This window comes from Ambystoma mexicanum, chromosome 1p (assembly GCF_040938575.1).
Source record: "Ambystoma mexicanum isolate Mex_15411 chromosome 1p, UKY_AmexF1_1, whole genome shotgun sequence".
Classification (NCBI taxonomy): domain Eukaryota; kingdom Metazoa; phylum Chordata; class Amphibia; order Caudata; family Ambystomatidae; genus Ambystoma; species Ambystoma mexicanum.
The window spans coordinates 1,411,246,081-1,411,390,259 of NC_090921.1; positions in this window are offsets into that span (position 1 = coordinate 1,411,246,081).

The following is a 144,179-nucleotide window of genomic DNA, read 5'->3' on the forward strand; positions in this document are numbered from 1 at the left end:
CCGCTCATGCCCTGTGTCTCTCTGATGTTGCCCCCCAGCCCCCGCTCATGCCCCGTGTCTCTCTCCTGTTACCCCCCACCCCCCTCTCATGTCCCGTGTCTCTCTCCTGTTGCCCCCCAACCCCCCGGTAATGCCCCGTGTCTCTCTACTGTTGCCCCCCACCCCCTGGTCATGCCCCGTGTCTCCCTGTTGCCCCCCACCCCCGGTCATGCCCGTGTCTCTCTGATGTTGCCCCTCACCCCCCGCTCATGCCCCGTGTCTCTCTTCTGTTACCCCCACCCCCCTCTCATGCCCTGTGTCTCCCTCATTTTCCCCCCTGCCCCTGTTCATGCCCCGTGTCTCCCTGCTGTTGCTGCCCACCCCCCGCTCATGCCCCGTGTCTCCTCTCATGTTGCCCTCCACCTCCCGCTCATGCCCCGTGTCTCTCTCCTGTTACCCCCCACCCCCTCTCATGCCCCGTGTCTCTCTCATGTTGCCACCCACCCCCGCTCATGCCCCGTGTCTCTCTCCTGTTGCCCCCCACCCCCCCGGTCATGCCCATGTCTCCCTGTTGCCCCCACCCCCCGGTCATGCCCCGTGTCTCCCTCCTCTTGCCCCCACCCCCCGCTCATGCCCCGTGTCTCTCTTCGACGACCCCCCAACCCCTCTCATTCCCCGTGTCTCCCTCCTTTTCCCCCGCCCCCCCCTCATGCCCATGTCTCCCTGCTGTTGCCCCCCACCCCGTGCTCATGCCCCATGTCTGTCTCCTGTTACCCCCCACCCCCCGCTCATGCACGGTGTCTCTCTCCTGTTACCCCCCAACCCCCTCTCATGCCCCGTGTCTCTCTCCTGTTGCCCCCCACCCCCGGTCACGCCCTGTGTCTCCCTGATGTTGCCCCCACCCCCTGCTCATGCCCTGTGTCTCTCTCCTGTTACCCCCCACCCCCTCTCATGCCCTGTGTCTCTCTCCTGTTACCCCCACCCCACTCTCATGCCCTGTGTCTCCCTCCTGTTGCCCCCCACCCCCAGTTCATGCCCTGTGTCTCCCTGCTGTTGCCCCCACACCCGCTCATGCCCGTGTCTCTCTCCTGTTACCCCCCTCTCATGCCCCGTTTCTCCTCGTATTCCCCCATCCCCCGCCTATGCCCCGTGCCTCCCTGCTGTTGGCCCCCACCCCCGGCTCATGCCCTGTGTCTCTCTCATTTTACCCCCCATCCCCCTCTCATGCCCGGTGTCTCTCTCCTGTTGCCCCCCACCACCGGTCATGCCCCATGTCTCTCCCTGTTGCCCCCCACCCCCTGGTCATGCCCCGTGTCTCCCTCCTGTTGCCCCCCATCCCCGCTCATGCCCCGTGTCTCTCTTCTGTTACCCCCCACACCCCTCTCATGCCCCTTGTCTCCCTCGTGTTCCCCCCCACCCCTCGCTCATGCCTCGTGTCTCCCCTGTTCCCCTCCACCACCCCGTCATGCCCCGTGTCTCCCTGCTGTTGCCCCCCACCCACCGCTCATGCCCCGTGTCTCTCTCCTGTTGCCCCCACCCCCCGCTCATGCCCCGTGTCTCTCTCCTGTTATCCCCCACACCCTGGTCATGCCCCGTGTCTCCCTGCTGTTGCCCCCCACCCACCGCTAAAGCCCCGTGTCTCCCTGCTGTTGCCCCCCGCTCATCCTCCGTGTCTCTCTCCTGTTGCCCCCACCCCCTGGTCATGCCCCGTGTCTCCCTGCTGTTGCCCCCCACCCGCTGCTCATGCCCCGTGTCCCTCTCCTGTTCCCCCCACTCCCCACTTATGCCTCGTGTCTCTCTTGTTACCCCCACCCCCCGCTCATGCGCCATGTCTTTTGCCTGTTGTCCCCCGCTCATGTCCCGTGTCTCCGTGCTGTTGCTCCTCACCCCCCACTCATGCCCCGTGTCTCTCTCCTGTTACCCCCCACCACCCTCTCATGCCCCGTGTCTCTCTCATGTTCCCCCAACACCCGCTCATGCCCCGTGTCTCCCTACTGTTGCCCCCCACCCCGCGTTCATGCCCCGTGTCTCCCTGCTGTTGCCCCCACCCCCTGCTCATGCCCCGTGTCTCTCTCCTGTTACCCCCCACCCCCCTCTCATGCCCCGTGTCTCTCTCCTGTTGCCCCCACCCCTGATCATGCCCCGTGTCTCCCTGCTGTTCCCCCCTCCCCCCGTTCATGCCCCTTGTCTCTCTCCTGTTACCCGCTGCTCATGCCCCGAGTCTCTCTCCTGTTACCCCCACCCCCCTCTCATGCCCCGTGTCTCTCTCCTGTTACCCCCCACCCCGCTCTCATGCCCCGTGTCTCTCTCCTGTTGGCCCCCACCCGCGGGCATGCCCTGTGTCTCCCTTCTGTTGTCCCCCACCCCCGGTCATGCCCCTTGTCTCTCTGCTGTTGCCCCCCACACCCCGCTCATGCCCCGTGTCTCTCTCATGTTACCCCCCACCCCCCTCTCATGCCCCGTGTCTCCCTCGTGTTCCCCCCACACCCCGCTCATGCCCCGTGTCTCTCTCATGTTGCCCCCCACCCCCGCTCATGCCCCGTGTCTCTCTCCTGTTACCCCCACCCCCTCTCATGCCCTGTGTCTCTCTCCTGTTACCCCCACACCCCTCTCATGCCCCATGTCTCCCTCCTGTTGCCCCCCACCCCCGACTCATGCCCCGGGTCTCTCTCCTGTTACCCCCCACCCCCCGGTCATGCCCTGTGTCTCCCTGCTGTTGCCCCCAACCCCCGGTCATGCCCTGTGTCTGCCTGCTGTAGCCCCCCACCCCCCGCTCATGCCCCGTGTCTCCCTGATGTTGCCCCCCACCCCCCGGTCATGCCCCGTGTCTCCCTGCTGTTGCCCCCGCTCATGCCCTGTGTCTCTCTCCTGTTCTCCCCACCCCCGCTTATGCCTCCTGTCTCTCCTGTTACCCCCCTCCCCACTCATGCCCCGTGTCTTTCTCCTGTTCTCCCCACCCCTCGCTTATGCCTCGTGTCTCCCTGCTGTTGCCCCCCACCCCTTGCTCATGCCCCGTGTCTCCCTGCTGTTACACCCCACCCCCCTCTCATGCCCCTTGTCTCTCTCCTGTTACCCCCACCCCCTCTCATGCCCCGTGTATCTCTCCTGTTGCCCCCCACCCCCTGATCATGTCCCGTGTCTCCCTGCTGTTTCCCCCCACCCCCCGCTCATGCCCTGTGTCTCTCTCCTGTTACCCCCACCCCCCGCTCATGACCCGTGTCTCTCTCCTGTTACCCCCACCCCCCTCTCATGGCCTGTGTCTCTCTCCTGTTACCCCCACCCCCTCTCATGCCCCGTGTCTCTCTCCTGTTGCCCCCCACCCCTGGTCATGCCCTGTGTCTCCCTGCTGTTGCCCCCCACCCCCCTCTCATGCCCCGTGTCTGTCTCCTGTTACCCCCCCACTCCCCGCTCATGCCCCTTGTCTCTCTCCTGTTACTCCCCAACCCCCTCTCATGATCCGTGTCTTTCTCCTGTTGCCCCCCACCACCCGGTCATGCCCCGTGTCTCCCTGCTGTTGCCCCCACCCCCTGCTCATGCCCCCTGTCTCTCTCCTGTTACCCCCCACCCCCTCTCATGCCCCGTGTCTCTCTCCTGTTGCCCCCCCACCCCCTTTCATGCCTGTGTCTCCCTGCTGTTGCTCCCCACCCCCGCTCATGCCCCGTGTCTCTCTCCTGTTACCCCCCACCCCCTTCTCATGCCCCGTGTCTCCATTGTATTCCCCCATCCCCCGCTCATTCCCCGTGTCTCCCTGCTGTTGCCCCCCACCCCAGCTCATGGCCCGTGTCTCTCTCATGTTTCCCCCCACCCCCCGCTCATGTCCCGTGTCTCTCTCCTGTTACCCCCCACACCCCCTCATGCCCCGTGTCTCTCTCCTGTTGCCCCCCACCCCCCGGTCATGCCCCTTGTCTCCCTGCTGTTGCAACCACCCCCCGCTCATGCCCCGTGTCTCTCTCCTGTTCCCCACACCCCCTGCTTATCCCTCATGTCTCTCCTGTTACCCCTCACCCCCCGCTCATGCCCCATGTCTTTCTCCTGTTGCCCCCACACTCATGTCCCGTGTCTCCCTGCTGTTGCCCCTCACCACCCGCTCATGCCCTGTGTCTCTCCCCTGTTACCCCCATCCCCCTAGCATACATGATGGAGGTGCAATATTCATAAACTTCCCATGTTGAATAGTGAAATGATAACTGTTTTCATATTAGAGTTTTGCGTACAGTGAAACTTGTGATAAGTAGGTAATAAAGCCCACTTACTACATAATTGCATTATTATAGACAAATCACAAAGAGACAACACCACATACAGATATGAATATATACAAGGGAATTGAAGTAAGAAAAAAAACAGCAATAGTAGCAGAAAGAGTTCATAACCCAACTGATTACCTTTATGCAGAGAAATGATTGCTCTGTTTCAAAGCTGTTACTTACCCTATCTATATATATCACATGATGTGTCTGGACCCTAAGGAAAATAGTGTGAGTACAACATATAAAAATATGAGCATATACAGGGAAAGTTCAGTAATAAAAAAACATCAAAACTATCAGAAAGTGTTGATAACTCTACTGATAATTTTAATGCACAAAAAGGATTGCTGTCTTTCAAGGTTGTGTCTTCCCCTATGTATATGTTTCATATGATATGACTGGACCATAAAGGAATTATTGTAAGAACATACTTGAAGGATAAGTCTACAAATATAGTACATTTACAATTTTTTTTAATTTTTTTATTTTTTATGTATTTGTGTTTGTTCCAAATGGAACATTACAAAGCTCTTGATCATATGATTATCAAATCTTAAGATTCCTCAGCCTAACATTTTCAATGTTTCTTGTATGATCTTTACTGGGGCAATTTGCCATGTTGTTCTGTCGCCACCGATTATTCTGTGCCACCATTGGTTGGTGTTGAGAGGTCCATTTGCCCAGAGTGGATCGAGGTAGGCTGATCTTATCTTTTGGTTTCTTGGGCAGGTCATTAGTAGATGACGTATCGTTTCCTTTTCTGCTCCACAAAAACGGCATTCACATGTGTCTGAGATACCTCTGATGTAACGGATCTCATTGGTTTCAATTAGGTTTAGTCTTATCCTGAGCAAGTAATTCCAGGATGGTCTATTAGGAAATGTTTTAATATACCTTTGCAGTTTGTTTACTTTGCACAGAGTCTGTGGAAGGTGAGCCAAGAGTTTGTTGTCTGTTGCTTCAGTTTGAGTATTTGCCCAGTCGAGGTTTTTGAGTTTTTCGCACACTCTGACTGGATTTGAGTGGAGGTCATCTTCAGAGCATGCGACTGAGTCCAGAAGGGCTACATTTTCCTCTCTCCATTTTGTCAGCATTTTCACCGAAAGGGATTTTGTTTCTTCACCTATCATTGTGTAGATGTTCTGGACGTCCTGGCAAATGCACTTTCGGTAGAGCAGTATTGGGTTGATGGTTACCGTGCCTTCTAAGGAAAGGAGGCTAAGTTCGCGGCGGATTGCCGGCATTGAAGTTGAGTTTGGCAGGCACAGGACCTTTTTCCAAAAGAGACCTTCTAGTTTTGGCCAGAAGTTTTTTGGTATCTCAGGCATGGCTTCTGCTCCATAAGTAATTGAAGGCACTACTTTTTTCTTGTAAAATTCAATTACCGGGATCATTGAGAATTTTCCATATTTTAGGTCGATGGCTTTTCCTTGTGCCGCCAACTTTTTGGTTTTGAGTTTCAGACTGTCTTGCATTGCACTTTCTGAGCGGGAGCTGTCTAAGGTCACACCCAAGTATTTGAAATCTTTTATTCTCTCGATTTCTGTGTTTTCAGGTACCACTTGTACTTATCTGATTTTTTTGGCGCTGATTCCAGAATTAATATTTTTGTTTTGCCTTTGTTGATTAGAAGGTTGTTTTCCTCTGTGTAGTGAAGAAGGTTTGTTAATTGTCTCTGCAGTCCAATTTGAGTCTGATCGAACAGAACAAGTTCGTCGGCATACATAAGCCTGCTGATGCGTACTTTGGGCAATTTCGGTGGAAAATGTTTGTGAAATCTTCTGTTTCACCAAAGTCACCCATATGTGCTAGGAATAACTCAGGGGCAAGAGGGCAACCCTGTTTAACCCCCCTGCTCGTCGGGATTTCTGCAGAGACTTGGCCTTGTGGAGTCAGTCACACTCGCAGAGAAGTGTTTGTGTGCAGTGCTTTTAGCGGCAGAAGAATTTCCTTTGGGCAGTTCCATCCTTCGAGTTTTGCCCAGACTTTTGCCCAGAGTCGAGACCTGTCTACCAGGTCAAACGCCTGGGAAAGGTCGACAAAGGCCATGAAGCATCTGGATTTTCCTTCAATGGCTTTGCTCTTCAAAGTGCTGATAGCGAAGATTTTCACCGATGTACCGAAGTTTTTCTTGAAACCTGTTTGGAATCTGTCGTAGCATGGTGCCAGTTTGGCCGAGGCTTGTAGTCTTTTCAGCAGCAATGCCCCAAAATCCTTTCCGGTGCAATCCAAAAGTGCGATTTACAATTTTTAGTTCCTGAATGTTACTGAAGAAAATCATGTGGCCTAGATATGTCAGGAAAGGAAAAAAGGGGGCGTCAGACATGTGAAGTCATCAGTGATGTTATCAATGACATTTGTGATGTCATCTTTGATGTCCTGGGTGTTAGGCTTAGCAGTGCACGGTGGTGGTGCGAGTTATGGTTGCTTAGCTTACCATATCTGGTGAATTTCAAGGGTTTTTCGGTTTTACTTGGAACCATAACGTCCCTTTAACAAAGTTTTTTCACTGAATATATATATATATATATATATATATATAGAGAGAGAGAATAGAGAGAGAGAGAGAGAGAGAGAGAGATAGCTATATATCTACATATATATATATATATATATATATATATATATATATATATATATATATATATATATATATATATATATATATATATATATATAAAAACCCGGTGCACATTCGAAAGTCTTTGATATTAATAGCATAAAGAAAGTTGATGACAAAGAAGATGAAGTTGGTCCGAGCTCGGCAGAGGGAGATCAGCTAAGAGCTTTGGTTAAAGCAAGTTTGTGTTAAAAGTTACATTGGAAACTGAAATTGGTCTGAGCCCGGCAGGGGAAGACTAATTGAATATTGTGTTGAAAAGGGATCTGAGCCCAGCTGAGTGCTATCCGGTGTGAACTGTGCATGTCCCATGAAATTGGATGCATAAATAATCTACAATTATCGTGTTAAAAGGATCTGAGCCCAGCTGAGGGGGATCCAAGGTGAATAGTAAAATTGCCTTGGAAACTTAGTACTTGTGAAAATCTGAAAAGAGCAAAATAATGTATTGTTTGTTTGTTGCATCAGGCCCCTGAAAGAAGAGACTTTGAAAGGCAAAGAGACTTGGGCACGGAACGCCATGATGCTAATGATTGAACTGAACCCTTGTGCTAGATAAGCAAGATACTGTGCTAATCTCAAGTGTAAGGCCTTGTCCCATGCTGAAAACATGGGAAAGAAAGGCCAATGGCCTGAACATCCTGACATATCATTTTGTGAACACTTCTTTCTTTTTTGTAACACTGTTTCCAACACTATTTGTATTTCAAAGTAAGCATTGGATATATGTTTATTAGTATAGGCCCTTTCATTTTGACAAGACACCACTAGGACTGCATTATTATTATTTGATGGTCGTAGCTTGCTCCTGTAGAGGAGGAGCCAAATACCCCTACCAGAAGCTCCACACCCATGTTGCCTGTATGTTGGGAGCTGAAAATTGTGACATGCGCAGTACCAGTGGGGATGCCTATACCGCAAGGAATTCTTGAGACAAGATATCCACTGAGATAACCCTATATGCATTCACGAAGAAGTAATGTTCTTTTGGAGAGAGTCCTGGAAGAAGTATGAAAATGAATGAGGAAAAGGACTGGTGATGTCACATGAAGCAGAACTGATACACCTAGAAAAAGACGCAAATGAAGAAGGAAAATAAACATTCTATAAGATCTGAAGAGAAGATGTCAAAGTTAAGCAAAATGTTGGGATCGAAATGAAGCTCATTGTGCGAAGAAACACTGAAGAAAATGCAAAGTTATTTTATACTCGTACAGATGCTGTAACGCAAGCAGACAAAATAATCCTGAGGCTGTCTATGTAGTGAATAGATTGTGGCAATGTGGGAATGTACATACATAGTAATATATAGAATAACATGAACCCCGTGAATAGAAATAGAGGGCCTTGAGTCTTGGGTGCGTGGCGAAGGCCGTAGGCCGTAGGCCATGCACCCAAGACTCTAGGCCCTGGCCACAACCACCGCAGCATAACACACCCATAGAATCAAACATTTTAACTGTGCTATATGGGCTACTTATACAGGACATTAATTACGATCAACGCTATACTAACAATCCAAAACCAATATGATACTAAACTAAAATAGCCAGAAGGGCATTTTCTATGTCCGCGGACAGCCCCGGTGACTTCCGGACATGACAAACACATCAGGGGCACCTGCCACCTAAACAAATACAGCATTTGACCCATCTCTTATTCCCCCACCTTCCCCCAAGCACTCTTACACACAACACACTCCCCAAAGTTGTATTTTTCCCCATTCGTCGCTGTGCTGTGCGCGGATGTCCGCGGATCCAAGATGGTGGACGCATCAAAAAAATACGATGCACCTCACGCTTTAACCCAGCCACTCAGTGAAAACGTTGTATGTCCGCGGACATGACACAAGCCGATTAGCCAATCGGTGTCCTGTCCACGGTGCGAACAGGGAAATGTGTCCGCGGAGTGGACATAGATATCACTCAATATTTTGGACCTACTTTTTGGTCATTTTAAAAAAATAACTATTGGACGCATTTCCACCAAATTTTCAAAAGCACCCTTTCGGGACTAAGCCACTTCTCCTTCCGCAAATTTGGTGCAAATTCGTCCAGCGGTTTGAGCTGTAGGCATAAGCAAAGTTTTTTCCCCATATACTCTATGGGAAAAAAATAAATTTTGGGAACCCCCTTATAACTTTGCCCCCCTGCACCAAACCTCACTAAACTTTGCAAATAAATATAAATTCAGAGTGGGCCATATACTTTTTTTTGGATTCGTCCAGGGAGAGCGAAGTTATAAACTGCCCAAAACTACCAAAAACCTGTGCAGTTCACTAAATCTTTGATGTCATGGGAGTTAGTCTTATCAATGCGCGTAGATGGTGCGAGTTATGGTTGCTTAGCTTACCATAATGGGGGAATGAGCAGTGTTTTTTGGTTTCGCTGTGAAGTATATCATTCCTTTAACAAAGTTTTTTTACTGAATGTACATATATATATATGGCAGGGAAAGAAAACAAAGGGACTAAACATGAGGCATCGTCAGTGATGTCATCAGTGACATTTGAGATGACATCTTTCATGGTCTGGGTGTTAGTGGTAGCAGTGTACAGGGGCGGTGGCAGGCTTGGGGGCTTAGGTTACCATAACTGTTGAATTTCAGGGGTTTTTCGGTTTTAATTTGAACCAGAAAGCGGGGGTCATAATTATTTTTTTAGTGAACTGCACAGGTTTTTGGTAGGGTAACTTAACCATAACGTCCCCGCAACAAAGTTTTTTTGTAGTGAATTTTACAGGTTTTTGGGAGGGCAACTTAACCATAATGTCCCCTCAACAAAGTTTTTTTTGTAGTGAATTGTACAGGATTTTGGAATGGGAACTTAGTCATGACAGTGTGTCAAAGGAGGTGTTGTGTGGAATGTACACTGTGATGATGTGATTTTGGGAGATATGTAGCATAATGTACGTACTTGATATACATTTAACATAGAACATACAGAACCCCCTCCCTATTGATAATAGAAAGGGACGGACTGAGCGCCTGTTTGCGGACAGGGGCGGACAGGATCAACATTACCCAAAGAGGCGGGGGGTATCTGAAAATGTAGTATTGTCTTACACAAAAAGTGTACAACATAGAAAAAGGACATAAAGATATTGTAAGTAGTAATAAGTAAATATGGAAACCTGAAGAAATGAAAAGAAAAGGACACATTTAATAAGCATGTAGAATGAAATGGATGGTACCATCGTAATCCCTTCACAGAAAGTCGGCAGCCTGGAACGACAGTGGAAGGACGCAGTAGGAAGAAGGGACATTACATCAAAAGAGTGAGTAGAGGCCATTTTTTTGTATGTGTGTGGGTTTTTTTTTGGTATGTGGTGCAGAAATAATAATTTCTTTCTGTTCTTTTAACTCAGAAATAGCTAGTACTTTGGAGTGGCTGAAGGAGTATTTTCCGCATGGCGAAATGTCTGAAGACAGCGACAATAATTTTACACATTGCTCTGCATATGCAAAATAATGACCAGTATTTTATAGGCATTTAACATATGTATATTTTTTTTGAACAGACCAAGAAAGAAAAGAAGAAAGGGCAACACACGAAATAGAAGAAGATAGGATAAAAAGGATTGAGCAGAAAATGGACATATTGAACGAGAATTTTAAAAGTTTACGGGAGTTTGTGGAGGACTGTGTGAGAGGAAAGGTTTGTTACCATTGCCCCACCTGTACCTGCCCCGCTTCTCCATTCCGTAGTGAACCTTCCCCAAACCTTCAAGAGGAAAAAAGACGTTTTGATGAAATATCCATCCCTTCTTCCCCTCACAAATCTTCTTCTCATAACCAGCCCGTGTTGAATCCCAATTCCCCCATATTTATGTCAATTTCTGCCGCTATTTCTTTGGAGTGAAGTGTGTGTGTGTGTGTGTGTGTGTTTGGAATGTTTTTGTACAGTAGTTGTAGTGAAAGAGAGTGAGGAATTATTTTTTTTTTTTAAAAGAGGTAAAATGTTCGCAAACAGCGCGCCTGTTCGACCTATCCGTAAGGAATGGAATGTGGGTGCTGTAAAGGCAGTGTACACCTACCCTTACTAAAGTCAAGTAAGATGGACTTGAAGTTTGACCGCGCCATCTGTTGAAGTTGTGCGTACATACACAGAAAGGGGTGTCCTAAGAACATTATACCTCGCTGTACCGCTTGTAAACGAGATGAAACATGTTCGTAGAACACACCAGAAGTCCGGGATGGCTGTAAATAAGCAAAATGGGAGTGTGTGAAGGACAGTATACCTGTACTTATCGGACGCAGCCAAAATGGTGCCGTCCGTAGAACAGGTGCGGTGCCCGGCAAGTTCGTAGGCAAACAAAATGGAGTTGTCCTAAGGACACTGGAACTATCCATACGGTGAACATATCATGTATGCACATGCGCAGTACACCGTAAGTATAGCAAACATCGCACATGTCCCTAACTGACCGTCTCACTTGTGTCGCACTTTGAAATTGTTTGAGAACCCGAACACTGTCTGTGGGACACTTGGGCACGTTTGGTACTCTGCATTTGCTATCCAGCGAACTATCATTTCTGGCGCGGATGTGTTCAGGACGTCATCATGTGACCGCACCCACGCTGAGTGTGTGGACTAATTTGCGCAGTTTGTGTGCTTCCGCAACAGTCCACAAGAAATTGTAGACACAAGGCAAAGTATTGTAGAGTGTAAAAATATATTTTCACATATCCCAGACAATAGTTGGCCTGAGGACTTGGTGTGTAAAATTTTTGTACTGCTTTGCAGTGATGAAGACGGTCACGAGGCACACCCCTCCACCCTTACAAATGGCCACACCCCCCAGCGCATCTTCATTCTCCTTCTAGCTATAGCAGATTGAGTTGTAGTGCCTTTACTGCTGTAGTGACCAAAAGGAAACTAATCGGTATGGCTTCCATGGCTGCTGTTGGTTCATTAGCCTCTGTACCTGTCAGGATTCCATGGTACATTTCTAGAGTTTCAAGGGTTCATAACCTTAAAAGACATACCATTACAATTCCAAGGTAAATTAAATAGACTTACACATTTACATTACTTAATTAAGAATTCATCATTAGCATCAGAAAACCTTTTGAATGTAGGTTACTTAGAAGTGTGATGTTTGGGTTATGTTTGGATTGACAATTGAACTAGTATAAATATTCCTTAATGTACATTCAGGAATCACTTGACTCCCCAAAGCAAGATGGAGAGTTTTTTCTGCAGCACTGATTGGTTTAAATAGTTATGAGGTCATTTGGAATGTTGCTCCGAGTTTTCAACGGCCTTTCATTTTAGTATCCTTTGAGACAGGTCGCAGTTTAGTTAGCTCTAGCAAAGAATATATTTAAGTATATTTAATTCTAGTATTTCAAGAAGATTTTAGAATATCCAATTACTACTAATTCTAAGCTGAAGTGAAGTTTATCCAAGAAGCTGAAGAAGTCGTACAGATGAAGCAAGCTAAGTTTTATTAATTCTACCAAGTCTAATGTCAAGGATTTTCAGTTCGAATTACTTTTGAAAAAGACTGTGTGGAAATCAAATGCTAATATTTATTCCTTTTGAGGAAAATAAGATTCAGTGTTACTATTTTGAACTTTTATTGTTACGCTTCCATTCTGCTTCTGAAAGTGTTTTTTCCTGAACAACTGCGCGTTTAATATTTACTAACAAGGCGCGCGTAACTCTTCGTGTATTACTCACATGTTTGTTTTTTCTCGCTCGCAGTTCTTTCGGGAGCGTTATTTTTCGGTTCGAGTATTACGCCACGCGCGGCTCTGAGGTTAGAAAAAGGAACCTTACGAACGTTCAAAGCGCATGTAAGCGTCGTGACGTCGTTTCAGGAAGTGCTCGTTTTGCAGGACTATTATATTGAGCACGATAAGCGTTGTGACATTGTTTTTTGTTCTGAAGGCATCGTTTCTAAGGACAATTGAGTAGAGAAGCGTTGTGTCGGCTGAAATAAGTTTTTCAGGAAGTAAACGGCTAGTGGAACTCTTTACAGCAATGCCGATCTTTTAAGGAGGTTACATTTTTTTTGACATCGTAATTTATTGCAAGTTTATAAAGACTCTAATTCAAGTAACAGACTTTCCATATGCAATAAATACGAGAATAAGTATTTTAAGAAGTTCATTTATGAAAAATATTATCACAGTAGAAGAAGAAGGAAACATTGAGTTCTGATTTCCAGACTTCAGCTCAGCTACTAACTGAATAAGCCTATCAGCAATAAAGCACAGGCTACAGGTACTACAAGGAGAGTGGTAACATTTTAGTAAAACTTAGCTAGAGTGGATTGATTATTAATATATACATATATATTTGTCTCCTAGATCTCACAGACACTGAGGTGTATTTCCAGCTCCAGAGAACTACAGTGCCAACCAGTGAAGATCTGTCTTTTGTTACTTTCTCCTCTATTCCCCTTTCCCCTTGGGTTTGCCAGCTTGGTAGTTTTATCAGTTGAAGGACTGTTGGGCAGGCAGACTTAGGGGGTCTGGTGGGCCCAGCATCAGTCCTGCAGGAAGATTCAAGTTTGGACCTGACAGCACCACCCCCAAACCCGCCACCAACACCACCTCCCCAAGAGCCTGCCAGAGAGATATATGGGTGAGGATGTAGAGAGCGAGGAAGAAGAGTAACAGAATGAAGTGGAGGAACTCAGCAGTAGGAGCACTCGCCGGGAGTCGTGGGTGTGGCAGTTGTTTTACGTTTATGGGAACGTACCAAAAGCATGTGCGAACCTGGTGAAGTGTAACCAGTGCCAGTTGGTGCTGAGTGGCGGGAGAGTTGGTTCGTACAGCTTTGGTACAACAACCATGAAGCGACACCTCACTTCGTTCCACACTGCGGACATTCGCAAAGTAGTGCCATGTGAAGAGCGTAGTTACTTGAGTTCCTCCACAGCATCCTCCGTGTCCGATCCTCCCACCACAAGAGACACTCCTGTGGGGGAGCGCCTCCCTCCAGCTGCCTCACAAGCCATTCACAATGCTGTTGACCCTTACCTTTCAAGGTGACAATTATTGTGACGCAGTAATCTGCAGGGGGGAGAGTTTACGAAGTGCTTTTGAGGCTACGGTCGCAGAGCACCAGAAGATCTGCTCCTTACCTAAATAAAGCTCACCCTATATCTTTCTCTGTTCATTTGCCCTTTCTTATCCCCATGGCTGGTGTCCCTTCCTAACCCTCCTTTGGCCTCTTCTCCTAGTGTGTCGTGTGCTGTGAAGCAATAAACGTGAAAACAACAAAAATTACAGCAAAGGCTCTTTTCAGAGCCGCCTTTCTCAGTTTAAAGATAGGACTATGAAGTGATGGTCGTAAAGCCCTGCAGAGTGGTGGAAAAGTTTGCGGACAGTCGTAGGGGAAAAAGGGAGGGTGCAAGTGGAGCAAACACAATGAAGTGGACGCTGGGAGTAAGTGGTGGCTCTGAAAAGAGCCTTTCGGTGGTGTGTTGTGTGGGTCAAAAACTGTGGATTGGAGAAAATGGATTGTCAGATAGGTTAGTGTGAATTCAGAAGAGGTCGCAATGCATTTTGTACATTGTGAAGAAAAATCTGATTGCCAGCATATGTGAGGTGGACTCCATCTCTGCGGAAAATGAAAGAGCTGTGAAACAAAATGTTTTCATTGTGGAAGGAGGACATGCCAACATCTCTTAAAAAGGCACAAACAGCCTTATTCACATTGCGTCTTGCTTTCTCCATTTGTGGACCAAAAGCAGAAGAATGCAGCCATATTTGTCTTTGTGCAATACAGGAAAAAAGTATGTGACAATTTGGAAACATGTCCATGAGCTTTGCAAGTCCTTCCTTCATTGCAAATTGCAAAGAAATTCCAGAGACATGGCCCAAACTGTTTCCTCCGCAGTGAATGATAAGTATATCTGGAGGACGCTCTGTCATTAAAGTAACACAGAGAGGTACCAAGTCCAGCCACCTCATGCCACGCACGCCATGCAGGTGCACCTCCACATGAGGAAATCCGAGATCTGCAGATAAACTGCAGCTTTCTGCATGCACCGTCAACCAATGTATCCATGAGTCTCCCAAAATCCAGATAATCTGTTTTCGAGCATGGAAAGCCATGGCTGTGTGGTGTCCTGTCAGGGAGAAGACGGTCTTACTAAAGTGCGCAGTTCAAAACACACCTACTGAACTTTATGGACCAATCCCTAGCTCCACTCATTCTCATTTTCATGCGTCTCCACCCCTGAATCCCCGTTGGTGATATGCGCTGGCAGCAAAGTACTGGCATGTTCGCGGACATGTATAGGATCAGAGCGTGACGACTGTACATTAAAGTGTCATTCCCCTTTTCCCCTTTAAGATGGGCTCTGAAAAGAGCTGATTTTTTCATTTTTGGCCAGATACTGTACAGACATCTGTTATTTTATTTATTTTTTGTATTTTTTGTCCTTGCTTTACTCCTACAACCATTACAGAACCTTCTCTAAAGCAAGCCTTACGTTCCAAAAGAACATTGCATTGCCCAAAGAAGATAGTGCAACACCATCTGCTTCGAAATAATCTGCATTGCTTGAAGCAATGTTATCGTGGCTGCAGAAACACATACCAGCCCGCATCATGAATGCACGCGTGCTGCGATTGATGATGCACCTCCCAATACTTTGGTCTGGACATAAAACAGAATTGTTGTCCCATTATATTCTAGGCAGCAAAGCAGAAAAAATGACTTTCGTTGTTGGGAAGATGGTCATGAGTGCTTCAACCAAATGTGCCAAATCGGCCAACAAAGTATGTGAACTCACGTTTCCCAAATGGGAAGCACCGTAGTGCAAAATTACCACATGAGCAGTGGTCATTATATGCATGTCTCTGCAAACTTGCAGAACTGCCGCAGCATTGCCATCAGTGTCAGCGCTCCACACCACCTCTACTCCTCTGACATCGAAATGGTGTGCCACATGCCTACTCTCGGCATAGTGTTGGAATCCATGCACAAAAATGTCTCCAATCACCAAAACCCTGACCCTCTGCACCTCTGCCATCTTCACTGTACGCACCGTCTTTCCACACAAAAGAGTAATATTAACATATGATTGGCTGATTCCTACTGTCCCCTTTCCATCCATGATTTGTGCGGCACGTAACTCTTACCCAGTCCTTCCACCCTTTCCACAGCGGTAGCAAGTCGAGTCCCTCACTGGACACAACTAAGCGGTCACACAACCATCCACCAATCACATTGAACATCGCTAATTCGTCATCAACATTGCGCACTGCAAAATTACTGTCGATGATTGTGAATTGAAGTTGCATATCATTGCAAAGCACCTACTTCATAAACTACTGTGCAAGTATTGCAAATTTCTACGTACAGCTCCATGCATGCGCACATGCATGAGTATAGAATACAGGCATGTATATTGTAATCAGAGAACAGGCGCAACCCTTATGATTTAATTTAGACAAATGAATGCTGCTAAATGTGCAGAGGCAATACATACCAACGTTCCCCCTTTTAAGTGCAAGATGTCCGATTTATGATTGACAAACCGCATAACTGCTTACTGTCTTCCACATAACCTTTACATACATTGCAAGCATGCGTATTTAGGGCGGAACTCAATTTTGTATGTGAAAATGTCAGAGCTGTGTACTTTGTACGGGCTACACTAATGCTACTTGCAATGTAATCGTATGAGAAAAGTAAGCGCTCCCGTTTGCTGTGGTGACATCTCCTTCTGAGGGTCTCCCGTTTTTTTGCCATCGTGCTTTTAATTTGCAAGTAGAAAATGTTTCCCCATCTACTACTGTGCCCTATCACTCACAAACCTCTCGCCTATACATAGTACACCGTGTAAAAAACAAGGCGTTCCCATAAACTTAAAAATGTTAGCAATTTTGAAGGGTTTTCAAGTACCATATTGCAGATGCAATGGAACAACTACACCAAGTGAAGTGAAATGCACACATGCACTGGGTTGAAATATGAAAGTAGAATGCTGTGACGAAAAAAGCACAATTAATGTGTGCAGTATCATCAGTGCTGTAAACACAGTAAGTCATTGGTTTTGTTTTTTTGCACCGCAGTGAAGACTACTCTCCTGAGAATCAACAGCATCTACACTGCAGACGACGTACCGGAAGAAACCTGGTTATTTTGAGAAAAAAGTAAGTACAGTACTACCTTTATATTGTAACTATTCCTCAAAGAGGCTGTGTGGGTTATTTGTTTATTTTGGGCGCCAAAGCAAACATTGATTTCTAAACCATTCTACCTACAAATATCCATTTAATGAACAAAGAAAGACAGGCAGAATGGCTCACAAATCCCTGTGTGTTTGGAACTCAAATATCATACGTAATCCTTAGAAGGTTAGATTTAGAAAAGAAGTTGCTGTTGCAAGTTTATGGCATTTCGTTCATTAATAATGGTTTTTGTCACAAGTAGTCCACTTTGTACTCTCATCTGAAGCACATTGTAGTAGTATAGAAACAATAAAGTAGCCTTACCAAATCATTGCACGAGTCCAATGCACATCGACACACCATGACAAGGACCTTCCCCATTAGACTCATGCACACATACACACAGCACACAGACATTGGACAACAGACCAAAGTATACCTTTTTTTTCAACAGATACCAAAGAATGCCTACGAAAAAGCAACTCTGTAGAAATGAATGCAAAAGTAGAGCAAATAAAAATTAAAGTGCCCACTGTAAGCATCCACCTTTTGTAGAGTTTGTAGAGAATATCAGAACAAACCAGCTAATTCAGTTGTTTAGCAAAACAAAGGAAGTCTCAACTACCAAAACTTTACCTCCTCCATCAAAATTGTCAGAAAACACAAAAATGTTGTCAAACAAACGACTACCAGTACAGCTAACAATGCTTCTAATAATCCTGATAGTGTAACAAGAACGCATAGTAAAAAAAGTATTTTATCAAAAATGTTTCATCACAGAGTCCTTCAGAATCTACTAAGAAGAGGACCAAAATCATCCTCACTCCTTAAAACCTACTGTAGAAAGTTAGTCCTACAAGGTCTCATGGACAGTGCAATCCTTCTCAAAAGGAAGTTGTTTCTATTAGTGTTAAATAGGATGAAAGCACTAACAAAACTAAGTACTAAACTACAAAAGAAACTGAGCAATAAACGGAATGTAAACAAGAATAATTTCTTACATGTTTGTGGTGGTGAATAGAGTCACACAACAACCACAGAACCATATTTTAATGAAGAAGCATATTAACAAAATAAAACAAACACAATTGCCATCCACAGCAGTGGACGAGGGTATGAGAAAATCAATACTACCATCATGGAACAAGAAACACTGCTTACAAATGTATTCCCTGAAAACTCAGAATTACCTCTCAATTCAGCAGAACCACACTGTGCAGTATACAAATGACTGTGCACATCAATGTGTACCATTCCAAACAAAGCGTTCAAATCTTTAAGTCAGTTCCTTAATCAATATGTAAAAGGTAAAGAGAGAAGTAAAACGAAAGTGCTGCAAAATATGGATATTTGTCCATTGAGGAAATACACAGGATTAAAAGGACATTCATTAGCCTGCATTTCTGGGCCTATTTGCAAAAGAACCTTCCATGATATCAAAGGATATCAATACATCATTCCAATGTAAGAAATCTAGTGTATAAAATATACTATGCAAAAAGTCCAGCTTCAGAAATAGGCAACTTAAATACCACTCTTCTGCATGGTACACCCAAATACTTACAAGAAGAAATTGACCGTATTCAGAGAAAGTATTTTGGAAGTGAGAGCCACTTACAAAATGCAACAGTTTTAGAACATAGTAGCAACAATTCTGCACATAGCAACCTTCTACTACACACATACAGAAAAGAAATAATAAAATGTAAAAGATGATCGGCTGAAGTACCAAACCATGTGTGTGTGTGTTGCTGCAGAATGTTTTACAAAAGGAACACAAAAAATGTGGACATAGCATACAAAATAGAAGACAATGAAGATTCTAAATGGTTTGAATTAGCTCTCTACCTTTTAGCAGAAAACAAATATGAACTGAATGCCTAATATGTTGCAGTTACTGTACTGCAAAATTAGACAACAACCACACTCCTTCACGTGCTATTACAAATAATTTTGAATTGTTTCCATTATCAAAAATCCTGCAGCATCTCAATTTGTATGAGAGCATAATAATTCAAACAGTTCACCCATTTCAAGCAATGATACGCCTTCATCCAAAAACAGCAAAATTACCTTTCTCCGAATTAGTGAAAGGCATTTGTGGCAAAGTAGTTTATTTGCCATTAGATCTAACGGAATTGTACACACTCTAGGAGTGGAACATTCAATAGAGCATTCTTTAATAGTCTTGGTAAATGGAGTACCAACAAAGGGCAAAAAAAATTGGCAACAATTAGTGGACTTACACAAAGTTAGACAAGCATTGTAATATCTAAAAGACAATAATGAGTACTACAAGGAAATACATATCGATGAAAGCTTAAGGGAAACAACTGAAATAATTCAAGAGCAATCAGAAACTGTACAATTCGTACTTCTGGATCCTGCTACAGTATCCACTCTTTTGGACCATTATACAATTCATCGATTGCATTCCAATGAAAGCATAGATGATGCACTAGAAACTTACGAAATGCGACAAACCAAAGGTTCATCAATGAGTATATGGGAAAAAAGTATAGAAGCCCGTGTTTTTCCACTGCTATTTCCTACTGGCAAAGGTGGAAGATACGATGATAGACCCACTCAGATAGTGGCATCATAATACCGTTCATTACGAATGTATTCGCAAGATCCCAGATTTAGACAAAATGTGGAATACATATTCTACCTACTCTATGAAAGTGAATTAGCAACACTATGTTACGGAGTTGCACACATTCTTAAATCTGGTACCCACTTTCAAAATATGTCAGCTACGCAGTTAATACAAAAAGTACAGGAAAAAGATGAGGTTTTACAATCAAGTATAACAAATTTGTTTGCAAACATGCGTGGTACAAAGGAATACTGATTCCGACGGCACAAGACGTGCGTTGTATGATCAGAAACCTAGGACTGCCCACTTGGTTTGTTACGCTAAGTTGTGCCGAATATGCATGGGAAGATTTACATGAGTTCCTACGCATAGCAAACAGCAACAAAAACAACATAGATGTATTAACACCTGGAGAACTTTGCACTCTAGATCCAGTTAATGTGTCAAGATATTTCCATCATCGTTTCATTTCCATGCTACACTTTATTTGCAAAAAAACTGTTCCTCCCGTTGGAGAAGTGCTGCACTTCTTTGGTAGAAAAGAATATCAAGCGAGAGGAGCACCACATATTCATATGCTATTATGGATCAAAGGTGCGCAGAAATTTGGTCACAACAGTGACAGCACTGTTTTGCAGTTTATCCAAAAATATGTCACTTGTGAAATCCCTTCTGAACAGACACATAGTGAGCTGCATGGGCAGATTTTACAATTTCAAAGACACAAATGTGGCAAATATTGTTGCCGCAAATACAAAAACAAAGGTAAATACTACACCAAATGCCGCTTTGGTTTCCCTAGACCAGTTACAGAATCAGGTGAAGTAAACAACTTCATGTCTTCACTTCGGCAAAGCGTTAAAGGTAAATCACCTAAGAATACGTATTACATAAAAAGAAGGGAAGAATCAAAATATATCAATGATTACAATGCAATCATTGCCCTCTTATGGAATGCAAACATTGATGTGCAGGACATTGCAGACAATTCCATTGCTGTTGCACGATATGTTACAGCCTACGTAACAAAAGCAGAAAAAACAGAGCTTCAAGACCTCTGGGATGACCTAGAATCAGACAAAACATTATCACAGACATTGTACAGCCTAGGCATAAAAATCCTCTCTCATAGAGAATGTGGCGCCTATGAAGCAGTTTAACCGGTACTGCTTTGTATGGAAAAATCAGACAACATAGTATGGCTCAGTCTTGGACTTGCAAAATCTAGAAAAAGAGTGCTAAAATCATATGAGGACATAGAAACAATTGCCAGAAATGATCCCCAACAGCCAAGACATACTGAAAAACAATTTACTAGACACATACTATCCAAACAGGAGTAGCACTCTGGAAAGCATGTGTCTATACCACATAGCTCAAAACTTTGCATACAAAAATAATGTAAAACCCGATGAAAGTAAACTTAGATATAGAGTGACCAATTTTGAAGGGAGCTTAGTGAAACTAATCAAACGAAGCTTATTTAATCATGTAAAATTGTCATTAAAAAGTACTCAACAGAAAGAACTATATTACATGTCTCTGTTACAACTTTTCAAACCATGGAGAAAAGAGGAAGACATACTAGATAACTATGACAGCTATGAAGATGCTTTCAAAGCAAATGAAAGCGCTATCACCGATGTGAACTTTACGCAGTACAAAACAATGTTACTCAATGAGCAGGAACAGGAAGAAGAACTTCAGGCCCAACTAGATAAGGACTCTTCCAACAGTAGTCAACCTTCTGGAACAGGAAGTCAAGAACCACGTAGACAACCACTAATAGCAAATGAGGCTGAAGTAGCTATGGCAGAAGTAGAAAACACCATTTATCAGTATCAAGAAGATACAGAAGACTTAACTGTACAACAAGCAAAACTTAACAACGATCAGCGCACCATTTTTGAAGACATAACAAAACAAATTGTACATGTGTACAACACGAAAATAAAGAATGTACCTGCCAAAATTACAAACCTATACTGCTGTACGTCAGTGGTGAAGATGGATCAGGGAAAACATTCATAATCAAAAACATCAGCAAGTTCCTTCAACAATTGACAAACAACAAACTGTCAGCTGTTGTTACGGCCCCCACAGGTCCAGCTTCCTACAACATAGGCGGTGTCACTTTACACCGATTACTACTGCTTCCAGTAGAGCATCAAAATAAATTAGACTACTACAAACTTTCTGCAGAAGCTACAATGGAATTACGCAGAGTATTGAAACAAATGAAAATGCTATTAATGGATGAAGTGAGCATGGTCTCCAACCTAATGTTGGCTTTGATTCATCACAGATTGCCAGAAGTACTTAAAAGTAACAATGAAGAACTCTTTGCAGGGAAACACATTATCGTTTTCGGAGATCTTCTACAATTGACACCAGTGAAAGGTGAACCGATTTTTAAAACCTTAGGCCACAAACTCTGCCGGAAAACTGTTGGTAGCATAGGTAATGTTACCTTTGGCAACATTTCCAATAGAGAGAATGTACTGAGAACATGCAGCAATCTGCAGATCTCACTTATGCCAAGATCTTAAAAAGTATTAGAGTTGGTGTACTATCGCAAGAAGCACAAGTTGTATTGAAAAACTGGCACAAACATGCACTTCATGGCAACAATGCATGTGCAACTGATGTTATGGAACAAAAAGCGCACAAAAATGTCAATTGTATGGCCTTAATGCCAACTCTTGCAAGCTGTTTCAAATTCAATGAAACAATGTTAAGTAAAGAAATGCAACCAATACTGGTAATTAGCGCCACAGACAAACTAGACGTACATGGTATGACAGTACCCATGTGTGAGCAAGCCACAACAAGACTAAATAGTTTAGAAAATTCAATCTCCATCACAGCTGGGTTGGAACAAATATTGAAATTATCCTTAAATTGTAGAGTAATGCTTAAACGTAACCTTGACATAGAGCAAAGGCTAGTTAATGGAGCACTGGGCACAGTTGTTGGCTTTCAATCATACCCACGTGATAGCAACATTCAGTTAGTCAATATTCACTTTGATAAACTTCCAGAAGTGAAAAGGATAGGGCGCTCAATAGCTTGATTCCTTCTCTTCAAACACATGTATGTACATAGAGAGCAATTTTCTCTAACTCTTGTATATGTAATAACCATTCATAAATCCCAAGGTCTTACCCTAGACAAAGCATTGATAGATATAGGAAACACAGTCTTTAAGGAAGGCATGAGCTATGTAGTATTATCACGCTTATGTACACTTGACGGTCTATTGCTAATGAACTTTGATGCAAGTAAAGTGAAAGCTGATATTCCTGGCATTCTAGAATACAATAGATTGCGTTCACTGTACACCCCTCATCTGAAACAATACCCTGTTCCAGATAAAGTAAATTGTGGTAAAAGAAAAATAAATAAAACAGAAATGCAACAGAATCCAACAGCAAATTGGCAAAGAAGCAACAGAAATTCCGAAAAATGCACTCAGATACAGAACTTGCTGGACATTCAAATTTGCAAATGAAAGTGGGGTAAGTTGCTATGCAAATGTAGCAATGAATATTCTATACGGATTGCCACCAATTGTTAACAATATTTACCTCCACAGTACAGACCAATTGTGTTTGCAAATGTTGGTGCTACATAGAAATGCAACACGCAATCCTGACAACACATACAGTGTTCATGGAGTAAGGCAACAATTGGATGACTGTGCTGGAATGGTGAGATTCACTATGAACTCATAAGAAGATCCACAAGAATTTCTAATGTACATACTATTAGTATTGGAAAACAAAAGCATACCTGTAAATTAAATCTTCCAAATTTCATACATGTGGAAACATACATGCACTCTCTATAGCAAAGTGATACAGGAAGAAATCGAGCAATTTGTGTATGGTTCCATACCAAATTGTGAGAGCGTTCCATTTCAGCAACTTGTACAAAAAGCAAACCATGGCAGATTATGTACTATTTGCAATTCGGACAATTCAGACAATCGGTTCACCTTACTGATACAATCACATAGTGCCTACATAATACTTATGCTTCTACGTTATAATGCAGATGGCACCAAAAACAACTGCAAACAGACTGGATTCACACACAGTCAAGTGTCACTTGGAAAGAAAACCTTTACAACAGTAGGTATAATCTACTATGCAGGAGCTACAACCAATGCAGGTCACTACACTGCATACATTAAAAAGAATTGTGGATGGTTCGAATGTAATTATAGCACCATTACTCTAAAGCAGGGATTGCCAGCTAATCTTACAAATGCTTATGTAATATTCTTAAAGCCAAAATGTACGAAATAACACAAAGAAATGAATATCACAGATCGTTGGGAACAAATGCGCAGTAGAATACACCTACAGGTATCTAACTGTTGGTTAAAGTCTTCAGGAAGGCAAAAACATAACATTAATCGGAAAGATGAAGGAAACACTCAAAGGAAACAAGGAAGTAGTTAGTACCATAGTAAATGAAGGTTTTTTTTAATCGGACAATGATTTTTTTTCCCAGACCCAAGGATTAGAAAAGCAAACACAGAAACTGAGTGCAATGCACAGTACATTGGTTTGTAACCTAAATATGAGGGTACAAAAAATAAAGGTAACTGTCTATTAAGCAATGTAGTAAATTTTCAAAAAATGCAAAGACTAACATACCTGTTTCTTTTATCACAGAAATTGAAAAAGGGATACTTCCGCCAAGTATGATAACCATTTAAAAATTGTATGTGGATTCTGAACAAAGTAAGGAGTAAGTATATTGGCAGTCATTGTCTACACATGCCAATCTACACGTCTAATCTATGGTACTAATATGCTGCAGTGCCTGTAGGCTGGCCCTTGCATCTTCGGTGTGTAACCTATCATGTACGCCTTACGACCAAGGTACAAGGAGTATAGGTCCTAGCCACAACCATCGCTGCATATCAAAACCATGGTCCTTGTCAATTAGCTACTTGTATATTTACTTTTCGGACCATCGTCTGTAGCCATGCAGGTAAGACACTAGGGCATCCACACAACAAGCGCATTACACCACACCCATATTCACTTGTAACTGTACTGCTTATGACTTCAGTCTTGGGTGCATGGCCTTTGGGCAAGCAATCAACAGTCCGGGTCCTGGCTAGAAACACCACAGCATATTGGAACCATTGTGCCTTGTCATTGTACTATGTACAAACTTGGTTTTGGGAGCATGGCCTTTGACCATGCTCCCAAAACACTATGCCTTCCCCACAACCATCTTAATGATGTTGCATAGTACAAGTGTACCAATAGCTGTGACATGATGCCGTAGTTTGTAGCCACAGGCTACAGAGGTGAGTTTGAGGCTATAGCATTATGAATGTATGGGTATACAGTATTTAAAATGCATAGTTACTTACAACTGCAGTGATTATTACTTACTTCAAATACTCTGCATCCTGGCCACTACTACCACACCATATGACATCCATTGTGGCATATAAGTACACTACAAACAAATGTACTTTTGGGGGCATGGACTTCGGCCATGCACCTATGATTGCAGCCCCTCCCCACAGCCGCCAGAGTGATGCACTACCACACCATATCATACCCATTGTGCCTTGTAAGTACACTACATATAACTGTGCTGTTGGGTGCATGGCCTGCGCCTATGTACTGAGCCTATGTACTCATGATTGCATACTCTCCCCACAACCACCTGACTGATGTTCAATACTAGGGGTGTCTCTGTAGCTCTGAAATGCTGCACTGTTTGTGCGGAGGGCCTAAAATTGTAGGTGTATGGCCATACATTTCAATATATGGTTGTGAAGTGTCTTATAACTGCAGTGCTTACAAGTTTCCTGTTGGGTGCATGCTTGGGTGTATGGCATACAGCCTGCAACCATTCACCCAAAAGTACACATCTTGTCCATAACCACTGCACTACATGAAACCCATGTGGACTTGTAAGTGAAGAGGTTATAGCTTTGTTGTTGGGGGCATGGCCTTCAGCCTTGCACCCAAGAGTACACACACTCCCCACAACCAGGCAATCGATACGCATTAGTAATGGGGTATCCATGGGTGTGACATGCTGAAGTATTGGTGGCCATGGCCTACATTTTTGGAAGTAAGGCCTTCGGCCGACAGCCATGCATCCATGACTCTAGGCCCTGGCCTCAACCACTTTAGCATGTGCCACCGAGGCTTCGCTCCTAGCAGTGGCTTCCACGTCTACTACTTATAAATTTGTTTCTGGGTGCATGTACTTATAACTTTGTTCTTGGGTGCATGGCCTATGGCCATGCACCCAAGACTGCATGCACTCCCCACAACTTGCCAATCGAAACGCAATACTACGAGTGTATCCATGGGTGTGACATGCTGCGGTTGTTGTGGCCAGAGCCTACAGTCTTGGAAGTAAGGCCTTTGGCCTTCGGCCGACGGCCATGCATCCAAGACTCTAGGCCCTGGCCACAACCACTGTTGCATGTGACACCCATGGTGGCGCACTAATGAATATAATAATGAGCATTGTGAAAAGTAATGCAATCACGGCATGTTGACAATTTCAATTTTGGCTACCACTACGCGTGTGCTTTCAACAGTTAGAAGTTTCCTGTCCACTGCATGGACTGAAATGCTGTTGTTATTACACCACTCATTTTCTGTGCGTACAAGCTGTCCATGGAAAGTACATCATGAAGACCGACCCCCAGAACAAATGCATTGATCACCCAGGTCTTACTGTCTGAACCTTTCCCAACGGTCTGTGACACAGCAAAACAGTTTTATAAATAGAGCATTTGTACGCTGGTTCTTGCTCCGCTTTCGGCGGTTCGAAAATGTCGGCCGCATCCAAACAATCTAACGCAGAAAAACGTCTCGAGGCAGCCAATGGGCAGACACATTGCGTATCCGTGGTCATGACGCCAACCCACTTAGCCCCTTAGCCAATCGGTATCTTGTACGTGGACCGAACAGGGAAGTGTGACCGCGAAGCAGACACAGATATCACTAATTATTTCAGACCTACTTTTTGATAATTTTAAAGAAAAGTACTGCACGGCAGGTCACCAAATTTACAAAAGCACGCTTTCTGGACTAAGCCTCTGCACCTGCTGCAGATTTTGTGAAAATCCGTCCAGCGGTTTGAACTGTAGCCGTGCGCAAAGTTTTTCCCCCATTCAGTCTATGAGAAAAAAAGACGTTTTGGGACCCCCCCTATAACTTTTGCCCCCCTGGACCAAACATCTCCAAACTTTGTTAAAAAGTTCAGAGTGGCCCACATACTTTGTTTGCAAAGGTTGGTGAGGATTCATCCAGGGAGAGAGGAGTTATAAGCCGCCCAAAAAATGCTCTTCCTATGGAAACAGCAACTTAACCATAACTACACGGCCACGGTATTTATATATATATAGACGAAGCCCGAGTAGGGTGAAACGCGTCGTTTTTTCTGTGCATTCAAGACTGCTTTGTCCTCCTTGTCTATGCAGTTTTAATTAATAAAGGACACTTTAATTGCACAATACACAAAGACTGTTTGTGGATCAATTGGAGAAATTGAACGTTTTGCTGGAAACACAGCCGGAGTGCCGATGCGACTCGGATTGGCTTCCAATCCACTTCTTTTTGTATATATGTATATATATGTGTATATATATGAAAACCCTGTGCACATTCGAAAGTCTTTGATAGTAATAGCATAAAGAAAGTTGATGACAAAGAAGATGAAGTTGTTCCGAGCCCGACAGTGGGAGACTAATTGAAGATTGTGTTAAAAAGGGATCTGAGCCTGGCTGAGTGCGATCCGGTGTGAACTGTGCATGTCCCGTGAAATTGGATGCATGAATAATCTACAAATATTGTGTTAAAAGGATCTGAGCCCAGCTGAGGGGGATCCGAGGTGAATAGTAAAATCGCCTGGGAAAATTAGTACTTGTGAAAATCTGAAAAGAGGAAAATAATGTGTTGTTTGTTTCTTGCTTCAGGCCCTCTGAAAGAAGAGACTTTGAAAGGCAAAGAGACTTGGGTACGGAACGCCATGATGCTAATGATTGAACTGAACCCTTGTGCTAGAGAAGCAAGATACTGTGCTAATCTCAAGTGTAAGGCCTTGTCCCGTGCTAAAAACGTGGGGAAGGGAGGCCAATGGCCTGAACATCCTGACATATCATTTTGTGAACACTTCTTTCATTTTTGTAACACTGTTTCCAAACACTATTTGTATTAGAAGTAAGGATTGGAAATATGTTTATTAGTATAGGCCCTTTTATTTTGACAAAACACCACTGGGACTGCGTTATTATTATTTACTATTATTTGATGGTCGTAACTTGCTCCTGTAGAGGAGGAGCCAAATACCCCTACCAGAAGCTCCACACCCATGTTGCCTGTATGTTGGGAACTGGAAATTGTGACATGTGCAGTACGAGTGAGGATGCCTATGCCGCAAGGAATTCTTGAGACAAGATATCCACTGAGTTAATCCATTCACAAAGAAGTAATGGTCTTCTGGAGAGATTCCCGGAAGAAGTATGAAAATGAATGAGAAAAAGGACTGGTGATGTCACTTGAAGCAGAACTGATGCACCTAGAAAAGACACAAATGAAGAAGGAACATAAAGATTCTATAAGATCTGAAGAGAAGATGTCAAATTTAAGCAAAATTTTGGGATCGAAATGAAGATCATTGTGTGAAGAAACACTGAAGAAAATGCAAAGTCAGTTTATACTCGTACAGATGCTGTAACACATGCAGACACAATAATCCTGAGGCTGTCTATTATGTAGTGAATAGATTGTGGCAATGTGCCAATGTACACACATAGTAATATATAGAATAACATGAACCCTGTGAATAGAAAGAGCTTGAAGTGTGGAGCAGTTGGAAAATAAGTGATGGCGAAGGAGAATTTGAGAAAGGCTGGCTGGCCCAGCACCAAGAGTCGAGGCCACCATGAGCCTGGTTATCTGTCAAGAAGCTACATGAATGTGAGAACGAAACAAACTTCTGTTTAAGGTGTAATGAAAAAACACTGAAGGCATCAAGAGTTCATCATTTAATAATGTTTTATGCAACAAAAAGCTTGAAAACGTGGTCTCAAGTCACATGATCAGATGAAAATAGACTTTGAGTCTAGTGACACCGAAACCAAAAGATAAGACCATGTCACACACCCTTTTATTCTCAGGCACAGTGAGCTTCTACAATGCCGAGTTCAAAGCAGAATTGAATGGCAGAACGCAGGAGTGATGATAAATGTTGGGCTAATTGGGTGGGGAGGCCTGACCAGGCTGACCTTCCTAGCACTTGTAGTAACCAGTTTGCATTCTGACAGCAAGTGGAATATTCCAGACGGGTTAAAGAGTGCCAACCAATTATAGAGGGCCACATATCAAAGAGCCCTATATTTTGTGTAACCAATAAAGTGTTGAATATTAGAATGACACAGAAGATTAATTGCACTTTGGATGTGCTTAGTTGTCCACCTGATGTTAGAGACCCAATCACAACCCCTGTCAATATGGAATGTATACCTAGATGTTCCCGTTAACCTATCACATCCCCACGTAGGTTTTCTTAGTTTGCCACGTGGTGTGACGTCAATGATGATGTATTTTTACTATAAATGTGTGTTTTTTCATGTAACAAGTTCTCGAGAATGCAAGATTATGCTGTATAGCGTCCATTGATGTCTGTTGTCACTCCCTGTTTTAGATAATTGTTAATATAACAGTACTAAGTTTTGCCAACTTCCTGAACGGTTTGATTATTGATGTATGAATAACTTCTGCATCCCCATCCATCTGTGCCTGACATAAAATATGATAAATTAATACCAATGTTTTATCCCATGGTTCTCTCATTTTAAGATGCCAAAGTTCCTGAATCTCCTGAATAAAAGCAAAAGGATCTTTGTCCTCGCCCATTTTCCTTGTCATAATCGACATGTGTCTAATGTGTCAGGATACTGTACTTGAAGTGCCCTCCATATGTTTGCCCTGCAATTATGAAATGGCGCTTCTGTCATGATCCCTGCTTCCAAGGGGTCAGGACTTGCCTCACATCCTTGGAAGGAGGCCCATAACCTTGATCCTGGGTACCAGCCAGTCCCTATCGGGACCTTTTGGACCTTGTCCTGGCGCCAGTGGCACCAGGCTCATAAAGATGACCGGTCCCGGCGCTGGAAGCGCCGGGCTCATAATGGTAAGAGTGCTTGGGTGGACCTACCTGCAGCAGACCATGCTGCTTACTTACCAGCTCGATGGTCTTCTGATCCTTCTCTGCCTGGAACTACTTTTCCTGTCTGGGTGGGGCAGGAGCCACTCCCTGGAATCAGAACACAGGAACTCTTTTCTTACCTGGGCGAGGCTGTGGAAGAAGACGCCTAAGCACTACAGAAGGCTATTCAAACCACACCCGATTGATGAAACGTGCTTCGCGTTATTCTGCATCTGCAGCAGTACGCTCACCGTGTCAGCTCCAGTCTTCCTGAGATTCTTCAGCTCCAGTTCCTGTGAAAACGAATTCCTTACCTGCTAGAGATCCGATCCTCAGCTGCACCTGCCAAGAAAAAACAACAGGTTAGCAGAATTCAATTCGAGAGCAGCGCTCTTACTTACCAAATACGGCGGCATCTTCCAAAGCCTTCCGCCGCTTTCTTCGGCTCCCCATCGACATCTGCAAAGAAAAGGACTTGATTAAGCATTGCATTCTTGAATTGCTTACCTGCGCTCCGCACGTTCTGAACTTCAAGAAGCGCTGCATGCCGGCATCTGCAAAACAAAGGGAGACATTTTAAGGCGCATTCTAAACCAACCATAAACTTTCTACTTACGCGCTCGCACGTTCGCCGGCATCCATCTAGCAACGCTCTCTGCATCCACGATCTGCAAGGACAAAAGAGACATTAAGGCGTGCTTTTGAAACAAACAGCAGTCATTTTACTTACGTGCACCGCGCTTCATCTTCTTCGTACATACGCGCTTGCACGATCCTGGCCACTTATTCATCAGCGTCCATTGCACCTAAACCTGCAGGACAAAGAGAGACATTAGAAAGGGTGACAGCAACCGGTCATCTTTCCTACTCACCTGCTCGCCGCATCATTCCTCTACAATTTCAATCTTGACACCCTGAGACTGAGCAAGGGACTAAATTAAGGGTGCTCCAATAACTATCAAGAAACCGCTCGTGCGGTAAACGGCGGTATCTTCCAACATCAACCTCTGCAATCAAGAGGATTGTCAGTGAACCAGTGAAGTAACTGGTACTTGTGCCCCTGCAAAGATGCAGGATGGAGAGCCCGGCCTTAATATATCTAAGGTGAGCAAGCCACGCCCTTGGTTCGAATAAGAGGACTGAGGAAGGAGAAGTTCAGTCAATCCAGTTCCTAAATCCTTGTTCTTCCGTCTGCAGACACCTCACTCTACACGTCCGGTACATCGTGAGAAGGGGACCAGCCCTAGGAGAAGGCCGAGATCTACGAGTCACACTAGAAGACACGGCGACAGCTCAGTCCAGCCCAGCGCCTCCGTGGAAATCAGGTGAGCGTTACAGCTTCATCATGTGTCATGTTCTGTGCTGTCACACTTGTATATCCTGTTTGTTTCCAAATATGGTCAACTCTCTCCCCTAGAATAGCTGCCATTAGGCCTTTTACATCACACACTGCTAGCGTCATTCCCACTGTCATTGTTTCTAACTCATGAATCCATTTTTCCACACCCGCAGTCAAACTAGGTAATTTACATTTCAAATTGTCTTTATCCATTCGTGTCCATGGAATATATTGTGGTGGCCCTCCCCCTTTCTCTTATAACGAGAATTGTGTAAATCCTGATCCAAAATCATATCCCCCTAAACTCTGCATTTTTCATGTGGGGCTAGTTTCACCCATTCGTCTTCTTCCTCGTAGTGAACATAACCTGCTTACATAAGGCGGGGACACATCCCTGCACCATGCAACTATGCTGGTGGTCATTCTGAATATGGTATCGGCGCTGGTGTTTTTTATTTTGGGTCTTATATGTCTGACCACTTTACGCCTCTCTCTCTATGTTCAGACCTAATTTAAAAAAAAGAATTATAATAATTTTATTTTGCATTAGTCACACACGATAATCTGCATGTGCCTCCCTTCAGCTCCTTCTTGTTTACCTCCCTTTCTTCATCTGACATCATTATACCCCAACAGGTATGACTATTATCCATTTCCTCATCATAAAGATCTAGTCTACTTAAGGATGGCGTTCTATGCGTGTCCATCAATGTGTTATCCGCTCTATCTCCTGGTTCATCTGTCTATATCGATCCCCAATACTTTTCCCTATGCCTTCTGTCTCATGTTAATCAAACCATGTCTGTATTCTCTGTATCCCTTGCAGCTACCTCCGGGGTTGTTTTGATCCTCTCTCTTCTTCCCATCAATCTGATGCTTCAATGGGTGTCGTACTTCTATCAATAATATTATCTATTACATCATCTTTTTGTCCCCTACGTCTTCTCATTTTTTCTCCCCTTCTTCTCATCTCTCTATTCTCTTCTTCATCTCACCTTCTTTGCAATCTATGTTCTTTCAATTTCTGGGCTTTTATTTCTTCATATTTCTTCTATTCTCTTTTGTCTTTTTTCTGTTCTTTGTACTTTCTTTATTCTTTCTTTTGTTTCCTATCTCTTTCTTTCTTTCACTTCCTTGTCTGTCCTTTCTCTTTCCGTTACCTTCTTTTCTCTGTCCTCTCTTCCTTCTCTCTCCTTAACACACATTTCTGTTTAATTTAAGTAATATCTGACCTCCCATCCACTTGTTTTGTACTATTGTCATTGCACTTGCTTTGTATTTCTTTCTTGTGTATGGTCTTCCTCTTCTATTTCTATATGTTTGGCCTTTCTCTCATCACCCTCTTTATGTCCGTTGCGTGATAATATATATTTATGTTCTTTATTTTTACTTTCTTCCATGCTGCCTTCATTATTATAAGTTGGATTACCATGCCCTGCTGCTTCTTTTAATTCCTTTATAGGATGGATTCCCTGTTTATCTTTCATTGTGCTATCATTTTAAAAAGAGGGTCTGAGGGTGTTATGTCCTCTTCTTTGTGCTGATTAAGCATCCACTGCTTCTCAGGCAGGTCTGCTCTTTCACTTTGATACATCTTCCATAGTTCTAAAACAGCTAAACGTGTGTGTAGCTTCTTCCCTGTATATGCAGCATTCAAGTATGTCATCATGTTCTGCAGTTCTGTTTTTGATAATCAGTGTAGGTGTGTATCTTGTTAGTGCCCTGCATAGATGTAAAAGAGGAGTGTCACCATAATGACAGGTCATTTTTAACTGACAATACTTACTAGGTTTTTTTGTTTATAATGTATTCAATGAAACTTTAACAATCACTTTGGGCCAGCCCCATCAATCAACGCCCTTTTCCAAAAATCAACTTCTCCAAACAATTTTGAAGCCTATACAACCATATCCATTGTATCTCTTTGTTTCTAGATGTTATCAATGTGTACTATCCTATTTATTATTTTTGATAATGTAAGAATCTTATTTTGTTCTATTTTTCTTGAAATACTACCCTCCTAAATTTGATTGGCACCAATTGCTTGCTTTTCTAGGGTCTAATGTCTCTGTCACATTGTATTCCTTATCATTCTTATAGTTTTTGTAAGCTTTCAAGCAATTGTATCACTATCAATACAAAACATATCAATATATGTTTACCGTCATATTTTTTTAAAACCCCCCAAACATGTGAGCACACTTTTTCTATGATCATCTTGTTTTGTTCTCCTGATAGACGTATCTCATCTCTATTTTAATCTGGTGGTGGAGCCGAACTACTGTGTCTAAGGTATAATATCTTGGTTCAAAGTTCAAACACTCATCTGTCGTTTAATTTTGTTTGAGTCGTTTGAGTCGCTTGTCACATATGCTTTACACACTGTTCGCTTCAGCTTTCACTATACAATGTTGCCGTTTTGCAACCTTGCCTTGAACACAGACCGGTCTGGTATCAGTCTCTCCAACTCACCGGCTGTGCTGACTTCACTGGCACTGTTTTGTTGTAGGAGCCAAGGACAGTACCACAGCAGCAAACAGTTCTCCCCGCATTGACTATCGGCACGGCAGAGCCCCAGATACCTCCAACACACAATTCAGGATTCTTCAGCGTTGATTCCTGGTCTTAAGTTTCCTATTCTCGAATGTTGATGAAAGTAAGAGTCTTTCACTGAAAAGATCAAGGGCACTTCCCTCCTTGTGTTCCCCTTCAGTTTTGCCGTCTTTTGTCTTGTATTAAGCTGCCATCTTGGAACTGCTGCTTCCTCATGTGCTTTTCCTTGCTAGAGTATGCTTTCATGCTCCACCTTTTATATGTGTGGGGAAGTGTAATGCAAGTCAGGTGTGTGTAATGGTCCGTAATTGCCTGACCCTGATGGACCTGTCAGATATAAGTCTCAGGTGTTAGTCTGATTTCTCTCATAGTGAGCTGTCCGTGAGGAAGTGTTTGTGTTGGGAAAGGGGGAATGGTGGAGTTCCTATGTATCCTATCTGGTAGGAGGGGGTAAAGGTGTTACAACAGGGCAGGGAATACTGCATCTCACCATACGGTATCCCACTCCCCGAAGACCCCTTACCCACATGATCCTCCCACACTGGTCCACCCCAGGAACTGAATCCAAAAGCGATGGCTGTGTCCTGGCCACCTGGATGACATATCCACAGGGACTAGCCAGTGAGACACCATCAGGTTTCTCACAGCAGCCCATACTAAAGGGACAGACATGACTGTTTGCGTTAACAAAGCCGCAGACGTAAATGCCAAAAGAGCAGCATATTTCCCAAATATTTCTGATTGTGAATTAAAAGATGTCAAGCAAGGGTCAGAATGATGCATGATAATACAAGAAGGATTTAATATGTTATCCATTGTACAATTAACTGAGCAGCAAGTTCAAACTCCACAGGAAGAACAGGATTTACGGAAGAGACGGGGTGTTCTTTATCCCCCACTGAGGCTATATGGAGACAGCACAGCACTGGAAAGTCAGTTATGCCTCTAGCACTATTAATGGTGACGCTAGATCAGTTTCACTACCCTGCACACTCAACCAGAGAAAGTGTTGCCGCAATGATGGCAGAAGATTGGTTCACACCAAATGTGTTAAAACATGTTGCACAGTTCATTGTAAATTGCATTGTGTGCCAGTAATGTACTGCAGGACACACTTTGCGAACAGTGTGAGAAGCAATCCCTACACCCAATGGTCAGTTTCAGGATCTACATATTGATTATGTGGGTATGTAACAAGTATGTAATGTTTACAGGCACATGTTAGTGATAGTATGACCCTTTTCCAGATGGATTGAGGCAGGTCCATGCTTGAACCCAGATGCCACATGCGCTGCCAGGTTTCTGCGAGTGAGTTGTTTCCTAGATGAGGTGTGTGCCAAGTCCTGTGGTCAGATAATGGGCTGCCTTTTGTAAATGATTGGTTTAAACAGATAGTTCTTCAATAGGTACCCATAGGCAAATGATATCTATGAGAGGCTAAACAGACTTCTTAAAGAAAGGATAGCAACATCAAAATTACTCTGAAGAAGGGATGGTTACATTGCCTACCCCTTACCGTGTTTGCCCTGCGAAATCAGCTTGGCCCAGATCACCACTTAACTCCTCATGAGTTGGTGGCTGGACGTTGTATGAGGGTACCACTTGCTCCTCCCATTCAGATAAAAACTGATGCCCCATGGTGGAGCAAAAATGTTAGGTTATGAGATGCATGATTATTTAACAAATATGACCATTAGTATTTATTTTATTTCTCAACAGATCAAAAACTGGAGAGAGGTGTCAAAGAAGATTGAAAAAGCCAACCAAATAATTGATCCCAGTAATTTTCTGAAGCAACCCAGTTTGTACCCAGGGGACCTGGTGCTAGTAAAGATGTGTCTCTGCACTTGGAATACGCCCTGATTTCAAGGACCATACCTAGTGGAGGAAGCCACTCCTATAGCTGAAATGTTACAAGTCAGAAGTGCCTTGCTCAAGTACATGATGTGAAGCCATATAAAGGAGAAACCCTGACCCCTCCTGTGTCCAATGACTGAAAAGCAAGTGAAGAAGCTCCACAGGTGATGACGAGATTGGCTACTAATAACCAAAGTAAAGATTAATCAAAATAAGGACACTTTGAAGTTTAAAGAGTTCTCAAAGCAAAGGGGACAAAGAACACATAGCTTTTGAAAACAAAGTTCAGAACTTTAGATATGAACAAGGAACAATGTATTGATGAGCCAGATCTGAAAGAAGAAGAGCACACTGCACTTTCATGTTACTCATAACAATAACGTTGCACACACATTTAATAGAGGTGCTGGAGAAGATCATGAAGATATAAATACATATCCTGATAATTCAGTCCATTTAAAGAATAACATGTGGTATCAGCACATAAAGGTGGTGTGGAGGATAATGTCAGATGAAAGCTACTGTGTGTGTTCTCTTATCCCTCATGCCATAAGCACAGCCAGAACATTTATTGCAAGAGAAATAATTACACTTCACGAGAGATGTCTCAGTCATTTAGCAGCATGCAGTACAAGAGGACAATTTGAAGGAAAATGAGTATCCCTAAGACGGATGTCGAGAAAGACATTCCCATATGAAGATGGATACATGCAAACACAAAAAATGGAAAAGAACTCAGGCTGGGCGAGCAGGATGCTCATGTATTCCAATACTGGTATGAGTGGAGACCAGATAAGGATTGTTGAACAAAAGAGACTAGGATGCGCAGATGCATGGGAAACACATGACTTGCCAGTGGGTACTGGGAAAGTCCTCAGCTATTGGTATATGGATGAGTAGCTACCACCACCGGATGAGAAGAAGGAATGTTGGCCTGTAGTGCACACTTATTGATGGCAACACCAGTACAGATAGAACAAGTGGTGAATGACGAATGCCTGAAATCAAGGGAAAAATATGTGAAATTATTAACATTGGTCAAGAATGAAGCAGGACCAGTGTTTATGCTACCAAAGAAGAATGTCACATTTTGCCTCAGAAACACAGGATCCAGCAAAGTGGGAGAAAACAAGGGATGCAAACAGATAATTGATGTCCCGGGAGTGAGTGGAGGAATTGCTGTACTGATGGACCACTATTGGGCATGCAGATCCAGAGCGTACATGCAGCTGCTTAGAAATTGGAGAGGAATATGTTCTGTCATGGTCATACATGTTCCTGCATTGGTGATTCCTCAAAGTGATCTACAAATTGAACATTTTCCAAAGATGGATGTACATCAGAGAAAAAAGTGGTCACTTAATCTCCTTCGGGTGAAGAGGGAGAACTATTTCTCAGCAAAATCAATAGCAGCTTATGATGATATTCCTGTGGAGCACAAATTATTCAGTAGGACAGTAGTGATAATTACAGCAAATTCATGCCAGGGATCCAGACTGCTGTAAACGCCAAATGGTTACAAAAAATAAACACAACAATCAAAGGATATAATGTGATTTGTGAAGAATTGAGGGCTATCTCACTTATGGCCCACCAGAACAGTTATGTGCTGGACCTCATTATAGCACTGGAAGGCGGTGTGCGCACCAAGATCGGGCCTTCCTGCTGTACTTAGCCATCTGCCCATGATGAAGAAAATGTGAACCTTGACAGAGGCAATAACTATGCTGTTAATCCTACATACAAAGATGGAGGAAGAAGTAGATGAGACAGAGGAGGATGACTGGTTCTCATCCCTTTTCTCATGGATTCCATCCTGGTTGGAAAAAGCCTTCAAGCTGCTTGGAGCAATGTTAGTGTTTGTGTTGCTGGGTTTATGTCTTATAAGAATAAGTATAGGACAATGTAAGAGGACAGCAAAGAAGGCTATGGGGATGAATATAATGATTGATGTGAATGCTGAGACTGATGAGCACACACAAATGGAAAGTATCACTTGTGAGCACCTAAAACGAAGTCACCTGGCAGACCCAGGAACAAAGTTTTACTACCCGAAGGATGACAAGAACTATTTGGAACGGTGGGTATTCTGTCAACCGACTGGAGAGTGTTGCCACATGACCTGGAGTCTGGATGAACATATAGAGAATGCAGGTGACCTGAAGAAGTGACAAAGATATGGACTCTGAAAAAACCAAAGTATGGAGAAAAGATGAAGAAGATTGAGGAAGAAGAGGTGGTTTTGGGCTTGACCAGAGGTGGTAATGTAGAGAAACAAATATACACGTCATCTTTAATGTCCGCCTCCTCACCTCCTTCATATTGGAATAGTAGCAGGAGAGCATTGTGTGTGGCACCAAGTATCGTCCAAATACCGCATTGCAGATACGAGACACGTTATGCACTCAGACAACCATGTTGCATGTACCCTTGCACTGACGTGGTGGAAAGATGTCTACATACACCACTGGACATAGAAGAGCTATAAGAGAAATCAGACCAGAGCATAGTGAAGTCATGCAGAGAAGATGTAAGGTTGCACTGAAATGATATGCAAATATTTGAAGAATAAAGATGCAATTGAAGTAATAAGAGAAACATGGGTGAAGAAACAAAGAAATCATATTGATTGATAAGTAACCAGATGAGTAGTAGATATATATACGCAGAAACACAAGATAGATGAGTCACATAGAAGCTTGTTGCAGTAGAAAATATAACATAGGTAAAGTGGCCATGTTGAAAAGATGGACATTGGACTTGTCTTATAAATGACCAAAAGCTACCTCAGAAACAGACCAGGGCTGCAGAGCTAAAAGGCGCTGAAAAACAGTATTGTGTGAGGAACAAAGAATGTGCCACATCAAGAAGTAATTGCAAGGCACAAGGGGAGTAAAAGAATATAGGCCATGTGCGCATGACATATTTTTCTTAGTTTAAGCACAGAAGAAAACATCTGCAGGTGCAAAGTATTGAACAATGAAAGATGCAGAAAACATATGTGAGATGGAGCAACCAACGCTCCAGAGGCCAATAGGAGTAATAGCACCCAATATAATTGAATAAAACAGCATTAAATAAAAGGTTGAAATAGAGAAAATCGAGCTCTCCTCACACATGTTTCAAGACTCAAAAACAAGACCTATTCAGGCTCTAACTGAAGATAGTGATGTACCTACCCTCCTTAAAAGTCCCAAAGAAAAGAACAGTCAGCAAGGTCAACTATAAAGGAGAGCCTTGGCTGAAGGCTTAGTCGATGAGAGAAGATAGACTAATTGTGCAAGTGGGTAGTAGTCCCGGCACCTGGGTTTGTTTTGCTTATGTGCTGCCAATGAGCCGAATGTCCAAGGTTGGGAGAGAATGCCAAAAAATCATAAGGGCCTATACAATAGTGAGTACACATTGTTGCAGGGGCCAATCTGCTGTTGTTATGCTGCCATAGCCTGAATTATAATTAGTTAGAAGCAGGTTCAAGGTATACCTGCCAGATAAGGTGCAGCCAATGATGTTACTAACACTTGCATAAGCTATAAGTAGATATGTTCCCCTAACCAATCCCTCAGCCCGATCAAGGTATAAAGATTTTGTTTAACCGAAAATGTAACTGAGACTCTGGACTATGATTTGTTGTTCGCAAGGAATCCCTTCTTTATTGAACTGATAATAAAGTAGTATTTTGCCATATTCTTTGAGTCTGCCCAGCTATTTGGAATCCCACGCTGCACATAAGAACGGTCAAAGGTGCTACTGCACAGCAGTTATGGGAAAAACTGTTTTTTATTAAAGGGAGTGTTTAATACCAAAAAAGAGGAATTTTACAGCTACAACGAGGTGTGGGCGAAAACCTATTGGGGAAAGATGTCAAGAGGTGCAATATATATATTAGGAAACATATACAGAGGACATGGCAAACCCCATGTCTAGTGGCCTGGTAGTGTTTTAAAATATACAGTGGGTATGGCCAAAGGCCGTGCTCACTGGCCACGGCTGAAGACCCTGACCAGTGGGCCTGAATGACATGTGTAGTCCATGGCCACCTAGTGAATCGAAAAGAAACATATGTACAGTGGACAAAATCCTTGAAATTCACTGAAGAAACCCTAATGAAGGTATAGCCAAGTTGCGCAGATTCAATGCAGCAAAACCCCTGTTTTTCAGCAGATGTGGGAAGTCACGACCATCGCAGCTTGTTGGATATCAGAGACTTCGGCGAAGCAAGGCACAGGTTTGGTATTCAGATTATTTGTCTTCAGTGTACCACCAAGGTAAACTGTCGGAGCAATGCCAACATATTATGCTATTCATTACACTGGTAGGAGATGTGGGGCTGGCCTATGCAGCTGCTGCCTACAAGGGGATCATGGAAAACATTTTGGAGGAATTGCCAGGTACATTGGTTTTCCTGGATGACATTCTGGTTCGTGGGGACACTATTTATGATCATGATTGCAATCTTGAACAAATGCTAAAACGGCTGTGAATAGTAGGTCTCACCATACAAATAAGCAAATGTAAGCTAGGTGTGAGTGAGGTTGAGTACCTGGGTTAACAGCAGGAGAGGTAGGCCCTCAACCAATTCTAGTTGATGCCGTCAGCCTCTCTCTGGCTCGCACCGATAAGGACCAATTACACACTTTTCTGGGATTGGGCTAGTAGTATCACAAATTTGTGAAAAATGTTGCTATTAAAACCCCTCCCACCAGAGCTCTTTTCAAGAAGCGAGTCCAGTTTAATTGGTTGAGCCAGTTTTAGGAAATGCATACAATTAGACATTGCCAATGCTCATACATGGGATAATTCTTGCACTATACTTGCAGTTGATGCAAGTGGTCTGGGTCCCGCGGTTACATTAACGCAATGCCCAAAGATTATGGGGGAGGGCAGAGTGGCTTTGGTTCCCAATCCCTTAAGGGGCAGATGTTACTTGCTCCATAATAGAAAGGTAGGCGTTTGGTTGTATACTTGGCGATTCACCATTTTAAATTGTACTTGTGCGGCAGATACTTTATAGTCGGATCAGACCATAAGCCTGTAGCACACATGTTTTTCATGTAAATGGTGGAAGAATGCTGCTCCACGAATCGTGAGCTGGCTGCTAGGCCTACAGTCCTTTCATTTATATGTGCTAGTCCTTCCGTCAGGCCTAATTGTGTTTAACTTTTAGCTTAACTAGTCTGTCTTCTAATAGTTTTGAGTCTGTCACAGTTATGAAAAATGTGAAATGCATTACTTTCAAAGGACTTTTTTGGAACGCAGAACCATGCAGGTCTTCATTTTAAATGGAAAAGAGTGCAGCAGGTAATGCAGTACTCATTGAAATCTAAATGCAAGGCAGGGGAAAAAAAAGTTAAGTTTGCGGGTACTTGCGCTACTCATGTGTCATACCTTATGCCTCAGACTGAAATGTTGTTAATTACTTTTTCAATGCCACAGGGAGATTTTGTTCTATTACAATAATGGATCAATTAAAGGATTCGGTGTCTGATTTTTCTTTCATGGAATCTGAGCCGAGACAATCTATTAAATGTTCATTGAGTGATACATATTTTTTTTTTTTCATGGCTCTCGAACAGGCGCCGTATCACTGTGATTTATATATGCCTTCTCTAAAGATTCAAAAACGTATTTGAATTTGAAAAATGTTGTCTTGTTCCTTCCCAGATTGATAAGTTAATTAAGATTTGGGCACACATATTCATCAGTGCAATCTAAATTTGATTTCCTGATTGTCTTTTTTTTCTTCCTTTTCTTGGAACGCAAAGAAAAATGAGGCATCCTATTTTTAATAATAAAGACTAAGGTAGATTTGACTTTGCCATTATCAATCAAAGGTAATGGCTTGTACCAAATTTTCATCGACAGTACGTACACCAATAGACAATGTTAATAATTCTTTGGGGATTTGTTTTAAATGGTGCATTGTAAGCGCTAAATTGTATTCGTAAAGCAGACCTTTTTTATGGTGTTCAATCCTATAAAATAGTTCAGGGTGCACCATTGTGTGATCACTTGGCACTACAATGTGAAGGAGGAAGAGACAAACAAGGTTCAGGACCTTTTGTTTGTGGTGCAACAACTTCCAACCACTCATATCAGTTCAGTACAATTGAAGTGGTATCACGGACCTTTTTACCTTAAGTTACAATAAGTGACATTATGCAGCCTTTTACCCCGATGAAATAAAAAAGGGGCAAACACAACATCCTACAATATGTTTAATAGTATCTTTGATATTTTACAGAAGCTGATGCGAGAAAGGGTTTGGTGCCATCTTAGTCCAGTTGTAAAATCAAGGTTTGGTAACTTTTATTGTGCTAACATGGTAATTCAATAAGCCTTCAACTTCCCAGAGAAGCTGGTCAAAGATAACAGAATAACAGACGCTGATAAAAGGCAATCATTTATTTTCCGTTTGTGATACCCTGTCTGTGAGCTACTGTGCCACAAAATGTCTGCCCAACATTTGTTTGCTGAATTCTTTGGTATGATATCGTCTTGCAAAGCATCAATGCATTTGATCCAGGAGGCTGCTCATCTAAAAGCTGTACGGTTTGCATGTTGCAAGGGGTTTATAAAGTAGTTACAAATACAACCTATTTGAACTCTAAATAATTCCCATGAGTTTCAGAACTTGTGATTGTGAAGAGTTAGAAGGGAGCTTGTAAGTAGTATAATATTGCAAGAGTCTTTGCAGGAGAGGCATGTTTTTGGTTGTTCATGACTGCAATATAGTAACCTATTGGGAATGCCATTAGACATCTGGGCATTCATGTAAAACAGGCAAAGGCATGTACTTTTACGACAATGGCCCTCATTACAAGGTGGGCGCAAAGGGATACCAGGCATCGGTAATGACACTGGTGCCGGTAATCCCTTTGCAACCTATTCCGAGGTCTCTTCGCGGGTCCTTCCCGCAAAGGGGTACCGGGGTCAATAACGGTAGCGCAATTTGTGGTACCGTTATTGACGCCTTCCCATTGAGCCCTATGGGGGCTCAAATGGGAATGGGGAATGGCTTTTCAAATGGGGACTTACCAGTCCCACCAAGGTCGGACTGGACCGGTAAGTCCCCATACCACCAAGTCGGTGGCGGTACCGGTATTGGTGCTAGTCATGGCACTAATAGCGCCATGACTAGCACCAACCTCGGAATGAGGGCCAATGTGTCCATACGTTATGTGGCGTAGACTCGTTGATTTAAATGTAAACACTGGATTGCATCAGCAATTAAAAGACTCAAAAATGTAGTATATTCCTATCCTTCCTTTTGTTGGGCCAATTCACAAAGAATCATGTTTATAGGTGTATGCTACATCTACCGAATGTAGGAGTAACTTATGGCAAGCAGACACATAACGGAAAAAAGAGGATTTACAGCTGATTCGAAAAATACTGAGCTCTAAATCTAACTTAGTGGTTGTCTAGATACACCATTCACACATGAAACAATACTCACCAATTGAACAATTAATTTTCTCAAACTGCAAAATATTTGTCCATCATACATTTCCAGTATATTTGCACAGCTCACAAATGTATATGGAAACAATGTAACTTCCACCCCCTCATGCTATACTTTAACTAAGAACGTATGGATGTAAATTAAGCAATAGGAGGATTTTGCAGATACAATTAATTTTCTGTGAACACGTTATGCATTAACCAAGTGTGTGTGTGTGGGGGCAGGGGGATTGGGGTGTGTGTGTGTGAAGCCCTGGGAAACTGGGGATCACTAGAGCATTTTTGACACATCCTTTATTGACTTTGCATGTGTTACTGGTATTTTCGGGCAAAGCCAAGTTCATGTGTGCCATTACCTGGCTAGAGTGGCATTTTGGAAAAGCCAGTCTAGCCATTGCTTACTGTGGCATGACATTTATAATTCGGCATCTTTGATAAAGCGAGCACGATATGTAGTTTTACCTTGCTAGACTGACGTGTTGGTGTAGAGGCCTGCATATTTCTTACTGTAGCATGTCTTTTTATTAACTGAGCATCTATGATGAAGCAAGGATGATAAGTGTTCTTACGGTTCTGGATTAGATTACATTGGAACCAATTTAAACATGTTTTCTTATTGTAACACGTCACTTTTGATGGCCAAACCAAGGGTGTAATTTCTTGCATAGGATTACTGGCATATATTGGCAGACCCAGCTTTGTGCCTAGTGCTAGTAATGATACTATAAAAAACATCTCAAAGCAAACAGGAATATGTTCTTATATTGGAATACTAGCACATGTTGGTGGAGCCAGCATGGAAATGTATGAGCACCGCTAGCATGAACATGTTTTCCCTACTTGCATATACATTGAAGCGACCAGCATAACAATGGATTGGGAATTGTGCTTGCGTACCTTTGGTGACTTGTATCTACTGTACTTGTGTTAGGGAGAATTCTCATAAATGGCTAATTTCCCTTACCTTCGGACCCCTGCCATAGGTTCCCTTGGTAACCCAAGTCGCACGCCTGTTTGATTGGCTAAGGGGACTGTCATTGCCAGGACAGCCACCCTGCTGTGTGATTGACAGCCAGGCTGTATGAATGGGGGAAAACCGCATAAAAAGCAGGTCTCTGGGACTGGAAAGGCAGAGTCGCCACTGGAACGAAAGAAGCTATGAGGAGCTGATGGAAGTGGACCCCTTCAATGACTGAACTGCCCGGTGAAGCCCTGCTGCAGGTCCGAATCTTCAGAATCCGACGACAGAGAAGATCCTCCAGGAAACTTCTTCCCTTGAGCTGGTGGGACCAACCAGTTCGCCCAAACTGCAAGCCAGGACCCCTCCTCTGGTCAAATTCACTGTACAGAGCTACAGTGGGCCGGATAACCAGGAAGGTCGGACCCTGCTTGGGTTTTAAGGAGCACACCTTTTATTCGTTGCTTTGCTCTGCTGCAGGTTTCTTCCCTGGGTTGTGCAGGACCCTCCAGTCTTCCTACTTCGTGTCAGTCCGACATTCGCTTCAGGAACCGTGAGCTTGCAGGAACTACCAGGAACGTCTGCCTCAGCTACAGCTTTCTCTCCGTTTTAAGGTACTGTGCAAACCCGGTTGCTAGTTTCGTTCAGCCGCCGGGAAAGTGTGTGAAATCTTTCCCTAATCTGAGGGCTTGTCCTTCTCTTCTCTTTGAACTAACTTTTCTACCATCCAACCTCGTCTGAAATCCGTGGCACGAACTTTATCGCGACCTACCCTGAACCGTGTGATCTTGAGCAAAAGACTTTTGACCTATTGACTTTGGCCCTAAGCCTTTTCTACCTGATTCTATCACTGTAGTTCCTCTTGCACTATTGCCCTGAGTACTTAACTGTTGGTGTGGTTCATTTTTATTAACTTTGTCTTTCCCGCCCTTTTAAATTGCTTCAGTGCCATTTTGCTCCCACTTCATTTTGTGAGCTTAAATTGTCTGGAGTTTAAGGGAAGTGGCGTGGTGTATTATGAGTGTGATTTTTAAACTGTTTATAATGGTGTAATGTTATACAACTGAAGAGTGAAATAAATGTATATTCTTTTACTTGAAAACGTTGAGTCAGTCTTTGCCTGAATCATAGTAATTGCTGTCCTTTGTGTAACTATTTGATACTGCTCCCTTACTCTTGAGATAAGTCTGGCTGCTCAGCCATCGATACCACTTTACTGTGTAGTACAGGCTTGTACCAAAGGTGAATTTGTACTGTCACTGGTAGTTTTAATTGTGTGTGGTGTTCTCAAAGGGTACTGCATATAATTCTGCCTAAGAACTTGTATTCCATTAGTTACCCTACAACTACAAAACCAAATACAAACTGTCTGGCCTTCTATCCAACTTTTCACAGAAAGTCTGCTGTGTAATGTACCATTTTAACCCATTATTCAACACATTTTCCCATGGGAAGGGGAAGAATCCGTATGACCTCCCCCAAACCTGTTTTCATTAGTTTGGGCCCGCTTCACTATGCTCTGTTGCAATGGCATACTTGTGGCAAATATTGACACCCTCCAATAAAACCACTTGACAGCTACAACTGGTGTCTGATATGTTTTGGGACCAGCTATCGCCCCCTTCTTTCTATGCTAGGTGAAACATTTAAGCTTTGATTGAAATACATATTTACTTCTTTCACTCGCGCAGCGTCATAATCATCATGGCCATTGCACACACATGGTGGTCTGCACGGCCGAGGGTATGGCATACCCTGTTCTTTGTTAAGGAGCTGATGGGGGGGCCTCAGCCTGGCTTGCAGGGGGCGGCCCAAATGTCATGCTATGCCACTGATTGGGCTTTACTTCGTTTAAAAACATTCAAGTGTGATGTGAGTGGTTGGCAGGGGCTGCAAACTCAACCAGGACCTGGTGTGGTGCAACACTGTTTAAGAAAAATAAGCATTGGACGCAGTCTCAGATGTGAGAGAGCCATGGAGTGACCCATCCACCCCTCTCCACTCAAGCTCCTTTTTAGAAAGAGCTTTGTGGAAACGTCATTCCCAGGCTGGTCCTGGGTGAGTCATTGAATAACACACCTCACAGAGAGAGTTCTGAAAATCGTAGATGCATTGAGCCCCACTCTTGAGGGAAGTGTCGCCCCCTCCCCACACCTTACCTCATTATAAAAGAATGAAGAAGAGTCATGTATCAAAGTCTGGGACAATAAGGTGTTAGGTTCGGCTCTGCGTTGTGCGGGACAGCCTGTGGTTGCTTGTCACATAACTTAAAGATAAATGCACACAGAGACAGATGGAATCGGCTTACACTCGCACAATAGTTCTTTTCTATTTTATTGGTAGCTCACTCATAGATACATTTATAACAACAGAATTTTCAGGCCTTGTTCGTGTAGTTCAGTGCTTTTTTGACCTGTTTAACACATCAATGCCAAAGATAATGTTGCCATTGATCTTTAGATGTTTCATACACTAGTTGTAGCCTGAGTTAGAGATTTTGGTTACCCTGTTGCATAATGTATGTTTTACATATAGGCTCCACATTGAATCTGGAAATTACCCAAATGTGTAATTATGTACAAATCTCGCCTCCCTCTGTGCCTCCGTTGTTATATCTGACTGAAATGAGAGCGCCTGGAAATACGAATGTTAGTCGCATCTGAAGGTCGTGTGACATCAATTCATGTGTTGTCACTTGGGGGTGGGGTCAAATGACATCACTTGCTGTGATGTTATCAGAGGTCAAAGGCCATGTGATGTCACTTCCGCTACGCCAGGCATTTTGGTGAAACAACATCCCTGGGCTGGGGGTGTTTATTTTAATCTTCTCATATTCCCTGTGGTGGTGGGAGAGAAACTGTATCCTTCCAGGTTCGCAGACCTTTTCCACAGGGTCTGTAAACGTCAAAGGACCTGCAAAAAATGCATTTGCAGTCTGCATAGCCTGTAGCAAAAATTCCTCAGATGTCCTACATGTGTGGAAGAGGGTCTTGTCATCCCTGGTGGGTAAGAATGTGTCCACAGGGCCTTGTATAACACTTTATTCTGCCACATTAAGAGTGCCAAGGGAGGGAGGCCCAGGGATCCTCCTATACAACAGCAATGATGTCATCAACCACTGGCATGTGGAGGATTCCAGCCATTGGAACCACTCTTTTTGTGGTTCACAAAGACAGGCAAGGCATTTCATCAAAATTAATTAATGCTTTTGATGGTAAAGACTGGTGAACCGCTGGGACAGGGTGGAGGAGGTAGGGTCACAGTGACTCAACCTTTAGAAAAGGGCAGGCGCCTCCCATTTAGATGTCACCAATTGTCATTGCTGTTCAGCAACAAACGTTAATCCACAACAAAAACCTTTAAGTTGGTGAACTTATTATTTGTTTTGTTGTAAATAAAATATACATTTTCAAATACACTGTAATCCAGCCGACATACATTGTACTCCAAGGGTGCTTTTTCAAAGATCTGCAAGTGTTTTGTTGACCTATTTTGTTCTCCCAAGGATTCATTGGGCCTCATTACGACTTTGGCGGTAGCCATGCTCTTAATAAGGGCATGGCTGCCACCAAAGCTGGGTCCGGGTTCCCTGAATGAGGAATTACCAGGCCATTCCAAGTTTGGAGGGCCTGGTAATTCCTCCTTCAGGGAACCCGGGCCCGCACCTTCCTCATTCCCATTGAGCCCCTATAGGGCTCAATGGGAATGGGTGCAGGGAGCTAACAATGGGCCGATTACGACCGGCCCGTTGTTAGCTCCCTGGTCCCCTCACGGGACCCGGTAAGGACGCCTGGTTTTAACGGGCCCGCCTCCATTACCAGCACCCGTTAACCCTTTCCGCCAGGGTCGTAATGAGGCCCATAGTCTTCATTGTGCCTCTGTATAAGGTTTGAGGGATTTTATTGACCTGATCAAACAGCAAAAAGTATTAAACCCTGGCTTGAGATCCAAACAAGAGGTTGAGAAGGGAAAAGATCTTGTGGGTACCAAGAAGTCTTCTCGAAATCCCGTAAAGAAGTTTGATCATCACCGACCCGGTTTTCAGGAAGAACTGCAGAGACCTAAATGTCTGTAGCCCTTTTGTATGCGCAGGGTAACTGTAAACACAATGGGCCTCATTACACGTTGTGCGGTAAAAAACAGCATTTACCAGCATGGCGCTATTAGCGTTTCCGCCCTCGCAAGAGGCCGCTAATTGCGTACCATTACGAGTATGCGGACACGAGCATAGCGCCATGCCGGTAATGACCCTACCGCCATGCCGTAAAAGTCCCCAAAAAGTCCCTTACCGGTTTCGACTAAAGTGCTGATAGCACCTCTGCCCTCACGCTACATGCAAATTGTGGTCACCGCTATTAGCGGTCACCGTTAAAATGCGGAACCGGAAATAGCGTCATCGCACAGGAATGGGAAAGAGCACGGCGCCCATCTTTAAAAACACAATCCATTGCCATCCTCTGCATCCAGGACCTCTTTCCAGGAAACTCGAACACAAATTTATCCCGGATAGCCCGAAGATGCCCAAGGCCGTCAAAAAAGCTGCTGATCGCCAGCGAAAAGACAAATTCAGCAATGAGGAGCTGATCATGCTCACTGAGACAATTGCGGCAAATGCCAATGTAGTCTTCAGCAATGACATGCAGCGGGAGACCCTCCTAAAAAAAAAGGCCATCTGGGCAGAGGTTGCCCACAAAGTCAGTGCGTTGGGCACCACCACCCGCACAGTCAAGGACTGCCGTAAGAGGTGGGACGACCTCCGGGTCCGTGTCAGAAACATACTGTCAGTGAATCGCAAGCTGGCAATGGGCACAGGAGGTGGCGCTGATTCCCCTCTGAAACTCCAGGAGTGGGAGGAGACCTGCACCTCCACAATTGGTGTGGAATCGGTAGAGGGTGTTGGAGACATGGAGCATGGGGTGGCCACTTAATCCGATGGAGGTGAGTGTATACATCAAACAATGCACAGTGAAGGGTGAGGGCCCCCCCAAATATGTGTCCATATTCAGGCCATGGATCCAGCCACAAACATACCAGCATGCATCACCACATACATGTGCAACACAGACCCATTCATGCATGACCCACCCGACATCCCCATTACCGGAATCCAAAATAAAGAGGCCCCAATGCATAGAGCGGCATGACGTAAACAATCTGCATAAGGCACGTTGAACCATAAACGATGATATTCCCTATTTTTGATCCCTACAGGATCACAGACAGACACTGAAGACACACACACTGCGACACCTGCTCCCCCAGCAATGAAAAAGCCCAGGAGAGATGAGACAGGGGACACCGCCACCACCTCAAGGGGAACCGGGAGGAGTGTTCAGCAGCAGAGGGCCAAAGGCAGCAAGAGCACCAGTTCTACGCAGACTGAGGCCACGGCTGCTGCTATTGTTGCACCCACGGCAGTGTGTCCCATTACATGTGAAACCAGCACGGAGGGCACGCACTCTGCTGCCACCAGTTCAACTGGTGAGGCAGCAGCCACTGCACCGCTTTCGGACGAGGAGGAGGCAATTGACGTTCTGGATCGAAGCCAGACCCCCAGCCCAACACGGTCCATTGAGCCAAGCCCAAGGCCATCATCAGGATCAGGTAGCCATGGAGGATCAGCCACCCACACTGTGGAAGGGGCATGGAGCCCTCAGGTGTCCTCACCTGATGCCAGAGGCATGGACCAGGGCGCAGCACCCACCCCAACAGCTCGTAGCACGCAACATGACCTTGCAACCATCAGCAAGAGGCAGGTAGAAATCACTATGCGCTGGTTGGGCAGCACGTGGCCGAGGCAGCCCGTCTGAGGGATGACCTCAGTATGTATGCAAGCCAGACAAGGGAGGGCATGAACAGGATTTGCGAGAAAATGGCCCAACTCAGGCAGGCCATGACACGTATTGCGGATGCCATTGAGCGCCAATACCCACCCCCAACACAGGATCAACCGGGCACCTCCTCCTCTGCGGGTTCCCGGCAAACAAGCCCCCTGCGCCACTCTCTGCGCAACTTGAGGCGCACGACATTCCAACCACCCAATGGCGGAGGAGGCACTGAGGATTAGGGCCAGCAAGGACTAGGCGGCACATGTGGAGCAGGACACGTACACACTTTAAGGCTCACGTGGGGGTGTTGTGGGGGGGTGTTTTTGGGAGTGTTGTGGGGGGAGGGGGAAAGGGTGTTTTTGGGAGTGTTGTGTGGGGAGGGGGAAAGGGTGTTTTTGGGAGTGTTGTGGGGGGAGGGGGAAAAGGGTGTTTTTGGGAGTGTTGTGGAGGAAGGGGGGAAAGGTCGTTTGCACAGTTGGGAGCATGCACTTTTTGTTCACATTCTGATCACAATACACTGTTGAGAAGTTGAAACACAGGCTTGGTCTTCATCATTGTGTATGTGTACTTTATTGGGGAGAGGGTCATTTGTGGGCCTCACCACATGCATCAGGGCAACAATACCCATCTCCATCCATAATAGTTCTCCCTTGTATCTCATAAAATTTGATACATCAGATGCTGACGCACATCGTGTCCCTCCTGGCCATCGCCTCTTGCATGTCCTGGCGGACCATTTCACCCATCCTCATCCCCATCAACATCATCCTCATCTGGTGGTTGCATGTCAATGTCAGGTGGCATAGGCACATTCCGTCTGATGCACATTTTGTGCTGCATTACACATGCCATGGTTATCTTCGGCACTTTGTCATGGCCGTACAGGAGAGCCTCACCCGGCCCACTTAGGCACCAGAGCTGTGTCTTCAAAAGGCCAAATGCCTGCTCTATCACGACGCGGGTACGGGTATGTGCAATATTGTAGTCCTCTTCCTGCTGGTTCTGTGGGTTCCGTATAGGGGTTAGGAGCCACCTCTTCAGTGGATAGCCGGCGTCGTCTGTATGGGGTGAAGAATGGGTACCTGTTACCGGTCACCTCCGGTGCGGCCTGTACATGTCACACAAATCGTCTTTGCATTGTGATTGTTTGTTTGTTTGTCTGTTTGTTTATTTATTTGATAATGCGCTCCAAACCCTTGGGCAGCTGCGCGCGACTGTACAAGTAGACTCGAAACTTAGTTACAGAGCCTGACACAGGCTATTACAAAACAGTGGATTGAAAATCACAACTACCAGCATGCATGCAGACGATCTGCGTGACTGCAATGTGCAAAGCTGAGCTCGACCATGCAAGTGGACATGCCTGAATCCTGCCTCCGACAGTAATAGAAATGTCCAGGGTGAGGCCAGGTCTCAGGTGTCCCTGGGCCCAGGCAAATATAGTACCACACTGCCAGTGTACTGCCATTCCGACATCTATGTTGCCATGCTGTGAAGCATCACTTCAGTGGTGCTATAGGTGTGTGGTTCGATGCTATGGCTAGGGGTGATCCCTTTGCATGCATTCAAGGGCACATTGCTGTATTGATGTTGTGCTGCCCTAATTCTGTATGACTGTCTTGACGGCATGTTGCTGATTTGTGTATTATGTGGTGTGGCATGATGTGCAATGTGGGTGTGGATGGATGTGTAATCTTTTGAAACATGGATTGTTTTCAATGTTGTGCAGCTTCAAATTGCATGTGGGGTCTTCTCAAGTACATTGTGGCCTTCCCTGATGGACATTGGCGTACATCTGTATGTCCATTTGTCCTACGCACGACAGTCAACACCCAGTTGGAGTATGTATCTCCCCCCCCCAATCACACCGCCATGTCCATGCCCTGCTACTCACCAAGTTGCCACGATCGTTGTCCGGCTTGTCGCTCCATGTTGCGTGGTATGGTTGAGTTCAGCAGGACCATTGAATCATGGGTTGATCCGGGATATCTGGCACAACAATGTGTGATTATCTTGTTTGTGTCACATGCCATTTTGACAATGATGGAGTGGAATTGTTTTCTGTTTCGGTAGACTACTTCATTGTGATGTGGGACCACCAATTCCACATGTACAGTCGATGGCCCTGATGCTACTTGGGATGCCTGCCAGTGAATAGAAGGCAACTTTGGTGTTTGCGATCTCCTGGGCAGTCTGTGGCAGGAATATGTGTTCATGTGCAAGCTTCAGGAGGGCATCGAGTACCTGGTTCAGCGTGCGTGAGAATACTGGTTGTGAGATGCCATGCATCTGCCCCACAGTATGCTGCTAGGAGCTGTGGCCAGGAAGTGGAGCACAGTCACCACCTTCAGTAGTGGGGGGATTGCAGTTCTGATGTCTATGAGGCTCACAATGTTGTCATGTATCTTATCCATGATGCTGGTGATGGTATCCCGGTCCAGACAGTACAGGGTATGTATCTGCTCAGGTGTTAGGTTAAATGGACTGGCTTGGATCCTGGGGATTGTTGGCTGCCTCTGTGGTATTTCTGGGTGCCCTGGTGGTGCTTGCTGCGCCTGTCTTGCCCTCCTCCTACTCCTCCTCTTCCTCCTGCGTCTCCTCTGTGCTGCCTGTTGTTGTTGGTGCTGCACTGCAATCATGTCCTCCTGCCCATGTAATGCTGCTAGTATTGGAACCATCTTGGTGTGGGAAGGGGTGTGGGAAGGGGTGTGGTGTGCTCTTTTGTGCTGCCAGTCTCCATTGCCTCCACCTGTGCTGATCGTGTCCACCTGTGGGAGGTGGGAACACTGCTCAGGTCTCTTAACGGGTGGTTCGCGATGCCGGCATTAGCGCCATGCCGGTAAGGGGTTTTTGGGTCTTTACCATGCCGCTATTGCCATGTCTGCATGGCTTGTAATGGTGTGCTATTAGCGCCATGCCGCTATTTCCGACCTGGGGGTCGCGCGCCCACGGACTTGCCGCTATTAGTGGCACCGTACTTACCGGTTCCACTAATAGCGGCAAGTCCGGGTCGTAATTGGCTAGGGAATTTAGCGGTACCGGCAATCCCTTACCGGTACCGTTATTCCCTTACCGCACAACGTGTAATGAGGCCCAATTTCTTTTAGGAACCTTACTTGCACTGGACGTTCTCGCCAAATTGGAAAAACACAAGCGTGCCTGACTTAGATTTGGTGTCTGTTGCTATGGGTTGCAAAAGTATGTCTACATAGTGTGTTTGTGTTTATCTGGCTATATATCTTTGGAAAACATAGAAAAGATGGTTAAATAAGGTTTCAGAAGGCATTCATATTTTTGGCTTTAGTGTCTAGGACCTTACAAGAAGATTTGTTATATAACCAATGGACACTATGCATTCCTTCTGAAAAAATAATGATAACAATAAAATAATGCCTGGAGTATTTCTTGCATGATGAGAAGTCGCTAGTTTAACTGTGAATATTCAAAAGCAAAGTAATTTATTATGAAATGCAAATACTATGACTTGCATTTAGTCCTTATTATGATGCCTATGTATTTTACTGTACTTTACTATTACATAATACTAATGTATTCCATTGGCAAACGCTTGAAAAATAAATATTAAATACAAATGTAATTATAAAACAAGGGTTTATTCCAATATACTGGCTAAGTTGTGCAGATATGGTTACAGGAAGTACTGCTCTTTAGAGTATTACTTTTGAAATGCCAAGGTGTGTACATTATGAAGTCAACACAGAAGGAACAACTATCTGACACGGTTGGTCTTGCTCATATTGTGATAGCAATATATTCGGTGTTATATGTGTCTGTTTTCGGCCGCTGCTTCTTGTTCAGATACAGAATGCGGATACTTTCATAATAAACATGAGGTCAAGGTGTTCTTCGAATCTGTAGTGGCATGGCAGTGTAGAGTAAGATATGTTTCTTGTTGCAATGTCAGGCTTTCTTTTCGGTACATCCTGATGCGTACTTGACTTTGTTTTTTGATGTATACAAGTCACTTTACTTTCTTTGGAGGGTCCCCTTGTTTTGATTGCCTACCCCTGGGAGTGGAGCATCAACAATATGCCCTTAAGAAGGCAGTCACAAACTCAGGAAGCGGTCACGGCCCTTCACAACTGTGTGCGTTCTCCTTAATTCAGCACTTGCAGAGCTTCTGCAAGTCAGTCAATGAGCCACTCTCTGTGATTTCAAAAGGTGCACATTCCGCCAGCTTCTCAGAACACTGGTGGAAGTTGCAGCTATTCGAACTGGGACTGATACAATTCCGAGGAAGATCTATCATGTGAAAAGCGTGAACTGTGCAAAGTGATTTCATTCGTGGTGTATGGAAGACAGGTTGATGAGCTTTTCAGAATGTGACAGAAATAATCTGTCCTACTTCGATATTGAATTGCCATAGTCTCACGGGAAGTATGTGGGTTAACATAATGCTGTACAATGCTTGTTTGCAATTCTCCCAAGAAATAATAACATGATGTTTTTGTATATCGCCTCAGTGTTAGAGGATGCCTCCTGATTCCAAGTGCTGTTTTATTATCAATGACAAATCACTCACCAAATACAGTAGGATAAAAGGCTGAGTTGAACCGAGCAGGATTCAAATGAAGCTATGTTCCAAGCACAAGAGAAAGGGGTAGGATATTGAAAATATGTTTTATACAAAGGGGGTAATTCATGGAATAAATGTGTGCCGAAATTTGTGGCGCAAGCTTGAAAAAGCTAGCGCACGAGTGTGACGCATGGAAGGCCCTGCGCATGTTTTTCCTGGGATGTGCGCCAAATCCGCGCCAACCTTACACGTCACTGTGACTTTCCAAACGCGTGCGCAACAGGGAAAGTGCACAACTTCTTGCGCACAAACCTAAAAAGGAGGCGGAACACAGGGAATGGGGAACAACGTGTGAAAATGTAGGCTTAACGTGGGAAGTACTGCGGGGAAACACATGCAACGCCCACACACAAGTGAACAACACACATTCATGGAATTGAATAGGGAAAACCCGCGCAAGTCAAACACACACATGCAAAAATACATCTGCCACACGAAAGCAGGCGGAAGGGCCCCCACGCAGGACCAGCCTTTTTGGGATGCCTCATGACCAGGTCTATGGCAGGTATAGGTATCGACCTCATATCATCCTAGACCTAGTCACTGAGTGGGAGGATGAACTCACATCACCCACCCTGTGCTCCCAAGCATTGAGCCCCTTGGAGAAGGTACACAATTAACTGCATTTTCAGGCCAATGGGTCATTTCAGCGGACAACTGCCATAGTGAGTGGTGTATCCAGGTACAACAGGTGTTGGCAATCATCACTGCACTCCCCTCAGTCCACAGGCACATATACATGCCCAGAACACCTGCAGAAAGGCAGGCTGTGGTCCAGGACTACTACAGGGTGGCACACTTCCCCAAAGTGCTAGGTGCCATAGATTGCAACCATGTGGCCCTGCGTCCACCTAGAACCACTGAAAACATCTACACAACCGCAAGTACTGGCATTCCATGAACGTGCAGGTTGAATGCGATGCCAAGGGAAACATCACCTCTCTCTATGTAAACTATCCAGGGTCCACCCATGACAGTTCCATATACAGAATGTCCGCCCTGAGTCGGGCCCTGGAAGCTGGGAAGCATGGTGACACATGGCTCATAGGTGAGTACAAATGCCTGTGCACATGCATGCATGTCACACACAGACAAATACACAAACCCAACTAATGACAACCATCATCACCTCCCCAGGGGACAGTGACTACCCTCTGAGCACCCACATGACGACGCCAATACGGAACACCACCACACCACCCCAGGTAAGATACAACGCAGCCCATATTGCAACCAGGGCCATAGTGGAGCGCACATTCAGAGTGCTCAAGTCACTCTTATGCTCCCTTGACCGCTCTGGCGGCCAGCTACTATATGCACCCCCAGTAGTGTGCAGGATCATTGTGTCAGCATGTGTCCTGCACAATGTTACAACACAGTGGGGCGTACCGGTGGACATGGTGGTGCCCCCACATCCCCAACAACATGCACACGCGCTGCACATGGGAGGGGAAGGGTACGTGGCGAGGCAGCCCGGACCCAGCTTCTGGCCACATTTTGCACCTAAACTCCCACCCCTGCGGAATGCACACAGGGCTTGCACACACCAGGTGACATCGATGATGACAAAGAGAAAGTCAACTGTCACAACCTTACCACCTGAGAATGATTCACGGAAGTGCTACATTGTGTGCATCCCTAGCTACTTAAACATAACCAATCCCGTGTGACCAAAAGGAACACATGCAAGGTGCATATCCCACCACCCCCCTGCAAAACAGGCCATGTAAATCACTGGCATTTCACCCAAACCCTCCCAAAACCCATTACCCCTGTCCTCCATGCCATGCCATTGCATGCAACAGCTGAACAGCCAACCAAATGCACAACACATGACACTATTGTCATTAAGTGCATCGTGAGAAATGTAAACAGGCATGAGACATTCACACCTGACATGGAACCTGATCAACTCACTTTGCAAAAATCTCCCATACATACAAAGGGGTTCATTATGAGTAAGGTGGTACGCCATAGACGGTGCCGGTATGTCACTGGCACCGTCCATACCGTACCGCCATATTACGAGTAACCTGGTGGGTGGCGGGCTCTGTGGTGGTTGCCACAGCTGCACCAGCAGCTACCACTACCGCTGGGCCCGTGTCAGCACATGTTACATACTGCCGGGTCGCAAGGGTGCCAAGGTCGGATGCAACAGCAGCATCACCGGGAGCCGCAGTGGGTGGTGGCATGGCTGCACCAGCACGTGGCTGGACATCCTGCCCCTGTGGTGCACCCCTGCCTCTTCCTTCTCCCCGGCCGCCCTGGCCAGCCTGGACTCCACGTACTCCCTGGTCACCCCGGCCACGTGCCCGACCACTCCTAACACTGGCAGAACGCCCAGCTGAGCCCCCCTTAACCTTCGGTGGCCTCCCAACAATGGCACAGATGTACTAATGCCAATGGGAGCTGCACTGAACAATTGTCCTGGTCAATTGGGGTGAAGGGGGCAGGGTATGTGATGCTACACGCACCCCTGTAACCCAGCAAGGCTGCCTGTGGACCCTGGGGATAAATGACAGTCACACAATGCTCAGGCACCCCAAAAATACAAGAAAAACGTATATGCAACCCATGTAGCCCACGTGCGTGTAAATAAAACCTCACGCATTACCCTGTGGCACCCAGGAACACAAAAAAGCGTACGCAATTAACGCGCGGGCTACTTTGACCTCAATAAATGGGGTACGCGACAAACAGGGGCACCCGCAGTGGGAAGAATAGCGCGCAATAGCATATGTGACTCACCGTCTGCCTTGCGTGGAAAAGAAATACGCGTAGGCACTGTAACCGCGTGTGAACCCCAAAGTAGGAAAAACACACGTGTCTGTCTCCAGTGAAAGCATGTACAGCGTGCTGCAGACCCATTGACCATTAACACGTGCAGAAGGAAATGCCCGCATACGTTACGTCACTTACACGCTTACGCGCTAAGGCCTTTTCCTCGAATTACACGCTGACGTGCTGTTTTTTCACGTGCCAATTCACTCTGCATCAAGCTGGCCATGCGACAGCACACCGAAGACCACGCTCCTGCCCAGAAAACCATTTTCCTACAAGCCAACTGCTGCTGCCTGCTTGCTGCTAACAGTGCCCTGCCATTTGGTGCCTGCACATCAGCCATCTGCAGGGGTCCAGTTGCTGTGACCACCCCTGCTGGAACAGAAGACTCCTGACTGGTATTCCATTGCTCCACAGCCCAGCCCCAGGAGCGAGTTGCCCACCCACACCTGCCTTGGGGGTTGCCATGTCCAAGCAACACCATCCGGCACCAGTGACAACCCCCCAGCAGAGAGGCAGAGGGCTGCCAGCTTCAGTGCAAATGAAATTGGCATACTGGTGGAGAAAGTCCTGGGGCATCCTCTTCACACCATCGCGTGCCAACAAGGAAGGACGGAAGAGGCCCTGGAAGGACATGTGAAGTGGGTGCCATCAACGCTGAGGGGGTGGCACCCCATGACATCAAACACGTCCTGAAGTTCTGGGAGGACTACAAGTCCAGGACCCTCAAGAAGGCCGGGCGCCGGGTCCACCTTACGACCCAGCAGATGAGGGTCCTGGAGCAATTTCGCCCAGTGCTTCACCACCAGATCCTCAGGATGCAGGCCTGTCTGGAGTCAAGCGGTTAGTGCCCATGCATTCCTGTTTAAAACAGTGCATGTTGCAGTGTGATGGTAGTTAGCTACTTGGCTGTATGTGTGACATGGGTCATGTATGGATGTGTGTGTGCAGGGACATGATGGTGCTGCATGTGAGTCCAGTCAGGCGTGACCCACATGGATGGTGTATGTGTTACAATGCATCATGCGCAGCAGCATGCGGAATGCACACATGTATGCATGCCTGTGTCTGTACTTGGACATGTTTGGGGTGTAAGAGATGGGTGCTGCTGTCATGGACATGCATGGTGTACATGTCTGTGTGCCTTAGTAGTGAGTGACCGGTAAACGCCATGGATGCATGACACATGTCCTTGATGATGTGTTGATTCAATGATGCATGAACCTCCGGTGATGTGTGTGCATGTGATCAGCAATTCCCATGATGCAAGTGAGTTTCAGCCCACCATTGGATGTTTCTACGGTGCCTTGGACATGGGTGCAAATGTTTGTTGCATGTGCCATGCCTGTTCCTGCATGTGTGTTGCCTGAACAGACCCATGTGTTGTGGAGGGACGTGATGGAAGTGACGTTTGACAGTGGCACTCATGTGCTATTGCTTTGTGTCTAGGGGACTATTGTACAGTACCGTGATGCTTGTGTTCAATGTCTCCCTTTACACAGCAGTGAATGAAGAAGAGTCCCTTTTCTCCTCTGTGCACACTATAGGCAGTCGTTCTCCATGCCGTCTTCCGGCCCAGATGACACCAGTGCCCCCTGTGGACCTGTCCCAACCAACGCAGCCAGGCTGGTGGAGATCCCATCCCTGCCACAGTCGGGAGTCGGTGCTGCAGCACATGTGGTCACCCCAGAAACTGGACCCCTGGCAACGGACGATGTGCAGGCACATACAAGCAGGGCACCTGCACGACGGCCCCAGGTGTTGCCATCTACCCGGAGGCATTCGTGGTGGCGCGGCAGGCAGCAGAAAGGTGGCAACAGGCTTGTCGTAGGAGGCATGTGGCCTCGAGGACCTCTACATCATCGCGGCAGACATCGTCCAGCGGGCCGGAGGACCCAGGATTGCGAGTGTCTTCCGTGTGGCAGCGGTTGGGCCAGCAAATAGGTGCAGAGCAGCGGCGGGCGGAGAGGGCACGGCTCACAATGGTCAGGGCAGAGAACTCCATGCACAGGGCTTTGAGGCGGGCTGAGTGCCTCGAGGCAACTCGCAGAGAGTTGGAGGGGGCCATGGCTGCATCCCTGTGAGACGTCGAGGCCAGGGAAGAGGCCCGCCTCTGGAACATCGACGTGGAGTTTGATGATGCCCTGGCCCGGGACATCAAAAAGTGAGCCGTCGGGCTAGCCCACCGCCTTTGTATATAGTTATTTAGGTTTTGGTTTCATTTGGTTTTTATTATGATTTGGAGTTCACAGACTTTGCTCCACTTTTTGTATATAGTTGTATTTTAAATGGGTTTTAGGTAGGTTTCCTTTTCCTTTGGGATAATGGACCCTTCAGACTTTCGTTTTCAATATTACAGACATGTACATACTTTATTTTGTTTATAATCACATGGAGTAATGTTTTTTATGCTTTTCATCTTGGGATTTATTTATATGGACTTTGGGGATGGACCACTTTTATTTTTTCATGTTTTGGATTTTTATTTTTCCTTGGATTTCACTTTCTTTTTCATATTGCTATTATTACTTATTTATTTGCATGTGTGATTTTCATTTTGAATACATTTCATTATTCTTCATTGTTGGTGTGGTCTACTATGATTTCTTTTGTGCTTGTCTCCATGAGAATTGGCTCAGTCTTGTGTTGACTCTGTGTGGCTCTGTATGACATTTGTTGATGGGCATGCTGGTTCTTTTCAGACTATCATGGAATGGGTAATTAAGTAGGGAGTGGGTGCAGTGGATCGTTGGGTGTTTGTACTGGAGGTTGGGGGTGTGGGATTTGGGTTGGCACCAGGGCCATGGGTCTGTATAGTTATGACATGGTGTTAGGGGGGACATGATTCGGGGCCTGCTGGCAGGTGCCTGTCAATTGGTGGGTGGGTGTTTGGGACATGAGTCGGGGCCTGCTGGCAGGTTTGTAGTTCAAATGAAAAATATGAGAATCATGTCAAATTGCTTAAAGAAAAATTCATCCAGAGAGGTTACAAAAATCAAGATGTAGACAAAGCTATCTATAAAGCAGAAAAAGTACCTAGAACTGAATTACTAAAAGAAAAACAAAAAATGGTGAAGAAAAATGAAAAAAAGGTAGACGTCATAACGACTTTTAATAGTGAAGCTCACCTTTTGAAAAAATCTTTGAAAAAACATTGGAACATTTTGCAAAGCGATGAAATGTTGAAAGAGTACATAGAAGCAAAACCTAGGATAATTTACAGAAGAGCACCGACAATGAAGCAAAAATTCAGTCCAAGTCATATGAAAGAAGAAAAAATCGAAGTGCTAAGTCAATTTTTACAAGTACCAGCACCAACAGGAACTCATAAGTGTGGAAGTTGTGGAATCTGTGACCAAATGGAAAGTGGTGTAAAAGAGATAAGGCTACCAAATGGAAAAATTCACAAATTGAAGCAATTTATTAACTGTAACACTAAATATGTGATTTATACAATTACATGTATATGTAATAAGAAATATGTGGGAAGCACTATTAGAGTATCTCGGAGGCGGCCTCTTACGACGTGCAGTTCCTGCATACGTTGCGTAGAGGTGCGGCTTGAGACGGCTGGGTCCTTTCCTCGAACTGTGCGAACTGCGCCATCGGTTGGCTCGGTTGGCTCGGGCGGACTGGCTCTAGTGCTGGGAACGGAGCGGAGCGGAGCCGGGAGCCGGGAGTCGGGAGTCGGGAGCACGGAGGAGGACGGAGGCTTTTTGTGCACTCGTCGAAAGGAGAGCCGCCAGTGGTGACGGGTGTGCACACCCGATTCGTCGCCCGCCGCCCGATAGTGCGGCCCACACGGAACGTAGAGGGCGCACTGGGTGCAGTGTGATCCGGCGACGAATCGAGCGAGATCTCCCCCCCCGGGGGTAACTGGCCTTACGGCAAGAGGTACGGGGAGGGGTGTTGACGCCTGTGGGTGTAGCGCTGGGCGCTGGGCACACTCGCATAGACCTGACCAGGTCACTGGCTGAATAAGGTGCCCCCTCAAACTGCGCAGCGAGACTACCTCCCCATTGTAAGATTTTGTGAGTGGGGTGACAGTTCCTCTACGTGGATACTTTCCCTGGCGCAATTATCACAGTAACTGCGTTCCTCTACTGATAAAGATTGGTGGCATCAGAAGTTGAGCCTGGTAGAATTCCAACGTGACTGGAGACTGCGGGGACTTACCCTTTGATCCTGTAATCGGCCAATTCTACCTACTTGTGCCAGGTAGCCTACTTATCCCAGAGTGGATGGCTCCCCATAAAAAACCTGCTCCTTCCAAATATAACCTAAGGAAAAAGACACACGAACCAGACTTGGGTCCCATAATGGAAGAGTCTAAAGGCAGGAGAAATAAAGCCAAGAAGGGAACCCCCGTAGATCAAGGTAAGATAACGGGTTTTTTCCCCATAAATATACCGGCTGAAAATAATTCCACAACCCTCGAGACGCCCATGAATCAAGTGACCAATACCTCCAATTTGGACAGATCACTAAACTTTGAGGATATTGATAACAACTCCTTACTGGACTTATGCCTAACTATACAGAGAGGCATGACACCCCAGATTGTGGTGCACTCGGAGGATCTGGAGTCTCTCACACTGGAGAACCAGAGTGAAAACCATGGCAAACGACTTTCTCAAGCTGTAACAATGGAGAGGCTATCTACATCACCTAACCTAATTATTGATACCTCAACTGACAATGGAAGAGAGACAGTCAGTAATATTCATCCGGTAGCCCAGGAAATTGCAGAATTACAAGCTTCCGTGGCTTCCTTACAGTTTGCATTAAAAATATTGCTGAAGATGTCGGGCCGCATATTGGCAAACACAAACACATTGATGAGCGACACTGAGCAAAGACGGAAGGAGGCCGAGGATGCGGAAGTCAATCTATCTGAAGCTATTATAATAGCAAACGAGATACACGAACAACAACTCCCTGACCCCCATACTGACATAACAGCTCAACCAGACATTCCAATGACCCGTAAGCAGCGGAGGTTGGCCAAGTCAGCGCTAGACAGGGCCAGAGTGAATACTCAAGAGCTCTTACCTTTTGAACTAGAGAAGCCTATTCCTCTTTCTAAAAAAGGGAAAAAAAGAGCAGCTCGAGCAAAGAAGCGAAGGGCTGCAGGAGATGGTTGTCTAACTAGTTGGTTGATTGCAGAGACCACTATAGCCCCAGATGGGGCCGAGGAACTCGAAAACTCAATAATTGAATCTATACTTGAAGACGATGGCACTCTAGAAAAGCCCCTGAAAACAGCGCATGAGCTTGATTGTCTCCATAATACAAATTCTTCAGATTTGGCAAAAGAGTGTGATCCGAAGTGGGGGAATCGCACCTGTATTATTAGAAATTTATATCAATCTGGCACAAGCGCTTGGCTATCTCGCTCCGAATTTTTAAAGAGACTATACTCGGTACCTCAACTGAGAGTTCTGCAATCGGAAGACTTTCAATTCCTTGAGCCCTTGTCAGGATCCCATCCCAAGGTATCAGCCCTGCATTGCAAATTTACATCGACTGCCCAACTATTAAGGACTTATAAAACAGAGCTGAAAACTGTTGACATTGAGTTAGATGCTGAAGTAAACTATAATGAGCCTAGTAGCTCTGAAATTGAAAATGTTGTTGATGGGCCCGTGGTCGCTTGCCCTATTATGCCATCAGGATCCAAGATGGACAAAAATAATGTACAATCCATCCTGAAATGGTTGACGGAGGCATTGTCTAAGATGGTAGAGAATCATTGAAAATTATCGTTGGCTTCGTGGAATTGTAGGGGTTTTGCCCATCTTTTAAACAAGACAGGCCCTATAGCTCAATTATCTCATTACAACTGTATATGCTTACAAGAAACTTTTGCAATAAATCCCCTACTTCTAGATGGATATAAGGGCCACCAGGTATTTGCCAAACGAGGCGAAAGAGGTAGACCCTTTGGGGGGCTATGGATTGGGGTATCTAATAGCCTAAGTTCAAGGAGGATTCTTGGGAGCCAAAATGACCAACTATTGGCTGTTGAAATAATATACAATATTAAGAATACCACTGAGAAAGTCTTGGTGGTGTGCTTATATAATCCTCCGGGCGCTATGTGCAGAGAATCAATACAAGAAGGGTTACATGAGCTACTGGCCAGTTGGTTAACCATTGAAGGAAATAGTAATGTTTGTGTGGCTGGAGATTTTAACACCCATATGCTTGGGGGAGAGAGGAGCTTTGCTAATCCTAAGCTCCGTCCTAGATGTGTTATGGAGCATGATAAATTGGAGGATGAAGGACTTGATTGGGTACACTTCTTTAGTAGGTGGGAATTTGAGATGTTAAATGGACGCACCAAAAGTGATCATCCAGGTAAACATACTTGGAACAATGAATTGCGAACAGCACTCTAGATTATATTTTCGTGTCTCCAAGTCTGTTGTTACTGATTGATGATATGATGGTAATATCAAACATATGGAGTGATCATGCTATTCTGGCGTGCTCATTTGACATCCTGGAGAATAATGATCGAGTGTGCACTACGGGAGATCTGAAAATCAACCATGCAGGGACCTGTATCCGTTGGTCGGATAAGAATATCTCTTGCGCTGAGGAAGCCCTACATAAGTATGGCTATCTCAGTGTCGAAGACTTTAAGAAAATGACCATAGATGGAGTAGAGGACTGGATATACCTGTTCTCCGATCAATATGCCGCAACTCCGGTTGGGACAATGCTCGGTGAGCAGGAGAAATGTCCTACCTATGACAAATTTATTCGAGATACTAAAAGAACTCTGAGGGCGGAACTAAGAAGAGCAAAGAAAACAAGTATGACCTGGGATATATACAACATTGTGTCCAAGGAAATAAAGATGAGATATAGGAGGGTGATCAAAGCAAAAAGAAGCTCCGACAGAAATAGAGCTTGGCAAAAGCTAATACAGACTATCTGCTCCCGTAAAACTAGCAGTATATGGGCTCTTCTTAATGAAGCAAGAGGGAATAGGACACGGCAATTAGTCAACCCTATTTCCAGTGTGGAATGGACTGCGTTTCTGGAAAAACGCAACACAACGATCAGAGTCGAGGAGATAATCCCTTTGGGTAACATACCAACGGACCCTGACATAGATATTTCCCATGACTCCATCCTCTCTATGATTAAACGGTTGAAGTCATCCAGGGCACCTGGTCCCGATGGGCTCCCTAATATTGTAATAAAGAGTAGCCCAATCTTTTGGGCCACCCTAATGAACGTATGGTTCTCCAAGATTTTGAGGACAGGGGTACTGCCGAGCTCGTGGCAATCAGCCATATTAATACCAATATTTAAAAAAGGCAATCGATTAGACCCTAATAATTATAGATTACTTTCCATGCTAGACAGTACAAGTAAAATATTTGCGTCACTCCTGCTGGAAAAATTACAGATATGGGTTGACCGGGCCAGAATCTTAAGTAAATTTCAATGTGGCTTTAGGCAAGACTACTCAACTAGCCATAACATTTTTGTCATGGACTACTTACGAACTAGAGCCTTGCAAAGCGGACAACCACCCCTCTATGCACTTTACATAGATTTTAAAGCGGCCTTTGATTCTATCCCCCGAGAAAAACTATGGCTGAAGTTACAAAATCTTGGCTGTCCAGATGATTTACTATACTATCTAAGATTGCTACATCAGAACACCAAGGTTAAATTGAAATTAGACCAAGCAGGTCATATGACGGAGGAAGTCACACAAAATAGAGGAGTCAAACAAGGTTGTGTGACCGCTCCCCTAGTATACAATCTGTATGTGCATGACATACCGGCATCTTTAGCCTTGGTAAAAAACTGTCCTCCCAATATCGGTAAAACCCCATGCTTGGTACTTGCATACGCTGATGATTTAGTGATCTTTGACCACACAATCAGTGGTATACGTCGCTCAGCCATAGCGCTCTGGGGATATTCTGAACAAAATGGACTTACAATTAATGTTGAAAAAACACATGTGATGAGATACACATGTAAAAGGTCCGCGCGTGTCTCTCTATGCATTGACAGAGTTGTAATTTCATATGTCCCTGAATATAAATACCTCGGGATTGAATTTGAACCCAGAGGTGACTACACGAATTGTAAACGCAATCGGAAAATAAGAGCTGCCCAAATTACTGCCTTATTTAAAAGTTTTACAATTAAACAGGGTGGTTACACATTATGGGGATCTAGACACCTCTATATACAGGTACTAGCGCTCATGATGGTGTATGGATTGGAATCATTAATTAAGATGGATCTAAATTGGTTACAAATTATCGAGGGAAAATACTGGAGGAAGATACTAGGACTTCCGGTATGTATCCCTATGGCTCTCCTCAGACTCGAGTTGGGTCTGATATCATTAAAAGCACAGATATTAAAGAAAAGGGCCGGATTTTACTTAAAAATGGTGAATGGCGCGGGTAATGCCCTGCTAACGACATTTGCCCTGAACAATAATAATGAAAACACCCTCAGTGATTTCAAAAAACAAATGGAACAACTGCTCAAAGAAATTTGCTGGAATCATCGTGTAGGGACTTTTACGGAGGCTATGCAATCCTGTATGGGAGACGAGTTGAGTTATGGGATTGGCTAGAGAACTATGAACATCTGCGCAAATTAAAAAGGTATAGGTTCATGGAAACTAGATTATATACATTCAAGAAACCACAGAAATACCTGATGATATGCCCGTCCCCAAGATTAAGGAGGTTTATACTTCTATTAAGAATGGAATATCTTCCCATTAAGATGACCACTGGTATTATGGAAAAGATACCCAGAGAACAACGCTATTGTCGCCTGTGTAAGAACCAGGAAGCTCTGGAGACGGCTAAACATGTACTAACCGAATGCCAGGGTATGATGGTTGACATAAAACTGCACTTAAGAATGTTTGTACATAATTGGGAGACTATTGGAGACATGTTGTTCTGGAATCATTGTGTAAACACCAACAGTATGCGTCTGCTAGCCGCACTCTATTCCATTTGGCTAAGAGTGGAAGATGAGCTGGGTATATCGATATGAGGAGAGCTAGCCATCGCACTGGATAGAACCATGGGATAATACAGACCAGTATATGCATTTTAACCGCTGACATGACTAGAAAGAATCAAAACCATGCCCATGTGTAATCATGGTGTGTTATTCTACGAAGAATTTTTATTTAATTTTAATTTTATGTTTATGGTGTTTTGAATTTTGTATTGAAAGTGATTAAGATGTACATGTGTAAAGTTTGAATTTTTAAACTATATCACATTAAAGATATTATTATTATTAGAGTATTGAAAATTAGATTACAAGAACACATTAGAGCCATCAAAAATAAGGACACAAGATATCCTATGGCAACTCATTTTGACCAAGAACATAAAGCAACGGATATTAAGGGTATCAAGTTTTTGGGCATAGAAAAAATTGAAAGCATGGAAAGAGGAGGCAACAGAGAATTGCAATTGAGGAGAAGGGAAGCGAAATGGATCTGTATTCTGGATACTTGCAATACAGGACTAAATTCAGATAATGAAATGAATTATTGGTTGTAATGATTTGTTTTTTTTTTTTTTTTTTTTTTTAAATTTTGTGAATGTTTATTTTAATCTATAAAAATTGCAGATATAGTGAAAAGTAAAATTGGAACTCACTTGTGATAAAGTGCTAAAATCTTGAATCAGTCAGTTTGAGATTAAGTAAAAAACATAGTTTTTTCGACCAACAAGATGATCTCCGATTACGTAGAAAAAACGCGTGACATCTTTACGCAACGTAACGCATGACGCCATCGCGTTGCACGGTGTGATGATGTCACGCGTAGCGGGCCCGCAAGTATAAATAAGAGGACTCAAAACACTTTTTCATTATAACATGGATTGAGAAGGACTGAAGGCAATCGTACCGGGATAAATAAGGTGAGGAGAGTAAACTAAGGGATACTGTATGTCACCGAAAAAATAGGGTTTACTTAAACTTAACCATAGCCCAAAAAATATTATTTTACTTCTGGTTTTTATAGGAATCCCAAAAAATTGGTTTGGAAGTTAAGAAAGGACAATTGTTTATTAAACTAAAGGGAAAGAAAAAATTGTAATAATTGGTGAGTATGATAAATGTATATTGGTGGCTTGCCTCGACCACCAAACTTGTTATATACAAACAATACATTGTAGTTTATATAGCTACGGAAGAAAAAAATGTTTTTTTTTTTTTTGTCGTTTTGTAAATAGAAAACTCTCCTGATGAACCACGTGCGTTAAACGTGGAGAAACACGTGTTGAGAGACTGACTGGATATCATTATTTGAAGAAGATAATTCTGTGTGAAAGGAAATAAAAAAACAAAGATGTGTTTAATCGATCAAAGATGTTTCTCTGTTTGATTTAAAAAAAAAAAATTGAAAAGGAATACCGGAAGCGCACTCTAAGGAAGCGTTCTAATAAAAAGAATAGCCCATCAATGGGGTGTCGGTGGGGGGGACATGAGTCGGGGCCTGCTGGCAGGTGCCCATCAATGGGAGGTGGGTGGGGGGGACATGAATCAGGGCCTGCTGTCAGGTGCCTGTCAATTGTGGACGGGTGGGAGGGACATGAATCTGGGCCTGCTGGCAGAGGCCTGTCAATGGGGGTTGGGGGGACATGAGTTGTGGCCTGCTGGCAGGTGCTTGTCAATGGGGGTGGGTGGGGGACATGATTCGGGACCTGCTGGCAGGTGCCCGTCAACTGACGGTGGGTGGGGGGGACATGAGTCAGGGACTGCTGGCAGGTGCCCATCAATGGCAGGGGGTGGTGGGGGGGACATGAGTTGGGCCTGCTGGCAGGTGCCATCAATGGAGGTGGGTGGGGGGACATGACCTGCTGGCAGGTGCCCGTCAATGGGGGGTGTGTGGGGGGACATGAGTCGGAGCCTGCTGACAGGTGCCTTTCAGTTGGTGTGGGGGGGACATGAGTCGGGGCCTGCTGGCAGGTGCCTGTCAATTGTGGGGTGGGTGGGGGGGACATGAGTCGGGCCTGCTGGCAGGTGCCCGTCAATGGGGGGTGGGGACATGAGTCCGGGCCTGCTGACAGGTGCCTGTCAATGGGGGGGTGAGGGGCATGAGTCGGGGCTCCCAAGTGCATGGTGCCATGTGGCCTGCCTTTGGGACATGGTCAGGGTGGATGGGCTGCCTGTGGGGCATGGGGAGGGTGGATGGGCTGTCTGCAGGGCATCGTCAGGGTGGATGGGCTGCCTGCAGGGCATGGGATGGTGGATGGGCTGCCTGCGGGGCATGGGAGGGTGGGTGGGCTGCCTGCGGGGCATGGTCAGAGTGGATGGGCTGCCTGCGGGGCATGGTCAGGGTGGATGGGCTGCCTGTGGGGCATGGGGAGGGTGGATGGGCTGTCTGCGGGGCATCGTCAGGGTGGATGGGCTGCCTGCAGGGCATGGGATGGTGGATGGGCTGCCTGCGGGGCATGGGAGGGTGGGTGGGCTGCCTGTGGGGCATGGGAGGGTGGATGGGCTTCCTGCGGGGCATAGTGAGGGGTGTAGGGTGGACCCCTGTGGCGTGGTCTGGCTGCATGGGGTGCATGTGGCTTCTCACCACACTGCTGCATGAATCTGGGAGTACGGGAGTGAGAATTACACGTAATTGGGTTGGCGCGAGCGGGGTACGCATAATCTGAGGGGTGCACAGGGAGTGTTACACGCTATTTCACTAGCACGAGTGGGGTACGCGTATTCCAGGGGTGCGCAGGGAGTTTTACACGTGATTTCACTGGCTTGAGCGGGGTATGCATATTCCAGGGGTGCGCGGGGAGTTTAACATGCGATTTCGCTGGCACGAGCGAGGTACGTGTAATCCAAGGGGTGCACAGGGAGTTTTACATGTGATTTTGCTGGTGTGAGTGTGGTACGCATATTCCAGGGGTGCGTGGGGAGTTTTACACACAAATTCACTGGCGCAATTCCAGAGGTGCACAGGGAGTTTTACACACGATTTTGCTTACGCGAACAGGGTATGCATATTCCAGGGGTGCGTGGGGAGTTTTACACGCAATTTTGCTGGTGAGAGCGGGGTACGCATAATCCAAGGGGTGCACAGAAGTTTTACACGTGATTTTGCTGCCGCGAGTGGGGTACGCGTATTCCAGGGGTTCGTGGGGAGTTTTACACGCGATGGCGCTGGTGCGAGCCGGTTACGCATATTCCAGGGGTGCGCAGGGAGTTTTATATGCGATGTTGCTGGTGCTAGTGGGGTTCACGTATTCCAGGGGTGCACGGGGAGTTTTACACGCAATTTCGCTGGCGCGAGCGGGGTACGCATAATCCGAGGGCTGCGCTGGGAATTTTACATGCGATTTCGCTGACGCGAGCGGGGTACGCATAATCCGAAGGGGGCGCAGGGAGTTTTACACGTGATTTTGCAGGCGCGAGAGGTGTAAACATAATCTAAGGGGTGCGTGGGGAGTTTTAAATGCGATTTCGCTGGCGCGAGCGGGGTACGCATAATCCGAGGGGTGCACGGGGAGTTTTATACGCGATTTCGCTGTCACAAGCAAGGTACGCATATTCCAGGGTGCGCAGGGAGTTTTACATGTGATTTTGCTGGCGCGAGCGGGATACGCATAATCCGAGTTGTGCGCGGGGAGTTTTACACGCGATTATGCTGGCGTGAGCGGGGAACGTGTAACTCCGAGAGGTGCACGGGAAGTTGTACATGCTATTTCGCTGGTGCAAACGGGGTACCCGTAATCCGAGGGGTGCACGTATGCGTAATCCGAGGGGTGCGTGGGGAGTTATACATGCGATTTCGCTGGTGCGTGAGGGCTGTGTGGCGTTTTTAGCGTGTTTTCGTGGGTGGGGGCTGTATGCTGTTCCACTGGCCTTTGCGCCATGTAGGGGATTTGTGCGATGTTTTTGGAGCACAGAGCGGGGTTGGGGGCAGAACTGGCGCTGCTGCAGGTTCGCTCTGCCACTCTGCGCCACGGCTGGTTATGGATGTAAGTATCCATGAATATGCTGTGTGTGAAAATGGGTTTTGGCGCACGCAGCTAGCTCACGCTGGCCCACGCTGCCTCTCTGCGTTGCCTGCGTGCGCTGCTTTTGCGCTAAATTCTATGACTTACCACCAGAATCTGGTTCCTGAATAAACCATATCATGCTTCTGAGTGAGGATAGCACGTGTGTCTTCCTCCAAATCAGGCAGCATTTCTCATTCCGTTTTTTTCTTAATTTAGTTTAAAAAAATCCATTCATGAAGTAGTCACATGTTGCAGGGAATATTATCTTCTTTAGGCTGCATTTCCTAAACAGGAAGTAGTATACAGATAATAAAGTCAGAGTAAATTATTGAATCTATGTATTTTTTTAAAGAAGATATTTAACAAGCAAGCAAGCCACAGATTTGTTTTATGTAAACTCATACAGAAACGTTGCAAGGTCATGAAGAAGGTACCTGAAGATGACCAGCATGACAGGTCATACAAGATAAGGTAAGCAAGCAATTAATGAAGGTAAAAGTCTTTTCATATTTTTTTCCTGTGACCCATAAAATGCAAAAACATTTTAGACAACTTCCTTTCCTGTGCAACATTATTAAGAACACATTTACATTGTAAAACAACATTTTGTTAATATATGGATATATAAAGCTTTTTGGACGAGTAACTGAAACCATTGAAGACATGCTTACTAACTTTGCATACAGAATTCCAGGTTTCTGATGTAAAATGAAACCTGCTTTGGGGTATTTTCTCAAACAGGGTAATTTGGAGATGTTTTAAGATGTCAGTTGGACACAGGCACGTGGTCCCGTGAATTAAAGAGAGTAAAAGAAGACTTAGTTTTCCCGTTAACGTACTCTCAACTCTCATGTTTGTCTTGATTTAACAGATTACCGTCAAAGGTGTTAAAAATGCGTGACCTTTCCATGAAACTCCATAAAATGGACTTATCACAGGGAACAAGCTAGTAAAATGCAATAGGTTTTCCCAGTGTCCTCATGCCTTGGAAATCATATTCATTTCATTTTAAAAAGCCAGATGCAAATAAAAATACCTTTAAAAAAAAGTCCGATTATAAAACAAAATGTTGGGCTACCTACGCTCATCCATGGATTTATGATAAACAACATTCAAAGGTATCATTACACCATGTCTATTTATTCACAATAGTCCCTGTTTACTAGACCAAGAGTGCTTATATAATTTCACATACATGAAATAACATATATAAGGTACATATATCCTGTTTCATTCACACAGCATCAACAAGTGCCACCATATTACCTATTGGAACCCTCAGGTCCCATCACATTCTATATGACATAGCTGTATTATACTAGCAGCACTGTGTGCACCCAGTGCAGATAGGTAGGTACAATACTACACAGTTACGTTTACTTAAGGAAGTACAAAATAACTACCTGTGATGTTTTAATTGTATTTTCTAAGAAAGAACATTCTGTCCAAATATATGTAATAGGTTTTTAGTTTCTTGCCTATTTGATTTCATGAGTCTCGCACGTCAGCTCTTCTTTGCACTCCTTTGCTTGCATTGCCTATTTCCAACTGTTGAGACACATTTTCAAAATGGTGTTAATTCCACAAACCCCCACTCTCCTTTGCCCGTCTCAGTTGTACTTTTGTGATGTGATGCCTTTTATATCTTGGTTGAATATAAAAGAAGGGCTATGTTTGATTTATTTGATTTCTATCTCAGTTATTGTTATTATTTTAGTCTTTCCCTTTTTACAGTGATTTTCACAGTGTGCTATTCAAAAACCATTTCATTTTCAAGCAACACATTCTAGTGCATGTTCTTTCAAAAAGAATGATCTTTCTATTACATTTCTTGAAAAGAAAACATAAACATAAACGAAAATGAAGCATTATGGCAGTATTAGGCCACAGCTTTATAACAGCATCCGATATCCCAATTGACTATAGAGCTCTTAATATGCATAACAATAAAGCATTAGCCACCCTAAGCATGCCCCACCTGACTACCCACATACAATCCCATGTCCATTAATGCCCTCCACTTCGCACTCATTCTGGGGCATCCGCTGAACTGGTGTTTACATTGTTTTTATATGGGACCCAAATATCCCTGGGCCTTGTGCTTGCGACAGCCATGCCCCTGTAGTCCAACTCCATCTCATAGCACTATGCTATATCTCGCATCCAACTCCCCATTAGTGGCGGGGGCCCCTTCTTCCACACCATTGCAACGCATCTCTTTGCTATCACTAACAAAAACTCAGTCAGATGTCGCAAATGCCCTGGTAAATGCTTTGTGTAACTCAATAGTGCCTTTCTTGGAGAGACTTCCAACATTTCACCCACTATCTCTTGTAGCATTTGGTATGCCTCGGCCTAAAATGTCTCCACTGGGGCACACCCCCAAGACAAATGTAACAATGTGGTCGGTACCTGACCACATTACTCGCAGCCTCCTTCTCTGTTGAGTAGAATTAGCTAAGCCCTGCTGGCTTGGTGCAGGAAGAGTTTAAAGCGGCTGTTAAGGGAGACTCTTTTGGTTTGCACAGAGCAATACTTCCATACCTCATCTGGAATGGGCTGACCCATAGCCCACTCCCACCTTTTGACAAACTTCCTCCATCCATCCCTCCGTTTTCTTCATGATCTCGGAGTATATGCACGAGGACAGCTTCCCAACCAGTTGTTTCTGGTTGGGCTGGGAATAAGCCAAAAAAAGAAAACTTTAATGTGTTACGGGCTTTAAAGTAAAGAAAAATAGCCAAAGCTGTGACATTACCCAGCTCCTTAAACTTATCAAGTGACATGAATTGGCTTTGGGGAATATATCTTGGAATCTAGTAAGACCTAATTTGCACATGCTTTGAATGCAGGCTTTTTCCGCTCACATGGTGGGAAGAAGGGGTGAGTAGAGCGGGAGCTCTCCAGTTTTAGATGATATTTTCGACCATGGGTGCACGTGCAGTCCATACAATTCTGTGCCTTAGAAGTATGGGCTGAGGAAGTGAGAACTGCAGCTCTTAAGAGTGACAGGGCCACTAGGGCACGCTCAATCTGGACAGGGGGTCTGTCGGGGCGTAGGAAGTAACAGCAGGATACAATCTGGGCCTGGGCTGCTGAGTAGTAGGTTTCGAAGTCTGCAATGGCCTGTTCCCCCTATCCAATGGACCAACAAGTATCCCCCAGCCAACACTTGTGTATAGGCACGTTATAAATGCCATATCATATCATACTCTTAACTGCGTACCCGCCCACAGAAAATGTGTAATTTTTACTTTTTACGTTTTTTGGAAAAAGCGGGATATTGTGAAAGAGATAAAGAAACCGAGGGTAAGAGAACCATTTTTACAAGCAAGATTCTAACATAGTGAGAGTTGTAGCCTCATACACTGTTCTACTGTCACCTTGGCAGCACATTTTAAGCACTCCCACAGTTTTACTTCCACTGTATGTGCGCGCTCGTTGCCAGTTCTATCCCAAGTTATCTTGTGCTATCTACATGCCGTTGAAATCCCATACGATCAGCAAATGGCCCCACACATTCAAAGTGGAAGCAGGACTGACTTCCTGGCATACAGTTTTTAGACCAGAGTAGCAGCCAAAATCTAAGGCATCCACCATAGTGGGTGTCAGATTGGTCTCAGGGCTTTTAACATATAGGATCATGTCATCTGCGTACAGTGACACAACTAGTTTATGTGTGTATTAATTCACCACCAATGCAGATGGCTGTCCTGGAGTAGCTCGGCCAGTGGTTCAATTGCTAGAGCAAATAGTAAGGGAGATAGAGGGCACCCCTCCCGCGTACCTTTACCTAGTGGAATGAAGTCTGAAAGACCTCAGTTGATTAAAAGCATTGCCGTGGGTGTAGTGCATAACAGGGAAACCAGGGAGTTAAACATTGCCCCAGCTCTGATCCTCTTGAGCACTGCGAATAGGAAGGACCATTCTATAGAATCAAAGGCTTTCTCTGCATCAAGCAGAGCAGCCTCCATGGGGAAATTCTGGTCTATCACCACATCAACCCAAAAACTCTAGATTGATCCGCCCTGAGACTCTTAGACATCATAGGTGCTAGCTGAGTAGCTGGGATTCTGGCTAATATTGTGTTATCTGTATTAATAAGGTAAATTGGGTAATAGACCACACATTCCGAAGAGTCCTTCCCCGGATAAGCAATAGAGCTAACACCACCTCTCTCCTAAAATGTGGGAGCATCCCCTCCTCGGCCGCTTGCTGATGTACTCGCAGGAGGCAGTGAACCAATTCCAGCACCTTATAAAAGTGTGCCGTCAGCCTATCCGGGCACAGTGACTTCCCTGTGGCAGGGCTGGAATATGGCTTGAATCTCTTGGATCGTAATGGGGCTACTTAGTGCTTCCCTTTCCAATGGAGAGAACCAATTTACTGCAACTTGATCCAGATAACCCTCTGCCTGTGGAAATGTCATGTCAAGGATCGAGGTATATTTGTATTTTATTACATTTATATATAGCGCTTTAATCCAAAGTGCTTTACCAGAGGAACACGCAAAAAACAGAGCAAGCATTATATAACGATTGAATCAAACTAGAAAACAGTACAAGGAACAATTTACATTATTGAAGCGTGAGTGGAGAGGGATGAGAGTGAGAGAGGGCGTAGGAGCTTTAGGGAGGTGAAAGAAAGAGATAAGAATTTAGAGAAGCTTGAAAGGTTGGAAAGTAGGGAGAAGAACGGAAGGAGAGAGGGAGGCGATTCCAGAGAGAGGGAGGCGATTCCAGTGGAAAGGAGCAAGTAATTGGAAAGAGCGGAAGCGGGAAGGGGCGCAGGGTAGAAGGAGGAGAATAGTGAGAATAGAGGTGAGAATAATAATCTGACATTACTCTAATGATCCCCTCATTGGTGTAGTGTGTCTCCCCTGTATTCTCCATTATTGCGTATATGTGAGTCCCAGGATTCTCTGTGCATGCTATCCAGGCCAATGTTTTCATGGGGACTGACCTTCCCCGTATTGCCGCGCTCCTGACCGCCAGTCCAAATATTTCACATCTCTTTGTGCAGTTTCCTGCAGCCGCTATGGAGTTTCTTGGAATTGGCTGCCCATCTGTCCCTCTTTCACTCAAAATCTTTCAGTGCTCTCTCTAGCTCATTTAATCCCCTTCTAATGGTCCTAAGGATGCCACACTCTTGAGTGACGATGTGATCCTTTAATATGTTAATTCACATGCATCTGTAAGACTGAAAAAATCTCCGATCTACGAAAAAGTGGAAGGTATCCCTGCATCAGTGCCCCGAGGACGCCCATTGAGCAATTTAAGGGTTTACAACAGGGTCGTCATTTCACCAAAATGCCAGGGGTAGGAGAAGTGATATCACATGACCCTTGAACTCTGAAGACATCACAGGAAGTGATGTCATTCGACCCCACCCCGAAGTGACATCAGGGGAAGCAATGGAACACGACTTTTCACCCCTTGACCAAACTGGAAGTGGCATCACATAGCATTGTTTCTAAGTACACTAAGAAAAATATGGTTACGATATCACTGTAAAGTAATATACAAGAACGGATCACCATATGTATGGTTAAACTTTGATCTCACGAAGTGCCTCTGAAGAACATATTTTACACTCTGGTGTAGCTTGTGTGTATGTGATGGAGTGCCAATATTTAATATGACAAGTGGTGAGGGTGGTCTGTGTTGAAAAGGTAACATTGGTCATATTTGCATATGTGATGGGCAGGAGAGTGAGAAATTGCTGATGGGAAAGAAAGACTGATGCATGCTCTATGGGAAGGACAAGCAGAGAGATGATTGGAAGCGAAGGATGGAGAAAGTAAATAAAGTGACAGTGGTGGGGCAAATTAAGGCCTCGTCTCAGGTGTGTGAAGAGAAGGTATATAGAGTGAAAGAGAAGTGGGACATCAAGGCCTGATCCCAGGTGTGTGAAGAGAAGGATAGGGACGGAAAGGCCTCATCTGGACTGTGTGACAGAGAAAGTAGAAAGAGTGGCAGAGGAGTGAGACATAAAGGCCAGATCTGAGGTATGTGAAGAGAGGATAGAGTGGCAGAGGAGAGGGACACAACGGCCTAATCTGGGATGTGTGACGGAGAAGGTAGATAGAGTGGCAGAGGAGAGGGACATTCAATGCTTGGTGGGATACAATGCTTGTCAGCAAAGTAAATACCCCAAGCCCCCAGCTGTGGGGGCCAGGGGAGAGGTGATGTGGGTCCCTCTAAGGCAGATGTTACCTTTAGAGACGGGCAGGGGCGCGCCTTACCATAAATACAGTTCCCTGAAGGCTCCAGATTCACCTTTTCCTCCCTTAGTTCCCAAGTTTTTTTCTTTTGAAAGCGAAATAAAAGGTTATTAGAAGTTGACAATTTCACCTTTGAGGTATCTCTGGCTAATTTTAGAGCTGGGAAGCCTGCCCTGGTGACAGAGCAATGGCCTTTGTCATCTCATACATTAGAATTTCAATGGGACATAACAGTGGTGGTGGCAAACACCCAACAAAGGCTGGGGTTCTCTTAAGTGTGGCCTATTCAGAACCAGGCCAGGCTCCCAGGCCTGCAGGGTACTCGGCAGGGGTCCTCTTCAATTAACGTTCACCCCCTTCCCTTGCCCAGGTGCTTCTGGGCCGATGCAAAGCAGAGCGCCGCACCGACAGGGACATGGGACATTACATAATAATAATATTATTTACTGAGTGCGTGTTAAAAAGTCCACAGCCGTGAACTCTCTTGTGGTTTGGTCCTCACTGTATTACAGGCGCGGCTGCACCGTGACACCCCTGTTGCACATCTAGCTGTTCCCACAGGCAATACGTACACAGACTGCACAATAGCACGCTTGTGGCGCACTGGTGAGATGTCACACATGCTGCTGCGGCCTATGTTCTTTGTGCCCAACGGCGCAGCAATGATGACCACAACGCTTTGCTGCAATATTTAAGGACATCATTGCCATGCCATCGGGCCACCGAGTGGGGGCTTTTGTTGGTAAATAGTGCCTGCGTGGATGGGCAGGCCCTGGCAGGTAGACGCACTACTCGACTGGAGCATGGACTGGGACTTCCAGCTCCATTCCTCTATTCCCACCAGTGGGTGACTAACAAGCAATATTCAGAAGCACTATGTGGTGGGAAATCAATACTTTCTGGGTCGCTATTTACACATTGTTTGATGCTGGTGGGCAGCCCTGGTAATTTCACCTTCCAAGATAATTAAAATGAAGACATTTGTGGCACAGTTCTTTGCACTTACCTTTGCTTTTCGACCTCGGGCCTCGTGTGATCCACCATTGCAGAACAGGGCTTGGGCTGTCATCATCAGAGAGCAGAGGCAGGCTTCTGGTCGGAGAGGCAGACCCATGGTGGGTCTGCTCAGCCCAAAGAGGAATCTCACGTGCCTTGGTCTGGCTGTCTGCTGCACTCAGATCTCTGCTCTGCCCGGCTTCAGCCCTGGATGAGCTATAGTTGCTAAGCAACCATAGCTCTAAAACCGTAAAGTAACAGACATGAAGGAACCACACCACGCTGCTTCCACTGCCCAGGCCTGGGTGGCATCAGGCAATCTGGAGCTTGCTTGTTTTTTATAATAGTTTGTTGAAGCAATAAACAATGTTTTTAAAAGAGCAAGATCTTGGCTCCAATTCAGGGCCAGAGGTCACAGAATTATGCCAGGCATCGCTGGGGAGATGGCAGATGTCACTCCTGCGACCTCTGGTGACCCCCAATTGATGCCCCTGGTTTACAAGAGGACAAACTTGTGCTTAAATGCTGACAGTCAAGAAAAACAAAATGGTGGGCGCAACTCACTAACGCCGACATAGGAAGAGAGCATTCCGGAGCCAACAAACAGCACCCAGGCATCCTGCTACAACCCTATATGTGAACAGGAGAGTTGTAATGTGAAGGCCCGGGAACCGCTAAGAGTGCGACGGATCAAGAGATCAGACCGGTATAACCGATGAATACCGGGGACAGGAGGCAAGTGAGAAACACACTGAGGAACAGCGACAGAGGAGAATATACACAGAGTACCAGCTATCCAGAAGCTCGCTAGCTGGCCACCGGCCACAACGCAAAAAAAAGTCACACCAGGCCAGAGCAGCATCTTGTGGTGCATCCGGAGAGGAGCCGAGAATGCACTACAAGGCAAGGACACCAGCCGGCGCTAAATAGATCAGGCCGACCAGACGCTGACAGCCCCCAAACATAGTAGGAACACCAGAGAGGGTAGATTGACACCCGGACACAGGTGCCCAGGGCTAACTCGAGAACAGGGGGTCTGGGTGAGAATGGAGCATGGTGTCTCCCATGCCCGAACACTGAATATACAGCGGAGTAGGCGGGAATAGACACACCATTCCCACAGCAAGTCAACAGAGACTGGTATGTGTGCACAACCGCCAAAGAGGAGAGGACAGGAAAGGGGAATTCCCACTCACACCCCCCTAAATGTATATATTTAGGCATCAAAATAGTACTTGCCCCATAGACACGACCCACTGAATAAGATCACACTGGCTACACTGGACAAGAAGATAATGATTGGGGCCGCAAGAAGAAACAAGGCACTGCTAATTTAGTAGGAAGCTACAGGAGCAAATCAAGCCCAAGTGGAGAGTTAGGAAAGAGGATATAGAGTATAGAGAAGTTTCTAAAGGCTCTGGCGTGGTAGAGGAAGACTGATGCCAGAAGGCGAGAGGAAGAAGCATGTGCCGCAGCCAAAACCAACTAAGATGGAGGCGTTCACCAAGAAGAGTGATCAAAACCAAGGGCTGGCTGCTGCCGATGGAACCAGCGACAGGACATGATCATGAGCCCCAGAAAGATGCAGCCAACAACATAATACTCGGGGCTATCGCAGCCCTGAGAACATCAAGGGAGACTCATATAGGCGAAGAAAAAAGTGACGTGGGCCTCCTATGGCAAGACCTGCGCAATCTGGCAGTAGAGTGGGGGAAATGGAAGAGAAGCTACAAAGCAATCCTGTTTCCACCAAAAACCTACAGTCCTGGAGTTGACAACTATAGTCCAAATGCTACAGAATCGAGCAGAAGAGGCAGAAGGGAGAGTGAGAAGAAGCTACATCCAGATTCTGGGGCTGCCAGAATGGGAAGCGGGTAGAGACCACACCATGTATATCGAGAACATGCTCCTCCAAGAAATTGACCCGGGAGAATTGTTACCAGGTTACACAGTGGAAAGCGCCCACAGTGCTCTGTCAAGAAAACCTCCCCCTGGAGCACCGCCTATCCCCATCATTGCTAAGATATTGAACTACCGGGACAAAGAAAAGATACTAAACTTCTCTAGAACAGGGGGGAGATCCGACGGGGATCAGTCGGATTAGCGATCTACCCAGATGACACCATGCAAATTCAGAGGAGAATATGTCCCAACTAAGGATAGGCTAAGGCACCTCGGTATAAAATACATGCTCCTATGTGTAGCAATGCTGAAGGTACTTTACAATGGAAAATCCCGATTTTCCGTTGCCCTGGAGGTGAATGCCTGGATGGACGACAACCGAACGTAGCAAGTGCTAGAGAGGAGCAAGGAAATTTAAGGAGCTACAAAGGGACAGTATGGGGTAGGGTATATTACATTGAATGCACAGACATGATATAGACTCGAAGATAGTGGGGAGCTGAGAACTAAGTACTTGAACTACAAGAGTTGGTTACCCCATAGGTGAACCTCACAGGGGTGGGCTCATAGACCAGAGAGCTCCTAACCATAAGTTAGACCTCCCCTTACATCAGGGAGAGACCACGTTCTTCCCATTGTTTCAGGAACACTTAGAGTACCGAGTAGTAATGTGCAACCAGATCCCAAGTGTCACAGGGAACCAACAGTGGTTATGCTTCCACGAGAATCTCCTGTTGGGCGTCTGGTTCATGGTTATGTTTGGGGAAGCTTGTTTAAATTGCAACATAGCTTATTCCAAAAGAGGATCCAGAATAAGGCAAATGCCATCTGGTGGGAAAGAGGGTGGGAGAGGATCTCAGAACCCACCAAAGAGATAGATGAGAAGAGGAGGGACGGTTCACATCAGATGGCTGAGAAGCTCAAAATATCCACATGGAATGTAAGAGGACTAAATGAAAAGAGTGAGGGTGGCAACATATCTGCGCTGCAAAGGAATCCAGATAGCCCTTATACAGAGACGCACCACACACCAGGAAAACATTCTCACATAATGAATACGTTGGGAGGGAAAGGGTTCAGGTCAACCTCCTCAAGCTTTGTAGGGGGGGGTCCTCACATGGATAGCCCTGACGGTGCCCTTCGAGAAAGTTGGGGTCCACACGGATACAGAAGGAAGGATAGTAGTGGTACATAGGTTTCTAGGCCAAAAAGAGGTCTGCCTAATAAGTACCTGTGCACCCAACCACGGCACAGCCACATTCTTTTGCTCCATCTGCATGTGGCTTACCCCATTTAGATGCATGACATGGATAAGGGGAGGAGATTTCAACTGCACAATAGACCCAAAAATGTATAGGTCAGACTATAGATACCCATCACCCCCCAACCCAACAAAGGTCCTGCGAACATTAATAAGTGATCTAGAACTAAAGGGAATATGGAGATGTCTGAAGGGTCCCAAAAGGGAGTTCTCATTCTATTCAGGCACACACAAGGTATACCCACTGATAGACTACTTCTTCACGTGAATCGATCACCTGGGGGAATTTGTGGGAGCCACATACGAAGGAAGGACCCTGTCAGACCACTTGCCCTTGGTAGGTGAATGGGTACTTAACAATCAGCCCCCCACACCCAGATACCCACATGGAAACTACAAGTCGAGACCCTACCAGACTGACCACTCAGGGAAGAACTGGCTCGGCAGATAGAGGATTACTTTAACCTAAATGAAGGAACCGTTACTAATAGTGGAATCATGTGGGTTGCCTTTAAGGTGGTGATAAGGGGAGCAGCCATAGCAAAGGCAGGGGAGTTAAAAGAGAGCTGTAACTGAGGTTGATGTTCACAGAATCTGAGATATGGCACATACAGGGCTCTGAGGTGATGGGAAAAGTGAAAGAAGGAAAACTACGGGAGGAATGCTTAGAAAACTGGGAGAGGTTGGGCGTTATAGATTCGCAAAATACACAGACTAGATACATGGTCAAGGAGATAAGCCAGGTAAACTGCTCACCTGGTTTTTAAAGGGTAAAGAAACTCAGGAGATAATAGTAGAAATAAAGGATGAATGTGGGGAAACATGGATAGCACAAAAAGAAATTAATTACATTTTTCAGACTTTCTATTAAGGCTTATATGAAGGCCCGGGTTATGCCAGGGAGCACGAAATCAGGGAGACCATAGCTGACATAGGGTTGCCCACTGTGAGTACAGAACAAAAATAAATACTGGAGACACCCCTCACAGTAGAGGAACTGATAACTGTGCCGCCCAATGGTAAAGCACCCGGAGGTGATATCCCCCCAACCGAGTTTTATAGGGAATTCATTGATGAAGTCACCCCAAGACTACTCCAAACCTTCGAGAAGGGGTATGAGATAGGGAGACTACTTCAAAGCATGGAAGAATCCATAATCAACCTGATCCTAAAGCCAGAAAAGTAGAGGGTTTTGTGCAAATCATACCCCCATCTCACTAATTAACCAAGACACCAAGATCCTCACAGTGGCTCTTGCAGAAAGATTGAAGAGGGTGATTGGGACACTGATACACCTGGACCAGATTGGCTATGTCCCATGGAGGGCAACCACTGAAAACCTAAGAGGACTACACACAATAATCGACAAGACCAGGGAGTTTCCAGAGGGGTGCGCGCTGATGGCATTAGATGCTATTAAAGCCTTCGATTCTCTCAGGTGGGACTGGCTAATAGCCTCTCTAAGAGGCTTCTGGTTGGGCGAGGGCTTCATGAGATGTGTTCAGATACTCTACTCTAATGCGGTAGGTAGAATACATACAGGCAAATTTATGTCAGAACAGTTTCTGATACAAAGAGGCAAAGAACAGGGATGTCCCTGTCCCTTATGTTATATATTCTTGCCCTAGAACCTTTAGCGATATACTTCAGAAAGGAATTCAAGGATACTGGGCTGATTGTGGAGCATGGTCACCACATAACATTGCTATATGCAGATGACATGTTGTTATATATGCAAAATGCAGAAGGTAACCTAGAATCATATGTAGACGTACTGGCAAATGTTGCCAAACTGTCAGGTAATGCGATAAGTAGGTCAAAGTCCTGCATATTCCCATGCACACGTCGGTCCAGGAGTAGATGAGAGTCAACTCCCTCATCTAGAACTCCAATGGCACTTTAATACCTTCGGATACTTAGGGGTCGATATCTGTCATGACACTGAGGACACACACCAGCATGACACGGTGAAAGCGAAATCCAAATTAGAAACCTCTATTAAATTCTGTGAGAAATTACCCTTCTCGGTTGGGGACAGGACAGCGCTTCTGAAAATGGTTGTGCTCCTCCGCCTTTTATACCACCTTGCAAATATCCCATACCAGATACCGAGGCCCTTCTTTAAGGAAGTTCCTCGACAATAGGGCAATTCATATGGGGCTCAGGTAGTAGAAGGGTAGCCATAAGTATTTTGCATAGAGAATGTGCGGAAGGCGGTTTACACCTCCCGCACTTACAACTATATTACCTAGCTGGACAGCTGCAGCATGTGGCAGAGTGGCTGGCGGACTCGGAGATGATAATCCCCTGTTTAATTAAAGAAATCCTATGGCTGAAAAAAGACAGAATCGCAGTTTACTCAAGGCTCCTACAGCTGGGAAGGGAAATATGGGACAGAACCAAGATAGTACTGAAATTAAAGGAACCCTATTCTCCACAAATACCATTGGCTGCCATTTATGGTAAGAACATAGAGGACCTGAGACTATGCAGGACACAGTGGGAAGGCAAAGGCATAGTGACTATTGGGGACCTGACCCCCTCTAATGAACTTCTAACATTCCGGGAACTAGTGGATTCATTCAGTATTCATAAGAGGTAATTCTTGACGTAATGGAGGATGATACACGGGATAAGGATGAGGTGGCCAGACTTCCCTGGCAAGCGTGAGGAGAACAGGGTCCTAGGCTTACTATACAACGTGTCCGAGGGTGGACATGGAGCGTCCAGACTATACCAAGGGATCGTAGATGCCTGCCCAAGGATATAACAATGGGAAAGAGCGCATCGGAATAAGAAATGGGGAGAAAGCTCACCGAAGGGGAATCGTCCAGAGCATTACTGTACCCGAAGAAAGTCTCTCGCAATCCCAGGTTACAACTGACACGATTTTACATACTACATAGACACCTGACACCACAGAGAATGCCCTGCTTCCCGGGCTCGGAGGACAGAGGATGCCCGAGATGCAGTGCAGAGTACGCAGGAGTCGCACATATGTTTTGTAGCTGCCCCGTGATCATTGAATTTTGTCAGGAAGGGGAAAAGAGACTGAGAGAAGAGGGTATTACAAGCTATGCTTGGTCATCAGACGCTTGCCTTCTGGGATTAAAGGCCCACCCCAATAGGGCTAGGCCAGAAAATAGAATGGTTGACTTAGCCTGGGACCTTGCAAAGAGAAGGATAGCCTTGACATGGAAGTCAACGGAAGACCCATGCATAGATGCATGGTGGGAAGATCTAAAACGGTGGTCCATGGCGGAGACTGTAGTGTGGCACGAGGCAATTCACATGCGGAGTAAGGAAAACTCAGAGGACATAACAGCATGGGATGCCTTAGTACACACCTTGTTCACCTCACCTGATCAGAGACCTCCCTGAATCCCCAAAAATATAAGACAAACTGAGAGAAATGATATAGGAGCAAGATGGGGTTGTTCCAAGTCCTACAGAAAACAGTAATCACTGCGGGCGGGGGCAGATCTGAGAATCTCCAAATAGATTGTAAGCCATGGTTGTAATGTTGGGTCTAGTTGGGGAGTAATAGGGGAGTTGGGGATGAGATGGAAGGGGAGGGTGGCGTTCAGGTATATGCACTGCAATATTTGGATTAAATATTGTAACATGCTAACAAATTGAAAATGCATAGTAAATATATTTTTTAAAGGATGCTGCACTCTTTGGCAATACAGACACCCCCTTATGACACATTTGAAGGCTTCCCAGAGTGTGAGAGGCAAGGTCACAGTCCCTTCATTCTCCCTGAAAAAAAGTATTGAGCCTCTCTTGCACGTTAGACTTAAGTAGCACATCCGTCAGGGCCTCACTTTTAAAATCCCAGCACCTTGTATGCTGCATTCTCCCAGGGACCTCAATGTGTGCAAGTACCGGGTAGTAATCAGATAATGTACCGGCCAGCATCTCACATTCTACTAACCACCTATCCCCCTGGACAGACATCAAGCTGTAGCCAGTCCAGGAGCATGAGTGGTGGACCTCTGAACGGAACGTTTAATCCACCCCTCCCGGGTGCCTCTGCCTCCTTATATCAGTAAACTTGTATAACTTGAACAGCTGCAAAATATGCTCTGCAGTCTTATAAAGCAGCCCAAAAACCCCCTGAGATCTATTTGTTTCCAGGACTAGCAGTGTTTAAAATCCCCTCCCCATGCAATTATACTGTGTGTGTGCTTTTACAGCTGCTGTTCAATCCGCTAAGGATTCTCCAGATCCTCCATATTGGGAGCATAGCTGTTAACAAATTGTGAATAACGGCTGCTACTATTGGATCTCCACCCTCCAAATTCTGGCCACCTCTGTGAGCCAGAAACCCAGTGATTTGTGAACCGAAGTGCAGACAACCTTTGAATATGAAGAGTATGAGTAGAAGTAACAGTCACAGCTCCATTGCCTCGTTAAGTGCATCTTTGTGTTAGGAAGTAGGTTCATCTCCTGAAGCAGGGCAACACCCTTCTGATGTCTTGAGAAAAGGTTGAGACCCAGAACATTCCATTTTAAAAGCCAAATCCATTTAGCAGCTTTCATTGGTGCCCTCTTTCCCAGTCTTAGCAGATGGATATTTCGGGGATCCCCTGTGGGCTTGACCTACCAATCCGGGACTCACTAAGTGCATGGAGCCATGTAGCCCTTGCATAATGGAATGCATAAACATAACGTTTGCTGCCTTAAATGTGATAACATATAAGAACAACTCTGTATTAATCCCAAGCCCATAATCCCCCCACCGGCAACCTCAACTGGCTGGTACACATTCACTCCCATTTACTCATTTAACTTCCATGTGTTTCACCCAGGAGGGCGCTCAGGAACCCGTCCAATACCCCACAACCACATTTATGACCAGCAGCATTGAGAAACCAAATAAAGATATTGTTCCAACATATAATATGTACTCACCTCGCTCTGCTGCCTCGTCATTCTGAGTCCCGGGCTTGTGAGGAGCTTGGTCTCCCTCGATCAGGGGACTGAGGCATTCAAGGTGACAGTGGGCCTCATTACGAGTTTGGAGGTAGCCATGCCGTTTTTACTGGCATGGCTACCCCCAAAACCGGGTCCGGGTCCCGAAAAATGGGAATTACTGGGCCATTCTGACATTTGCGGCCCGGTAATTCCCATTTTCGGGACCCGCACCCTGTACGTCCCCATTCCCATTTGAGCCCCCGGAGGTCTCAATGGGAATGGGGCGGATGCTAACAATGGTCCGGTTAATGACGGGACCGTTGTTAGCATCCTGGTCTGCTCGGGAGTGCCAGTATGCACGTCTCTTCAGACCAGACGTGCATACATTTGCCCGCGAGCAAACTCGTAATTTGTTGGCCCGCTATGAATGGTGCCGGTGCCTGATTTATTCCTCTGTTCCGCATAGACTTTTTAATGTCCATGTAGGATTTCCTTGAGGCTTGTACCTTATTAAAAAAAGTCTGGTAAAATCCAGATCTGCACTCCTCTATGGTCCAGGTGGCCGATCTCCCGGGCCAGGTATAGCACTGCATCACAATCAGAGTAATTAAGCAGTTGCGCTACGACCAGCCTTGCCTGAGCACCCTCGATGGGTTGATTACCTGGGATTCCATACACACGTTTGACTAAGAAGACTGATGAGAAACCATCTATACCCAAAACTTTCCTGAGACGTGATTCTTGATTCGTTTCCATATATTGGGTATTACTTCTTGCAGGAATTCCAATAATTCGGACATTATTTCTTTGTGATCCGGATTCTAGGTCCTCCTGCTTATCTGTGAGTTTTTTTAAGGTTTTCTTAAGCTTGGCGTCATTCGTCGTCGATGCAGGCTTATCTTCCACAGATGATATTCATGCTTCTGCCACGTCTAGCCTCTCCACGTGCTTGTCCAAGCGAACCTTCATGTGATCAACCTTGCAAGTTAGGGAGTCAGGCTTGGTGTCCAGTGAATGGATCCTTGCCTGCAACTGAAGAAACATCTGTTATATGTCACCAAGCTCACTGATGGCCCCATTCCTTGGGCATTTCTGAGCCTCTGGTAGGGCTGTCCCCCGCGGCTTTCCTTTATAGCCTGGAGTAGCAGTTTCAAAGGGAAGCTAAGATTGATGTTTTTCAGCCTTCCCCATTTGTAAGACTTGGGGACCGCTTCCAGGTGTCAGAGTCTTTAAAGTTCGACTACTGCACAGCACAAAGCACCCCTCCCCTTCCTGTGCAGCATGTCAGGGCTAATTGTTGATAGGTCACTTATTCGCTGTGCAATGGGTTTTCTTAGCACCTGCATGGGGCTATTTCCCCCCACTCCAATGCACCACCTACAGGGACCCCATAACAGCTGGGGTCCAACTGGTATCCTCTCCAGGGCTAAGTGGGCACTCCTCTCATTGGTCCTTTCTTCGTCAGCCCACATCATAAACAAATCTTCTCTGTGGCTGCAAGACTAACATGCCACCGCCACTTGGCAGTCAGGCATATCTGCACAGTTTCAAAACCTCCAGTTGCCACACTTTGGATATCATGTTGTTTCTCTATATTGTGGGTTTTCCTTACCCTTACTGATTTGCTGAGATCCAGCCGCAGCATTAGTGCTCACCAACTGCTGGTGTTCTCCGCCGCTACTCAGGGATCTACACTGCAATGGCGGTCTTTTCACTGACATTCAGTGAAGGCTCTGTGTTTCAGCATCAGTGACCCGCAGAGTTATTCCAGCAGTCCTATACTCGGCAAGGACCGCAGTTCCCGCGCTGCCCTAAAGCTCCAGCCCCACTTCATGCTGGCAGCAAGGTGGAGGCCTTCTCAGCGAGGGATGGCAGCCCGCTCCTCCTCTCCTCTTTGACACCTCTCTGGCTAACAGATGGCCTCCCTCTCCTCACCTTCCCACACGATCACCGGCCTCTCCTTAAGGATGTACCTCTGGCAGTGCAATAGGGGGCCTTGGTGACAGCCTCCAACTGGCAGTAATCGCCTGCTCTGTGGAGCAGGCCGCCCGCCCGTCCACAGTGATTCCAAAGCATGCTGCAGACCCCTCCGTGCTCTCCTAAGCAGTGGGCCACAGGTGTGATGTCTGCCTTTGCTGCAGGTTACAGCCCTCTGCGTCAGGCTCCGGCGGCAACAAGACTTCCTTCACCTGATCTGCAGTTCTGACCTGACCTTTTTTGCCAGTACTCCAGAAAATATACAGGATTTTATGCGGGTTTAATGGAGCTCAAGTGATATGATTTGATATGATATGGCATTTAGGGGGAGCAGCCGTTCTTGATGGGCTTGTGATTGCCCACCTTAGTGCATGTTTTAGCACAGAGGAGCAGTCGTCTCGACCTGAACTTGCAATTCCCATCAACCAGCCTGCATATGCTAACAGCATGTGTCTGCTCAAACCTTGACTGATGACGCATATTTTATACCCCAAAAGCACTTCAGAGATAAGATAAACTAAGGCAGCCCACCTGATGTCCACGAGAGACAGCTTAACTTCTTCATCCGAACCTACCACCTTACACAAAGCTGAAAGGACTAGTTCCTCATCTAGAATAAGAGGAAGAGCAGGCTTTTGGGAGGAACCTCAGCTCTGACATGTGGAGCAACAAATTGGGCTGATGGTATAATGGACTTTGTTAAGACTGCTAACTAGTTTAGGGGATGAAGATGTGAGTTTTATTACTACCAGGGGACAGATTATCAAAAATGTGCAATGGTGCAAAAAAGTGGACCAAATGAATTTAGCACCAATGTTGCTGCTCTGATAAAATGGAATAGAGCAAACCGGTTTAGACCCAATCAGTATTATCTAAAAATCTTTTCACTAGGGGAAATTGGAGCAGGCCGTTTTATTTGCTATGTTTGCTGTGTAGCATGAAAAGAAATGTATTCAATACCTTTTCTTGTTTGCTATGCACCACATATAAAGCATAGAACAGCCCGATATATTTTTGCTCCAGTGGAAATGTTTTTAGATAATATGGATTATGAAGAAATCTGCTTGCTCCATTTTGCATTATGAAAGCATTTGCTCACGATCCGTGGCTCCTGCCTTAAAGGGAGATCACTCAAGAAGGATCCATCGATGACCCGTCGACAAACTCTGCTAAACCAGTTACAGTGGGGTAGTAGAACCTTTTTAGAAGCAACCAAGACTATATTAAACAATATTGGACTGGGCTTGTCAATATACTTTATTTACAGGTTGCCCAGGTGGGGGATCCTCACACTGTGTCTAAGTAACGGGACCCAGTATTCTGCCAATTGTTTAACCAACTTGTTTTCCTCCCAAGTCTATTGTTGATTTGTATGCCATTTGAAACTGTCAGCAGTTGTTGCATTTTAATGGAATCAAGAATAATTGTGGTACCACATAGAGACTGTATATATATATTTATCATTATAGTATTGCCTGAGCACAAAGTGTGTTATTGGGATTGTATGTAATATAATATGATATGATATGATAAGTTATTTATAACGCGCTTAATACCCAGAGATTTCTAAGTGTGGATCCGGGGATCGAACCTGTGTTGCTCTTCGTCGTCTTGCTTCCAAGGCAAGCACGTTGCCGCAGAGCTATCCTCCCAAACTGTGTTATCACTAACCATAGTGTGTGGACATTCCTTTCTGGGGGCTTGGGGACTACACTGCACTTAAGTACCAGCCTACATCGCATCCCGAGACCTAAGCCTCGATTGTTTGGCCATTGCTAGCGCTTAGAGAATCTTGGCTGGGTTGCTCTGTGCTTCTACTCTGCCATATAGAGAGCAGGAGTAAAGATAACACCCCTCCAGTCTTTACACTGGTGGCAGTAGTGGGATTCTTATGGTTTTAAGAATCAGTGTGTAACATTGCCACTTACAAAATATCGGCACTTTGTGAATTTGAGGTTTAGTTGTGTACTAGATAACTACATTACAAACAATGGAATCTACTGCAAATGGTAAATTGACTAGGATGAGCTTAGAGACTCCCCAGAGTGCTTGTGAAGCCAGGGAGTTAGACTTTGAATATAAATCTAGGGCTGAGCTGATAGCTGCCTTGGTGAACCACCAGACTAATTGTGAAGCTCTTGATGGAGGGGGGATGCAAACATTGAGGACACTACACCTGTGGTTGTTACTGAATCTGTTTCTGGGAGTACCACCACTCCTGCTGCCTCTATTCTTGAAACCCAGCCATGTTTCTTCAGGGAAATCCTTGGAACTTGAATTATTGAGGCCTTTGAATATAAAAAGTTGGAAACTGAAGCTGAACTTAAGAAAGAGGAGTTGGCACAGCAAGTGATACTCAAAGATAGGGACAGTTAATATCATTTTTTTTACATTTGCATAGCGCACAGGCAGCCCTTGGACATTTTGGCGCTGTTACTTGTAAGGAGCATAGTTACAAAGGAGAATAGCAGTACATATTAGTAATTGCATAGTATATATTATACATTGTATCTTGCAGGTATAATTCCAAGATAGATGGGGTGTAGTTAGTGTAGTTCAGGCAGAGATCAATGTTTTCATAGCTTTCCAGAATGGTAGGTGAGAGTTTTCAGCTCGTAGGAATGGTGGCAGGGCATTCCATTGTAGGGCTGCTAGGTATGGGACGCTGGCACCTCCAGCTCGATCCTCTAGATTTTGGGTATTGTGAGCATGTTTGTGTAGAGTGTTGTGGTCGGTCTTGTGGATGCAGTAGGGTGTATCCTTTCTGAGATGTATGGAGTGGCAGTTTGGTGGATACACTAATGGGAGTACTTGCTCGCTCAGAGACACTGAATGTCAAAGAATCCAGTTGGAGAAAGCTAGAGTGGAGACTTCAGCCAAACCAGTTGAGAGTGTCAGGTCCCCTGCCACCAAGTTTATGAAACATTCTGTTGGTGTGTATGTGTAGTGTTCTGATATCCTCCAGTGAATTGAAGCATTTGAAATGGCTTCTGGAATCGATGTTGATAAAAGAGATTGGGCTAAACAGTTAAGACCTCAGACCTTCCATGTAAAAAATTGGCCTCTTTAGCACTTTACATCTATATCATTTATCTTGACCTTAGCGGGCAGTCATCCGAGGATCTACATCCAATCAGTCCTAGATATCACTTTTTCATAGGCTGGCCACATCCATAAAATCATAGTGCTGCTGAATGCCTCACCTCCAAGAACAATGGGCCTCATTATGAGTTAGGCAGAAGTTCAGTGGTAAATCCTCCCACAAATTGCTCAATGGAACTACTGTTACCACCACTTGGTCAGGCGGAATTTCTGCCTGATTTCAAGTGGTGGTGGCTGTCTAATTTCCCATTTGTTTGGGTCTATTGGACACAATTGGTCTTTTTTTGCAGAATTACCATGGCGGAATTACTGCTGCGGTAATTCCGCTAATTCTGACAACTTTTCGGCGTTGAGTGGTAAGATTTACCTCCAGGGTTTTCCAGGTGGTAAATCCTCAACTCAAAACCCAACCTCATAATTTGGCGTAGTTGTAAAATTGGCGGTAATTAAGTTACGTCCAATTTTGCCACTTACTGCCTAACTCATAATGAGGCTGATTATAAAATGGTGTTAGCCTGATCAAATAGACTAGAATATGCTTGTAAAAATAATAGAAGCAACACAAATAGACAGAGTTTAAAAACCATAGATGATCTTAGAATGAATTTCCAATTTTATGAGTCTCCTTTAAATTCCCAAATTGCTTTTGTTCTGCACATTAGGTCATGCATCATGGTATCTGGTCTGTTGAACCATTGTGCGTTTTGAAAGCCTTTAGACCTCCCTCTTCTGATGTGCATAATAGCTATCATTATGAGTGCCCAATTCAGTGGAAACACCAAGGAGAATCAGGTACAGAACACAATAGATAATTAACTTCACAGATGAGATCAGACAAAAGATCAGAAGATGAGAAGATCAGACAAAGGTGAGAAAGGAGGGGAGTGGATGCATGAATATGAATTATGTTCGAATAGCTATTAAGGTTACCATAACAGTAAACTTTTGTAAATATGTTCTGGTCATCTCATTTTCAATGTTTTGTGAACCAAAAATGTATAAAAGTATATTTTACAATGCTAATGAGATGATATGATATGTCATTTATAACTCGCCTGAACACAAGTGTTTCTTGGCGCGACAAGACAAGGGGAGGAAGACAGAAGGAGGACAAGACGAACAATCATACAAGTGCAATAACGTAAAGCGCAGGAGGAAGGGGTTGGGGGCAGTGCCGAAGGGAGAGGCAAAGGGGAAGTGCAATCAGGGCAGCATTGTTCTAAGAAAGTGCATCCAGGGCAGCACAGCTAGGGTAAGTGCAAGGAGGCAGGGGACTGTGAGGATACAGTTACAGCCGCTACGTGCATGGTGGCTCAGAGAAAGTGCAGGAGAAACTGATCATGGAGGAATCTGGTACCCAGTAAGACTCTGAGGGTAGCCGAGCAACTAGTCTGTGCAGCTGACAGGTAGGTCAACATGGGATAGGTATAGAGAAAGCACAGGAGAAAAGGAAAGTGTTGAGCTGCTTCCAGAACTTCAGGTGGTCTGGCTCAAGTTTGAGAGGGGCAGGAAGGCCATTCCAGAGGGAAGCAGCTGCAGAGTAAAGAGATCTACCCCCCACTCTCTGCCTGGAGAAGCGTCTGACGCTCTGAGAGTTTGAGGTAGCTGAGCGAAGGATTCGAGAAGGAAGGTATTTTGGAAGACAGAGTTGGATGTAGTGCTGGCCCTGGCCCCAGAAAGGCTTATGGACAATGCAGATGGTCTTGTATTTGATCCTTACAGCCACCGGGAGCCAGTGGAGAGATTTCCGAGCTGGAGGGATACAGTCCCGGGGCTTGAAGCCAAGGAAAAGTCTTGCAGTCCTGTTCTGGATTATTTGCAGAGGGCAATGAGTGGAAGAAGGCATATTGAGAAAGAAGCTGTTGATCCTGAATCAAGGATTGACAGTCAGGAATGAGCAAGAGAGGAGAAGAGGCTGAGGGGATCCTGAAAGAGAGCTGAGCGTCATCTGCATAACAAAGTTGTAGGAGAAGGTAGAGATCAGGTGTGCCAAATGGGCCAAGTAGACATTTAAGAACCAGGGTGAGAGGTTAGAGCTCTGGGGAACACCACAAGTGGAGAGAGAGGTGGAGGAGCAAAAGGACCCAAGCTGGACCTGGGAGGGTCGGTCCAGGAGGAAGGAGAACAACCTCTCCAGAGCCTAATACATGATGCCCTTGTTCTTACATGGTCGATTGATCAGGAGGGCTTGATTGACCATGTCAAAAGCAGAGGAAAGGTCAAGGAGGATGAGGACAGAAGGAAAGCTTAAGTCAAGATTAGTGAGCTGATCTTCATGGTTGTCCAGGAGAGCAGTTTTCATGCCGCTGGTTAACCGGAAGCCAGACCGATGGTCATGGAGACACCCAACAGAATCAGCGTGGAGAGTAAGCTTGGAGATGGCAAGTTTGTCCAGGATATTTCCCAGGAAAGGAGTGATAGAGATCAGGCGAAAGTTTGCTGGGCAAGTAGGATCGGCGCAATGCTTTTTAAGGAGGGCGTGAACAAGGGAGTGCTTGAGGAGAGCAGGGAAGGATCCAGTGGCAAGAGTGATTGCAGAAATTGGCCCTGACTATAGTAAGGGTGTCAATGTGGTCCTTGATGGTTCTGGAGGAGCAGGGGAGCACCTGTTTGGACAACACTTTCACAGATCAGATTTTTCTAGTAACTTTGTCAGGTGTAGTACGAGAGAAGGAGAAGAGAGGAGGAGGGGGAGAGGCGGCCAGAGGGTGGCCGCGAAGGGTAGAGGGAGAGGAAGAGGAGAGGGAGAACAAGATGGGGTAGGAAAGAAGGTAGGGTAAGGAAGTATGTGTAGCACAGGATACAAAACTGCTTCTAAAGTTGTAACATTAGACAAAGCAAACAGAGCAGTCAAGGATGTCATAGTGCTAAACCCCTTATACTTGGCCATACTGAAATGCAGCAAACAACAACCTGTTTAAAATCTCCACAAAGAGCACAAAAGGACAGTTCAAAAATACTAAAGTCAACAAACTAAGCATTAAGAGCAGCAAAAAAAGCAAAACAAAAGTGACAGTGTGTACAACCTGCTTATTAGGCTCCAAGCTGCAATTGTCCTGGGCGCTAAAGAACATTTAAAAAATAACGGAATAGTGTTTACACTGGATCCTATTTTACCTTTACACTTCTGTGCCATACAATGTATTGTGGGGACAGCTTTGTCATATGTCCTTAAGGAAAAGGGAAAAGGTGCAAACAATTGAACTGTCACAGCTTTTGGAGTTATTCAGATCAAATAGTATTATAGGAAGGAAGGAGAGTAAGCATATAAACACATACAACTAAGTAGACAAGGGAATAAGGATGACAGCATTGGGCAGTTTCAACCAAGGTCAGTGTCAAGTAGTCGACTCGGGGGAGTTACAAAAAGGAATGTGGTAGGCAACATAACAGATGATTAACATCAAGATGCCAATATTCATTATCTGGCAGTGACTGTTGATTATTGTTTAGACAGTGTCTGGTCCCTAAATTTTAGCTATATGAAAACGATTGTTATTGAAGTTCTCTACATGTATGGCATGATGTAATCTGTGTACATTTTTTTGCATAAATAGTGTTTTATCACTATCTGCAGATTTAATATACTTTATGTTTCATTTCCTTTTTTATGTGCTTTTTGGACATTTGCAATTACCAAACAAAGCATTGATTGATTCATTCACGTGAAGTAGGAGATCACACACAATCTTCAAGAACAGAAGATCAGAAACACGTGAGCATGTACATGGGTGACGTTTTCCATTCATTTATGAATATTTATTTTCTGTTAATGTAAAATAAAATCGAAAGAATAAAAAGAAAATTCAAGGTTTTCACATTGTTAAATCTCTCACACACACACAACACAAGATAATTGTTCAAAAAGTTAAATAATAAAAATAGTTAACATGAGGAGCAGCAACAACAGGCAAAACAGAAGGAACGGCATGTGCAACTTGCTGATGGTATTCCAGCTGCAATTCTACTGGACAGAGAAGAGTATGAACATCTGCTGAAAGTAATACCTTTGCTCCGAACAACATAATAAGAAAATCATGACAATGGGAAACACTATATTTATCATTTACTTAACAAAGCATTATGTTTTTGACAAGTCAAGCAAAAGCAAAACCTTAAAAAATGCAGTTATTACATTTGTGATGTTTTTTCAAGCAACACATTTATATAACAACATGCTTCAAAATGCTATAGACAAGACGGTGTGCTACACCGTTATATGGAACTGAATACAGTCATAACAGCCAAAACGCTTGTTTGCTAACACATAATAACAAGCCAAAATATATACAAGATAACTGGAAGATCTCGAATGAACTATGCTTAACAAAATGTAATTACCATAGAAGAACATTAGGTTTCGTTGAGAATATAGGTAATAAATATAGTCCCTTTTCAGACTATGCAGCAACATAAAATGCAAATTCATTTTTAAACTCAGTTTTGTCTAACTTCAACTAGCCTTTTTTAAAAACCAGAAGAGAATTACCTCAACGTGCAGAGCAGCAATAACAAGAAGATGAAAAGTACAGTATCTGCAACCATTTAATGATACTCCAGCTACACTTGTCTTCAACTCCGAAAAAGGCAATACCTTCAATAAAATAAGCACACAGCATATGCCTTCGATACCATATGAAAACCATTTCTTTTTTTAATGACTCCCAAAAGTAGACCATTGTAAAGCATTTCTTCATTTCAGTTTTGTTGTTTTGTATTGCGCAAAACATTTAAAAACAATAATTCTTCAAAGCATTATAGAAAGCAGGGTTTGGTACACTGGAAAAGAGAACTAAATGGGTTTAAGTAAGCTGTAGACTGTAGGCGGCTCTTGTGTATTATATACTGTTCACTGTCAAAGACTACCCTCAAGATGAGTTCACCACTCCGCATTAACAATTCTGCCAATTCCAGCATTATTAATGAGTACCAGAACACATTTCTCAGTAACACACACACGTGTCCAATCTATACAACTATTATTTATCGTTTGCCAAAAAAAGGGCATGTAAATATGGCAGACATACATTTTATAAAGTGCCATGTTGGAAATCATCGAGCAAAATGAAGAAAAAAATACTATTCTGTATTGCAGCTAATTCTATTCAGCAGAAGTAAAATATTAATTGTGAAAACAAGCACAGTGAGTCGTACTAAATGGGCAAATGATACATGTTCAATTACTCAAGTAATTAATCAATCAAGAAAATCGTTCTTTTATTTTTGAGTAAAATATATCAATAACCACAGTTAGCAATGTAGAAAAAAATACAACAATGAATAACATAATACATAGATTATAATGGCTTCTTAAAATCTTACAAATATCCATAAAACATTGAAATTCATTAAATTGCAAGCCACGTGGCAATGTTTTGGAAAATGTTAATCATGAAGTGCTTACAGTGCATTTCAAATAGAAAATAAACAGATGGTACATATCGACTTTTCCTGAGTGACAATGCTTTAGCTAGGAATGGTAAAATATCATATGACATATAAATGGGATCATCTGTTTTGCGAAGATACATGGAATCCCACATGATTCTGATGACACATGTATTAAACACTGGTATAAATCAATATCTCTTTGGGCTTTGAAACAAAGGACATACAAACAAGAAACAAGACAATATTCTCATTCTCATTCGCCAGGGGACAAAAGGAATCTTTAGGGTGACATGCCTGCAACCCAGCAGACAGTACCTATATAGAGAGGTAAAGTATCAAGGAGTAATTTGATGAACATGATTTTGGAATATTTTCCCTGTGGGAGATCTAGGAAGTTTTCAATGCCAAATGTGAGCTTAATCGATATGTATGTGGTGGATTTGGTATGCAAGACACATGAGTCCAATTTGTCCTTTAAGACCCATCATTATGTTCAAGGAACAATACAGATGTATGTTTGTTTCCCTATTTGCATGTGACATCCCACAGGATGGATACTCCCACCATCATTAGCATGTTTTTATGTGTTTGAACATTGTCGTTTCTTAATGCATTGGGTGTCCAGTAGATTGCATAGAGCTCCTTGATTAATTCCTGAGATATCAAGCTCAAGCTTTACTGGCTTGATGGGGCACTGCATGGTAAGCCCAAAAATCCATTTTAAGATACTATTCAATTCAAATCAAAATAGCTTTATTGTGTCAGATTGTGCCATACAAGCACTACATGTCATTAAAACACATTTAAATTATCAATCGTTATGCACACACTACATGAGTTACAATGCATACTAGGGACACAAACTACAATCATAATGAGCCTCTGGCGTCTTCATGATTGTTTATCAGCAAGCTAACAGTAGTTCGCAAGTAGTTCACGAGCTGAATTCACATATTGACTGAATGTTGTGCAAAGCAAACATGTTCAATAGCATGTCTCCAACTGATTGGTTCTTAGTACACAAGAACATATGGTTAAGATTCTAAAACATTAAAACAATGCATTAAAACATCCACTAAAATCAAATACAAACTTTAAACCAGGGCCAAGCAAGGTGACAAAAACCCTAAACCCCAACTTGGTGCCACCTGTCAAGGTAATTTCTCAGTGTTATACAAATTCACAGAGTGTGAATGGATCTAAAGTGCGAAAGAGTACTATCTTAAAATGCTAATATGAGAGCTGTAATATTCCAACAATAAATACCCCAATGGAGCTTATTTTGCTATGCAGGTACATTCAGGCAAGCATCATGGCAATTTTGATAGACTTCTTTTCCAGGCCCCCTTAGGTAAGATAGTGGCTTGTAGAATGCACTGCCAGGCCCCCCTTTGAAAGACTGCATAAAATCATTAGATGGACAGTAGTTTTTATGGCTCTGGCCAAGAAGAGATGTGTCAAGTAGCTTTGTCTTAGACATAAGTAATGGAGGCAAAGGAATAAAAAATGGATTGTGGTTTCAACTTAACTGGGATAGAATATGGCTTTCATGCCCTGCCTGGAGATCAGACATGGCCTTTAATGGCCCACCAGCCCGATATATAGCAGGCCTGAGCGAAGTGAGGACCTCAGCTCGGGCTGTGGTCCAGTAAACGTAATGTCCACTTTACTGGCAGGGCATGAAAGCCATTTGAATCCGTGGTTCATCCAGGGTGTGAATGGCTTTCACAATGTTTCATCAGGAAATTCACACTGCTTGCACAGCCAATCTCCTGATGAAAAATAGAAAAAATAAAAATGCCAGAGGGGGCGGGGCTCCCTGCCGCCTCCACACAATGAAAAAAAGGAAAAAGAATAAAAGCGCCATCCCGGGAATGGCCTTGGGTGGCTGGGACAGCAGGCAGGGATTGTGTAGTCTTGCCTGCTGTTCCAGTCACCGGATTGGCTGAGCTCTCTGAATATGTTTTTCATGCCCTGTCCGGAAGGAGTATATTGCCTTTAATGGCCTGCATTCAACAGGCTAAGGCAGCACCGAGCAAAACGAGGTCCTCAGTTCGGGCTGTGGGCTGTTAAAGGCCATGTCCGCTTTACAGGCAGGATATAAAAGCCGTTCGTGCTCCACGTTTCGTCCAGTGTGCAAATGGCTTTCACAATTTTTGAAATGGAGATCTGGGCTGCTAGCGCAGGTGATCTCCTGATGAAAAATGGAAAAAAGCAAAGATAGCCACCGCCATATGGAAAATGTACTGGGGGCCTCCTCTCGAGTTGGCCGGTAAGCCTTAAACCTTACCTTAATGGAATTTGCGCCGGCAATACCGCTTCGCTGGATAATGAGCAAGCACAAATACAGTTGACTGCAAAACAGCCGGTGCAATTACAGGCATCGCTGTTATCACTGGCTCTATTACAGCCGGTGGAATCTGCACCAATACATGAAATGCAATGACCGCTGCAACACAAGTCCCTGTATGGCGGTATTAACATCAGAAAACGGTGCGAATACTGCTGAAAACAGCACAATTAGTCCCAGCCTCCAGGTGGAGGTAAATGAAAACAGGCGGCATAAATGAAGTCACAGGAGACCCCAATCCACTGAGAAGGCTACATTAGGCACATGCCCTCCCCAGACACAGATACAAACCCCATGCTGCCACTAGCCATTGTGAGATGGGACATGCAGCTGCTCATGCTGCGCCTGGAAGTACAGAGGCAGGACAACCAGCCCAGGGCACAAGGAATACAGGGGAGGAGGAGGAGAGGCGAAGCAAGGCATGCACCGATCCCCAGGGTCAGGCCCTCACCCTGGACCATCCCTGACACCTAGTTGGTCACCTTGTACTGCCTCAACAGGGAGACCATAAGTGAGATGCTCACCACAATCCAGGGCGACATAGGGACCAGGATTAACATCTGGACAGCTGTGCTCCACTGCTAAAGCTAGTGTCCGTCCTACAATTCCTAGGAACTAGCACCTTCCAGCACTCAGTGCCCATAATGCTCGGCATGGCACAGCCCACATTTTGTTCAGTGTTGGCCCAGCTGCTGGATGCTCTCCTGTAGCATGTTCCACATCACATCTCACTGTCCACCACCCAAGCACAGGTTCACGCTAAGAAGGAACAGTTCTATGGTGTTGCTTGAATACCAAATGTCATCACAGCCTTGGACTGTACCCATGCTGGTTGGTGGCCTCCAGGCCCATGAAGCAGTGTACCACAATAAGAAGCACTACTATTCTCTGAATGTGCAGGTGACCTGCAAACCCAACCTGTACATCACCCACTACTGTGACCGCTACCCTGGTTCCACCCATGACACCATGGTCCTACAGAACAGTACACTGCCTGAATACATGGAGAGGCACAGAGGACAGCGGACAGGGATAGTGGGTGAGTAAAACTGTCAGCACGCAGGTGCTGCGATGCAAATGACCAGATGAGGGGGTGGGGGAAACTGCACAAAGCATGGAATGACAAGTGAATGCAAAAGTTGTACCTGCCCACCTCCCGCACCAACGTCCCAGTACAGCCCAGGGAACAATCACATGTCAGAAATACTACCTGGATGGAGAAGCTGATGAACACATACTGCAGCAACACCAAACACGCACATGACTTCAGGTACCACAGTGCAAACAAAAGGCCACATCACATCACACAACATCAACACAGCCAGTACAACAGCCATGTACCCATGTACACTCAACACGCAATGCTGACCCGCTGCCCCCATAAGCCTAAGGATGACCGAAAGGAAACCCATCAGGCCACATGCATAAGAGCAACACACTGTCACAAGACAGCCACCATGTCAGATTGACATGGCACTGACAGGCACATGATGTAACATCTGCTGCAAGGGAACAGGGTGCATGTTAAGTAAATACAATGCATGATAAGAGTGACGCAATATGCACAAGCATTGTAAAACACATGCCACATAATGAAGTCCCATATGCATGCACATGATGTTCAATGCCCTAATGCTGTGAAATGCCCCCACCCACAACACATTGTGACTCATGGCTGTGCCTCTCTCAATGCAGGTCCCTCCGGATACCAGATGCTACCCTGGCTCATGACACCCATGTGTGATACACAAACATCACAGGATTTTGCCTACAACCACGCTCACAGCAGGAACTGTGTGTGCATAGAGTGAACCTTTGACCTCCTGAAGGCCGGTTTCCGCTGCTTGGACTGTACAGGAGGAGTCCTGCTGTACTCACCTGACAACGCGGGTAAAATAGTGGTTGTGTGTGCCATGCTGCACAATATCTGCCTCCAGCAGAATGTTCATCTACCCCCTGATGTGGACAGGCCACCACCAGAGGATGAGGAAACAGGGCCTGTGAAAGAGGCATCTGCACACAGTGCCATAGACGTTGTCAGCGATGGACGACTGGCTAGCCAGGGACAGACAATATTTTCTGAGACAAATCAATTAATAAACACAATCATGACACAATACGGAATGTCCTTGCATTGATGAAGTTCAACTATTTAATGTAATTAAGTGCACTAACTATACCTCCTACCCCTCCCATCACCAACACCCCAGCACATTATCCCCCTTCCCCCTCCCACCACCAACACCCCAGCATACTATTCCCCCTCCCACCATCAAGAACCCAGCACATTATCCCCCCTTGCCCCTGCCACCACCAACACCCCAGCACACCCACAGTGGGCAAAAGGTTCTTAACTGTCCCTTAAATGGCCTCTTCCCCCTCAAGGCTTCCACTGGTGATTTCTGTCCCAAATGGTCCTCAGACCAGCGCCTGGGTGTGCTTTGATTTCTATGCTTTGTCTCATAAACTTAGCAAAAGCCAAACTCCCCTCCATCAGCTCCCTGATTCGCTGCCCATACACCTTCAGGGCGGCAGTACTAGCAGCCTGTTGTGCCTGGTTCTTCTCCATTGTCCCCATTATCCTGCCGTAGGCTCCTTGCATACAATTGCATATGGCCTGGAGGTGCAGCAAACGTGTGCGGCCAATGGCCTCCATCTCCATCTCCCATTGCTGCCTCTCCACTTTTTCCAGCCTCTGGAGTATGGATTGGCTCAGTGGTGTGTGGTGAATGGGAGAGAGTCTATAAGTGGGTCAGTGCTGAAGGCCTGTGAGCCATACAATGGGGTGTCCATGTCCAGCTCGGCTGTCTGGGCACGCTGGCAGCGGGGAGGGCTCTCAGGGGTGTGTGACCCTTCATCGACCTGTGGCACTTGGCTTGGCTTGAGTCTCATGGGTGTCAACGGAGGCCCTGCGAGCAGGTGTAGTCTCATTGTCAACCACTGCAGCTGCCAGAGTCGATGCAGTGGCTGTGAAGTTTGTCCTGGTGTCACATGGAGTTTGTGCAGGGCCTGTGCTGCCACTCGCAGGCTTGGAATTGCTGAGTCAAGGTGTGGCATGGCAGGCCTTGCTCCTTGGCCTGGCATGTGGCCACCCTTGAGGGGTGATGGTGGTGGACCTTGAGGGCCTGAAGGCACCACTTTCCGACAGGCCTGCCCGCTCATCCTACTAAGTTGCTTCCAGAGATGCGTGAATACCTGTAGGGGACATATGAAATATTGTCAGGTATGGATATTTCACATGTGGTGGCATGCAACAAACATATGTTATGCTACAGAGTGGCACCCCCCACATTTGTGTAGATGTGCATGGTTGCTCAGAGGACATTGCATGTGGGTACAGCATTGTGGGAATGGTTGCAGCAGTGTGTGTTACACATGGGCAGGGGGCCTTTGGCCTGTGTGCAGTGAAGGCAGGATATCCATGCAGGGGCAGCTGAGGTATTGCATGCATGCTTGTGGTCCTGCAGGGGCATGCATGTTGTGGAATGCTCTCATGGTCAGGTGATGGCATACAGACACAGCCTTGGTTATGGCTGCACATGGGAAGGTGGTATGTGTTCATGAACCCACAGCCCCTCCCTTGGTGATGCACGTCTTGTTTTGTATTTGGCTTGCTGCACCCATGTCGTGTAGGTGGACATGTACTTCCATGAAGCTTGTCTGCCATGCCAACATGGGCCAGTGTCGTAGTTACTCAGCCACCATAATCCTGCTGGAGCAGGGTGCATCACAAGGGATGTGGTGTGTATTGCACTTGGATTGGTCACTTACCATCCCTTCACACTGCAGTACCGCTCAGGGGTGCACTTGGCCGGTCCAGCTGCTGTGTCTGCTGGCATGTGTCCCTGTCCACTACAGCATCTTGTGATAGGGTGACAGTTATGCATGGTCACTTGCTGTGTGGATGGGAGGATTGACACAATTCCTGCTCCTGGATGCTGGCACAATCCTCCGATCCACTGACTCCCTCGATGCTCTCCATGTTGAGGATGGAACTACACTTCTCCTCCCATGGCGTCAGAACTAGTGGCTTGAAGGTACCTCCTCCAGTTGCTATTGCCTCTTCCCGGTGTTGGGAGAGAAGTCCCCGTTCCTTGAGGTCATTCCACATTTTGCGGCAGTCCTCTGCATCACAGGGGACACTTCCCACCTAAGTCACCTTCTGCCTGATGGCAAGCCAGATGGCAGTGTTGTGCTGTCCTATAGTTTTCAGCTGTATGGTTCCATAAAGCTCCTCAAAGTGGGGTACTACCTCATTAGTGAGGACCACCAATTCTCCCTCACTGAATTTAGGCTTTCTGAGCCAGTTCTTTGGCACCTTCCCTCTGGTCCGCTCCTGAGACATGTTGGCAGTGTGTTTCGGGTTTGGATGGCTGCAAGAATGGGTGATTCAGGTTGGTTTGAGTTTTTTTTTTTAAATGGGCTCCTCCATGCTTCCTGTTCCAGTGATGATGCTATTTCTGCCAGTGCTAATAGCACCAGAGTACATGGGCTGTGGTGCTGTTAGTGCCGTAATTTCTGTAGTGTGCCTTGTTTGAGCACTGATTCTGCTGGGCGGTATTAGGTTTACTGCTGGGGTGGTGGATGCATCATGCCAGGTTGTGATTTGGTGCTCGTACTGCTGCTCGTCCCAGCGGTAAGGATAATTCCGCTCAGCGGTATTCCGCCAGAATACCACCCAACTCTTGATGATGCCCTAGGTCCCGTTTCCATGTCTATGGCCATGGCCAAATGGGAGGAGCACAGTGACTGGAGCACAATTCTCCGGTCCCGCATTTAAGTGGGTGTGGGGAGGCCACATGGAGATTCTCCCTGTGGCCTCCCTGCAATGAAAAAAGGACACAAAATAAGCGGCACCCAAGGAAGGGCCTCGTGTGGCTGGGACAGCGGACAGGGATTGTGTATGCGCCCTTCCTCCAGGTGCAAATATGGCATCACTTTTCTCAATATGAGATCACCAGTCAGACATTTTCTGAAAATATGTGCCTAAGTAGTGAAATATTTATTCTCAATGAAATACGGCACCATTTCAAATTTACGTTGAAGCACAAGGTGAAGTAGTTTTAGGATAGGAACAAACCAATATTTATGTCTTCTAAATATTAATGGCAAGGCCTTTCTCAGGGCATTTGGGTGCAAAAATATCCAGTTGAGGCTGCAGGCCAATAGATGTTTTGGAAATAAGTATGGCATCATCCACAAATAGGAGAATCCCTTATTTGCGGGTGGCTTACCTTGGGTCAGCTCCTGTTGGGTGAATGAGGCAGCAATATCATTAATGTACAATGAGAAAAGTCACAGTGCTAGGACCCATCCCCACCTAACACCTTTGCTGATTGAAACCGGTTGGTGCTCTCACCCACAATTCCCCAAATGACAATAGCATAACTATTATCATACAGAGAACACATTTGCACAAAGTAAACATGGAGGAATATTCAGGTCAGTTAAAGTCTGCCACAGCTCAAAGGCAGTTCAAAGGTTAATAAAAAAACAAGTAATATGTTTTTTTTTTTTAAACAAACATATTTTTGGGTAATAAATGAAAGTCTAAGCAATGGGTCAGGTCAATAATACTTTTAGCCAACTAGCCTGATCACACAATATCAGGTTATCTGCCTAGCATCATGACTCTAGTCTCAACTGAATGTTAGGAAACAATTTTGCCAATGGGTCCAGGAGAGAGATTGGTCAATAATTAGTGGGTGAATCCCCGATTCTCTTTTTTGTGAATTAGAATGATATTCACACCTTGCCAACTACTTGGTAGTGTGCTATGGGAATCAAACTCATTAAAATATGCCTGCAAAAACAGGGCCCAAACAACAATGTCACTTACAAATACATCCATTAATAAGTGATCCTGGCTTGGGCCATCGCCACAGTGCTCAACTGCTAATGCATTTAAATCGTCTGATTGAGTAACCAACAGGGAGAAAGCTTCTACCATAGAGTTCCCTGTGTTTGGGAAAACAGTGTTGGAGATTCCATCAGTAGCTGGATTATGTAATTGAAAGTGATCATAACAGGATAGTGTGTTAATGTTGTTAGCTGAGGGATTCTTATCTAGGTGTGTACCTTTAGCAGCTATGTGCTAAGAATCTCTAGCATCCCATATGTTGGGTCAGAATTCTTCCTTCCTCTTCATCAGTATGTCTTTATAACTTTTTTACATCTATTACGCCTGAATCTCTTCACCTGACGGATTTACTTTGGGAACGAGAACAAATTAAAGGCAAACAATCAACAGCAAAATACCTCATATGGTATAATACAAGATTATCATGGATAAAAAACATTACCTACAGTTGAATAAACCTACTAGACTTTGCATGTCATGGGGAGAGGGAAGACTTTGAGAGAGATAATTGTCCCGCACTTCGGAAGACGGACACAGTTCATAGTGAAATACAAACAGAAATTCACTGAGCTATTATATAAACTGTTTTGGCTCTTTATTATTTTTCCCCTTTTTAAACTTCTGAGGACAGTTAATTGTAGACAGGGGTACCGGTGACTTAGATTTACCAAATGTCAGATGGCATGAAATGTACAATGTCCAATGCTTTATGCCAGGGAATACAGGGCTCTCTTACAGATTCCAACAGGCTGGATCCTCACGACCAGGTAAGGGGCCTCATTTGCCCCTACCCCTCTGAATCAGCCCCGCCAATCGAAATGCCTAGGAGCAGACCCCTTTGTCCTTGGATTTGTACCTCTTAAAACCTGACTCTTAATCTTGCCTCTAATGTGGATTTTTCAATATGTTGATATTAGCCAAACTGGTTCATCCTCAGCATAGACAGCCTCGGCTAACCCACTGACATAACATTTCAATATTTTCCCCTGGCATCTAATGACCTCTACACTTGTCCAGACAAACAGGTAATACCCTTCTATCCTTCAACACCAGAATTATCAAATGTTTCATTTTGCTGACTTCCTAGCCACTAAAGGAAAGTGCTCCATTGTGTTCTATTTCATAATGTATCACAATTTGAAATGGCTTGCCACATTAGAATGCCTCCATGTCATAGGTTTCCATCCCAATAATCAAACTGCAAAGTGTGCAGCCTTTGTTCGAATGTAAAACTAGAAATGCACCTGTCCCCTTATTTAAAACAGGATCATTTCCTCCATGAATGTGCCCATCACTCTTTGGCAAGTAACTGCTTACATACCTCCTTGCCTTGAGTGATGTTGCATACTCATAATGTAATTTGTATGTATTGCTACTGGCTGTCAGAGCAGGCAGGAGAGAAAGCAGGAGTCTCTGTCTGGTGGTGCATAAACCCTATTAAGGTGCACTGATCTCTCAGTTACTGAACAGGCAGTGGTGAGAAAATACCTGGTTTATACCTGATTTACCCCATCCCCTTCCCTTGTACTCTGCACTTAACTCAGGCCCCCCACTGGACTGGGTGCACGTTGTCCCCCTCCCCCTCCCTCGCACCTCCTGTTCTGTGCACTTGCACAACCTTGAATGTACTAGGCCTAGCATGTCTGTCTGTCCGGTCCTCCCTCTGTCTCCCTTCCCTTGCTCGGTCGTACCCGATATACTCAGGCGTAGGAGCATTGGATGGCCAACCACCAAGCAATCAGAAATGTCGACAGCTCTAGTACTGTAGTTTATTGATCTGTATGTCCCTCTGCCCCTTCTCCCCTCACTCTTTGTCACACATTTACATTAGTAGATATGCCTCTGGCCAAGTATGCTAGTTATTGTTGTTTGATCATTCGGAATCTTCATGGCCTAAGAATGACGACTGTATTCCCTTGTTCCCTTCCCTTCTTGAAGTACTTTGAAGCACTTCACTTTGTATACACACTTTACAAATAAACAATTACAATTATACCTCTTATGTGAATAATCTGGGCCTAAAGATAAACACAAGTAAATCTAAGATTATGACATTAGCCCAAAGAAACAAAGCAGGCCAAGAAGATCTTTTTATGAGGATAGAATTCCCATTCCTCGCATCAACGTGTTTGACTACCTGGGAATGTTTTATAATCCCAACTGTTCTAATCTAGAACATCTGACTAAACAATGTACAGCAAGTAAATTACGTACTGAAAATATAGGGTGTAAAGGCCTGCTCCATCGCATTATATGACACTTCTGTCTAGGGACTTAAAAATGCCCACATCTTGCATTCAGAGCAAATCAGCTTTTGCAGGTGCCGTTCAGGCCTACCAAACTCTGCTCCAAACTTTGAACTGCACCTGGAAATGGGCCTCGACTACTTAGTGGACCCTATTCCTATTGCCCCAGTTAATATGGTGTTTATAATCCTTGAGCAATGCCAATTCAGGTTATCTCAATTGTTATTGAAATTACTCTGGATGGCAGATGAAGCCTTTATAATTACTGCAGTTAGCATATGTTATGTTATGTTATATTATGTTATGTTAAAGGTACTTATATAGCGCACCATCACAAACGGAATTGGTCCCCAGGCGCTCTGGCGGATCTGTAAACAGGAAGGAGGGCATGTAGGGTTAGTCGGGAGGAGGGGTTTAAGAGAGTGGGAGAAGTGGTGTGCTGTTGGCAGCTTCAGCTCGGTATACACCGAGTGCTGGGCTTTGGTGCAAGTGTCGGATCAGGTGAGACCTTGCGTGCTGTAGGTGCTGATTATGTGTTGTTGATGCAGTGTGGCAAAGTGCGTGCAGATTGCTGGGAGAGAAATGGTTGTGTGACTTTTGTGTGGGTTGAGTTTGCAGAAAATTGAGGGTTGGGTTAGTGGGGTCTGTATCATGATTCAGGTACCTCTGGTTCAGTTTGAGCTGTATCCCTGTGGGTGTGGTTGTTGCTGGTTCCTTATGGGCCGTCTTGCTGTGGTGATGCTGCACGGATCCAGCTGTATCATAGTGAGTATTGTATTGAGTGATAGGTGTGTCTGAACCTTTTCAATATATGTGCATAAATTGTAAATGCAAATTGCACTCTATATGTGTGTAAACTAGTTGCAGCTGTAAGGGATTACATTTATGAAGTCCTGTGAAGTAATTGAATTGTAAATAAGAGTAAACAGATTCCTCGCGCCGAAAATGAATCCGGGGGTTGGCCAAGAGTATTTGAACTGGTCCAACTTTGCTGTGCATAGGATGCTTTTAACTCAGTATGTGTGAAGTGGAATGGCGAATCCTGTTCTGTTGGGTCTTTGTCCCTTTTGCCTCACTGCAATTGAATCACTTCTTCATTTTCTTTTCTTTTGGCAATTGTATAAAGTCCCAAGGAAGATATTTTACGTGAACTATATTTTTAACCAATGCCATTCTGCACTATTTTACTTGTATTGACCACTTGCTAGAGTTGGATCGTTCTGCAATTTTTATATAATGCACTTAGCCTTCAGTAAAATTTTAAACCTTGCATAGATGGAGACTACTGTTTTAACTTTATTGTGTTATTTATTGTCATGAACTTATTTATATTGTAGGTCTTTACTTAATCTTATGGTACATTAAAATTACTGATTAACGTTGTATGATGATGCTGATGATGAAAATGATGACCAGCTTTGTTCAAACCTTGGTATTGGGAGCAGTCAAGCTTATTACAGTGCTTAGTCAACAAGACATCATCCCTCTTGAATACACAACATTTTAAAACATAATGTTAAACTCATCGTGCCATGACTGCATGGAATCGTACTCTAAAAACCTTACTAAAACAAAAGTTGAAAAAAGTTCCAATGAGTTTCAGTGTCTTTTCACATTTCTCTCTTGTTCAGATATAATTCTCTTCTCAGGGTACTATCCGGAACTAAATACTCATTGCTGATTGACATGAGCATGGTGTCACAGATAGTATTAATTATTCCCTAGGTCAGCCCAATCAGAATAACCCCTCTCACAACTCCATCCCTCGCCTCACTCGATTTCTCCATCACGTGTTCAGGTCTCAGACCTCATCCAATCTGATGCATCTCCACATATCCAGAGATACGCACAGTGCGGAAATGCTGTACCTTCCCACCTCCTCTTGTGCCAGGTTGCCCACCATAACTGGCCAGGAACCACTGATGCTTCCACACACCATCAAAAAGCTGGCATGCCCTGGCACGGTTCCATCCTTTAAATCCCTCTGTATCCCACCTCCCCATGATGACCCTACAGATTATAGACATCCAGCCTCACATGCCAGCAGCCAGATGCACACTCTACATACCTACAAATCAGGAACTACACTACCCTGCATCGGCTTAACCTGCCGGCTCAGAACTCATCCCTTTCCCATCTTTACTTGTCCATTTTAAGGGGCTTTTAGACTGGAAAGACTAAGCTCCTGGTCCAACCCTCCCACCACTCTGCTTACTGACCTGGCAATTCAGTCCCTGACCGGCCCCAAAGACCAGCTAAGCAATCAGAATATCTGAAATGTTCACTCATTAATGCCTGCTAATTAGTAGGACATGCTATTGACATCCATGACCTCATCCTCGAACACCAACTAGATATCCTAGCCACTAGAGAATCATGGCTCTGTGATGCCTCTGACCCACTACTCTCACTAGCTTTTCTCCTAACTACGACATTTAGGGCATACCACCTCAAAGCTGTATGAGGAGGGGTAGCCCTCATAGCCAAATCCTCCTTACAGCTTTTGACCCACCCCTATACCCACTACCCCAGGGTAAGAAATGCTGCTCCTCCAGCTCACTACTGACCCCCAAACTATCCTCAACCTGCTCTTGATTACCTGGCAAGCTAAGGGACCCATCTGTCCTGATATACACATCCCACTCCTAATCACCCCCATTATTAAACACATGACCAAATGCATTATACTGGGGGATCTTAATCGAAGGTACAACAATGCCACTGACCACAAAGCACTGTCGCCCCAAAACATGAACTCACCCAACTGGTAGATGCACCTACCCATTCCAAAGGGCGCACCTTGGAATGGATTCTTATAGCAAATTTAACTATCAATATATTAGCTATCAACGCAGTATCCTGGTCCGACCACTCTCTCATCCACTTCAATCCCTCCTTAACCAAGCACCTCACAGTCCAGGCACCTACACTAAACCCAATAGAAGTCTGCAATACGCACACACTAACTCATGATGTCTTACAGCCCTCACTCCCAACATCACTTAATTCAAGCACACAGACCCAGAACAACTCTCCACATTACCTGGCTAATCATTTCCATGCATTCCTGCTCCACACACTGGACCTGCATGGACCCATGAAAACTAAAACCCCCAAGCCTCTTAAACCTATTAACACCTGGTTCTCAGAGGACCTAGTCATCGCACAAAGCAAGAAAAAGGCCATCAAACACCTATGTAAAATGAGCACTTCCCCCAAAGAACTGATCCGCCCTCGCCACTGTTGCACACTCTTATAAGGAAGCAGTAGTCACCTCCAAATCTAATTCCTACAATGTTAGAATCACCAACGCAGGCTCCAACACTAAAGATGTTTGTTTTGTTTTTTAAAGAGCTGAAAATTCCTATCCCACTGATTGCAGGTACTCGTTTGGATAAAGCCTGGTGCACCACAATAAAAGATGCACTGTCACAAAAAATGGAGTCACTACTTACTAAAAAAGCCATGTTCACTATTAATGCCACCATGCCTGGTGTTCTCGACCAATCCAGTGGGGCCATTCATACCCTCTTCTGCCATTCTAGTTAAGCCAAGTTACTCAGGTGCAAGTCTTTGCCACTGTCTGATCCTTAAAAATCCTCTAACTACCCATGTAATGAAGCTCTTCGCATCCCTTTTAGTACCCCTTATCAACGAGATTGCAAATGCGTCCTTCCTGACCAGCACTGTACCGTCCAGTATCAAATCTGCCTGCATCATCCCCGCTCCTAAAAAAAAGCTTCTAAAAAACGAAAAATAGACAGAGCCATCCCCACTAATTACCACCCTATCGCCACAGTCCCTTTCCTGCTTAAAAGTCTTGACTACCTGGCCTATGCTCAGGTCCAACAGTTTCTGGAACAAACCACTTACTTGGAAAAAGGCAACCTGGCTTCTGGCCAAAGTACAGAACATAAACCGCCTTGCTTGACTTAAAAATTCAAATCAACAAGGTCCATGATTCAGGCAACCTAGCCATCCTCCTCCTACTAGATCTTTTGGCTGTGTTTGATCTAGTTGACCATGAAATCCTCTGCCATCATCCCAGCCAACACTTCCACTTCTCTCCTTAAGCCACCTTAAGGATTAAATATTTTCTTTGTGATCGCACCACTAGAATCTTCATAGGCGAAGCAGCAGCAGGCCCCAACTCTGCCCTTTTAGGCATACCACAAGGCTCCTGTCTCTCGCCCACACTCTACAATACATACACCAAACCTTTATTTGACCTCATTAATATACAGGAGATCATTTATACTAACTTTGGGGATGACACGCAAATACTCATCCCCTTTCTTGTGATCACGGCCAAGATACTGCTGCAATTATTACAATTTACACTACTATCCAAAACTGGATGGTCACCCAAACTTGTGCTTACATGATGAGAAAACTGAACTCCTCATTGCGGGTTCCCTGTACCGACTCAAAAACCTGGGCGCAGCATTCACCTCCCTGTGCATTGATGGTACCGCCATTCCTATTCTGAAACATTCAAAAACGTTGGGGGTCCACCTGGAAGAGGACCTATCCATGACAAGGCACATTACTGCCCAAGCATCTGCCACGGCCTATACTGCTAGGCTCATCTCCTTGAGTAGGCAGTTCCTCTCACCAAAAAACTGCCTCACTCTTGGTAGAGCCCTTATACTTACAAAAATGGATTATTGCAATGCCTTACTATTGGCACCACGATGGCAGAAATGTTCAAACTTCAACTGCTGAAAAATAAAGTACCATGTGCTTTCCTAGGTCAAAAACAATCAGATCACATCCCAGAAAACAGACGTGGGACTTACTGGCTGCCCGTCAAAGCTCGGGTGGACTTTAAAAATTGGCTATAGCCCACAGATGAGGCTCCCCTCTACCTCAACAGCAGTTTTACTCAAAACATCCCAGTCCATGCATTAATTGTTGTGCTTTGGCTTTTCTGTATGTTAGTTTCCGGTCCCGATTTTCTTGGCTGCTCACAGGTGCATTGTGGGACTTGTGGTTCTAAAAAGACAAGAAATAGAAGACTACGCCGAAAAAGTGGTGGGAGGTATTTGGAGACAGAGGGTGGCACCATTATCATCGTGTATGGAACATGAATGGGTCTCAGAGAATGGGGTCCCCCATGTCCTCCTGAGAGCGTCATGCCTCTGACCCTCTCACAATGGGTATTCATGCTGTGATATGCACTCATGGGAAATATGGGATAAGAATATGGGAAATTATATTCAATAACAGAATGTTAAGGAAGTAGGCCTCCCAATCAAAAATCAGAGGGTACTGACACACTTTTAAAAGCTGAAGGTAAACATTGTTTTCTTACAGAGACCCACCTTGTGCCTGAGGAATCCGAAAAAGAGATCACAGTCTGAAACAGGAATTTAAACCCATTGCAACTGTGTGCATTTTGGGAGTAGAGGAGAACAGTGGAAGATAGGAATTTGAGCTTCTGGCAGTTGCCTTGGTTGGTCATTGGGAGGTTATGGTGCTTGGCTCCTGAGATGTCAGAGAAAGTGGAGTCAGGTTGGAGCTGTTGGCCCTTTGTCGTATCAGAGAGATTGAGGTTAACCTTTGTGATATCAGGGACATCAGTTGGGAGCATTTAGAGTAAGAGTTCAAGGTAAGAGATGAAGAGGGTGAGGATGCTCTGCCGGCGGCAGACGAGGAGGGCACTAAGAGCAGTGGGAGCAAGGAGTTGACCTTTGTTACACTCAAAAGGAGTAGGGAGATTTATCATAGAGGGGGAGGGGATGCCGGTGGTGTGCCCTTCCTTATCATGCAAAAAACACTACCACCATTTTTTGGAGAGGCAAGGGGAGTGAGAGAAATAGGAAGCGTAAAGGGCTGCCAGGGTGGTGGTGTCTTGAGTGGGAATTCAGGGTTCGGTGCTGGTCATGACTGAGGGTTTGGGGTGATGGGAATCAAAATGATTAATGCAAAGGGAGTTTATTTCAAGCGTGATTGGGCATGAGGGCGATGTTAATATGGGGAGCAGAGATAGAGGAGGTAGCTGCCGGAGTAGGTGAAGGGATGGATGTGGGTGAGATACAGTTGGAGCGGTGGCATGGGGGAGAGATGAGTGGCATGAGTAGTGTTTGGGAGGTGAGGAGAGAATGGGGATGAGGAGACCAAGCAAGAGGGGTAAGGGGATTGTCGGGAAGAGTGAGTTGAACAGAGGCCATGAGAGACAAAGAGAGAGAGCGAGAACGAGAGAGAGAGAGAGTGAGAAAGGGAGAGGGGAGAGAGATATATGCAGAGAGAGAGAAAGAATGAGAGATAGAGAGAGGAAGAAAGAGAGAGAGAGAGAGAGAGAGAGAGAGAGAGAGAGAGAGAGAGAGGAGAGAGAGAGAGAGAGGAAGAATGAGGGATAGAGAGCTAGACAGAGAGAGAGAGAGAGAGGGAGAGGGAGAGGGAGAGGGAGAGAGAGAGAGAGAGAGAGAGAGAGATAAAGAATGAATAAGGAGGAGGAGCAGGTTTTGTAGGGGCATGCCCGGCAAGGATTGATGGGGAGGTTGTAAGGGGGGGCAAAGAGAAAGAAAAAATAAGGTTAAAATGGTGCATTTGTTTGTTTGTTTATTTTATTTAGTATAGCGCTCCAGACCCAGGGGGATATGGGCGCTTAGCGAAAGGTTACAAAGTTACAGAATATCAAGACAGTACTTACAATTATACAATTGTGGTGGTAAAATGCCATATATGAATGTACAAGCAGGCAGTTAGATTTCAGGATATGTACAATATATACAGTTAGTAATATGCTAGTCTATCTGAGGGTTGCCTTCTCCAGAAGCCAGCTGATGACTAGTTTTCTGAACAGTTGGAAGGTTTTGGCTAGTTTAATGTTCATCGGCAAGGTGTTCCAAAGTTGAGGTGCAAGGACAGTGAAACTCGAGCCCCTGGCTCTTTTGGCTGTGAATCTGGGCACCGTGAGACAAAGAGTGTTGGAGGATCTAGTAATTGTAGTGTTTGGTTTTAAGGAAAGTTTGTTGGTGGCTAGGTGGTTTAGAGCTTTGTAGGTAAGGCAGAGGGTTTTTAAGTCGATTTTTTGTTGGATGGATAGCCATTTGCAGGATATTCTTGTCTGGGAGATGTGCTGCCTCCTAGGAATATTTAGAGCTGCTCTCAGAGCATTATTCTGAAGGATCTGAAGTTTCTTGATTATAGCTTGGCTGGCACCAAGGTAGAGGCTATTCCAGTAGTCAAGCTTCGATTGTATGAGGGCCATAGCCAGAATGAGGCAGCTGTTCGTGGATAGAAACAGTCTGCAGGCCCTAATTAGTTTCCCAGTGTAGGCGGTGGCTAAAGCGGTCATGTTAACTTGTTTGGAGAGGTTGGTATTGTCGTCAAGGTAGAATCCAAGAGTTTTCATACTTTTCATGACAGGGATGATGTTGCCATCAATGATGAAGTTAGAGTAATCTGGGCTAAGTTTCTGTAAGTTATTGGGGGATCCGACTAGGAGAAGTTCGGTCTTCTCATCATTCAGACAGAGGCCGTGTGTGGCCATCCATGCCTGAATGATGGTGAAGATTTCGTTAATCCTAGTGGCGTCTGTGTTGTAGTTACCAGTGATGGTGAGGAGTATCTGGGTGTCATCCGCGTAGTTGGTGTAAGTGACACCCAGATGGTCCAGCTTATCAAAGAGGGGTTTTGTAAAGATGTTGTAGAGGGTAGGGGAGACGCAGGACCCTTGTGGGATCCTTGTCATTGCCATTGAAAGAAAACGTGCAAATACTGGCTGCACCAATGTAGGTCAGTATAACCAGGTAAAAACACTTGCCATGCTGACTTTGCTAACAAAGCCAGTACACAATATCATGCCATTGTAAGAAAACAGCTCGATGCTGGCTGCACCAAAGTTGGCCAAGACGGCCATATGGAAACATCCTGTGCTGGATTTGCTTATAATGTCAGTAAAACACGCCATGCCACTGTAAGACAAGATGTCAATATTAGCTGCCTCAATGTAGGCACTCTGAATCACCCACAGCAATATCATCTCTCAAATCTCTCAAATCCCCCTCCTGCCACGCCACCCCACCCAAGAACACATGTCCAAGAACATATCTTCTCTATTTGCTTTGCCACCCACCCACTGCATATGTGACCCTCGTCTCTCCAACCTGTCTGCATCCAAATGTCAACACTTTATTTGCATGCACACACTCGTGACATATTGACCCATGGGCACTTACAGGCAACCCCTAGCATACACGCTTATACACGCTTACACACACACACACACACACACACACACACAAACACACATAGCCATGCATAAAAACGTGTTTAAACAATGACCTACCCTCTCACCTCAATGCTCAGTGAACCGAATTGCCCAACCTTCATCTCATGTAGTCAGAATGTGTGACACAAGCTGCTTGTGCATAGATGGGAAGCTGGAAAGACCAAACTCACTATGCCACCTGGCCTCTATATTGTGGTCTGTGGCATTTTCGTAGAGCTCCTGGCCCCGTATTAAATGGATTAAAGAGACATGGCTTGATGACACATCAGGCTCTGTTCTCACACATTTGTTACTGCCTAACTACAGCATGCTGCATTTAGACTGCCCTCCCCCCAAAAAGGGTGGGGTCGTTGCTATTATTTTTAAGTCTTGTTATGAAGGCTCCCTTCTCACCATTGGTCACCATGTCAAAATGGAAGTCATGTTAGTACATTTTTTCTTTCTCCTCCACCTGCTGTATCCATTTACTGGTGTTTTACCGCCCTCCTGGGCATGACCAGTTATTTCTTGGTGATTTTCTGATGTTGCTGTGGATATTCAGCTGAGGCATGCTCAGCTTGTTATACTGTGCGATATTAATCTTAGAGTTAATGACATGGAAGACTCCAAGGTTCAAAGCTTATTGTCCTCCTTGAACAAGTTTTCTTTGGCCCAGTAAGTCACTGATCAGACCCACATTTTAGGTAATACTCTGGATCTGATTTTCTCATTACACACCAAGGTCACGGTTTTCCCAGCCTTTTAAATCCTGTGGTCTGACCACTTTGTTATTTGTTTCATTTGGGACAATAAAGCCCCTAAGTCCTTTTTGCAGGCCAAATCGGTTATGCGACTTGGATGGTGCCCAGTTTATGCAAACTGATATGGTCTCTCTCATTCATGCCCACCACTCTGGGCTCTCCCCCGTGGACCCGAGATTGTTAACTGAAACTCTGGCTGTAGTTGCTGACAGCCTAGCCGCCCTTAAGAAATACAGGCTGTCCACCCCCCCTTCTCAACAGTGGTTCAAAATGAGCTGCAGGTCCTACGTCTGCAGCGCAGCCAGATGGAGCATAAGTGGAAATGTTCTCATGCCCTCAGGAACAAGCTTGCACTGTCCCTGGATGCTTCTCAGTACTACCTCACTATCGTTTTGCTACACAAGTCTATTTTGCTTCTCTTATTGAAACTTCTGCTAACCATTCCAAAGAATTGTTTAAAGTGGTTTGTAACCTTTCCACCACTTCACCGACCCCAGTCCCATTCTCTCAGGCTCTCTGTGATTCTTTGTCCCAATTTATTATTTACAAAATTCTCCATTCAGTCTAACATTGTCACCATTCCCTTGCTCGTTAGTGCTAGTCAGGTGCCATCAGGACCTTCATCTTCCACCTCTTGGTCTGTGTTCCCCTTTGTTTCTGAATCGGAGGTGGCTGTAGCAGTTACCAAATGCAAGTCCTAACCTTCTCTCAATCCTCTCCTTCTCCACCTTTTTAAGGACATTCTTCCTCACTTCATTCACTTACTGATGGAAGCAGTTAACACCGCCCTTTCTACATGAGTGATTCCAGCCTCTCTTAAACTGGCCACTGTTATTCCGCTTCTAAAGAAACCTTCACTTGAACCATTGGTCCCATCCAATTTTTGTCCTATTTCTCTCCTCCCTTTTCCTATGAAAATTCTCGAATCTCTGGTCTGTCCCCTACTCACTACTTTTCTTGAGAAATCTTCTTTTTTTCACTCCCTTTAGTCTGGTTTCTATTCAGGGCGTGGCACCGAGAGTGTTCTGGTCTCAGTCATGGATGACCTGGTTTGGACCCATTATGGGGGTGGCGTCAGTGCTCTGATTTTGTTGGACCTTTCCGCTGCCTTTGATACCATCGATCATGGAGTCCTGCTTGGCCTACTGGCCGGGGCTTGCCTCTTGGGCACCATACTGGCCTGGTTCTCCTCTTTTCTCTCTGACCGTCGACAAATTCTCTCCCTTTTGTCTTTTCTTTTATATGGCTATGGTTCATACATGTGGTGCCCCTCAAGGGTTCGGCATCTCCGCGGCCATATTCAACATCTACGTTCAACCTCTGACCAAACTGATACTCTCCCATGGCTTTCTTTGCTACCCTTATGATGACAACATGCGCATCTTGGTATGCCTCGACCTTTCCACTCCTAAGTCAGCGACCAGATTCTGTGCCTATCTGGAGGCTGTGGGGGAAGTAATACATAACAACTAGATCAAGTTGAACAGTGCCAATACCGAGGTGTTGGTGGTGCCCTCCCCCATCCCCCTCAGCTTCTTTCCTTTGGATGGCCGATTTATGGCTGGCCATGATGTATATGCATTTTAAATAGCCAGATGGTCTAAATATATTAACAAAAAGAACCAACTCATGACCTCTTTTGCAAGATAATCCACAAGTGCTAGTAGATATGACCCTGCTATAGAACGTATTAAAATGTACAAGGTTTATTACACTTGTTACTCCTCAAAGCTCACATCACTCTCAAGACAGCTGGTATCACCTACAAAGCTCTAATGTCCAAGGTGCCATCATACCTAGAAGAAAAGAACGCCATTTTAGGAGGTCATTGCAAAAACTGGAGCCAAGATATCACCAGTCTGAAGTCCAAGAACTGTAAGAAGGAAAAAACAGAAAACCAGCATTTTCCTTCTATGCACCCATGTTTGGGAACAATCTGACTGCTAACATCAGGCAGGCCCCATTCATCATGAAGTCCACGCTCTTCAAGAAACACTTCACTGACAAATGAGTACCATAGATTGACAAAATGACCCTACTCGCTATGTTACATTCCCTGTATGAAAAAAGCTAGGTGTGTGCTACATAATTCACCCACATACATACATATATGTGTAATTGGTACCCAATTCATTAGGAAAAGAAAATATACTTACACCTCAGAAACACCATTCCAAAAGCCCAAATCCCCACACCAACAGGAAAGGAAAAAAATCACTTCAAAATCAAACAAATAACGCAATCAAGCACAAATAAACACATTTATGAGACAATCCACACCCAACTTGATAACAAAATATATGAATCACTGAACACCATCACCTTGTAGGCTTAACTTCAGAGACAAAAGAAATGTTTTGGCTGCCCCTGAACATTTTAGTGAATTACAATATACTGACAACTGTGGACCATAACTCGATGTGCTATAACACCCCTAATGACGTACCCAGAATTCCCCATGAACTCCATCTTGCACATCCTCAATTTCTCTCAACAATCCTAGACACATAATTACTATGTCTGGCCCCACACATCCCCAACTCCCCCTAAAACCCAGGAAACAGCCAACAGTACAGCCAATGTTATAGAGGGACAGGCCCACCAGCACAGCCAGAGGTAACTGCCACAAATAAAGCAACTGCCATTACACTGCAAATCTGAACATCAAATACTGATGAGACCATGCAGTAAAAGCTAACTATTTGAATCGTGCACCTTCGCCTATCAACAAATCATGTAGTATTCCAGATCAATATCAAGCACTTCCACACCTACCACTCAAACTCTGCTTAGGACAGAAGTCAGAGCACCTGACACACCTCCCATTTCTCAATTGGCCAGCGGAGAGGTGCACCTATGACTGCAGTGCAATTTCGAACTTCACAACCTTCCAGTGCACCATACCACCTTCATCCAAAGGGCTGACTCTGGTTGAGAGTCAACAAGATCCATGCAAAAGACATGGAATGATGAGAGGGTGCGTGCGAGTTACAAGCATATCAGGGTCATTGCTGCAGAAGAACAAGGTGTTGTTGTTGCCAACATGCCAGAGAAAACCGAATGGGGGTATGAGCTCCAGAATGCAAAAAGCAGCTCAGCAGTAGAAGGAACATCTAGGAAGCAACATTCATGGACACATCACACACTTCAGTTTGGCACGGTTTACTTTGTGTGCCATCATTCTGCTCAGCAAAGTACACCATTCACACTCAACAACTGGGGAACTGGGGGAGACAGTGGGATGTAAATTAAATCCAGGAGTGTCCCAAATGGCAAATGGCATGCTCCATAGCACCAGGGGACACAGCACTACACCACAGGACAGTGGACACATTCACAATGATAGGCCAATGTTTGCAAAATCCCTACAGCCAAAAAAGGCAACGCTGAGACTGAATGAGACACACCATAACCATTGCATTATGCTCAAAACTATCAATGGTTAGTCTGGTGGACACAATACAAAGGCCACATGCTGGACCTGTAAGGCCCCATTCCACTGACATCTCCCAATACAGGAGAAGGACACCGAGCACACGTCACAAAAGGGTACACAATGATGAGGCCTAGCATTGATGCATACTTAGACTCACACAATATGAAAATGCACGCCTGTTGCATTACTGCACCCATTCCACACCATGAGTGACAATCACAGTCGCCCACTCAGCAACACCAAAAATGCCATGGAGCAGATGATCCAGACGCAAACCCAGATATGGTGCCAAGGCATCGTACATGTAGTGTCGTCCCCACCACGTTTCACTACTTGGCAGTCAGGAGCCTTTTTAATTTTGCCCACTCGCATGTCCGTGCACAAGGCCACAAATGGGAGCTGATAGAGGCATATTCAGAGCACTGACTCCGGCCCAGTGCCTACACTTACTCCCATCACAGAACGTTCCCAGACACTTCTCTATCAGGGACTCAAACAGGTCAGAGTCACTTATTAAATGATCCGCAATGCCCCATAGTGCGTCACTCAGATTAACACTGCACATAACGACCCCCTTTTCCCGTGAACACTTATACATCCAACCACCCTCCTCCCTTTCAAATGACACTGTTGAAAGCTCTGAAGCATCTACAAACATGTTTTATGTCTCTACTTTTGCTCCCTCACTCCGCATACCATATGCTCCCTGACCATTCATTGGCCGTCCCCACCTTCCCAGACCCAAAGGGTATCATATCATGACATATACACACCACAGAATACAGCGTTCCAGTTACGAACAATTCAAAATTGCAGTCATGTATTGGTGGTAAAACTCAACTCTAGAATCCATTGATGCTGAGAATAAGGTATCAAATTGTAAAATCTGTTGATTTGAACTTGAGTTCAGAATCCACCATGTGCTTTACTAAAAATATATATTTGAGCCAATTCACAGGGCAGTTGTTCAGTGACAGAAGAAATTAATTGAAGGAAAATCCACATTGGAAGCTGTGCTGTTTTGAAGGAAGCTCATGTTATCTGGCATGTGCCTTATGGTGCAGCATATCGACCTTGATAGTCATAATGTACTCATCCTCCTGTGACATGTTCATCATTAGCAATTGTAAGGTTGCAAATATATTTTGTTGCAGTTCATAGTGTCACAATTGTATTATCTCTGATGATATATGTTATGTTATGTTATGTTATGTTATGTTAACAGTACTTGTATAGCGCACCGTCACTAACGGAATTGGTCCCCAGGCGCTCTGGCGGATCTGTAAACAGGAAGGGTGGGTAGGGTTAGTCGGGGAGAGGGGAGAAGGAGAGTGGGAGAAGAAAAAAGCAGTGAGTTGCCAGAGCTCATGTCTCTGCAATCCATCTGGAAATTAGCGAAATTGGGCACATTTAGGGGAGAATATGTATGTAATGGGTATATACATGTACAAAAACATAGGTACATATTAGGTAAAAAAAATAGAATAATATTGGGTTGATGGCATGGCTTTGGCAATGATTGTGCTCTCACAGAACATAAATGTTTTACTTTTCTCGTTTCTCAACCCAGAGTGCAGCTGAGCCTCCAATGTACTGGTCTGCACACCCTAAAAGGAATGCCTTGAGGACGGTTGGCGAATGTGCTCTTTCAGCATAGTGTGTAGGGAGTCACCTAACATAAGAAGTTCATGCATGATCTTGTAACTCCAGCCTTGGGAAACATGTGAAGGGACTGCACATGAGCAGAATCTCATTGGTCAGGAGAGGGACAGAAAACCCCATAAGCAGACTTCACAAGGTGTGCATATTATTGATAAGCTATGATGAGCTAGGCACAGGGCAGATCGTGAATCACCCTACACTTATTTTGTTCATCTGATGCCGCTGGGAAAGAGGTGGCAGCTAAGATTACCCGTTTGTGGTGAGCCCCGTCCCCAGGGAGAGTGGTGCCGATAACGTTATGTACTTCCAGAGCTCTTGCCTGTCCTTCTTTGGGACATAGTAAGCATCGAGACCCTGATGAAAAGTAGCAAGGACCTCTGATCATTAAATACAGTGTCAGCTATCGAATAGTTGGGGAGATCTGGTAAAACAGTAATAAGGATACCCTGAGAATTCTGTGCATTTGCAGATATTACAAAGGAGGGAGATCTGGAGAATAATATCATGTCTGTGTCTCTCTAGGGTAGCTGTGAGAACCTGATAAGTTCTCAAGTTGAAGGTTCTTTGTTTAGCTAACAGAATTTGAAAAATTCTTATGTTGACTATTTCATATAACATGGAGAACATAAAAAATGCCCATGTTGGCATCTTTTGTGGAGCAGGGAGGAAGTAGTGAGAATAACATGAAAACACATCTTGTTGACAGCTCTTATGTGTCAGGGAGATCGTGACAAATTATTACATGAATGTTTCTTGTATAGCAGGGAGTACTAAAAAACTATCAAGGTTTCTTTCTTCGCCAATGGACGGTGGCTCTCCCCTTCCCTATCGTGGTTCTAAAACAGCAGAAGCAAGAGCTAAGAACAGGATAGTAATAGCAAAAACACTATGAATATCTTGTCAATTTGACAGTCGCCAAGCGTTAGTCACCTGAGCTGACAGTATCACAACCAAAAGTCACACTATTCAAAGTGCTGTGTTTCTTTGCATGTTATCTTAATCGGAAAACACATATTCCTTATTGGGGCTAGTGTGTTGGCTATATCTATGTGTCTTGCCATAGTCTTCCTCAATGTAGATTTGATTAATTTTAATGAATACTAATTGTTGAAATGGGGACTCTAAGGTTTCTCCAGTGGGAACATGTATTAGCCCTGAAACCATTAGACTCACTCCAACTCTACACTGGTAGGAGGTCAGTGTGGAGATGGTATGGATTCTCTCACATGTGCTGCTGGCTAGATGGACCACCTACAAATCCACAGCCTGGTATTGTAGTCTCATTTGCAGATTGTTTTCCTGGTTGAGAGGATAATGTACCCCATAGTTTCAATGTCTCCATCTGAACACTATTATCAGCAGTGTTCACAGAAGACCTCTCAAGGTCGTAAGCAAAGAGAGTAATCTACTTCCAGAGGATAAAGAAGAGATGGTTCAAGACAACTCTTGCGGTGCATTTGGCACAGAGGATGTGGCACCTTCTTCCTGTCTCTGCAGGTTCATTTCCACATTTCACATCATTGCACCTTAGCAAAATTAAAGTGGATATCATGTTGGTGGGTTGTTAAACTTTTCATATCCGCATGTTGTTGAAGGGCAGCTACTCTGATATGAAATATGAGTCTAGAAATGGCATCAGGAGATAATCAGAGTTACCTTACATAATACCTATGTGTGGGTCCCCACACAAGGTTGAACGTTGATCCCTCAATAGCCAGGCTGTAAATATATTGCCAGCCATATTATGGGCCCTTTCCATGTTGTACAGGTTAAGTTCAAGTAGTGATCAGATGTACTTATAGATCAATGGAAACCATGGCGTTGACAATAGATCATGGCTAGAGGTTAATAGACAATATCACTGCTGGGAAAGAAATAGATAAGCACACAAGTCATGTAATGTGTGATATTTTGGACACACCCAAATGCCTCCATCACACTAACATGGTTCCTGGGAGTAGCATCAGTGTGAGGGGTTCAGACTCAGTGTGAAGACCTATCTTGACATATCATCAATACTATTGGGGTGACAGTTTAAGCTAGGGAAGATCGTCAGCTATGGGTGGGGGGGTGCAGTTGTTTCTTGGTGTTTTCATATGATTGTGAATGCTGGAAAATCATGTTATACAACAAGGGTCTGTTATTCACTTTGGTCCCAGGCATCCCACAGCACATTGTATACAGACATCATTGAGGTGGTGCAAAGTGGTTGTTCTGTACCCTATAAAAAAAACAAATTGCACTTTAAATGTTTGCAGTGGGCTAAGACCTGGTCTGATGTGCTCATCTGGCCATGAAGATAGTGTTGATGGTTCTTGGTCATTCTGATGTTTTGGACATTCAGATCATACAGGTAATGCTTGAAGGTCACTGTACACAGTTGGATCTGCATTTTTCCTTTTCCTCCCTTTATCCCCCTATTCCTCATCCCCCTCCTTTTCGGTAGCAATGTATTCCAGAATTAAATGTTGAACATGGGACTTTGACTGGTTAATAAAGTAATCTCAAACTGTCAAACACTATCATAGTTTGTTTTCTAATAATAGTCTGCCTTGTCTTTGCCACACTCAACTACAACCACTTAATGCATATCCTGCCTCCACACAGTTGGTTATTTTGACTAAATGTATTTTGGATTGTCACAACAAGTTGGGACTCTCAGTTCCAGCCAATATATACACTGTAATCTACAGACTGCTGGCGAACAATTCTGATTTTCTTTTAACTTGCAGCAGTATTTTGTCTCATCACAAAAGTTGGCACACACAGTCATTGTAGGTTACTTTGTGACTCTGATTCTAAACAGTTCTGTAATTTTATTTTTGCTACTATACTTTTGTCTCATCAGAATCATGTGCCACACATGTTTACAGCCACTGAATGTAATTTCATGTACGAAACAATACCACTTATAAGCTTGTATTATCACTTCTTTGTGTCATACCAGATTTGTTTTATTTTTTGGTTAAAAACACCCATGGGATACCCTTATGGCACCAATGGGTGGGGGTACACCTTGTACCCCTTATGTGTGTTTTTGGGCACCTGTGTGTTGCCCACAGAGCAGGATATGGGCTGGTGGCAGCTACATGCTGACATGGCAGTGGCTATGAGTGTCCTCGATTTTGGGACACCCAGGTCTTGCCATAGGAATCAATGGATTCTTGATAGAAGGCAAGATGGTCCCTGTGGCCTCTTGGTTTCTATTGCCTTTACCTTGTTTCCCAAAGTTCTGGAAAGCCTTGGCATTGTCCCTTCCTCCTGAGTGGCTGTTCAGTGGAAACTCCCTTTACGTCTCTGTTCCCTTTCCTCCTGACTGGCTGTTGGGTGGAAATACTATACATGGCTGTGGGGCTGCCTCCTGTCACACTGACTGGAGCCTTCTCAGGGGCTGTGTGTTGTGGGTACACCCTAGGAGTGGGATCTGTGTGAATGGAGTCTGACATCAACTCACATTCTGTGTTATGGGTGTCTGGTTTCTTTATGTGTGACACAATGAGTGAGACAGCCCTGATTGAAATGAACATGAATGTAGTGTAGCGTGCTCAAAAGCTGGGTACTTGCCCCAATCCACATTCGTTGTTATAAGTGTCTGGGTGGAGTAAACTGCTGAATACCTGTGAGCCTGATTGGCTACCTACCTGCATGAATGCCCTTCTGCATGATTGGCTGACTGAGCCTGGCTCAGCCAGAGTGAATGGGGAACAGATTTGTATATCTGGGGACCTCTCACTTACCAATTTGTTCAGAAGCTGAAGTCGAAGCTTAGCAAGGAGAAGTTGGTCCATGAGGCCCAGCTGCTATAATTTCTTCTAAGTAATCCGAAAGCTGTTGTGTCCCCCAAGGACTGATTCAGAGAGGACCTGCGAAGGAGACCTCTCCCCGAGCTACGATGGACCATCGTGCAAACTTGCTACTCTTCATCCCAAGTGTCCTGGAAGCCAGTCCTGTGTGGCTTCCATCCAGAGAAGGGGTGTTTGTGAGTCCTGAAGAGTACTGCCCAAACATCTCGAGTTGAAAAATTCCATTGGTGTCACCCATGGTCCAAAGGTGTGTTTCGTGACCACTGGAAGCCATTGCTGTCTACTACCCAGCGGGTATGCTGGCATAGTGCTGCTGGAGAACTGGAGCTGCAAAAGATCCAAACTGACTAAAAACATTTGAAAGGGCATGCTTGCCATCAGCACTGACCACTTTTTCCCGCCGGAGATAGTCCAGAGTCGCTGGGTGCAGTGGAGGGTTTGCCAGTGGTTTCCCCCTCACCATAAGCTAACAAAGATGTCCCGAGGGTCCAGACTTCATGAGGGTCTGAGGTCTACTCCAGTGGTTGAGTCCAGGTCGCCAGAAGCCGTCCAGACATTCATTTTGCAACTGCAGGACTGCAGCAGTGAAGAACTAAAAGTCTGATAACTGTGTAAATCTGAAACCTGACTCCAAAAGCGACGTAAGCACCCGTCGCTGCCAGAAGTCATCGAAGGGTTCCTAGAGTCTTACTTTTATCCACCAAACCTTTAAGGAGCCCACAGCAAGTTTCATCTTCACGGGACTTCTACAGTCGGAGAAATCATCAACCAAAGTAAAGCACTGCGAAGATTAAAACTGCTGCACATCAGAAAGACTTTGGTTCCTTTTTATTCTTGGACTCAGCATCCCGGTGGCTCCTTCTTCCAAAAGGGGTCCATCCTCAGAGGGAATTGTTGAGTGAGACTGAGAAACTCTGCCACTTCGCCTGCCAAGGCACCAAAGGTACGATGACAAGGAAGAGCATCTTCTAGCCTCAGGAGTCATCCAGAGGTCCCAGAGTCACCGTGGATTCTGTTCACCTCTGACCTCTCAGGTAGTTTGAGGGTGGTAGAACCTTTTAAAGAACGGCCAAGGTTATTGAACATTATTGGACAGGGCTGTAAAAGACAGAATACGTTATTTCCTATCATTTCCATTACAGGTGGCCCAGGTGGGGGGATCCTCACTCGGAATGATCAAACTGGCCAAAAGAAAGTATTCTGCCACTGTTCACCACTAATCTGCCTTTCTTCCCTAGTCTGTGCTGTTACACCTTCATTTAACAATCCACATGGCTATTTAAAACTGTCTGCAGTTAGTGCATCTATTACTGGATGTAAGTATTGTGTGGTACCACATAGAGTGTATAGATTTTTTCATTCTTTGAATAAGTATTCCAAGTACAAAGTGTTATCATTTATATGTATATATTTATGGTAAAGGTAGCAACCTTATTTCATATAAAGTAGCTGTCTTATCACCTAAAATAGTGTGTGGACATTCCTTTGTGGGGGCTTTGGGGAATCACTGTACTTAAGAACCAGACTGCATCACCTCCTGAAAACTTAAGTCTGGCTGCTTGCCATATATTACCAAATTGAGAGCCTTGCTGGGGTTTTTCTGTGCCTTAATCCTACCATATAGGGGCAGAAGTACAGCTACCTCCCTCCAGTCTTTACATATGCATTACTAAGCCTCTCAAACAATGTTGTTAGCGTCAGTTACAGGCATTATGTTAATATCATACCATCCAGTGGCATAGCACTAAATGTGGGCCCCCCTGTGAGCCTTGCTGGGGGCCACTCCGTGCTCAGCAACAAATCACAGGTCGCGCCACACAGAGGGCTGGCCTGGACTACCATCCCAACTGCCAAAATCAGCTCCTAGGTGCATAATTGCACGTTCCTCATAGATAAGTATTGGGATGAGGAAGAGTGGAATTGGGAGTAATGAAGATTGCATGTCACCAAACCAGGCATGAAGTACTTGTGTATGAAGCAACGTGCCCCATACACAAGTACTGGTACAAGGAAGATTAGGGCTAGGAGTAATGAAGATTACCAATCTGTAACCCAGGCATTAAACACAAGCACACACCATTACCTCCACATCCCTCTTGCTCATCCCAGTATTTACCTATGAGGCACCTTGCCTCACATGTAAGTACTGGAATGAGGAAAAGTGGGATTAGGAGTGATGAAGACTAAAGATAACTAAGCCAGGCAGTATATCCATGTCCCTCTATCTCATCCCAGTACTTGTGTAGGAGGCAACATACCTCATACACAAGTACTGGGACAAGGACAAGTAGGGCTAGGAGCAATGAAGATTACCAATATGTAACCCATTTTAAACACAAGCACACACCATTAGCTCCACGTCCCTCTTCTTCATCCCATTACTTCCCTACGAGACACCTTGCCTCATAGGTAAATACTGAGATGAGGAAGAGTGAGATTAGGAGTAATGAAGACTAAAGGTAACTAAGCGAGGCATTACATCCACGTCCCTCTACCTCGACCCAATCGTGTGTATGAGGCAACGTGCATCAAACACAATGTTAGGGAGAATTCTCATAAATGTGCTAATTTCCCTTACCTTTTGAGATTTCTAGGACTTTCATTTTTACCTGGAAAGAGTGTGAGCCTTTTTTCTCACTCTTTCATGTATTTTGGTGTGTGTTTTACTTTTGTGTTCTTTGGATATGGAGTTTTAGATAACTCCATGGGCATCATCTTTTTCTTGTGTGTCACACAGCACCCTCACTGCAGAGGCACAAGGATGTCTTTTAGACTTCCCAAGGTTTAAATACCTTCTCTGGGACTGAGTACTGTTTCCCAGTGAATGTAAAGTTAAATTGACTTTGCGAGTCTTTTTAAATTGCTAGACCCAGCACACACTGCCTTACAGCAGAGTGCTGGAGGGAATACCTAGTGTTCCCTATGCCTAGAGAAAACTCATGTAACCCTCATAAACTACCCTTTCTTCTCAGAATGGCTGGTGGCAGTGGTATTACCATGATTTCCCTGACCGCGACCTGTTTAAATGCTCCAGTAGCTGAAATCCACCGGAGTCATGTTTTTCAAGATGGCATCTGAGCTCCCTCTGTAAAAACAAGTTCCGATTTACTTTTTTCGCCATTTCTTTTGGGAAAGATCCTTCTAGTGTTTGTCTCTGTGCACCAAACCAGGGTTGGTCCCTTTGTTCATTTGCCTTTGACAGCCTTTTGTACTGAAGCCCCCCCTCTGGTGCCTGAGTGTCTGGGGTAGACAGGATTTGAACAAGGTGCCCGAAACTCCCTGTGCTTAGTCTCCTAGGAGACCTGAATGCACTCTGGTGTGATTGGCTGGCTGACTGTCCGGCAAGAACAGCCACCCTGCTGGGTGAGTGACAGCTAGGCTGCATTGAATGGGAGAAAACTATTTAAAAGCAGGTCTCTAGGACTTGGAAGGCAGAGTCGACCACTGGAATGAAAGAACCAAAGATGAGCTGAAGGAAGACGACTGCTGCAACTCCTGGACCATTGGTTTGCCTGGTGAAGGCCTGCTGCATGTCTGAATTGCCTGAAACTCCCTCGACAGAGAAGCCCTTCAAGGACGACTTCTTCCCTTGAGCTGGTGGGAGCAACCAACTCGCAAGCCACCTGTAAACCCCTCTCCATACTAGTCGGATTTTCTTCAGAGTGCTGTTGAAAACCGGATAGCCAGTGAGAAGGATACCAGATTGTGGACTTTAAGGCACTCACACCTTAATCCGACGTTTTGCCAAGCTTGTGGATCCGTCCCTGTGCAGTGCATGTACTTCCCAATGTCCTCCCTCTTGTCCTCACAACTGAGGCTCAGGAACAGCGAGATCTGCATGAACTGCCAGGAACAACTGCGTCAGCTACAGCTTTTCTTCATTCAAAAGGTACTGTGCAAATGTGGTAGAGAAATCCTCTGTGCCACGGTGAAAGTTTGTGAACATTTCCCAACTTTGGAGTCTTGTTCGCTCCTAAACTGAACTATAACTCTTTTTCGTGCAAACTACTTATAAGAACATTGGCAAAGACATAACCGTTTACTACCAGAACTGTGCTATCCTATCCAAGACACTGATCCATTGACTTTGGCCCAGGCCTATTGAATTGAACTGCCTGTTCTAGTGAACTGAAACTATTTGCCCTGCCTATGAAAGTAATTGTGATTCTTATAACCTTTGTCTTCTACCGCTTTTGAAAGTTACTGAAGTGCCATTTTGCTCCCACTTCAGGGGAGCCTAACTTGTTCAGAAACGTATTGGTTTGTTACTGTAGTGTATTATAGTGTGATAGTGAACTGCTTATTAGAATGTTTCCTAACTGTGTAAAAAAATGTATATTGTTTTTCCAAGAAACCTTGAGTAAGTGTTTGAAGCACTGTAATTGCAATTCCTTTGTGTAACACCTTGTACTGCTCACATCCCTCTTGAGATAAGCCTGGCTGCTCAGCCCTGATACCACAAAACTGTGTAGTACAGACTTATACCAAAGTTGAGATTGTGCTTAGACCTGTAGTCTTAATTGTGTGTAGTGTTCCCAAAGGGTACTGCATGTAATTCTGCCTATAACACAAGTACAGGCACAAGGAAGAGTAGGACTAGGAATAATGAGGATTAACAGTAAATAATCAGAGCATTCACCATAACCTCACACATGCACACCTATTCACCCAAACATGTGCATCCTGTCACCATAAACTCACACACACACACACTCTCACACACACACACACACACACACACACACACACACACACACCCAGGAAGCCACCCATACATCGTGCACTCACTCATTCACTTATACATACTTGCATGCACACACATATTTACACAAAATATATGTTCTTACCTTTGAATCTGTTGATCCAGGACAGGCAACGAGGCCTGCAGTGCACCAGGAACGCTTGTTCCTGTCATGAAGCTGGAGGCCTTCATGTTACGCTGTGCGGGGGACCCCTATGACTTCAAAAATAAATTGTTTCTTTTTTAAATCACTCTGCCTTCATAAAGACATTATTTCCATTACGGAACCGATTACCATAACAGAAATCATTTTTTTTATGATGGCAGAAGGACTTCAAAAGGAATCTTTTTTCTTTTTGAAATCCTAGTGGGGGCCCACAACACGACATATGGCAGCAAGTCCCCCTGCACCACTTGGGTTGTGGGGGCCTCTGCTATGCCATTGATACCACCAAACAATTGAATGATTTATTTTTGCTGCTAGTATTTTGTATCAGAAACCGGTGGAACAGACAGTTACATACACAACAGGTAAACTCCTACCTGCCTCCACGGGTGTGTCCTGCAAGGCGATCGTTGGAATTCTCTACGCCACTAGTAGTCACAAAATATGTCATGCCCTATTTCGATTGTGTACTTCTCCTTTAACTAAAACATATGTTAATATGGTACCTCTCCCTCAGCGGAAGCCTATTGTAGTTTAAGTCTCCTAAACTAAATTCTCTTTCAATGGATTCTCTCTCAATTGAATCCACATTCAGTTTTCTAGATCTGCCTCAACTGCCCTGGCAACCACTTGTCTTTTTCTGCAAAAATGACCATCAACTCCAAACACCCATGCTTTAAACAAGCGCTTAGGCTGAATGCCCCTATACCACTTTCCTTCACCCCCAAAGGAAGGATGAGGACGTTTGGCAAAATCACTCATATTCAGCTGATTTTGTTTAATAGGAAACACATGTTTGCCCAAGACCATGTATTCTGTTTTGCTGTTTGTTTTGAGGATAAAAGAATGGCACATTTGGGGAATCATGTTTTAAGGATTAAATGTGGCTTAGGTGGCCTCAGGCATTTATAAAGATTTGCTCAGAAATGCGCTCAGTACCCTTTGATTGTCTCGCTACGAGAACCATGAGTGAAGAAAGATTTTAATTTGTATTGCTATGCATCATTTCTTAACAATTCTAGCTTTGGCATGCTAAAAGTGTTTGGCAAATTACGAAATGCTCTTGAATTAATCAAATAGCTATGTACTTTGTGCTAGACAGTCATTCTCGTGCCCTGACTGGTTCAGAGGTTGGCGGCAAAAGGTAGGGGTCGCACAGACCTTGTTGTGAATGTTTAACCTTCACTTGTTAGAGAGGAGTAACCAGATTGAAGGACTGTTTTTTTTTTTTTTTAGTTAGATGAAAGATGTGTGCTACGTATTACATCACAAATGCACAGAGCACACTCGATAGTGGAAATTGGAATAGATTCAAAGTAATACTGGGAGAGAGAGATTTTCCGTTTATGACATCCCCAGAGCAAAAGGCTACTATGAGGAACAAACACACACATACACACATACCTACAAAACCGTTGCAGGGCATCCCTGACCCATGACCCGATTAACTCATATGACCATCTACCATGTGGCAGCCATTTTACTAATATCTAGCGAGTAGCTTTGTAATCTACCACAGGACAGTGGTACTTGCCACTTTATTCGTAAATAGGTTATGACCTTAAATTTTAACAGGCGGTACCTTAAAGCTGTAATGCTTACTGTAAAATCATTTCCACATTGTATATACAATGTGTGTGTGTGTGTGTGACTACAACAAGGAATGGCTCCTTCGTACCACCTAGGTCCATACACCATATACTACCCACCCTACCTGAGACTGGGCGTTCTGATCCACACTGTGTAATCCCCTGGTTACTTGCAGATCCATTCCTGGCAATTGCCCTCCCCCTCCCATGTTGTTAGATTCCCCCCTCCCTTGTTTCTCTGCTCCCCAATCTTGTTCTCCCCCTATGTTTGTAAAGCGCTCCATTGTTTCCCGGAGCTAAGTCAGCGCTCAATATATACCCCAATAATAATAATAATAGTAATAATAATAATAATAATAATAACAATAATAAATAGTAGGGCGTTGGATGCCTCATGAACTGATTGGCAACCCTATAAGGACAACTTCCTTTACTCATTTAAGCAGCTATGCCGTAAATATTGACTTCCTGCGAAAAACCTACTTGCATATCCACAACTATCTCATGTGCCCCCATTCACATGTCTATCATCATGACATTTTACCATTGGTTTTTATTATGAAAATGATGGGTAAGTTTGCTGTTTCATGATACTATCCTCATTTTTTAAACATCATAACACAAAAGCCTGATACTTCACTTGCACAAGTCAGTGCATTTTTTCCAGGGATTTATATTAATTATTGTGTGGAGGAAATATTGTGCTTGCAAGTGTTTATTGTGAAAAGATATGTGCAGTAAGGCCACAACCTTACCTTTGTTTTACTGTTATAGCCCCCCAACAATGTAGTAATAACTCTTTTCTCTGTGGATAGTGCTCTGCCGATCTGATTGATATGTTTGCCTCTGTCTGGCTTGATTGGATGTTGGACACACATATTTGTAAGGATCAGAGTTGTTTTAGGTGTAGTCTTCAAGTTTGGCCTATAGTAAGCTATTTCTTTGCCTATCCGTCGTAACAAGTACACTGTACAGACCCTCCAGTTTATAGTGATTTTGCGATCCTGCAAAATGCTGCGAAAACGGCCGTTTTGCACAAAATGCCGCAAAAATGGGCGTTATTTGCAAAAACAGCATCTTTAAAAAATATATATTTTTTTTAACATTTTTTTTTAATGTAATCTTCTAAAATTACTGTTTTAAAAAAATAATACTCAGGGTGCCAGGTTCTCGACTTTTTTTTTACACAAGAAATGAAATGCGCTAACAAATCTCATCACTTGCGCCCCAAAAAAGTGCAGCCCAATCCACAAGGGACACATGAATGGGCACATTTTATATGCGTGCCCATTCAGATGGCCTTTTTCACCTCCTTGATCAAATAAACTGGCGTTTCTGTCAATTTAAAAGCGCATCCCTCATTTCCAAGCAAGATGCACTTTTAAATGTGCAGAAATTGTAGGCAAACCTAAGCGCACGAGATGTGGGGCTGCCACTGCATGACAGGGTCTTCCTATCATGCATTTCTTTTAAGGTATGAACCGCTGCTGTGTCAGTTTGCTTTCTGTTCCTCAAACAGGATAAAAATGCATTTTTTGGGTCGCATTTTACAGCGGCAGGCACCTGGAGGGCCTGTCCCTGTGAAAGGCGCTGGGAGCTTGCAGAACACTGTCGGGAGAGCGATTCTATTCAAAGTACTGCCCATTTTGATGACAAATATCTATCAAATGTTACAATTTGACCTATTTCGTCCAGTACTATTCGATCGATTTTTAGAAATACTGAACATGTGTTGCGGGGGTGTCACCCGCTCCCCATGTTCAGTATTTTTGGTCTAGGGTGGTTGCAGAAGTGTTTTCCCCTTTTTCCTCAGAATTGGAGGCGGGGACAGGAAAAAAAGAAAATAACGAAAAAGGGACCCTGCGGAGTAGGATCCGACCCGGGTTAGAGGGACAGATCTGGCACCGTAGGGTTGCAGGGGAAGCGGCAGCGACCAAGCAGTTAAGTAGGGGAAGGGGTGGGGTAGTGGTGAAAGGTACATTTTGAGTTGTTTGGCTGATGTGCAAATCCATTCGCATCGAAATTGACTACGGTCAATTCCGCCGCAAATAATTACACTTTGGTCAAACAACCCAGAACACCATTCAAGGCAGCTGGCCAGCGCACAATTTGCGCTACAGCTCAAGCCGGTGGAAATGCGCTGGTCACCTTTGAGAATAAGATGACCTGCTCATTTCCAAAAATGGGTTGTCTAAAAATAGCATATCCTCTGTTCTTTTTTAAATGCCCCATTATTTGAGGAACTGGGTCAAAATCTACATTTAAAAAAAATAAAACAATGGTTACTCTATGAGAGAGAGGGAGAGTGATGGGTGAGATGTGAAGTGATAGGCAAGAAAGCAGAGGGAGAGCAGTGGGTCAGTGGAGGAAGCGCTGCACAAGAGAGCAGAGGAAGCAGTGATGCGGTGGGCCAGAAATCTGAGAGCGAGCAGAGGTACAGAAAGTAGAGGGAGCGTGTGGTCAGTGAGCCAGAAAGCAGAGAGGAAGCGTTTGGCCAGAAAGAGGCAGTGAGCTGCAGATTGGGAAAAAGGATGAGGGAAGAGTGCGATAGAATGGGAGAAAGGATGCAAGATGCAGAAGCAGCACAAAAGAATGAAGGACTGTATATTGCGGGAGGAATTGTAGAGTGTAAGGTGTGAGTTGGGACTATGATTTGGAGTGTGGCAGGGGCTGGGCAGTGCACATTGTGACTTGACAGTGTGACATAGCACGTGAGTATTTGTATGACAGAGTGAGAGGTTAAGGAATGTAAGTTGTGATGCAGAGTTGGTGAGATGTGTGTTGGTGAGAGAGGTGTGTGGGTGTTTGGGGGATTGGAGAACATAGAAGGGGAATATTATCAGCATTACAATTGATAATGATCAATTTAGTTAATACTATTAAATAGGCATGAACATTAAACCAGAAATGTAGCCAAATCAAACACTGTTCTGCTAAGCCAGAGACATCTGGGACTCTTCCTATTAAATTAATACAAAAGATACATAATAATGATACCATGGCTCTTGTAGCCTTGCACTCTGCCTATTTCCTGCAATGTGGCAATCTTACACCCTCCAGTCAATTCAAAATGTCCTGCAAAAATGCTGCAATAAATAAATGTTTGTGCCGCAAAATTTGCCATTTCATGCCGAAAAATTTGCCATTTCATGCCGCTAAATCCTGGAAGGTCTGAATAAACATGGGAATCAATGTTTACCTTGCCAGACATGGAAGGATAGAAACCCACTCAGTTGGGGGCAAATCAGCTATCAGACATTTTCTTTAGACAACATCGCATTCTTAGATGAATTGAGAACTTTATAAATATGTGGGGGTAAATATTGGCATTTTTAATGATGGAATGTATTTGGAAAGGCTTTAAAAAGCATATGGACATCTAAGTTATCTTTCTTATACACATTATTTTGTAATAAACTTGCAATACAAAAAAACAAAAAAACAAATTTGAGAGCAATTCATGTAGGGTCTAAAAGTCCAGTCCCAAATAAAGTAATTCACTCTATGGGTGTCAAAGGGCACTTCTGTTACCACCTGTTGGAGTGGGCAGAATTGATTAACCATGACCATCTTGAATCCCGGCTCTACTTTATAACACACGGTTTTATGGAATCTGCAGTTATTTTTTATTTTTACTCCTGGTAAAAGCTTACAGATTGCAAATAAATCCACTGCAAATACCTCCCATACTCGTTATTTGCAGACATTTACACTTTTTTGAAAAGCTTGTGTTTTTTGCTGCTGTGTGTCATAAATTATTAAGAATGTGTGTGGGACAGTTTGAAAGGAAGTAGAAACATTAGTGGTGTGAAGGATTCCAATTGGGCGTCACACACCGGACCAGGTCCCTTGGTGTCAGCCTAGGATGTAGCGCTCGATGAGAATACTTTTTCTTTATTTTCTATGAATTCGATTTGAGCCGATACCCAACCCATCTCACACCCCCTTTTACAAATACCCTGGGTCACAATGGACCATGAACCAGGCCGGTGGGTGGTAATACAATACTTATTTATGTTATTTTCAAAGGAAATCACACAACTTTTATATTGGGCAGCAATCACCAATGTGGTGATAATTACAACAAAAACTACTGAAATACAAATGGGTAACCTTCTACAAGAACATATCCAAAGCACCCATGAATAGGAGGACCTTTTTCTATTCGGGTAGATAGCACCCGAGTTAACGTTTCCCCTTTGCAATGTTCCCTCAAACCCCAATTTAAGGGATTTTTAAACCCTTTTTAATGGCATAAAATGACACTTGGAATTTGACAAATAATTAATTATATGTGTGGTCAAATAATGATATCCATATGTTTTATCACTGTATCAGGGATGTTCTATCACTAGCAACTATAAGGTACGTTATGTAAGGACATATAATATAGCATGTTTGCCAGCATATAATATAGCAATTTGTTTTGCCAGTATATAATATATAGCGTTATTGCCAGCATGCAAAGTACAGGATTTATAACACAGCCAGGCCCAGTTTGAAGCTGCAGGCAATCAGAGAACACATAAAAAACCTGCAGGCCGATTCATGGAATTAATGTGCACCAAAAATTGCCACGCAAGCGTGCGAAAGCGTGCGAATCGCAGCGAAAGCGTGAAAATTAGCAGCGCAAGCGTGCAAAAGTCGTGCACATCGATTCATGGAAGTCCGTGCGTGTCTAAATCCTGGGATGTGTGCTAAAATCGTGCGTGTCGCACGCGGGCTCACATATCATCAAATGGCATGCGCTGTGCGCACAGCAAAAGCGCACATAGCACAGCGTACACAACAAAAGTGGGTGGAACACGGGGCGTAACACGCAGAATGGGGAATAACGCGTGAAAATGTGGGAATTACGGGGAAAGTACAGGAGGTAAATGCGCGGAACGCCAACACGCGCACCTACAACACGTATTCATGGAATCGAACAGGGGAAACGCATGCGCCAAAAAAGACGGGCTAATCCGGAAACATGTACGCCAGCAGGAAGCAGGCGTACGCGGCCCCGCGCAGAATAAAAGTGCGCGCAAACAACAAACAAGCTCAGACGCTACGATGAATATACCATTCCTCGCAGCAGTGGTCGTGGGACACCGCAGGAGAAGGAGGATAGCCAGGCCCAGAATTTTTACACCCAGGGCCAGCATTTTTGGGATGCCTGATGACCAGGTGTATGGGAGGTACAGGTTCCCACCACACATAATACTCGACCTGGCGAGTGAGTGGGAGGATGACCTCACATCACCCACCCTGTGCTCCCAAGCACTGAGCCCCTTGGAAAAGGTGCTCAATGTACTGCACTTCTTGGCCACTGGTTCATTTCAACGGACAAGTGCCATAGTGGGGGGGGTGTCACAGGCCACGCAGTCACGCCATCTACACCAGGTGTTGGCCATCATGACTGCACGCTCTTCAGTCCACAGGTACATGTATGATGCCCAGAACACCTGCAGAAAGGCAGGCTGCCGTCAAGGACTTTTACGGGGTGGCACACTTCCCCAAAGTGCTAGGTGCCTTTGATTGCACCCATGTGGCTCTACGTCCTCCCAGGGCAACTATGCACATCTATAGAAACCGCAAGCACTGGCATTCCATCAACGTGCAGGTATTATGTGATGCCAAGGGAATCATCACCTCAGTATATGCCAACTATTCAGGGTCAACCCATGACAGTTTCATTTTCAGAATGTCACCCCTAAATCGGGACCTAGAAGCTGGGCGGCATGGCGATACATGGCTGCTTGGTGAGTATAAATGCCTCTGCACATGCATGGATGTCAGATACTGAGTAATGTCACAACCCCACTAATGATACCCATCATCACCTCTCCAGGGGACAGTGCCTACCCTCTGAGCACCCACATGACGATGCCAATTCGGAACCCCACCACACCGCCCGAGGTAAGATACAACACAGACCATATTGCAACCCGGGGCATAGTGGAGCGCACATTCAGAGTGCTCAAGTCACGCTTTCGCTCCCTTGACTGCTCTGGTGGGCAGCTGCTATACGCGCCCCCAGTAGTGTGCAGGATCATAGTGGCAGCATGTGTCCTGCACAAAGTTGCAACCCGCCAGGGCCTGCCGGTGGACATGGTGGTGCCCCTGCATCCCCAACCACATGCACAGCCACTGTGCATGGGAGGGGAAAGGTCACATGGTGAGGCAGCCCGTACGCAGTTGGTGGCTAATTACTTCACCTAAAATCACACCCCTGTGGAGTGCACACAGCCCTGGCACACACCAGCTGACAATCAATGATGATGACATAAGGGACAGTCAACTGTCACAACCATACCAGCCTGAGATTGGTCACCTGGATGTGTTACATTGTATGCATCCCTACCTACTGAAAGACAACCAATGCTGTGTCACAAAAAGACACACATTTATGCTGCATGAATTACTACCCCCTTGCAAAATACAACATGAAAATAGTGCCATGTCACCAAACCCCTCCCCATCTCAGCTACCCAACACACCATGGCATGTCATGCAATGTGAAAGCAATCAAATGAATGCACAACACATTACACAAGTGTCACAAAGTGCACTGTCCCAAATGGAAACAGGCCACAGACAATATGCTCCCAGTAATCAATAACAAATAGCACACATGATCAAATACTTACCAGCAACACAATACAGCAACACAGGATGAAACAGTGGCAAAATATGAAAGTACAAAATCAAAGTAGTGCAAGTCTTACAACCTGAATAAGCCAGCACATCGACCCCTTCCAACTGCAGAGTGTTGCTGTCAGGCAAATGTGTCAGTGTACTGCATACAACATGATCTGCATCTGCAAAGGAGACGGCCTTGTGAAGACATGAAAAAGGTACCTGTGAATAAGGAGGAAGACATGGATGCTCAAGCACATATCAATACACCATGCAGTGTTCAATACAACAACAATCCCCACTAGGGATGTTCACACAATTTTGACTACAGACTGCCCACACAGCTCTTGGGAACCCAATGTCACTGTGTAAGTCACTGTCACTTGGTCACACCCTTTGCAAGCCCATGGAAAGGGGAAGCAGGAGGGGTGTGTGTGTCATGAACCCAAGTATCTAACCCAAAGACAGGACAAGCCTGCATGTGCCCAGCAGGAATACACAGTGGATGCCCACGGGAGTCACACACTGTAAAAAAAAAGAATTAAAAAAAAATACAAAAATCAAAAATGCCCATGTGTTGACCGGGGGGGGAAGGCCACCAAGGAGGTTCGAGGACAGGGTGCACCCCAACACCCACCTGCGTGGATGTTGCGAAAAAAAAATCCCTCCATGCGCTCATGGCCTGCACGGCTACGCCAATGTGGGAGAACTGCTGTCGCACTCTTCACCCTCTGCTGCTACATCAGGAGGTGGCGGTGCTATGGGAGGAAGCCCACGCAAAGCCCTGGTATGGTCCTCCATGGCAGCAAGCATGCAGGTGTGGAAGGTCTGGTTCTGGAGGATGATAGTACGGAGAACCCCATGCAGCACCTCACAGGTTGCCTGCATTTCTGCACGCATGGCCTCGTGTGATGCCCGTATCTCCTCACGAGTTGCCTGCAGCTCAGCTGAGAGTGAACGTGTGAGCTGCTCCAGCTGCTGTTCTGACCTAAAATTTCAGGAAGCCTCAAGTTCACCCAGAGTCTCCCTGAGAAAATGGAGTTCTAACCTCTTCCCTGTGGCCCTGTGACTCTACAGATATGGCTTCGCGCAGAGTCTCCAGTGCCGCCCGTCGGTTCCTGTTGGACGCCAACATGTCTTCCCTGTGTGATTGGCAAATGGAGTCTGTTACCTGCTGTTGTTGCTCCATCTGCCTTTCAGGGGGGAGAATGGAAATGGCCACCCTCTCCATTGCCTGAGCCATCATTTCAACCGATGCTCCCTGTTGTGCTGCTATACTGTAAATGAAGGTTTCCCATACAGTATTGCCTGGTGGTATATTGCCACCGCGTCGGCGGACACCACACCTGTGCTGGCACTGCCTAAGGCTGCAGGACTGCATTCCTCCTCTGATCTGCTGGCCCAGGAACAGGATCAGATGTTGTGGAGTGTGACCCTGCATCCATAACCGCCAAAGGCGGAGTTACCAACACTGACATCATCAGAGAGGGGCCTACCCACGGTGCAGGTGGGTTGGACAGAACAGCATCCCTGCCAGAAACACTCACCTGCTACAGCACATAAATCCCACTGTCCGATTCAGCACCTGAATCATAGAGGTCTAGGGAGGTGCACCCAGAGACACCCGTGGACAGTATGGACTGCAGGAGGATAGGGTTTTCACCCACCACCACACCACGTCCTCCACTGGTGCCTGGTCGTGGCTGAGATTCCTCCTGGGTCTGCACCATCTCCTCCACCTCAACAGCATCAAGTGCGTCATCACCTGCAAAAACATGAAAGACAACAAATGGAAACAGGCATGAGCACTATAGCACACACATAGGCCTGACAAGGCAGAGATCCAGTACATGAATAACACATGTCCCACACAACTATAACCCTGGCATGCATGCACTGTCAATGATTTGGAAGGGGAGTCATAAAGCAGACACTGAGGACTCCAAGATGGAAAATCAACACATGTGCTGCATGCTGGATAGCATTGGCATCACAGATTAGCCTGTTAGTGGCATGGGCAATCCAAATACATGACACATGCCAGCACACAGATGGCACGTAGCATAGCCATGGTACATTTGACAAGTACAGCCATATATCAGTGAATGAGTACTCGGGGTCATCTTCGACACCACACTCTCCTTCTCTCCTCATATATCTGACGTCTCTAAGAAGTCACACTATCAGCTGCACCTCCTCAGAGGTATTCTTCTCTTCCTCTCCTTCCCCCAGAAGCTCACTGTCTCCCGAGCCCTGGTTCTCTCGAAGCTGGACTACTGTAATAGCCTCTATCTTAATCTGCCTGCTTCCACTCTCCGCCCTCTGCAACTCATCCAGAACAGAACTGCGAGACTTGTCCTTGGCCTCAAGCCCAGGGACCATATCTCTCCAGGACTGAAATCTCTACACTGGCTCCCAGTGGCTGCGAGGATTAAGTTCAAAACCCTCTGCATTGTCCACAAGGCCTTCTGGGGCATGAGGCCTAAATACCTTGAACTCTCTCTTCCTAAATATCTTCCTTCCCGAGCCCTTCCCTCATCCGTCTCCAACTCCCTCAGGGTTAGCCGCTTCTCGAAGCAACGAGCTGGGGGTAGATCTCTCTCCGCGGTAGGGGCCTCCCTCTGGAATAGCCTTCCTGCCTCCCTGAAACTTGAGGAGAACCATCTCCAGTTCCAGAAGAACCTCAATACCTTCCTCTTTGCCTCTGCTTTCTCTCTCCCTCTCCCCTGCTAAATCCTTCACTGAAACTGCACTGAATATGCAACTGGGCCACTCTCATCGACCTCGGTCCTGGGCCCAGCCACTCTCCACGTGCACTGCCTCCCTCGCAACCTCTGCACTGCGGGACTGTCTCTGTATCCCTACAGCCCCCCCTTCCCAGCACTTGTCTGCACTTACTTTGCACTTGCCACCAGCTGGCCCTATCTATTTATTTATTTAATTCTACTTACTTGTACTGCACTTCCCCCCTCCCCTTCCCCTTGCACTTTTCCCTTCCCCCTACCCCTGCACTTGCGCAATCTGAATGACACCTGGCCTAGTAGGATCATTGTCTGTCTTCCCCTTATTTTCCCCCTTCCCTGCCTCATCGCGCCTTGAAACACTTGTGTATAGGCGCGTTACAAATGCCATATCATATCATACTGTCACCCATCCATGTGAGATGGACATGATGAGATGAAAAATGCAAAATAGTGTGACAAAATATGCATGTGCCACACACTGCAACACATCCAGTGTGCAATAATACAGTGATGGCAGGCACATGGCTACATCAATGGTTGGTCACTTCAACATGACAGGAAACAACAATCATGTTCCACATTCAAACAGGCTCCAAAAATTAATGTGAGCAGGCCCTTACTCAATCAGCCTGAATGGTCAAATCATTCCCATAACAAGGTAATTAATGTGGGCCAATGTGGGTTGTAATCTATGACAGAAGCATGTCACATATGTGGCATTAGGGCAGAAGAATCAGTTGCAAAAATGGGAGGATTGAAACAATCGGGCTGAATGAACATTGAAAAATCAGAACAATGTTGTTGCAAGATGACAAATCAAGGGCAACTGCAGTAATATGGCCTAATTGGCTACTGTGGTCAGAAGGGATACTGTCATACCCAAACCCAAGGTGGTGAATGGTTTGGAGGAAGCACATGGGTGACCCATACCACTCAGGAGTACACACCCTCACCTGGCACTCAATCATTACACATCACCCAAGAAATATACACATGGATTACACACACTTGCATGGGCACTCACCGGACAATGCCTCATAATCTGGTAGGTCTCCCACGCCTTGGATCTGTTCCTCTGTGATGAAGGTTCCAGCAACAGACTCATGTTCAGTGAGTTGGTCGTCCTCTCGTGGAGACCCACCGCCAGTCACCAGAGTAGAGGCATGATTGGAAGCCAGCTTGTTCTTTGCTCTGCGTTTAAGGTCATTCCACCACTTGTAGCAATCATCAGCTGTGCGCCTCACAAATCCAAGGGCACTAATGCGGACCTCGATGGTCTGCCAGTTGTCCCTACGTTGAGCAGTCGTAGTCTTACAGCCTGCAGTCACCAACATTTTGTGGCTATGTGCCGACACATAGGCCACAAGTGCATCAAGTTTGGCGTCATTGAAGCTAGGCTTCCTTGACATGCCGGAGTGTGTAGCCATGTCTGGGGTCTCAGTCTGTAGTGCAAGAGCACCCTTCTTCTTCTTCTTGGAAGGTGGTGCGGATCCTGAGTGGCTTATGCCGCTCTGGTCAGTAGGGGCAGAAGCGCTGGTGGACTGGCTACTAGAAGACTCTAAAGGCACAATGACCATAGGTCTTGGTGCAGGCATTGGCTGCAGGGTGATGTCGGCAGGGCCAACATCGGTGTGATGGACCTGGACCGACACTGTCCCGGCTGGGAGACTCGGAGCTGGGGTGGATTGAGCTGCAGCTGCCCCTGCAGCCTCACCCACCCTGCTGGGTGGGTGTGATACAGGGCATGTTGCAGTGTGCTGTTAGTCTGATACTTGCCTGTATGTGTAACATGGGCCATGTATGGATGTGTGTGTGCTGGGACATCATGGTCATGCATGCGAGACCAGTAATGTGTGAACCACATGGATGGTGCATGTGTTCCAATGCAACATGGGGAGCGGTATGCAGAATGCACACATGAATGCATGCCAGTCTCTGTTCTTGGACATGGAGGGGGGGTGAGGGATGGGTGCTGCTCTCATGTAACGGTATGGTGCACATGTGTGTGTGTCTGAGAAGTGTGTGTGTGACTTTGAAACGCCATGGATGCATGACACATGTCCGTGATGATGTGTAGATTCACTCATGCAGTGCGGTCACTGTTGTATCCACTGTGTCTATCCACTGTGTCTTTGGTGTACAAGCCATGATGCATGACCCTCGGGTGATGTGTGTGCATGGGATAAGTGTGAGCCATGATGCATGTGAGTTTGAAGGCAACATTTTGGTTAAAAGAGGCCCTTGTACATGGATGCTGATGTTGATTGCAGGCGCTGTGCCTGTTTCTGCATGTGTGGTGCGTGCATTCACCCATGTATTGTGGAGGGACAGGATAGAAGTGACATTTGACAGTGCAACTCATGTGTTATTGCTTCCTGTCGAGGGGAATATTGTACTGTACCCCGATGCTTGTGTTCTATGTCTCCCTCTACGCAGCGTCAAGTGAAGAAGAGGGCGGAGATGGCGCTGTGGAGCCAAGTGGCGGGATGCCTCCACCGGGAGGCAACGCAAGGCCCAGCCACCCTCCCAGGAATTGCCATCATCCAGGAGCGAGGGGACTGGTTCCGCGTCTGCCACTACGGCTGTAGCGGAAGGGCCGGTTGAGCCCCCACAGGGGCTTGCAATGCCGGAAGATGGAGCAGAGACATCCAGGTTGGTGGTCTCCACAGAGGAGGAGGAGGCAGCTACTGAGCCGCACATGGGGCCTGGTGGGGGTAGTACCACTGGTGCAAGTGGTGCAGTCCAGGGCCAGGGTCAGGAGGCAGCACAGGTCACCGCGGAGGGGCCTGTGCATGTCGTTGTCCTTGACCCTGTGACTGCACCACCATGCACCAGCAGGGATGCCCCGTCCCAGGCCCGTCCGCAGGTAGGGGGGAGTACCACGTCATCTGCCTCTCCACTACCTGCGGACGAGGGGTATAATGACCGTATGGGCTCCACCCTGGTTGGTGTCGCGTTGCGTACGCGTGACATTTGTGATGACGTGCGTGCTTCCTGGGTGGAGCACGCACACCATCACGAACAGCAGCATCGCGACGTGGCACTGTTGGGAGGGGCCCTGGTTGGTGGGTTCCTACATGTGTCGCGCACTCTGGCAGACCTCTCCTCCTCTGTGGAGACTATGCGCCAGTCATTCTCCCTGCCGTCTTCCGGGCCAGATTCCACAAGGGCCCCCTGTGGACCTGGCCTGACCAACACAGCCAGCTTGGTGGAGATCCCATCCCTGCCACAGTTGGGAGTAGGCGGTCCAGCAAGGGTGGACACCACAACAACTGGAGACCAGCTGATGGAGGATGGGCAGGCATCATCGGACAGGGCACATGGACAGCAGCAGCAGGCTCTAGGTGGGAGCAATGATGGCTCGGGCCATCGACATCAGAGGGGCAGGCACCGGCCAGTGGGCAGGAGGACCCTGGAATGGGTGTGTCTTCCGTGTGGCTGTGGTTGGGCCGGCGTATAGATGCGGAGCGGCGGCAGGCAGAAGAGGCACGGCTCACAATGGTCAGGGCAGAGAACTCCATGTGGAGGGCACTGAGGCGGGCCGAGTGCCTTGAGGCTATTCGCAGGGAGTTAGAGTTCAACATGGCATCGTCCCTGCTAACCCTCGGGGCCAATGAAGAGGACCGCCTCCAGGACATTGAGCAGGAGTTCGATGATGCCCTGGCCCGGGAGATCTGAAAGTGAGCCGTCGGACTATCCCGCCGCCATTGAATATAGTTTTTAGTGTTTGGTTTCATTTTCATTTTCCTTTATTTTGGGGTGTTTTGACTTTGCCCCACACATTTATATATAGTTTTTTATTAGGTTGTTTTTTCCATAGGTTTCTGTTATTTCGTTGGGCTCATGGACCCTTGGCAATTGATTGTACATAGTTGGACAATGGATTTATTGGAACATTTTCTTTGGATTTCACCATGGATTAATGGATTTTACTTTTTACATTTCCTTTGTATTTGCTTTGATGGAGGGAGAGTTTGGACTATTTTTCTTTTGGATTTCTTTGGTTTGGGTATACTTTTCATG